Consider the following 141732-nt stretch of genomic DNA (forward strand, 5'->3'; position numbering starts at 1 on the left):
CACACCGTGATGATGATGGTGATGCACACTGAATGGGAATATAGTGACACTTCAGATACTGGGGGGGGGGAGTCAAATAAATAAACAAACAAATAAATTAATATAAATAAATAAATAACCAGAGGAACGGGAGCCGAAGCCTTTAAGTGTAAAACATATTAACTGGGCTCCATTTTTTGGTCACTGGACTTTGCGTAGCCTCAGTTTTCTCCTTTGTCTCAATGTCTTAATTCCATTAGGCTATAATAAGCACATTAAACAATAGTCTCTAACTAAGGCTTGGAAATTATTCAAATGTAACCTTCACCAAAGTGTTCAAATGATAAACCTGCACACCAGGAGACACTCATTAGGCCTTGGCAGGCTGCCTGGAGAGCTCTACTTTGGAGCCGTTTGCCCTGAACATGACCGCGTTGCACGTTAGGCTAATTAACTTTTCACAATTACAGATGGTCCTGCATTTAAATTCTGGGTGGAATGATCGACATTTTCTGTTATTAATTCCGGGCCCCGCCTGCCTGGCTACAAAATCATCATTGTGCATAAAATTGGGCCCATCTAGCGGGTTTTTTTTTTTTTTTTTCTCCTTTTCCTTTAAAATTGTCTTTTTTCATCAGCAGCACATAATAGGAGCTGATGGACAGACGGTAAGTGCATTACTGCCTGATGCACAAGTACAGGAAGTCTCGCCGCCTGCCTATTCAGGAGCACAATCTGTGTATGTGTGTGTACTGTGGCCCACTGTGAGCATTGCAGCTCCCTGACAGCAACTTCTCAGTGACTGGCTCTATATCCATCCTAATCCAATCCCATGGGATTTCTAGCCGTTGAATTTCCACAGCAAGAGGACTGGCAGATCTCTGCTTCCCAAATCTCTCCAAACCTCGCCTTATCCGCCGGGGGATTACACAGCTCAGCTCCCCGGGTAGCAGTGGAAGTAGAGGTAGTATACTCCAGTCTTCATAGTAGTAGTGGTGGTGGTGGTGGTGGTGGTGGTGAAGTAGGTGTTGCTCCATCATTGCATAATAGCTGAGTATAGCTGACGAGGTGGGCATATTGTGGGACTGCGCCACCATTCATCATGGTTTTATTATTTGTCAAACAGCATCAGGATGCAGGGTTGCACTGGGCTGACACCGCAGGTGGATTTACTTTATATCTTAGGAACACGAACACACACACACACACGCACCATATCTGACCATCTATCACTCTGCGGCTGATACAGCTGTAGTATTACATAATATTGCTGCATGCCGCCTGTCAATCACTCAATGGCTCGATTTTCCATCACATGCATTCGTATGTGCGCACAACTTCTGGAAGAGGCTTCCTCCATGTGGCTCCTTCAGGTTGTGAATGCACATATTGTGAGTTTTCTCCCACGTAGACTGGATCGTCCATTGATGCGTCCCACCACTGAGGTCATTTTTGACCCGGCGTGGCCCCCGGTGGAGAGCCGGCGGCGTCGGGATGAGGCGAGGACTCGGTGGAGAGCTCAGACAGGACAGCTGAGTTGTAAGTCCTGCGCTTGTCCTGTTTCCTGGCTGTTTTGGCTCTTTGGTTCCCTCTAATTTCTTCTCTCTGTCTTTCCTCTGTCTCTCGCCCTCTTTTGCAGTCTGCTCAGATCCCTGTGGCATGAGCACATTTCTCATTCCCTCTCCTTCTCTCCCTCACCCTCGCTCCCTCAAGATTGCTGCTTTATTAAACAGACTCTCCCTATCTTTCATTTGCCACTCTCCCCCCACCATGCTCCCCACTCTCAGGCTCTCTGTTTTTTTATTTATTCTCTCTTTTGCCCTCGTCCTCAACACACACATCACGCTGGCTTTGCATACGTCAGTGCATTGCTCAGCAGTCATGTCTGTGTATACTTTTCCTCTATATTCTTCGTATGATTCTTCTGGTGGAGAAAGGAAGAAAGGCTTCTCATTTCTCTCCTCTATATGTTCCATGCTCACTTCTCTCTTCGCCCCTACCTCATCTCTCCCTTTGTTCACTCTCTACATTGCTCCCGCCCTATGTGCTCCCTCCATCTCTCTCTCTCCTCTCTCCCCGTGCTCCCTCCATCTCTTTCAGACCCAGGGCAGCTATATTTAGCGGCAGGTTAACTGCTCCTGTCAAAGGTCTGATTTGTATTCTCTGCATGCAAGTCTGACTCGGGCCTCGCAGCAACACAAACAAAAGGCCCTAGTTTGAATATGCACTGAGCCCACTGGCTTAGGAATCAAAGCCCTCTCTCTGCCCCGCTGCCAGTGGCGCCACCTGCTATGGAAGGGGAGGGTGGGTGGGTGAGGAGGTGGCGCTGATGGTGTGGATGGAGTGGGTGGGTGGGGGGGGGGAGTGGGTCGTGGGGACTCAAAGTCAAGCTCAATTCACTCCAAACGCGCACATTCATGCAGGGAGGAGCTCAATGGGCCCACTTCACTCTGTTGCACCACACACTCTGAATGTGCAATGTTTGAGTAAGAAAGGGGAATAAGGAAGGGGTCGCGCCCCCGTACCTTCCTCACTGGGCGACAAGAATACGGGATGGCAGGGGGGAGGGACAGGACAGGGAAATATAAAAGGAGCCCTGGTACAGGAGACGAATTGAGAAAAGAAATCTCCCTTTCCTCAAAGTCGGCCCCAGGCTGAAGTGACAGGGCAGATTAAAGTGAAAGGCACATACATTACACGCTACTGTACATATAAGGACACATGGGGAGTCCGTGGAGTTGAGCGGGAGGAGAGGTGTGATACACCCTGCTGCTTTCTCCTCGCTTCCGCTGCCTGGTCTCATCTGGTCCGGCAGCAGGCTGTGGGTGACAGGCTGAAATGGCACCCTGCTACATCAAGAGATACAGTCACTCTGACCAGAGGCTGTGAGCTCCACATATCCCACATACCGAAGCAAGAACCAGCCTCAGTTGACTGTATTGTATTGTGTTTCCACAAAAGGAAGGAGATGGTGGCAGATTTACAGCTAGAAATGATGAAAAGTGTTGGACAGAGGTAAACAACTGGCTACAGTTAATTTTACTGGCTGAAATGACAGATTTTAACAGCTGTAGCTCACTGGCTAATTAAGCTAATATTAGCTGGTTGAAGACACCGGCTGAGTTTGAAATCACTCCCTCTTAACTTTATAATGAACTATATTCACCCTCCGCAAATGTGTGTAAATGACAGCGCCTTCAGAGATTCCTCAGTGGTACCAAAGCGATAGGGCCCATGACATGTTAAAAGACGGGGGCTAAAGCTAGATGCCCGCCATTACCATTGTGTCGCAAAGCGTAGCTTCTGTCGCCTAGCAACCTTAGCAACAAGTAATATTTTTAAAAGTTTTAAAGCCCCTGGTTTTAACAGTTGTACCATTAGCCAATGACCTGAGCTGACACCCAGCACTAACGTTTAAAAGTGAGATCCTCTGGCTCTCTGTCGGTGTTGTTTTCCGCCATATAATTCTCATTACTTGGCGCCCGATGAAACCTCGGGACAGGTCGGGCCACTCAGGAAAACAAGGCCACGTTTCTCGGCTGCATTTGAAGGAGCCTTCAAAAATGGTTAACGCCTTTGTGTCGCGGCGCTGTCACACAATCGGTCCTCGAATGCAGCCGTTGAAAGTAACGCGCCCCCTGAATCGGGCCACAGCTAAAGAGACAGTGTCCTCAGCAGACGATAATCCATGTAGAAGATTGTTCTTGTATTGCAGGATATGTAATTTTTTGACTTTTTTGAATGTGCGTTTGGCAAATGAAACACTTCGCGCTCTGATAATGAGTTTGACTGAGGCGTCTGGAGCCCAACTGCAACACGGAGCAGGACAGAGAAATGCTCAGTTACTACTGTAGATAATAAGTTCGTTAGCCATGCTAATGATCACAGCTTGTAATAGAGCAAACACACTGTTTAATTCATTCCTGACACATTTCCTCTAATTTTTGGATTTGGGGGGAAAAAGAAAAACAGCCAGTCTCGGAGTATTGCTCATTCTACAGCCGCAGGCGCGGGGCTTTGGCATGAGGAGACCCACTGCTACTGTTCCAGGGTTTCAGTGAACACTTTAATTTTCACAATGTCACAAATTAAGTTTGATTTAAGACTGTGTTGTGTATTAGGAATGAAAGCTCTTTTCTCCACCCAGCCACGAATTTTCTCCTTTTGAGGGTGTCAGCAGGTTACAGAACATTATATTAATAACAGGGAGGGGGGGGGGCTAACACAGATATAGACAGACCAACATTCACACTCACAGCTACAGTTTCCAGCTCAACTAACCTGCATCACTTTCATCAACCGAAATTAATTGAATCAATTGGTCAATTGAGTCAATTTGGGCAATCAAATGAGAAGCGAATTGACACCGTGCCTGTCACATCACATCACCATGAAGAAAAATCTGTATTCAGCCGCTGTTATAACGGTGCCAACAATAAGAGAAATCCAGAAAGAAGAGAGAGAAAAAAAAACAAAGTAATATTTCCCTTAAGATTCAGTGATGAGCATTAATTTGAGCTAGGTTTTTGCCCAGCTGCATTACAATCAAAGTCTGAGTTTTATGACCATATGGTTGGTAAATATTTAGAATGCAAACAGAGACAGTTGGTGTCCAGTCTGCTCAGTCGGTTACTGACATAGCCAAACAATATCAACAAACATGACCAATGATTGCATGATTCAAAAGAGGGACTTATCCAATCCAAATCAAAACAAACAAAACAAAAAACAAGAAAAAAACAAAAACAATTTTCACATAACTGTTTTTGAATTGTCCATTACATCCGCGTGGCATCTCAGACTCAGACAAGCGAAAATGTGGTTGGAAAAACAGGGTGAGCGCAGACATGTAATGAATACATTTCCTGGTTGGCAGAAACATATTCGCATGTAATTTCAAATGAGCTGAGGTACACTTTGTACATTTTGCTCTCTGGAATAGCTTTGAAAATGGACGATTTACCTGCTAAATAAATCAAGCTTTTTTCTTTTTTTTTCTCCTCTCCCTCAACTAGTTAAAGAGTTCCCACAGATACTGCATGACAGTACGTCTGGCAATATATCAGTCCAATTAGACACTGAGTGCTTCCTCCTCAAGAGTCGCCTCGGTCTGACTTTTCCTGGGATTGTTTCTGTTTCACTGGGGAAATAGTTAGTTAGTCCTGTTAGAGAAGACAGTCATGTTTCTACAGTTAGAAAATTATAGTGTCATTATTCAGTACACGTAAGGTTTAAAATACTTCCTGGGTGCCTATATCAGGACATTATGTAAGGGGGGGGTGGGGGGGTGGGGGTGCTGTACATCGCCAAATTGATGAAGGAGTCGTCTGAAAAATTACGCTCACATATCATCGAGTTCGCACAAAGACCATCTTCTTCAAAATGTGTGAACTCCAGCCATTTTCTTCTCAACCACAGGTCAAGGGGAAAAAAGCGTAGACAGAAACATAGCGTCAGCCCACATCTGCTAGCTGGCTTGTAGGTCCTCGTGATGGTGAGTTGTAGGATTTATAGTTTGGGCGAGGGATTCGATAAATAATTTTTAATTGGATGCATAATTAGTAAATGCCCTTGAGTGCAGGATGAGTCATCAACCGTTTAACAGGAAGAGAAAATACATGGATTTTGATGTAAAAATACATGTAACAAGAGGTAAATAAACAATTAACACGAGGACACTGGATTAAAACTGGGAAAATGTATTTTTCTTGTCATGGGGCCTTTAATATTGCTGGAAATATTTAATCATGACATTAAAATTATTCATACTAATACTGAGCGACAAGCCATGAAAAATTGTGAAAACAAAGTGACAAGGATAATGCTGCAATAAAATTAGTATAATTATACTTTTTTTTATTATTTAGTCTTGTTATTGTTACAGTAATATGTCGTAAACTATTGCTGCTTGGACAGAAAGATGTGCACCTGTAGCTGTAGAGCACTTTTCATACAAGAGATGTATCTCAAAGTGCTTTACATTAAAAATGAATAGGCACAATAGAATAAGGGTAAATAGAGGGACAATGAAAGAAGACAATAGAAAGACAGCAGATGATGAAATATGTAAATACTATAAACAATCTATCTATCTACTAAATATAAAAAAATAAATATTGTGGTTGTACAATGATGTAACACAGTCCATCAGCATGCTATTGTGGTATGTCCACAACAACATGTTTTCGATATGATGATAAAATACTGGGAAACAATATTGGAGGAGGTCCTATGTGAGGTCAAGCTGTCAATCAAACTCATAGTATCAGAAACAATAAACACTTTCACTGACAAACTGACTTTTTTACCTCATTATTGCCTGTACTTCCTCCCTACTGCTCACCAGTTGGCACCAAGTAAATATTTTATTTTATATGTCCAGAATATTTACACTGTAATTTGCAGGCTGTATTTTAAAGCATCGCCAATCCTTCAGTTTGCTTTTTTTGTTTTTTGTTTTTATAGGCGTCTTGGATGTCAACCTCGATTGCTCTAAGACTGGAGCCTCATCCTTCAGATGGATGACAAGCCGAGTCACCGCGGCATCAGAACGTCAGGGTCGACTAATGGTGACAGACAAATGAGCTAACGTTTACAACATATTACAGATGTTTCTATTCTATTAAAGAAATCACAAGTTATTTCTCGCCACCTCCGCCCCGCCCCTCCCTCTTTCCCGTCCGTCCGTGTCCGTCCGTCTGCCCGTCTAAAGGGTGAAATGTATTGCCGAGCCTGCGACCATAAACATTGAGTGATTCTCCCGTTTTCAGCTGTCTTAAGCAGACTGGGAGGTGTTTTCAGCTTTATGGATATCGACTCCTCCTCTGCTCTTTGTGCAGCTTCAGACAAGTAGCACCGACATAAAAGTGCATGTACTTCTATTGTCCAGGCGTAGTCGGACAATAACCAGATCTTTCAGTCAATCACTCAGTCAGTCAGTCAGTCAGTCAGTCAGTCAGTCACTCAGTCAGTCAGTCAGTCAGGTTGGCTTGGAATAAAAGGTGTTGTTGTCAGATGTGGAGAGGGCTTCGATGCTTGATCTCACACAGTCGGGATTAAGATCTCCTTGTTTTTCATTTATCCTGATGAGCCGGGTGAAATAGTGCAAATATGACAGCTGCAGTGCGGTTTAACAGTCTCCGAGTGTGGCGCTTTGTCTTGACTGTACTTACTCCCATCTGCCTGGCCTCCTCTCAACAGCTCACTCAAGGGGAATGTCCTCATTGTCTATTAGCTCGGTGTGTGTCCATGTGTTTACGCGTGTGTGAAAGAGGTCCTGGGCCTGTCATCAGTCAGATTTACTACAGCAGCAGCGGCGTTGGCAGGAAGGCAGGGGTTATACGGGCTGGGATGGGATGTGAGAGAAGCTCAGCTTTGGCTCAGTCCCTCCGGTCCTAATGTATGTGTGTGGGTTTCTGTGTGTGAGTGCGTGCATTTGCTTTTTTTTTCAGGTCAGCACCTCGCCCACAGCCCACTGATGATGTCCACGCCTGATGATGTCATGGTATCGATCAGCAGGGCGTCTGCTGTGGCATTTGGTGTCAGTGTCTGGAGAGAGGAAAGGGAGGATGGGGTTGATGGGGTTAGGCAGAGTGAGATAAGCAACAGAGCAAAGAAGAAAAGAGACTATAGATAGATAGATAGATAGATAGATAGATAGATAGTGTGGGGAGGAAGATGCCCTCAGTGACTTACTGTGAAGTGAATCAAGCCCTGTTACCATCTAGTAGACACAGGGGACTTGTATGGAGGAGGATTACAAACCTTACTGCCAGCTCCGGCCATCATTTAAACCTACTTTACCGTCTCACGCAGTTATGATCGATATGTTGCTGAGCATTAGGACCACATTAACCGTATGAACGTACGGACCTGCGAGATGTTTCTTATAAACATTCACGGCGGTCACCTCGCAGGACAACGGCGCGGCCCGTAATTACTTTAATGAACATCCTCCCGTGTGACGGTGGGGTTTTTATGAAGTGGGCAGAATCATAAAACATACACTGGGTTGTTTTTATGGATTCTTGTCCTCTGGGTTTCCCTGCGATGCCTCGGTGTAGTGCAGCACCTCCATCACGTTGACAGTCAGTCAGTGGGCTGAGCCGTGCCGGAGCTGTATTGTGTGTAGGCTCGTACAGTACAGTTTAGCCGAGGCTACTGCATTAGGGCTTGCAGGCTCTGCTGAGGAGGAAGAAGAAGAAGAAGAAGAAGAAAGGGGGAAAATTTACTTTTTTCTTCACCTCCTCCTCCTCCTCCTCCTCCTCATGTATCTCTCACTATCCGCTTCCTGGAACCTGCCCATGCAATTGGATTTAGTGTCTGTCTGTGTGCCTGGCTTGTCTCAACCCTCTCTCTCTCTCTCTCTCCCTCTCTCTCTCCTCTGCTCCACAGCACTCCACTCCCCTTTACTGTCCTCCTTGGCTCGTCTCTGGATTCTAATTGGACGATAATACAGCCAGTGTGGTCCACGACTACAACACTACATGACAGTGCAACAACAATAGTGCTCCTCCGACAGGCTCACTACTGACTGTGTATCGAGTTGCTGCTGCTGCTGCTGCTGTGTGTAGTTTAAACTGTGTCTGTTTACATATTTGTACGTGCCGAGTGTGATACCCAGGTCTGGTGTTACAGTCGCTGTTTGTGTTTAGATAAGGGGGCCGAAAGAGGGAGCAGGGATGGGGGGGATGGAGAGATAGACAGTTCATTGTTTACCTTTATCGATTGCACTCCCTTCTCCTCTCTCACTCACATTCCTATCTTTTCTACTGCGTGCATTCATCTTTATTCCTCCATCCTCCCATCCATCCATCCCTCCACTCTCCACAAACCCTCCTTCACACCTGACCCTCTGCACACTTATCGCTGCACCCATTGCCCTGCGCTGCTCCCTCTGCATCTGCTCCATTTTCAGCTGGGGGGGGGAGACGCTGGCCAAGTAATGGCTGTAGAAACGGCCTAATAACATTACAGCTGCCATAAGGGTAGGGAGGGGTCAGGGAGGGTGAAGCAAAGGAGAAGAAGAGGTGGTGGTGGTGGGGGAGCTATGTATGAAGGGTGAGGCTTGGTGGGGTACTAGAGGGGTGGGTGCTGTGAAGGAGGGAGGGGGGATATGGGGGGGAGGGGGGAGGGGCAGGTGCATCACTAATGGCTTTTTAAAAAGGTTACAGCATGTCGCTCCCTCTTCATAATGGGGCCCTGGCTGTGCTGGAAATGCAATTTCCGGGAAAGATAATGCAAGGAGTGAAGGGCTGTGTGGAGGGGGGGTGGGGTGGGAAGGGAGGATGGGCGGGCGTTGTGTACCTCGCGCTTATGTTCAAGTGAAAGAGAGAGAGAGAGAGAAAAAGAAAAGAGAAAATGAATACACAGATGAGGGAAGAGAAAAGTGGAGGGGGAGAGGAGAGTACAGGCGTTAAAAAAAAACTGTTGGGGGGGTGTTGTGTGTGTGTGTGTGAGTGTGTGTTTGCGTGTGTGTGTGTGTGATTTACAGACTTTCTCGGATGCTCGGATAAAGCAGAAGAGACAGAGTGAGAGCAAGAGAGAGGTGTAGAGGTGGAGGGAATGCTGCATAAAGCTGGAGGAGATATGGAGACTATCTGCCTCTGTGTGTGTGTGTGTGTGTGTGTGTGCATCAATAGTTAATGAAGACATTATCTGAGGACACTGCACCCATGTATCTAAACAAACATTATCCTTCAACACTTCAACATCCTGCATGGTTGGTTAAAGTCAAGTATACTAATTAACCCCGCTCCACCGCTGGATATAAGTCTCAACTTTGCCTGATTGAATCTTCCTGCTTTTCAATGGGTATCTGTAATTGCTAGTCATGTTAGAGGGACGATTTAAGTGCATACATTATGTTCTTGTCGGCGCCGCGCACTTTGCTCGATGCCATGGTAATACTTTCAATTTATTTCACACACTCTGCACATGACACAAAATCAATAACTTACGCTTACGTGTAATTTCATTGTGTCAGCCCTGTAGTTCTGCCTGGACAATTATAATTTAACTAAATTAATATTGAGCTGACATCTGGTATCTGTGCATGTATGCATGCGTGAAACGTGCGCATGCGTCTGTGCATTGTTTTTCATTTGAAGAGAGGGGAATAAGAGGCCGAGCAGCGAGGAGTGGGAACATAAGTTGCTCTACACCTGCTGTGTAGTTTATATTCTATACCAACTCAATATCAGCAACACACACACACACACACACACACACACAAACACACACACTCTCTCTCCCCTCCCCTTCCACGTCTCTGTCTGTCCCATCATGACTCATCCGGCTTGTCTCTCCTCCTCTCCTCCACTTAACCATGATGATGACATGTGCAACTTCCTCAATGGAGCAGCTCAGCTGACTGCGCCTCTCCTCCGAACTGTCAGAGGAAACTGATGCCTCGAACTCACAGCCGCTGCTTTTAGAAACAAGTCCCGTATCCCAGCAGACAGAAGACAACACAGAGTGGGATGGAATTTGAGATTCGGGTGGGAATGCCCCTCTGTCTGGTTGTTATAGATTTTCTTGCGGTGCCTTTTCTCTGTCTGCTTTCCCTCCTCACCTGCCACCTGCTCGTTCGCTCGCTCGCACCGCTGCACAAACTTACTGTATACAGGACTGAGAATATAAATCAGGGCTAACAATTACATTTCAGATTAAAAATGAACTGGATTTAAACAAATGATGTGATCTATTTATCATTCTGGGTTGGGTTTATCCTTCAGTTTCTCTTTTAAACAACATGGTTCATTCATTTCAGACATAAATAGATAAAAGCGGGCAGCTGAAATAAACAGCTATCACTGGCAGATCAGCTACAGCTAGCTGGCTAATTAAGCTAATATTAGCCACATGATGTTGAAAATGCTGTCTGGCTGACTTTTTACATTTTTTTTTTTTTAGCTTACCCGTTTTGAAAGAAGAATCTTATAAAAAAAGTTTTAAATATGCACTTGATGGCTCCATATATGATTTTGTGCTACAAGACTGAAGTTCAAGTTATATAGTGTATGTGCCTGGCTAAAAGTCTAACGCCCTCACCAGATGATGATCCATGCCGGAGACAGAAATACTGTTCTTGTACTGCAGTGCAGATTTCGTTTGTCCTAGTATTATAAGGAAGAAAAAAAAAAAAGAAAAGTAAATTCAAACTGTCATTTTGTTTTAACCTAACACCGGCTGCTTGTTTGTACTTTCAACCAGTACTCTTATGTTTTCACCTTTCAAGGGAATAGGCTTTTAAAATGAGCACTTACCCCACGAGTCCAACTGATGTGTTAGGCAGACGTAACACCATCCGAGCTGCTAACGTTAGCCGAAAGTCAGTTGAGAACTATGCCCAGTAGTTAGCATGGGCATGCTAACGGCTGCAGCTCACATTGTATAGAGAAGATAAACACACTTTTTTATATGAATTCCTTAAGCTTTTGGTTTGTGGAGACAGTCCCCTCCAAAAGTAAATAGCTCAGACTTGTGAGAAAAACCAGTGCTCCTGCGTCTAGTTAATGTTGTTAAAGCTACGACTGGTTGATCATTGTTCGAATTATTAACGCGCTCAGGTTTAGCAGACGGTAGATTAAACTTGTTAAATTATAAAAAAAAAATTCAATAAGCCTGAAAACTTATGATTTTCCTCTTGGTATCATTTCAAGGGTTAAAGCTTTAATGCCGAGGTAATGGGTCCAGATTCCCCCGCTGCAACTACAAACCAACGTATTAACTGTAACTTTCTCTTTATTTCACAGTAAATCTATTTAATTATTTTCTTTCTTCTACTTTCTTCTAGCTTTAAATCTATGTTTAGTTAATTTTCCCTGTGACAAACAATCCAATTTAAAGATACTGGCTCTATGTATGTACTTATCATCTTCATTTAATGGTGTTTTGTCTTGGTTATTCTCTTCTAACATGCCTCATTCACTACTTATGGGAATGCACTCAGAAGAAAAAAAGGCTGTAATATCAGATTTTTTCTTTTTCCACAAAGGCAAAACATAGTAATATCAGATTTTTCATATTGTCTAGTCTCTTTTCTCAGCTTCCCTCCCCTTACCTGCACCTTCACCCACAGTCTGTAAACCACTCAGCACTGTGTTAAAGCGTTTGGTCACGCCGATCACGTTTACCTTCAAAACCAAAAGAGCGTGCTGGTTGAAAGTAAAATTACCTAAAATTACCAGAAAAGTCTTGTGATTGGAATGCAGAGAGGAACACTGTCGAATTAAAATTCCCAGCAAACTAACAGAGGAGAGTTGTGCTGCCCACACTAATGAGGCCTGTATGGGCAAAAAAAAAGAAGAAGAAGAAGAAGAAGAGGAAGAAGAAAAAGGAGACAGAAAGACACTGCAGGTGGGATTTCACCAGGGAAACAGCGTCATCCTTTCAACCTCTCTGACTGGGAGGTTTTGGTGGTCGTTTAAATTCAGTCAAGCAGAGGGTTTTTTAGGAATTGCAGGTGCATCTCTCTAAAGTCTGGAGAATTGAGCTGGCTGCAATTAGTGTCAGCTGTACTGTAAGGTTTCTTTGATCAGCATTTCACTGTAATTCATGGATAACGTTCCCTGTGTTTTATGGCGGCGAATTTCCTGAAAATGAGTCAAAAAGGCACTTGCTGCGGAAATCAAGCGCGCAGAGCGAAGGGTGTACAGACGCAGACGTATAAGTAATTCTTTCCATTATCTGTGACATTAAGAAAATGGATCTCATTATGTCTCATTAGCATACACAGGTGCAGATCTCCTCATTAGCTGCTGTTTAATTGTTCATTTCATTTCATGGCACAGCTTGAGACATCTCTTTGTGTAAGATGTCTGAAAAGATGAGTGCTGTGGTAGAATTTAGCCCCCTCACAACATATACTGTACATGTCTATGACGTACATTGCCATCTTGTGGATTTAACCTGCAAATGCATAATCTCTTGAGAGTTACAGAGGAAAGAAATTCCTGCTTATAATATATTAGATTTAACCAGACAGAAACTGAGTGTGAACATTAGTTTGATCTTTAAATTTGATGTGATTTGTTTACATCCTGTTACTCCCTGCACAAATCACCTGTATTAATCATATTTCACATTTTTTTTATAATCCATATGGGAGAGTTATGGAATTGCAAAATCATATAGAATAGATGAATTTGCAGAGATATGACATTTCCCGCTTTTAATCTCACATGATGCATCATTATCCAGATTGCAGCAGATTCGTCTAAAGCGTGCGGGTGAGAACACGCTAAACCACATGATGGCAGTGCTGAGCCTGTCACAGCACACAGTGGGTCTTCCTTAACAGGAAGAGTTTACCAGTCATGATGAGAGCTGTTCAGCCGGAGAGAACGGCTGCAGGAACCTGTCTGAGAAAATAACCCTGATGATTTTCTTCTTCTTTTTTTAAATCAAGTCTTTTTAGGAGTTTGATCGATGCAAAGGGACTAAAAACGAAGATATCTCGCCTTGTGCCGCATCTATTTTTAATCAATCACTCAACTTAACATCCACTAAACGTAATATTATATCACTGGAGTAGTTGTTTAACTAAAATGATGGAACAGACAATGGTGAAAAAGGTAAAAAATGTCTTTACTCTTCAAGATTTCAGAGGGAAACTTTATACTTTTTACTCCACTAAATTTAGTTTGACAGACGCTCATCAGGCACGTGATTAGAAACACCTGTACAGCTGCTTGTTCGTGCAGTTGTCCAATCAGCCGATCATTGTTGGTGCCAGGTGATTGTCAAGTCTCCTCGCCTCATAAATAGAAAGAAGACGGACGCAAATTAACCCCACACACACACATACATACACACACACACACACACACACACACACACACACACACACACACACACACACACACACAGTACACCGGTGTGTACCTACACGAGATGAACACAGATACACCGGAGCACACACACACACCAAATCACTGTGTGAGTAGTGTAACAAAACAAACAGCGCAAACTGACACGGACAGATTTTCTTATTGCAATATCCATTTATTGTTCTCATCACACTAATCTTTACAAAACAGAGGGTTTGCTGCAACAGGATCAAAGGAAATGTGTTCTCTCTCTCTCTTTCAGAGTTGCAGATCTGAAGGAGATCGGTGCTTTTTATTGACATGTCAGTCAACTGCGGCGTGTTTGTTCTTTGATTTTAAAACATGAGTTACTAGACTTTACAGGAAAGTAAAGCTATGGTGTTGACAGTAGAACCAGAGGAGAGCGTACTCTGATCTGAGGAAAGTCTGGCTCTTTCTGGAGGCTGTTTTTGCTGTTGGTGTTTGTATGTATCCCATTCATGAATTTCTTGTACTACAGCAGCGCTCACACAGTGAACACTGATTCAGATGCTGACTGAGCGCATTGGTGAAGAGTTACTGAGATTTTGCACAAATGAGAAACTTGCACTTGCACTTGCACTTAGGATTTCAGACTGTCACTGTATTGAAGGAGCTTTTATCACATTTTTTCCATTAAGATTTATTTCAAGGCATTTCTGCTTCGCTGGGACATTAAAGACTACAAAGCAATGAGGGAACAAAGAGATCTCATGCAGCAAAGGTCATGTGTCAGAGTCAAATTCACAACTTTGTAGGTAAGTGGTACAGTATGTCTGCCCTGGCTCTCTGGGCCACCAGATTATCATTTTTTCCCCCATCAAACAGTGAAATCAAACTTCTCACAAGTACAAGAAGCTCAGTAAATCTCTACGTCTTCTTTCTCACATAAGATAACAGAGCTTAGCATCCACTGGATAAAACGTCAGGGTAATACAGCACATAGTTGATGGCTATCCTGCACACACAGGACAGTATGGCCACATGGCTGTCGCTTAGAAGAAGAAGTTATATTAAAAAAGTTACCAGCTTCCTGGTTTATAGATTTCTACAGAGCCACCATAGTCCCAAAAGGTGATACTTTTTTATCTTGTGTTTTCCAAGAGTGGACGTAAACCTAAGTTAGTTTTTCTTGTTGTGAAAACTACAGACACGCTCACGGTCTTACGTTAGCTCACACAGCCAAATGTTGAAGTCAGCGTAGCTAACATTGGACAAGCTAACAAAAATACAACATGGATGTTACAGCAGCATGAAACGATTTAGTTGTGGTCACTGTAAAAACACGACAATGACATGATGTCATTACCTTACTCCGACGCAAACACAACAAAGATGATTTCTTTGTAAGATAGTCTACTGTATGCGTGGCTGTTAGCTAACACATTAGCCTTTGACAGCTATGGTTAATGTGTTAGCTAACAGTCGCGCATACAGTAGACTATATTGCAAAGAAAATCATCTTTCTAGATATATTTCCAAACAAAGCACGCAGGTGTCAGATCTAAGGTGCAACAGGTGTAACACAAGAGTGACTACATTCCTCTGCATGATTAACACAAATGAAACCTCGTGTTGCTCTGTGGCTGCCGAGTGTCAGAAAAGACAACTTTTAGCTAACGTGTTAAAATAAACCCGTTGATAAAGTGTTAATATGTAAATAATGCTGCTTTAACATCTATGCTGTGATTAGTTAGCGTGCCTCGTGCTAGCTTTGTTGACTTCTACACTTGACTCTGACCCGACATATGACCACACACGTCTGTAGATTTGATGACAAAAACAAAAAAAAAGGGAAAATAGTATCCACGTCCACCATTTATGCTAATATGAAAATTCAAGACAGAAAGCGCTTTTCAAGCTCATGAAGTTTTGAACACACGGTATCTGAACTGGGTGTAAACAGCTCTCCCAGTTTAAGCTTGGTCCAGCGAGCAAGTACAGGAGTCCGATACAAAGAGCGAGTCATGTGGACGTTTTCCAGCTGATCCAGTGTCGGTTCAGAGCGGTTCAGTACCTTCATACACACTGTTCTCTGTCATCATAATAAATGCAAGATTTTCCCCAGTAGTCTTTACACTTGAGTGTTGGTGATGCTTGTGTAAAAATCACACTCTCAATACAAAAAAGAGCTATGTACAGTATCATACAAACAAGTTTCATTGATAGAAAGTGGAGGGGGAGGGATGTACAGTAACAACTAGGTCAGGGGGACGCAAGTGTGATTGTGCAGGTGTGTGCTTTGGAATATGTTTAACTATGTGTGCTCTTTAAAACAGGTCTTTACTCTTGTTGTGTGTGTACGTGCGTGTGTGTGTGTGTGTGTGTGTGTGTGTGTGTGTGTGTGGTCCAGCAGAGGGAAACATTTCACAGCACAGTGATAGTCAAGATACCAACGCCACACAGAGAGAGAAAGAGAGTGAAACAGAAGTTGTAAAAAGATGTTTGGAGACGAAGAAGGAGGAAGGGTGAGTAATAAAAAAAGATTTAAAAAATAAACATGGACTGGAGGGAGTGTGCAAATCAAAATCAGCAAAACTGTCACGCCACGTGTAGCGCTTATGGCGACCACATCGTATGTACATGTCGATAGATAAATCTATGAATAAAATCTCAGAAATTAATCACAATAATTACATAATTATAGTAAACCTTTTCCAGATTCGGTGAGAAAAGAAATTCCAGTTCAGGGTGAGTGACGCCGTTCCAGAGCGAAATAAAACAACCCCAAAAAAAATAAAAATAAGTCTGTCGGCGTCACAGAAAGTGTTTTGTATGAAATCTCTTCGTCTCAAAGGAATACAAGAAACAAATATTTGCTCCTGGATGTGATGCACTTTATTTGGCTCACTGTTGTGCCACCTGCAGTTGGGACCTTGGCTTTGTCTTATCAAATGTGTTTGTATTTCTCATCAGGTTTTGGCGACGCTGCAACCATCTGAGAGGAAAAAAAAAAAAACATGAAGACGATAGCCAAGTGAAGATGTCTGCACTTTCATCCTGTTTGCTTTTGTCTGGTGCTTCTGCTGAGAGATATGAAATGAATCCTTTGATCTGAGTAAACCTCATGCAGAGCTGACTGGGGCACTGCTACTCAGACTACAGTGTGTGTGTGTGTGTGTGTGTGTGTGTGTGAGTGTGTGTGTGTGTTTGTGTGTGTGAGTGAGTGAATGGGACGAGATAAGGAGGAAGGGTGAGGGATGGAGACATTGGGGAGAAGTAGAGTGAGTGTGGTGTGTGTGTGTGTGTGTGTGTGTGTGTGTGTGTGTGTGTGTGTGTGTGTGTGTGTGTGTGTGTGTGTATGGCTTGCTAAAAGGATGTTTTTATGGGTAAATCTCAGCAGCACACATATCCTTCAGCGGGTTTCTTTGGTCCAACATGGCGACCTCCCGGCAGCACACATCAGAGGCCGTGTCCAGGGGGTCGGACAGGAAGTTCGCCGTCACGTTTTAACTTTCAACTTTCAACATGTGCCTCCTTCAAAATGGATGAAAACTCATTCATACAGTTGTAGGGGGAGAAAAACCCCCCCCCAAAAAACTGGTGGACATTCTCAGTGGTCACAGTTTGACGTGTTTCTCCTCATAGAGCACACCACTGAAGATGAAAGTGAGCTTCACATGATCGTTTATACAAAAAAAAGTCTTCAATTGAAATATTCAAAATGGAAAAAAAAGAAAAAAATGTACCTGACTCTGTACTGAATGTTCAGCGTTTTACTTCACTGGGAGTCCAGCAAAGAGAAAGTCTTTGAAGAGTTTGCCTATCGGTTCCCCAGGGTTTGAGACGGCAACAGGAAAGTAGGTGTGTGTGTGTGTGTGTGTTGTATTTTGTGTGTTAGGAGAGGTCTAGACCTGCGTGGAATAGGAGCGGTGCAGCGTTGCGTACCGCCCAGCCGGATGGGCGGCACAGTGCGGCGAGTGCTGCTCCGACTGGTCTAGACTTCGCTGGAAATGGAGCGAGACGGTATGAGGACATCGGGGGTGGCGGGGAACCGATAGGGCTGATGGTCATGTGATCTCGGTGAACGGAGATCCCCGCGGAGTCTGCAGGGGAAAGAGAGGAGTGAGAAAGAGAGAGGACGGGGCAGAGAGAAGGCGAAGGAAAAGAGAAAAAGTGAAGAAAAGAATAATCAAGAGCAATGCACGGGGATGAGGGGGGAGGGGGGCGAGGAAGAGGAGGAGAAGGAAGAGGAGGAGGAAACAGATGTAACAGAGCAAAAACAGAAATAAGGCAACGGATGACGGAGGTAGTGAGGAGTGACGATGACGGGCAGAGAGGGGTTTTTAAAGTTGTTCAGAATGGTTGGACGTAGGTGTTGTAAAGTGGGGAGGGGGAGGTGAGTGCGGGATGCTGGAGGAGAGTGAGGGACAAAGGGAGCAGATTGAGAGGAGAGAGGCAAGGTGGGAGACAGAGGAAAAGAGGCAGTCAGGTGAGGGTTAGTGACAGTGACAGACCACAGAGGACGCAAGACATCTTCCTAAAGACTCGGACGTGGACTCGTGCTACACTGCCGCTCCTCCCCGGAGAAAAGCTCTTTTAAAACGCAGCTCTGTTGAAGAGAAGATATAACCTGAGGTGACCTCCGCGATGGCTGTGACATTTTTACTATTATTTTTCTTTTTGTTTTTTTTGTTCTTTTTAAAGCTGTGGCTGAATTCATAGTTTTCCCTCCAGCCATCTGCTTTGCTTTATATCCAAACGGTAAATTACACCTCAAGTGTGTCAGCCAAACTGCTGACTCAGCTCAAAGAGATTAAGTGACTCTCTAAATCCCCGATAACAAGGAAATGTGTAACGGCCGTGGTGTTTAGGAGACGGGGCAGCGCCTCTTTCTAAAGCAAACACTCGCACTACAGTTTGTTCAATCCTCTGGCTGGAATTTAACCACGGCTCATTTCACACCAGTACAGCAACTCTCAGCTGTGTGATCAGCCTGGAACAAGGAGATTTAAAGGATTCACTTGGGTGTCTTTGTTGGGGCCGGGGGTGCAGGTGGGGGTTGGAGCATGCATGTTTGGGGTTTTGTTCTTTTTTTGGAGGGGTAAAAGAGGAGGACGACAACGGACTCAGGTAAGAGACAAGGGGTGTGTATCTCTGCCCCTCTTTAGTGAGCGCAGCCGTGCCTCATACCCACCCCCGCCCCTTACCTGAGGACCACTTAACTTTTCGAGTGGACTCTCCACACAGGGAAGCGTCACCATGGGCATGCCCAGCATGGACTCTGGGCGTTGGGATCGCGGTGGAGGAAGACTGGGCTGCAACTGCTGGAAGTTGTTAATCACACAAGTCACCTGGAGATAGAGAGCGGGAGGAGGAGTTAGTTATTAGTTTGTGTACAGACGCTAACGTTCAGGGTTATTTTTCTCCAGACTCACCAAAAACACAGCTATGGCTCCCCCCGTGAAAAATCCAGCGAGAACGTCGGCCCAGTGGTTGCGGTACTCAGCCACCCGGACCACGCCCACCAGCATGGCCAGACAGAGCAGGGTGAGGCTGATGGTGGGCTTGGTCAGCCGCGTGCCTTTGGTCTTGAACACCAGTGTCACGTACATCTGCAGAGAGGCACAGAGGAGGTCGCGCACAGTAGGGTACAACAAATACAGGAAGCCACACAAGCGTGTATGTGTCATTACAACAGGACTTGGTTTTTCAGATACAAGTTAACGAAGTGCAGGGAAACAGAATTTCTTCCTTTTACTGGCTGGTTAAAGATGAACAAGACTGAAAATGATCTCAACAAAGGACAGTAGGTTTACGACTGCTATGGATGAGTTCTTTTAAGATGTGCTCAGACTGAACACAAACTTTAGAGGCAGTGAAACCTCAAATAAAAATAGCACAAGAAGCAGGTGGACACAAACGGGGTAAACCCACCGAGGTGAGGAAGCATCTATACAAGTCGAAAACATTTAGTTAGTAAGAAGTTAATTATCCTGAGGCTTTATGGCTCGAATAAAAAAAGTTCTAAGAAAACAAATTAAATGAGAAGGGCTTTGGGGTTCTTGGACGTATCTGAGATCAGCACAAGTACAACATGGCAAACAGTCGGTGAATAGGTTGCTAGCCAGTGACGACTAACGTCTTTGTACATCGTCTGTTTGGGGCAAATAAACACGGGCTGCAAAAAAACACTTCAGCAGATCAAATTTACTTGAATAATACAAGCTGAAAATCTGCTTTGCATTCAGTCTGAACACACCTTCATTTTTAAATCGTCGTTCATTCCAGTGCACTGAGAAAAGTTCCCACCAGTGACCGTGCCCACCTAGCTACTCAATCTAAAGTACTTTGAATAAGCGTGGGGCTAAAATATTGGCTCTATGACACTGCTTCAGCCTCAATCTGTAGTTTATGATGGTGACATTTACACACTCACAAAAAAAAAGGCAAAATCATCACTTTTGTTCACTTTAAAGGAAAAGACATTTAGGAAAATATGCTTTAAGATTGATGAGAAAATGCTACTGAAGTGTGTACGCTACATGTGAAGCTACATCCAGCTGCTTAATACAAACACTGGAACTGAGGGGAAACAGCGTAATATCTCGTTCAGTTCATTCAGTTCTTGTGTGAATTAAATAAACATGATAACGAGGGGTTAATTAGTGAGCTTTAGCTGGTAGGTGGATTTTGTTAGATGCTAGCTTCATCTTCCTGTTTCCAGTTTTGGTGCTGAGCTAAGACAGATGCTGGTGGTAGCGTCATATTCACTGACATGTACTGCAAATGATCAAACTACTCTGAAGCTCAATATTTCAGTACAAATGAAAAGAAATGCTCATTAGAGGAGATATAAGCAGGGTTTCAGTTGGGAACATGCATTTACAGAAGCACAAAGTATCCGGTCCAGCATGCTCCAGCCTACCACTGTGTACACTGCAGAGTAGACGCTGAGCGCCGCGTCCTTGGACGGGAAGGATTTGCGTGCAGACATGACGATCAGCGGGTTGCCCGTGCAGGCGCGGCGCTCTGTGATGTACTGCATGGTGGACTGGCAGCCTAACGCGGTGTAGTTTGGTCGGCAGGCAGACAGGAAGTGAGGCGTCTGGTTTCCTGTCACTACCTGGCCGGCGTTGGCGAAGATGGTGGTGGTGAACAGGCCGAAGGCATAGACACCTGGGTTGGACGCAGGTATGAGGGAGAGTTGGTTAGTGGGTGGGAAAATTGTGGGAAAGGTGACAGATAAGTGGAGGAAAATAAATAAATAATAATAATAAAAAGTAGAGTTATGTGGGAGAGAAAAGTTCAAACATACAGTATGTCAGAAGATGAAGAAAAACGTATTTCATGTTTGACAGAGAGTGATATCAAAACACGTAACAGCACTGGGATATTAAACAGGTGGTAATGAGTTTTTCCTCTTAAAATAGCCTCAACACATTATTATCACCTGAGGTTTGAAATCGCAACAGAAGCCTTCGCCCCAGCTGATTCAGCTTAACATGCAAATGTGCAGACTGCTTAATATTCATAAGTGTGTTGCTGCCATCCCCCCTGTATATCTTATCCCAAAGGGTTATATCGCAGTTTATTATCCAATTAACAGCTACGTCTGCAAACTCGGAAGTGAAGCAGGTCACGTTCTTACAAGTTAACCTTTTCTTTTAGTTTTGTTTTGATCTTTTTCATCTTGTCTTTCACTCGTCCCGACAACACCACACACACAGGGAGACACAGAAAATGCCCTTTCGCCGGCCTGTGAAGAGCAGAGAGGCTGTGTAATACAAACCAGCGTGCTCACCTAGGAAGCGTATTATGCGTCTCAGCAGGGGGTTGAAGTAGCAGCAGTCTGCAGTGACAATAGTCTTCTCCTGGGTTCCTTCTGCCTTGGTGAAGAAGGCACACAGCTCTCCAACAAGAATCTGTGCACACACAGCAAACACACTGATTACACACAACACCGTTTAATGGTACACCCGGTAGACTGAATTTATTGTATCATGTTAGCAGCCATATTAGGGTTATGCAACACACTGCTGCAACAACATTCACACCTGAACACACAGAGAGGTCAAAAGGTCACGCTCAGCCTCAGCAACAACTACATATCCACTGGTTTAATTAATGACGGGTGTAACTGCAGTGATGATGGTACACATTTTTTTCAACCTGGGTCTTTATTTTCTGCATTTTTCGGTCCACCGCTGAATTTCATGACTGAAAAATCTCAACAACTACTGGATGGATTGACATGAAATTTTCACAGACATTCATGGTCCCCAGAGGATGATTCCTGCTGATTTTGGTGAACCCCTGACCTCTCGCCTTGCACAACCATGAGGTTGTTTCGGGTAAAACGTCCCAATCTCTATTGGATAGATCGCCATGAAATTTTGTACATGCATTCATGTTACAAATACATTACAGATCTTTTAAGTTTATGGCTAAAACGAATAATAATTGGACAGGTAGGAATAAATAGCACTGAAATGAGGCTGATTATTAAATATAAAGATTACAGATTATCAGGTGTTGTCCACACATGGCTCACATTAGACTAATGTTTATCTTCAACAACTCTTAACAGTGCACAGCTTCACAGAGAGGAATCATTTGACCACAGTGAAGGTGCAGCTCAACTATGAAGGTGACCATGACTGACCCAGTACTGCTCAGGTCTCTTAGCTTGACTAATAATGTCAGAGCTCACGGTGCAAATGGGTCTAATTAGACACTCTGATCATCTGTTTTAGTCAGCGTGGACTGGCTGTGGTCGGATAGAGATGTATACTCGGCGCAGTCTGCAGGTTTCTGTGATCAAAAATAGCAGCCATTGTTCCAGGGTGCTCACAGTTTTATTGTTGTCTTTGTGAGGAGCATCAGGCTCGTGGCAGGGGGTTCCAGTCAGGTGACTGGTGCTCAGCTCGCTCCCTGAGAGTCTGAACGGCGGCGCCTCTCCAGGCTGATGATCCCTTAATGGACTGCGACTGTGAGACTCATCTGTATGAGAGCCCACAGCACTCCGAGCTGGCACCGACTAAAACTTAGCTCCCTCATTGAATAACCATCTATGACAGAGATATGCTTACAGTTAACTCATCCTGACAATTTCCATGCTCCGCTGAGAAGCAAGTGGAACCCACTTTAACGCTGACCGTGTTCCACAAACCCATCAACCTCATTGTTCCTCCTTCCGTATTTAACATAATCTCCCCCCCCCCATTTATCCCGCACAGCGACAGTGTCTGAATCACTGCTGTCGGAGGAGGGCAAGCAAAAGGAAATGAAAGAACTACAGAATGAAAGGAAGGCAGTGCAGGAGAGAGACAAAGGGGGATGAAAATGATCGTGATCGTGTTTCAGTTGAGTCTTGTTCTTCTAAGCACTTGAGCGGGTCCAGCCAAGTCAAATGAGTTAATAACATGCACGGGCCCGGTCAGTGCAGCAGTGCTGTGAAGTCCGTGCCCAGCCGAGCGCTTTCTTCCATTAGTGAAACAGGACCCCGGTGGGTGTTCCATGGCAACCCTCTAAACACTAATACGAGCATGAAATCAAAGCCGAGGGGTTTTAATCAGTGGCTTCAAATCAGAGACGTTCGGGGGACACACTGTCACACTGTGGACAACCATTTACGGGGCAATTAAAAGACACACAGAGGCTGTTTCTATGGGGACTGCTGGTGTGCGGAGGGTCTGAGCATGTATATGCCACAAAATGTGAGATAATGGTAGTGTGCTGTCAATCATGGACAAGTGCTCTTCAACACTTTTGCCTCGGGCGAAGCTGTAAAGCCGTGGGTGGTAGGCCTTTTTGGAAGCATACACTACTGCCCCACAAGCCCTTTTTGTAGACTACAGCTATTCGCTGAGAATGCTTCATATGTGCATGTGATAGGACTCTTTAGACAGTCAGTAATAAAATCCTCCACTTTTACAATTTCGGATTGATTTACACTCTAAAGTCTCTCAAAACAGTTTCCTCCTGTTGTCCAACCACCGTAATCAACATGGTTGAGAAGCTCTGAGTTGATTACATTGAGATGCTTGTACAGGTTGCTTTCAGTTGTTATCAGTAAAGCAAATAAACCCCAAAAACTTACGTCATCTAGCTTATACAGCCTTTGCTAGTTATCGCATTTAGCTACAGAGTCAATGTCGTCTGTAATGCTACCAATTAGGATTAGATCAGCAAGTGCAGGTAGTAGTGAAATGGAGAGGTATCCTCATTATGGTTTGTTGCACGGTTGTTATTTTGTTTAAAGTTTTCTCTGCTGCCGAACGTGGTTTCCTGCCGGGAGCAGGTGATGGGTGATTGGCGCTTGACAAGAGCTTCAGCCATCGTTGTCATGACGGACACAAGACGTAACACTGGTGTCGCCTTTCCACCTCTGGAGACAGCTCTTGGTGAGTAAAGGAATGAAGTTTGATGCTGAACTTCTTTCTTCTACACAGGGAAGTAAACAGCCATTAATGCTAATGTTGGCTACGTGCTACGGCTACGTAGCGATAGCAAAAACTTACAAATGGCTCCTTTAAAGAGAAGATCACACGACTCATCTGAGACACATTAAAATGAAACATAACAAACAAACAAAAAATTCTTTTACACTGATTTCATGATTCGTTAATTAGTTAATTTGACTGATGATGAGGTTTTACAGTGTAAACAGTCTGAAAGTTGGTTTTCTGCCATTTCACAAGTTAACAGAACTTTCTCCCTTTGTATTGAATTGAAGCTAAAGATTATAAATTAATACAGCTTACTCACTTCTGTTGAAGCAAGAGCATGGCTTAATCTGTTGGCTCAGCCTCAGTCTTGTCTTTAAATACTGATCATTTGTTTAGTCGTATCCACTTGTAATCCTTATGTATGCGTCAAAAAAATATAAGTTCCCATTTTCCCAGGGTTACTCTGATTGATGCAGGGACGAAATATCTGCAGACACCACTCTGCTAAAAAACTACACAAACTTACTGCGCCATTGTCCCCCTCTCTTTTCTGCCCTTGGTGATAAGAGCAGGAGGGTTTATGAAGGATTAAGTGAAAAGGTGAGAGCAGGAGTACACAGCAGGAAAAGTAAGAGTGAGGAACCAAGAGGGGAACAGTATGGGGAAGGTAGAAAGGTGACAGGGTTAGGGTAATACTGCAGGAATTAATTATTCATGCGCGGATGGCGTGTGTGTGTTTGAATAATGTAGCGCATTATTTGAACCAGCATTTCTAAATGATCTCCCTCCACTGCAGTGGGATGTGCTCGGGCTCCTTGCCTCTGGCCCGACTGCCCCCTCAAGGATTCACGGTTAAATACGACGAGGTTGTCACTGCAGTTTAGGGGCGAGCGGATTATAATTCCTCGAAATTAAACTGCTCATCCTACATCGTCTGCACACACACACTGACAATGCAGATGCGCCCACAAACATGTCATTCCAGGACATACAATGATTTCTGCTGTAATGCTGTGTCACTGCAGGATGAGTGTCAAGATTAGGGACGAAAAAAAAAAGAGTGTAGATGAGGACAATGCATTACATACATACTCACATGCATGATTTCAGTGCAGAACAAGGGACGAGTGAAGGAATGAAACATTTATACAGACATGAGATATGATTAACTCTTCCTCTCTTTGTCTGCATGAGGATTCTGCTCCGTGCATGTGAGTAATGAGATCTCCATTTGTGTCAGCGAGTGTTAGTCAAATGCGAGTGTGCGTTCAGACTGGCCCTTTTTTTTATGAATACGTGTCCTTTAGAAGACAATAAGCAGGGATGTTTTACTCAGAGCAATGAGATGAATGGAGAGGAGCGTGGAGATGACAGAGGAGCAGTGGGAGAGGGGGAATGAAGAGAGCAGGAGCGATTAGAGGAACACTATTAAAAAAGGAAGAAGAGGAGGAAATAAAAGATTTTTGATAAATAAATACATTTATAATTCATTATTATATTTTAATCTTATAAATAATTGATTACACAGTGGACGTGCACATTCAGACGCTGGAGAAAAGAAAAAAACGACTGTGTGAAACCAGCTCCACTAGCGTTTCCTATATTTGGAAGACTGTCTGGAGCACAGAGTTATTCAAAAGACAGGAGAGGATGCAGAAGACAAACAAGCTGTCGTGTGATCCTCGTGTGGTAATGATGTCAATAACGCTGTGAGGGACAAATCAAGCATCTTGGAATCAGCCTGAGCGATGGCACTGCAGCAGAGCAGCGAGATGCAGATTGCCTCCATTAGTATTCCCTTCTGCAAATAGCAACTGACACTGTTCAGCCCGTGTTAGTGATGAAAAAAACTAAACAAACAGAAGGCAACAGATGGAAACAGAGAGGAATACAATGTTTGCTCGACTCTGAGCCATTACATAAAATGGACTAATGCTGCAAGAGGCACTTAGACTGGGTTCTTACATAAATCCTAATCCTAAAAATTAACCCACATCTTTCGAAAGCTCACAATGTCCTACATTTTTTTAATGGTCTTGGTATGTATGGCTGACACTTCATAGTGTATTGGCGACTGTGGAGATGCAAAGTCTTAAAGCCCCTGAGAACACGCTTTAAAATATTAAGTATTTCTCAGAAACATTAAATATTGATGACTAAATAAACTGAAGTCTTGGGGAGAAACTATATATATTCATGAAGAGTTTAACACTCAAAAACTCAGTTAATCTGCTTCATCAAGCCTGGCAAAATAAACAAACAACTCCACAACTGCCATTAGATTTTTACTCAAATGTCAAGACTGTTGCACAGAAATACGCAGCGCCACCTTCTTGCAGCTGAAGCCCCCGCCGACTTTACACCAGTGAGAAAAGCCTTCAGAGTGGAGCTCATGCTTACTGTGTTAGCCTAGCTGCACCTATGCCGTTAGCTTTACAGTTGTCAGTATGATCACGTCTCAGAAAGAGGAGCACCAGATGGAGGTGAGGTGATTTTAATATCCCATTAAAGAAAAAAGCAGTTTTTAGTTTCTACCATCAGAGCTGCCGTGTGAAATTACTCCCGTCTCTCAGCAGTCTTACGTAATGACTGCTAAACTTTAAAAGGCAAGAAAGATGATCACTCATAAATGAATTATTTAGCAGAAAGCCTTTTTGGTGAGATTCTCTCACATCTACCCTAATGAAAGTATACGCCACAGCTCTAGCATTGTACGGACCAACTGCAGACTCATTTCTGTGAAACACAGCTCTGCAGCCATAAGACCTAATGTTTCCGACAAGACTGGGGAAGTTATTCATGTGTAAAGTACAAAGAGATGCCTCGCTGTCACTGGCATCCCATTATCTGTCATCATCTACAGCAACCTCAATCCCTGCAATGCTGTGTATATGTGAGATTTGGGCTGATGGATGATACGAAAGACACTGCACCTGTCCGAGTGCATCACCGTCACCTTCGCTGACATGCGGTTTCACCAGGATTTTGAGTGTGCGGAACGGCTGCTCACAGGAGACTGATAGTCCAGGAGAGCGACTGAGGGAACAGACTGAACACAGGCAGCAGAACGCACTTCAATCCGCCGACATGATGAAAGGATGTCGACTGAGGAAAGAACACGACCTCAGTCGTGGATGGACGGGCACACAAGACTTCAATGCAAACACGAATGCATTCACAAGGACATAGGGCACTTCGCACGGTCCTTACTCCGTCCACACAAACGCAGGAATGTGCAAAAGCACGCCCACTCGTGCATACACATGATGAAATACACACGGAGATGCCCTTCTTACACTGAGCAAATCATAGCCACTGTTATCCTGCTTCTTGTTTGGAGTATTATATTGTTACTGTATACACTAAAGAGCATTGATTTATTCCATCTTACAGAAGCAAAACCTCTTCATCATTGTGTTGCAGCATCACTAATCCCTCTCTTTCTTTCTTTATCTCGCTTATTCTCGTTCACCTTTCATTGTCTTTTTCCCACTGGAAGGAAAAGTAGGTTATTTATTCTTTGTCTTTCCCCTTCCATTTTTATCCAGTTCAATTTCATGCCCCCGTTTTTCCAAATCTGCTCTGTTACATTCCTCAAAAACCAGCATCAGTGGGACTGCTAGCTGTTTTATGTCTCACTGTATTTCCTTCTCCACCTCCCTCTTGGTCCTGTTACATTGTTTTTGCGCGCCATGATCGATTTTGTCCCATCCCACTTACCACAGGGTCATCTGAAGGATGCACCTGCAGCTGAAAACATGGAACATCCTGAAAAAACCTTTCTACAATCTTTCATTTCTTTCCCCAGAAGAACAACAGCATGAATCTGGGGTTTTTAGCTTGTGCCTGGTACCTCCTCTAAAAGTCAATTCAAGTTATTATAATCCTTAAATTGAAATCAAACCCAATCTTTGACTATTAATAATCAGATTTTTTTCTGCAACAGATATTTCAACGTTGAACATCCTGTAATTTCCTCTCTCTATGGCAGCTCTCATTGTAGCGTCCATGACTGCAGCACGGGGTTCACCTCGCCTTCATATGTATGAGGGGCTTCACAGGAAATGATGCAGCATGTAATCCAGTGATATTATCATTTTATCACATTGATATCAGCCTCACGCTTGTGCTCGGCCTAGAAGCAACCTGCCGTTTTTACTCTTCCATTTTTTGTACAGATTAAACACACAAGGTAAAGTGTTAATCGGTGACCCTCATATGTGGAAGCGTAGGTGAATTTAGTTCAACACAGGCTAACACTTAACCCGTTTCCTGTTGCTAGCTGCTGGTTTCAGCTACAGATTTAACAGTGGTATCAATCTTCTTTATCTAGCTCCCAGCAAAAAGAAAACTCAGTGTTTATTATTGCTGTAATCAGACATGGAAGCCTCCATCCCCAAATCTGAGTGCAAAGCATCATCCAACAGAAGCTCTGAGCGCAGGAGTTTGGCCTGTTTTAACAACTTGATGTCTTCAACTTAATGTTGGTCTGGGGCCTCTCTGAGTGGATTGTGTGTGTTGTCCCTGGCTCTGCATTCAGGTTAGGTTAATGGTGACTCTAAATTACCCAGTACAGCCAGTGAAGGGAGGGATGGACAATTGTTTACATTTTGGCAAACGGAAGATGTTTGGTCACAATGGACACTGGAGATAATGACAGTCAAGTAGTTATGAGTTATGACTCTGAAAAGGAGAGTGAATTTCTATGGGAATCGCAGCAATTTGGTGATAAGGGCCTTAAAGTACCTTTACTGCCTCCATGCTCGTCACAGCAGCTACGATCATGTCGGTGGGCAGGACGAATCCGCGCACCAGCAAACAGCTTCCTATTCACCTTTCAATGCACCTGCACGCACCCGTCACTCTCCCCGCTATGGGAACGCATCACAGTTTGAAAACCTCTATTCTGCTTCAAAACGACCCCATAATCTTCTGAACATGAAAGAGTAGCATCTGGGAATTTATGATAAACATGTTACGATAATTAACCTGCAAGTTTGTGTTTAAAATTAAAGATAATTTTTAAGGAGAACTCCTCGTTTTCCTGGGAAACTGGAGATAGTGATAGTTTTTAAACTCATGGGAAAACCTCGAATCTTGGACAAGACTGAGACAAGTGAAGACTGTGCTACGTTTACACACATCGTCCGCTTCTTCATTCATCTGTTTAATCATCTTGATTCATTACAGAGCTCGTGCTGCCCCCCCCCCCCCCCCCCCCCCCCTCTCTGTTGCCTCTCAGTCTTTGCTTGATCAGTTTCTGCGGAGGACTCGGGGGGAATGTGGCTGAGATGTCCACAGTTACACACAGAGAAGGACAGATTTGGTCCAGTGGCCACATGCGAAGATGTAAGAACGGAGGGCGGCGAGCGGGGACACACCCCTGTTGTGAACGCAGATTGGGCGTTGGCATTCGTCAGAGATCTCCGAGTGGTTGAGCGAAGCATGGCAGTCCACCAGCTACGCAAGCAGGACCCCTCAGGTGTCTCTACTCTCTGCCTGACTGCAAAATGGATCAAAGCTAAGAAGCAGAAATGACAACCGCTGTTCAGTCTAATCTCATTTCACAGGAATGGGCGACTCCTGCCAAAACCACTAGATAGGCAACAGGAGGGCATAAACACTCACTCTCTCCCCATCTCTTTCTCTCTCTCGCTCTTTTCACTGCATAACCAATGAGGTTGATGCAACAACCGCCTCGGGCCCACCAGGAGAACGGTGCATGGAGCAGGCAGCTCGACTGCAGAGCAAACAACAGAGGGAGTGAAAGAGAGGAACCGGGTTAAGGTGACGGAGAAAGCAAAAGGTGACATATGGAACGGGAAGACTGTTTGATGACGCAAATATCAGAATGGTATGGTGATGCAATCCTGAACCGGCTTTGGTCGGATTATCGTCATGAACAGTTAGATGGGAGCTGTGATTGTGTTGCGGTGCAGGCTGCGGTAAATTATACTTTTGTATGGATATCAGCAGCACAGATAGGTCGAGCAGATACAGCCTCTCTGATGTGCGGGGAAGAAAACAACTCGTACTTCTTCCTTCCATGAAGAGAATCCCTATCAGCCTCTCTTTGGGTTTTCTCTGTCTGAGCTCCGATTTAATCTCTTCTCTTGTTTTCATCAGATGTTTCGCCTCATTTTTCTCCATTTCCCTGCCATCGCCATCGCAGACTGAGGAACAGAAGTCGAGGGGCCATCACCCAGACACATATGCTCCCATGGCAGCCAGTGTCACAGCAACCGATGCCCCCCTCTTCCACCACGGCGTTCACTCTGCCATCTGTCTCATTAACCTGGGTTAGCAGAACACTGGCCTAGATATTGTGTGTGTGTGTGTGTGTGTGTGTGTGTGTGTGTGTGTGTGTGTGTAGGAAAGAAAAGAAAGAGGAGGTATGGATATGCAATAATGTGAAGAGAAGATGGACAGCACACGAGATTGAAACGCAAAAACTTAAGAAAGAGGAGACAGAGAGAGAGAGAGAGAGAGAGACACACACAAAGGCATTGATCCATGTCTGTGCAACTGGGCATGAATGTGAGAGTTTTCTTCTGGGGCCGGTGTGAGGTCATGGTTCTTCTGGGTGAGGGAGGCGTAGTTCAGTTTAATGTCAGTCTGACATCATGGCTGAGGATGTGAGGACAGGACACCTCTGAGGGGACAGATGGGACCCGTATAAAAACCACTTACTTAACTATGGATGGCATAGGATCATTGGTCATGGCTAATTCCTGGGTCGAAACCATTCACTCAAGACTTAGATGTTTTACTAATGTATGTATTTCCTTTTATAACAAACCATAAAATTATACACAATGTCATACAGTATAATTCAAGATGGGTTTTAAAGGTCCCATATAGTTTAAAGGTAGATGTCCATGTGTTTGATTATAGATCAGGTCTAGCTTCTATATTAATACTGTGAAAGTATCAAAGCCTCAGTCCACAGAGAAATGCACACAGCCTGTATTCGGAAACTGAGCCTTAAAACCAGCCGTCAGGATTTCTGTAACTTTGTGATGTCACAATAAAGCAGTCATCGCTCTCAGCTATACCCAAAGCCCCGCCCAGCCCTCAGAGCCTCCTCTCTTCTGATTGGCTCACTGACCTGTTGTTGCTAGAGCTCCAGAGAGACGCCTGAGAGAAGAGATGTCAACACTTCAAATAAAACACAGGAAAAGTGTCAAATACGGGACCTTTAACACCAGAAAATCCAATGAGGTTTGAGTTTAATGATTTTGTAACTAATTGATTTATTAACAATTTATTAATGATAGTAAATCATTTACTAATACTTTATAAATAAGTTATTTGCCACTGATAAGAATAACGTTTAGGTTGTGAAAAATTAAAAAAAAAATCTCTCATTATTAAGTAAATTAAGTAATAAGTTGTTCTTATGTCTGACAGATTTGTATCTATTAAGCATGAGAGCAAGTTATTTTTTAACTTTAATCAGACATTGGCTTCACCTGGACAGCCAGTAGGAGTATAAATAAACTAAGCACAGTCTTTTTCACAGTAGATATGACCTGCCCTTGGATGTTGCACAGACTATACCTGCAGTTCAACTTTGATGAGTCAGAACAAAGCTGAAGGCTGACATTTTTTTTTCTATTTATTAACCTAAGTATTCATCTCTCACAGCATGCGCCTTTTTATCTCAGTATGACTTCAGTCACATAAAAATACTTTTTCTCCTCTTCATGGTGTAAAGAGCAGGAAGTGAGAATTTTCCTCCTGTGCGGATAAAATCTGTTTGATTCTCAATCCAGCTACAGGTTGCCACGGTTCACAGATAACATGTTAACTATGAGGTGAGACAAACATAGGCGTGAGGAGAGGTCAGAAAGGGCGAGGCATAAAAAAAAAAAAGTTTGAAAAGGTAGAGGAGGTGTCAATGAGAGTGGAGGCAATCTTGGCAGAGAGGAGTAGCGATGAATAGAACATGAAGGCAAAAAGGTAACTGTGGTTAAAATGCAGTGATGCGAGGAATGGGGAAGGTTGTGGAGAAAGGACAAGCGGCAGAAGTTAAGAGAGAGAGAGAGAGACAAGAAACACAAAATTGGATCAAAGGAAGGATTTACAGGGGAGCATGAACACACACTCGCACACACACTGTCAGATCGAATCTGTGCAAGATAAGTTAATTCATCCTAGACTTAACTGGCTTACAGGCTCCATTAGGCAAAACTTTCAAGATGTCCTCATAATGAACCAAACTCCAGTGTGTGTGTGTTTTTTTTTTGGAGAAGATTTCAGCGTTCCTGCAGATACAACAGTCGCCTTGAGGTAAAACCTGACAGTTTTCTACCAGCATTAATCTATTAATAACAAATGGGATGGATTTTAAAGTTCACTTGTTTTCTCCTCTAAACAAAAATATAATCATGAAGTGTCATTTTATCAACACCGAGATGTGTAACTTAGCTACAATTGCTCCAGTGAACTTACAGTCTCGTGATGGCCAGAATGAAGATCCGGCACAAATTTGATTTTTTGCAAGAGCTTGACATTTTTGTCCATTTGTTCTGTTTCTGCAAGTGATAAAAATCGAAATGATGCCAGCAATTTTTACCAGTTACACAAAATAATCCCACAATGAACAAACATTTAAGTCAAACTTAATTTCTCTCTGCTTTTCACCCCCAGCCTGTAAAAGACCCTCCTACAATTACAATGAATTTCAGGAGGTTAATGTGCCACAATTACGACTATAAATGGAAATCCTGGCAAGCTTAGTAACAGTAACTATAGGAGCCAAGAATTGGTAGTGTTCACTGGGTGGGAAGCCAGTGAGGGATCATGTGAGTGATGTAATTATTCAGTGCTCTCCTGAAGTCTTCGTGGAATGACTGTATTCAGTTTAAGGATAGATGGTGTTGTAAGCCATAGAGTTGTAAAACCCCCTGAAGCTAATTTGTGTTTTCAGGCCTTTTTTTTAAATAAAAGAGACTTTTCCTGACTTGACAAGTGCGAAATTTGTCAACCAGCCGCCAGGACTTCGTGTAACTTTGTGATGTCACAAAAAAGCAGTCACCGCTCTCGGCCATGCCCCAAGCGGCCGCCCACCATACGACCTCGCAGGATTTGGTTTCTCTGAGTGGTTTTACTTGAACTCTGCTATATTTTTTATTTGATCACTCAGAAAAAAGCCAGCCAATCAGAACAGAGGCTCAGAGCCTCCTCTCTTCTGATTGGCTCACCGACCTGTTGTCGCTAGAGCTCCAGAGAGAAGCCTGAGAGAGGAGATGTAAAACTACAGTGAGCTGGTTTTAGATATAAAATACGGGATCGTCAGGTATAGTATATTGTAAATCGTAAACTGTAGATACTAATAAAAGCACCTGTCCACATCCCTACTTAAACTGTTGGGTTATTATTTATTTGAAGTATTTACTACAAAACAGCACGTATGTCGACCGACTTTAATAACTGAGAAGGTAAAAGTCAGTGAAGGAGAAGCTTTACAAAGGCTCATATACACAGATGCTATAATAAAAGTGACTAACACAGTGAGGTGGGAGGATGTCAGGTCCCTTGTCTTCTATTTCAGTCTCCAAGCAGAGAATTGGTTTCTTGCGCTGGAGCTTGTAAAAGTGATTGATGATTCTAATTAGATGTTCGGACCCCTACTGGGAGCAGACAGAGAGCTAGAGTGCCCTCTGTTGGGCTTGGAGGACTCTGGCACTGAATACCCTGGTGGCTGATTACCTACAATGACTCAGCCAGGCAGGGTCTCCTTATTTATACGGTCAGTTCATATAATCAAGTCCTGGCTGTACGACAGCAATAATACGATGGCCTTTTCTTGGATTCAGTGTTATCAAAAGGTGTTTAGAATTAAAAGACAGCCAAATTGTTCAAAACACAATGGTATAATCATGGTTGCTTGGCAACATAAATGCTACAACAGATCCAAAAATGGTGATCTAAAACCACAGAAAAGGTCACATTTCTTTTTGTATTAACGATGACCTGGCTTTTGTGCTGTGCAGCCACTTCATCACCAAACACTAGGCTCTGATTTGCTGCTCACTGGACAGAAAGAGATAGAGCTCCTCCGAAAAAACAAGCGGCAAATGGCAAAGCACATTCGCACCAGACTGGTTCTGTCACAGGGAGTTACTGCTGTGATTTACCTTACTGCTTGTTACACACACCGAGGCCTCTGTCAGCACAGGTTAGAGCAGACTAGCTGGTGTAAGTAATGTGCTCTGACCCAGATCAAAGTATCCCAAAGTAATTTATCCTCAGCCAGGGAAGCTTTAAAGGTCTGCTTGCTTTGGTCTTGTGCACAGAGCTAGGTGCTAAAGAGTGCAACTGCTGCACACATCAGCAATGTTAGAAATTATAACGTGATGGTGCAAGTTTTTTTAATTTAACTGTAAGAAAAGTACTGGTGGGGGGAGATCATGGGGGTAAATCATTGCATTTCATCAAAAAGCAAGACCCTCTCATCTCAAGATATTTATGGCAGACATGACACAAATAAATCCATCGTTCCATATTTTTATATTTATAAACTACGGTGACGAGACGGGCTGGGGCTAGCTGGTTAGCGTGCTAACTTCAGTGGAAAAAAGATGCGACAGAGTTAACATTAGCGTCACTTTCCACATCTGGAGACATCTCTTGTTGCGTAAGGGAATGAAGTTTGATGCTGAACTCGAAACGCTTCTTCTAGACTGGTAAGTAAACAGCCGTTAATGCTAACGTTAGCTATGTAGCAATAGCAAAACTTAGAAATAAATCAATAAAACGAAATAAAACTCCTCAACTAATAGAAAATATGACCCCTCCCCCTTTTCTGACTACCATCCACTCTCGAATCATTTCCATACGGTCCCTAAAACAATGCACTTGCACTTACTTATTCACCCAAATGGAGAAACCTTATCGCTTAAACAAAACACTTTCAGTGATTTGCACCTATTAAATTACTACCCATGCACATTGTTTTGGTCCATTTCAGATGTAAACATATTCAAGCCCTAATATAAACTAATTAAACCAGATTTCCAGGGTGCACTGTGGCTGTGAGGAAAACTGTTCCCTGTTTGTTCACATTATAACAACCTGCATCCTTCCTCCTCCCTCAACTGCTGCATGCAAACCGGATTTGTGTCTGTTTGTGCTGCTGTAAGATAAGTCTTGTCTTTGCTGTGGTTTGTTTTTTTGTTTTTTTTCTCTGTGCATGTAATCTGGTCCGGTTATTTGTCAGCTTTGTATTGTGGCTGTAGGCTGGTTCTGTCTGTGGTGTTCTGTGTTTTTTGGTTGTTTTTTGTTTTCTTTTTTTGTGGTCTTTTGGGGATGTGAGCTGTTCAGGTTTGTGTCTGTGCTCAGAGTCAGCAGTGCCAGGTGTTCAGCATTTCACGCTCACTGCCTTCCGTCTCACTTGGGGCTCAACAGCTAACCTCATACACACACACACACACACATATGCACACACATGAACACACACATGAACACACACCAAAAAAAACAATAAATGCCCCCCCCCAAAAAAATAACTGCCTGCCTTTGTGCTCATTGTCTCTTTTTCTCACCTATCATCTCAAGTTTTTCTTTTCCGACTGCCTGCCATTATCGCTCTGTCTGCACTCCTGCAAACTCCTGCTCTGTTTCTTTCTGTTGCTTTCTCTCTTGTTTGTCTCTTTGACTCTTTCTCTTCGCTTCTCTCTTTTTCTTTCTCTAATGACCTGTCTGCCCATTACCATTACATCTCTGTGTGGTTCGAGTTGATTTTAGCCAGCTCCATTTCTCCACACACACACACACACACACACACACACACACACACACACACACACACACACACACACACACACATAAACACCTGCCTGTCAAGTAAGGAGGGGGTTACGTCCACACAGCTTGCCAATCTGCTCACTATATCCTTGGTGCAGTCACACACACCAGAGATGATTCATCATAAGACTGCACAAACTAATAAATCAGAAGAAGAGGTAGCAACAACCTCAGATAAACACGCCACCTCAACTTTGACAACTTCTTACTTTCAACTAAACCTCTTTCAATTTTCCTCACTCTTATTTTTTAGACACACACACAGAAAAACACACACACACACACACACTTATTTCATGCACCTCAAAAGTACCTCCCTCCATTTCTTGACCTTTACTTCTGCACTTATAAATACACAACACACAACTCTTACCGTGAGCGTGGGGATGGCTGTGACGAGCGAGTAGATGAGCACCGGGGGGATCTTGCTGGTGTCATCAGGACCCGGGTAGGGCTTAGAGAAGGTTTTGTCGTAGCAGAAGAAACCCTGGACGTGCACGGGGAAGGTGTCTGTGTACTCGAAGTAGTAAGCCAGCAGCACCGTCCCAGCCATGATCACCAGCTGGAAATAGAACATTATCCCTCCGTTAGGAAGCCAGAGGACGAGAGGTGAAGCTGAAGAGGGAGAGGCGGAGGTGGTAGAGGAGGAGGAGGAGAGGAAGAGGGGAGAATCAAGTCCCTGTTCCCCTCAGCCACGGGGAGATACATAGGAATTACGGACCAAGAGAGAGACAGAGTGAGAGGTTCAGTGTTTGGAACAAGACAGAGAGAAAGAGAGAGAGAGAGAGAGAGAGAGAGAGAGAGAGAGAGAGATGACAAGACAAGAAAGAGAAAAGGTAATCTGCAAAAAGAGGATTTTCTCTTCAAGAGTAAAACAGAATAAAAGAGGGTGCCGCGGCACCACAAGCAGAAAAAACAAAGAATTGCTTAGGGAGCGAGTGAGAGCATTGGAGCGAGAGAAAGAGAGAGAGCGAGAGAGAGAGAGAGAGAGAGAGAGAGGAAAGGAGAGAGGGAGGTGGGAGGGAGAGTAAGGGGGAGCAGCCTTTATGCTGCTAGCACTCATGAAATCTACTACAGTTGAGCTGTGGGTGTATTTGTGGATACTGTGTGTGTGTGTGTGTGTGTGTGTGTGTGTGTGTGTGTGTGTGTGTGAGTGTGTGTAGACTACATGAATGTGTGTGGTAAGAGCAGGTGCACAGGAGAGTAAAGAGTGTTTCTGCAGACACGTGGTCTTCACCATCAGCTGACATCTCAGATAAAAAGTTACATGACTAAAACACTCGTGCCAACTTCCACACGCTGCTGTATGGAGGTGGAACGATTATCACTTAATAAAACGGTGGCGTCTGGAGTCTGCCACCAGAATAGTCACACATTTTAACATAGTAATAATTCGATAAATTAATCAATCAAAAATGCGAGAAATTAGTATTTAAAATACGCATGAATGAATTACAATTAAAAGAAAACAAAACCAAACAACTGCCCATAATAAAAACTTTCAGTCTCAAATTGATGAATTATTTGAGTTGTAAAATTTCACACACTACTTTAATAAAGACGTTTGTGTGGCTCATTTAATGTGTTTACATTCTGTAATCACCTCCTCACAAAGTAGTTTTCATTGTTGTTATGAATCGATGCAGAATGTAATAATCTGCCTTTCTGTTCCTCTTATCTGACTGATATCAGCCTCTCTCTCCTCCTCACCTTTCTAACACCTGCATTCGGAGGCGCACTGTCAGGAGAGGCACACCACTCAAATGCTTAGGGTCCCCAAGGGGGAAAAGGGGGGCCTCCTAATGGCCCCTCATACTGGCACCTTTTGCAGTGACAACTATAAACCCTCCTTAAACCTCCCGTAAAGACACTATACTTTGGACTATTGTTGCCCCATAACCCCCTGAAGTGGGGCCCCTGAAGAAGTTATAGATCATGCAAATCTAACATTTTTTTTATTTATGCTGCTTCACATCGACAGAATTCAACAACAGCAGTAACAAAAACTCTGTGTTCAGGACTCAAGCTCACACCAATCAGATCTCCTGCTACTGTCTGGGTCGGACTGAATCTTTAGGTGGCAGACTCCCACAAAATACATATAAACACATGACAGCATAAAACACACCGACACGGATAGACAGAACAAAAACACAACAATGACAACAATGTGTTTCTTATACACACATCAAGCAGAGATCGATGGCTTCTCTTTCTCTCGTTTAGTTATTCCTCTGCCTCCTTTAGTAATAATGATACATGCAATGAAAGTAGTTTATTTGCCGTGATGGAGGTGAAGCTGGGTTAATTGGAGGCACTCCTCCATTTCCCTGCAGCTGCTGAGCAGCCAGGAAAAACCAGGGCAGCTGGGTGACTGGCTGTAACAAGAGGTGCAGACCTAAACCCACGGTTGGCACCAATACACAGTCCAGTTGGTAAGACTGCAGGCTGTAAACGCCCCCGCAACAGAAACCGTTTGCACCGATCCATTTTGAAAGAGCAACGGCCAATAGGGAAACTCCAGCTCAGTCACGTGGCATTGGGCTGACCAATGGGGGAACTATGATCAGTCAGTCAGTGAGGGACATTCACGATTATAGCGCTGGTCGAATCTCTTTACGCATAATTATTTGAGCTATTGTTAATATGAAGAACTTTTACAGTTGAGGGCTAATATAATTAATAAGCTGCTAATATTCATTCTTTCTTCCTCTCACATGCACTGGTTCTTTTGAATGGACGGCACGTGATGCAACAGCAATTTATATTTGAAAACAAATGTTGGGAACGTGTGGAAACTGTTTGAGGTCACATCACTCTGACCAGAGACATAGCTCCACCCACATCTGTAACACCAACACATGACAAGCATCAAAACATACAGCAAATGTACTGTATGAATGTACAAGTGTGTACAAACTCCCACCAGCGTATATGTTACATTGAGCACGCACTTACAGACACGGGCTGGTGTATTCATGAACATTCCCATTTGTTTCTTTATTCGTATGAAATCAGCCTTCATCTGTGCCTCCCCTGAGGGAGACGTGTTTTTACTATCTGTGGTTGTCATGGTGAAGAAATGGCCAAGAAATCAGGCTTTTAATATTCTGTATTTTTAGTGCTTCTACATCAAAGTGTGTTTCTAAAGACAAGTCTTTATATAAGATTGATGTTGCACATTCTGACCAGAAATCATATTAACAATAACTGCTCGTAACTGTGTTTGCATTTTCTTTTGGATGTGGTGGGGAGACACACACACACACACACACACACACACACACACACACACACACACACACACACACACACACCTGATGGGAGCTCTTTGGTGGGTTTGCTTGGGGCGAGAGGGGGTGTTTGATATGTGTGACTCATGAAGCCTTCCCTTGTTGTTCTGCGTGATAACGCGGCGCTCCTCCCCTGCATTTACCCGGCGTATTGTGACCGGCTCTGACTCATGCTTGTGATTGCTAAACTGAAGGAACTGCGCTAATCCACGAGGCCGCTATAAAAAATTTGCAGCGTACTTATAGTTCAGCTGTTTACATGCCTCCTTAATTTGCTCTGAGAACCATGAAAAGGACAAAAAAATAAAATAAAAATTGAAGCATGTGTCTCTCGGGGAGAGTTTTGCCTCGAGCTCCTGCACATTCGCAGGTCAGAGTTCATATTGTTGAACTTTAACCAGCAAATCCACATGTCCAGCCGATACAAGCTTTCGCTTTTCAGCGAGTCATCTCTTGTGATTTTGGCTTTTCCTCATTTTAGATCAAATGACGCTAAAAAATATTAAATAAATAAATAAAAAAAACTACAAAAGTCAAATGTTACTGTACAATAAGACGGTGCGTAACACGGTCGTGAGTTACTTTCACCACACCTAACATGTCTGCGGATTCACAAACTCTCAACTAAACAGTGGTGATGGTACAGATTATCCAGCTGTTGGCATTGCTGCTTCACATGTGGGTGACAGCAGTTTATTCACACCCCGACAAACTTCCCTGCTCTCCCCTTTAGCGCTCCATCACACTCCTCTTCCCACTCGCACTAAAGAGGCTGCATATTCTTCTCTTCCCTTTGTTCTTTCTCTACCTCTCCTCAAAAAAAAAGAGCTGCCAATGATAGAAAAGGGGACAGGCATCAGAGTAAGGAACCCACCTCACTCTGACCTATTTTAGCGTGGAGATGGAAGGGCAGATCAATAGCAAAAGACGGAGCCGCGGCTCGTCAAGATGAAAGGTCACATTAAGACAGGTCATGTTGGGGAGCTGTCACAGGGAGACATGGGGCCGCTTGTTATGAGCGTGTGAAGACTGAGGAGTGTCTTCCTCTATTTTCAACCTTCAGAGGATGTCATCATCCCCCTCTGAGTCTGCCTTCACATCACCGCTTTGAAAATGTACTTTATTCCTGTCAGATTACTGAGCCATTACCACACTTCGCCTCATTATGGGCTGACATAAAAACCGCCTCAGTTATTCCAGGTATCAGGATATTGTGAACAAGCCTCAGTTCCTTCCACACGCCGTGGGTAAGTGGAACAAGTCAGACAGGAAATTAGCTTCTCATTGATTTCTGTGAGGCGGTATGAAAAGTGTTCATCAGAGATAAGGCGGGAGCTTATCTGGTCCTCATGAGTGATCAATTATGAATGAAAAGACAATGGACATTAATTACATGCATGTACTTCAAACTGAATTACCTTCAGTTGGGTAATTTCATTTAAGATACTTTAATGTATCGCAGAGAGAAACATTTAAGTCTACTACAGCTACACTTGTTTGACAAGTTACAATTACTTATTTGATAAGGTTCTGCATATTAATGCTCTGAATATATGTTTCTCAAAACGAGCCCACAAATGTCACCATGTTCACCGCACTGATGGAAGATCGGAAGTTGTTGCTTTTGTCAGTGGGTCTAGATGTATAATACAGAATGAATCCAACTCTATTTGGAGCAACAAAAACTTCATTTTCGTCATCACAATGGGGAACAGACCCCGGGTGGATGTTTCCCCAGACAATATTCTTGGTGTAAAAACAGAGTATGGGAGAATTAACTGGCTTCTGGAGAAATGGCGGTGAGTTTCATGATCCCAGAGTTGTGAAACATGTACAACATAATAGAAGATATCACCAAGTGACCTTGAATATCTGCAGGAAAAGTCATGACCATCCATTCTAGAGTTTGTTAGTTATAGATATTTCACCCAAAATGTCTTTATATGATTTTGTGCCAATCCATCCAACAGCTTTCATGATGCGCGGTCGGTGGAAACAAATTTGATATTTGATATTTCAGTCTGCACCAAAGTGGTGTATCAATACACTGACCAACCGACTGACTATCTGACATTTCCTTATCATAATTTGGTGCATCAGCCTACATGCAAACATTAACATTTACAACAACCAATCATCACCCAAATACAAAGTCTTGGTGCAAACAGCACAATGATAATGTTTGAACTTTAAGAGCCAATCCTGGCTCAAAGGCGACAATCACGTGATCCAAGTCAAACAACAGGACGAAGCCGCCACCTGTTGACTCTGATGTACGTTTGTATGTGTCACTGTCACTGAGTCTCCGATGCCTCATCAAGTTCAGCAGGAACACAGAGGCCAAACGTGTGAAGACCTCACAACAGACAAATCGAGTCAAGAAAATGTACCTCAAGTTGCAGAATATGTTTCTCTGAAAGGGCACAGCATTCAGCAGGTACTCACCCTCTGAGCACCGTCACATTCCCAACGGCCCTCCACCATGAGATTCTGCCCTTTTCTCAGATGACTATCCTGTTTTACTTGATATCTGTATGTGTGACAATAGAAATGTCAGTGTGTGTCTCTCTTTTAACTGCTCCATGCAGCGCCCTCCCCTCGTTCCCCCTCCCCTCGTTCCCCCTCCCCTGCCTTTAAAGAGAGCACTGCTCAAAGACCCAGCCTCTTCTCCTGTTTCCTCTCTCTCCATTATAATTTAACCTCCCAAAGGTTTCCCAGGTGTTCCTGTCTCTCTGTATTTCTCACGCATCCCTCTAACATTTGTTCCACTTTTCCCCCCTTGCTTTCCATCAAACACACATTTTTTTCTTTTTTACTTTTGCTGAATATTTCACATCTGAACCTCTGAATTTCAGCATCAAGCTGCCGAGCTGACACGCCGGGCCCAGTCGTAATGACTGTGATGCCAAGAGGCAGCGAGAGTTTACAACAGCAGTGACACCGAGCCGACTGAAAACACGGCACAGATAGATGGAGAGCATTTTTGGGAACGCTTTGGGAACGAGTCCAGGGAACAGCAACAGCCGACGGCGTGTGAAGGACCCACAACAGTGAGCTCAGAGCTGCTCCTGGAAATACGATCTCCGTCCCTCCCTCCCTCCCTGAACCTGGATGAAAAAAAGTGCTGTCCTTGCACAAATTCAGGTCATAATCTTTTTCTTCACAAACAGGGACTGACAGCTTCACAGCGTTGGCCATACTTGATGAAATGTATTCATACTTTATTAACGTGAAGGTAAGTTCATGTAAAGATGAACATGTATCTACACATATAGAGCCGTGTCTTTTATAAGAGTGTTATCACTGCACTTGAAAGCTAGAGATATTGGTTTGTGCAATTCATTGGCTCTTTGCAGAATGATTCAGTTTTAAATCCACATATACAGAAAATGTCTGTCTGTAACAACAACTTAATCGTCCCTGTGGCAACATTGGCGAGTTGATTTTGACGTTAAAACTATGTAAAATTCATGTAAAACTCGTTCATGCCACTCAGTGTGGAACTGTAGTGTCATGCTCTGCCCCGGAGGTGTCGACTATAATGTTTATTTCCTGTTTTATTTTGAAATATCTCACGTTGTGTGTCCATAGCTCTCCCAACGTTGTGATTGTCTGCCCCGCCCAGATGTGTTGCACCTGTGTCATCTACCCTTGATTCTCTCGTGTATTTAAGTCTCTGTTAGTTCGTCTGTTGTGTTCCAGGACCTTGGATTCTTTGCCACCCCAAATTGGATTTTGTTTCACCTGCAAAATAAGACTCTTAAGTTTTTTTTGTCAAATAAATCTCTGAACGGTTGCAGGACAAAGCTAAGTCTCTGCAGATTTATTTTTCCAGCGGACATGTTTACCACGTTCACATATAAGTTTAGCACGTTACCACGCTAACACACTTACCAGCACTTAACACGCACAGTATTGCAGTATTTGCTGAACAAATTTTGACCTGATGATGGTGCTAGTTGAAAATCATCCTGTGGGTACCATGAATGTCTTTACTAAATCTCATGCCAGTCCAATCTATAGATGCTGATATATTTCACCGTGAACTAAAATCAACCTGCTGGAGATGCTACAGGAAAAGTCAGAGGATCACCAAGGTCATTAGGACCCATCATCTGGGGACAATGAATGTCTTTACACAATTTGTGCAAATCCAACAATTGAATAAAGGATACAGGATGAACTTTGATCTGCATGTGGCGCTCGATGAAAAGTGGGTGAAAAGGGGTTTGCCCAAGTCATTGGGATTCATCCTCTGAGGACCATGAATATCTAAACTCAATTTCATGACAATCAATCTGACAACTGTCGAGACCGTTGAATCAAAAGGTAAAAAATATCAACTTCACGTCGGTGCGAGGGAAAAAGTCAGAGGATCACCAGAGTCAGTAGCATTAATCCTCTGGGGAACATGAATTCAATGCCGATCCATCAAATAATTGGTGAGAGATTTCAGCCTGGAAGAAAGTGGCGGACTCAACAACAGACTGACACTGCCAACAACTCTGGATCCTTGTCTTCCCATAATGCAATTTCATATTGTCTTTCTGTCAGCCCCTCCCTGCTGCTCACGTTTTTCAAACTCTACAACGCAGGTGCGAACGCAGATATCACATTACAGCATTTCCTCCAGGTTTGTAAGTTCAAGCCTGACATATCACTGATGACATCAGACATTCAACACTCCTCACAAGTCATCAGTGGTTATACTGATTATAGTGCATCAATATAAACAAAGAGATATTGATAAAATTGGTGTCTACTACATTACCCAGAGCTTCTGCTTCTTCTTGCAAAAAAAATGATTCTGCTGCTCATCCTGGCTTTGATTTGTGCGTTTTGTTTTTCTTTATCAAAGACAAAAAACATCAGCCTTTCAACGCCACTGCCACTGTCAATTAGAGGCATCGCTCAGTTTGTGCTGGAGGTACACTGCCCTCTTCCTGTGTGCTGCTATAATCAATCAAATGGATTTACCACAAAATGCAGCACCGTCGCTGCAGCTCTTCCCCCTCTGGTAATCCCCTCTGATCATAATCTTCTAAAGTTAAAATAGTAGATATTTATTCATACAAAATGTTCCTTTTTGCATCTTTACAACATAGACCTCCAACAAGATACTGTATGTAACAGCCACAAAGCTCTAACAAGGGTCAAAATGTCTGTCTTTCTGTGTTGTTCTCTTTCTCCCTTCGCTCTCTCTGGAGGTTTCGCTCGTGTCCCTAGACGCTGTTAAAGCTGTGTTGCCTGAAAGAGCAGTTTTGTGTTTTACGGACGGAGGATTTAGAGCAGAAGGGCGACGAGGCACAGGGGTCCACCGTCAGACACATGCTGTCCATTAAGAGGCCTGCCATCAACACACGCTACACTGCACCTGGCCGGCACGACGGGAGTCCTGGATGAGGAAGAGGAAGCCCAGAGGAGGGACGGAGGCAGGAGGGGATTGAAAAAAGAATGAAAGAAGGCAGAGGGTTCAAAAGGGAAGAAGAGATGAGAAAGAGAAGAGAAAATAAAAGGGAGCCTGTGAAGAAGAGAGACTGCAAGGACAGGAGAGCGTGGAGGGTAATTGTGTTGCAGGTAAAAAGAGAGAGAAGCGGAGGTGCTGGGGAACAGGTGCAAAGCTCGGGGTGGTGGCCGAAAAACTTTTAACACCTCCTCCTCTGTTCCATTTTCTTCTTCCTCATTTTCCTCTTTTGTCGCCTGTTATTTCTACACAGGCCTCCGCTTCTCTGTCTCGTCAGCGTCGACAGCATCAGAGGCGATGACCGTGATTCAGCTTGTAGAAATGTCAGACACGAAAATGGATGTGTCATTGGTGGCTCACCCCATGCCACGGACTGACCGTAGAGTCACATTATGAAAAGTTGTGTAATGTTGACCGCACCCTGGTGATCTGAACTGTGTTGCACGTGCATTAGGTTTCCGCCAGTTACGGCGCTTTAAATCAGGTATAACCAATATTTTACACTAACAATAACAATGTGAAAAGTGTCGCTCGTAGTGATGAAAACACAAATAATTACCACCTGAATCTTCAGTTCCCCTTCAGCTCATTGTCCAGCTGTCTGTAACTTCACTGTTCTGTTTCACTCTCACACTGTTGGTTTTCAGACACAGCAGGAAACTATTTTCAGCAACAAAAGAAAAGCTCTAAAAATCCACTGTACACTACCTGCTCAGCTCCAAACAGCAGACACAGTTAGAGACTAGTTGGGGAACATAGTGCAGCATTTAGCAGCTAATGAGCCTGATATTTTCCTCGGGAGTTGGCGGAGAACAAAAACAGTGCTGGATTTACATTCAGCAGGTAGCTTAACCATGACTCAAAACGAATATTAATGTTGTTACATGACCGCTGGATTCGGTTCATCATATCAAATTGAAAGGTGGTCTCTATTATAGCAGGTTAATTTGGTACTAATTTTAAACACATTCATTTAATTAATTAATTCTGGTTTATTACAACTATATTATTAATACAAATATGACATATGTGTAGTGTGTGCATGTACACATGTATGTTTTTATGTGTCTGTGTTAGTGGCAGACACTGCAGCTCCTCTCTGCTTAAACATGTCAACAACCCTCAACAACAACAGAGTTATTCAGTGTTAAGGCGGAGAGACATAAACACGCTGTGACAAACTGCACGGTGCAAAAACACAATAAATTATTGAACCACTTGGTGTATCTGGTTTCCTCTGCTACATAATCCGGAAAAACGTGGTTGATCTTTGAAGACTGACCTTGTATTGTTTTATAGTGGGTTGGAGACTGTTTCCTCAACTAGGTTTAAAGCCAAAAAAACTCCTACCTACCAACACACTGCCAGTGCAACCACCATCAACCACCCACACATTGTACTCCCACTGCCATGTTCCAGTTCTCGTCTCTTCCTTTTCATTAAAGGCCCCGTATTGTATAAAGTGAGACTTCCATGTGATTATAGAAGGTCTAGGTTCTATATTAATACTGTGACTGTATCAAAGCACTCAGTCCACAGAGAAATGCACACAGCCCTTATGTAAGTTTAATAGTTTATAAAACTTGAGTTTTGAGTTTTATTAAGTGACAGTAGTAGGCTGCTTTCCGTTACCTGTGGTTTGACCGGCTATATGTCACTCAGAAAACAGTCAGTCAATCAGTCAATCAGAAGAGAGGCTCAGAGACCAGAGCTCAAGAGATGTAAAACTACATTGAGGTGGTTTTTCATAACCACGAACGTTTCCCTTTTAAGGATTCGGAAAACTTCAAATAAAACGCAGGAAAAGTGTAAAACGCGGGACCTTTAAACAAAAGGCAAGTCTTGACAAAGTTCTACAAACAGGAGGATTTCTGTCATCGTAAAGAGGGTTATTTCGTGTGAACTGGAAACTGACAGGCAGTCACTGCTAATTACAGCTGCACAGCAGGAGTAGCTCACTGGTCTGAACTGATCTCTAATCTGTCATTCTAAATACAGCAGAGGCTCCCTGTTGGGACTCCTCTTTCAGTTGCCGGTCCTCTTGCTAGGTCTAAGGCTACACCCTGTGACCTGTGACCTCTGGACAGTTTTTTCGGCGGTGTTTGTGAATAGCGAATGAAATGACAAAAAAAACCACAGGGGATTGACATCTGCAGAGCCGAGCGGACTCAGGTGATGATGATAAACTAACTGTATGCTACGTGCCCAACCCCTGAAGAGCAGAGAGACAAAGTTAGCGGGTAGCTCCTGCACATAGCGGAGCATTTAGCAGCTAAAGAGACAGATATTTGCCTCGGGAGATGGTGCAGATGAAAATAGAGCAGATTTTTTGTGTTTGATTTGGAAAAAAACTGATAGATAGATAGAGAATTTGAATGTTACCGCACTTTTAATTCAATAAACCAAATGTGAGAGTTTGTACCCCATGATTGTCCTAGATCCAGATGTGGATTAAAAATGTAAAAACTGAAATTCCTGTGCAGCTGCGTTGAGACCCTTCATCTAATCAATGTTCAAAACCCATGTAATCACTTGACAAATGTGGAAGTAGTCGAGTACAAGTAATTGACTTCGAGCCTATTCTGAGAGCCAATGATTGAGCAGCCTCCATCGATCTGTACACACTAGCTTCTCATTGATTTTGTCTTAATGCATGTGATCTGCCCAGCGTGGCTCCGAGAAGGCCGTTGGGTTTATCAATATTTGATTCACGCTGAAGAAATCTAATGTTCTTGTTTTGTCTTTGATAACAGCACATGACTTTCTTACGTTAGTGTATTCAACCTTTTCATATTGGCATGTTGCTAACAATGTTAACAATGATGTCTGGATCACCATCCATCCTCTTTAGGTTTTTGGACCCTTATGAATCTGTAAAGGGACGTGTGACTGCATTTGTACTGTGATGTCTCAGGAAAACAAACATATTGCCATTCTTTCAAAACTGCTGTTTTCTTCGTACAACTCTTTTAACTGCACCGTCGCTCTCTATATTGATATCTTGCTCAAACGATGACAAACAGCTACATTAAAAACAATAATGTCTGGAGCTGGCTCGCGCAGCCAATCTATACAAGTTCTCTGACAGAGCAGAACATGATAAATAGGCCTGGGAAGCTGAATAAATGGTTTCCACATGAAAATGACCCTGAAAGGTTTGTCAGTTGTTTTCAAGAGAATGAAAATAAGAGGAAGTTAGAAGAGTATTTTATAGACTATAAAAGTTTAGATGGAGTCCTTAAGTGTGAAAAATGTGAAGGAACGGGAGGTGGAATAAGAAAGCAGCAGCGCCAATGGTGCACTCTCAGAGCTGTTGGAGTCCCAGCAGCAGGAGAAAGAGAAGAAAGAACAGGGGGAAGAAGAGGTGTTCGGGGAGCGGGTGAGAGGGTGGGAGGATGATGGGAGCAGGGTGAGATGGGGTGATTGAATGAAAGGGAAGAAAGAGGAGGAGGACTGGCAATGGAGAGGGTTGCTGCAAGAGTTTTTGGCGCCCGCGTTTCTGCGAGTGAGAGTGTGTTCATGGGCAGGTGAGGTGAAAACAGACATGGAGAGGGCAGGGGAGAAAAGGAGAGTGGGAGCTTTTGTGCTGTATTTATTCGAGGCTGAAGGGAAAGGAGTGTCCAAAGGGAACCGGAGAAAAGAGATGAGAGGAGCATTGCTTTAATCATCCTCCAGTCCATGCCCCCCTCCTCCATCCTAAAAACACCTCTCATGTTGCTCTCATTTCATTTCCTGCCAGCCACCACGTATGCTGCTGCACAATGGTCTTTCAACAGATAATATGGTATAATAAAAAGAATACAAGCTAAAACACTGTTGGGGATCCACCTCTCTGCATGGCTTCAATGCGGTCAGATACACACCCCTGCAGTGCACGCAGCACCATGGGGAAACCCTGTGCATGCACATTACAGAGATTACACTGCAGCAAAACAGCTATTACTGGCCCACTACCTGCCCCGAGCTGCAAACTCCTTTGTCTGCCAAGTCATACAGTGTGCAATCTGTGTATTACTCACTCCCCATGAATAAGTAATGTCGGAGAAGTAGCCAGAGTACAGAGCAGCGGTTAAAAGAGCAGGGGAGGAGGGGGTTCGGGTGATGTTTTTGTTGATGAATTGTCTGAATGTTTCTTTTTTTCCAAGCTGAAAACCATTATAGATGGATGCAGCCAACACGGAGCTGCCTTAAAACATAAATCTGTTGATATTCTGCTTTCCTTTATTCTTTTTACTGTCAACAAATTCCACAAAAAACAAGAATGAATCGGTTCTACCAACAAGTATTGTCTGTGTAGTCAAAGCCTGCTCTGAGTCATAGAGCTTATTGTCGTCCAAAAACTATTAAAACCACACTGTTCCTTCATTACCAAGCACACACACACACACACACACACACACACACACACACACACACACACACACAGTCCCACATACACAGTCCTATTGCCTTAGCTACTCATTCACTCTCCAAACATGTATTAATCCGAAGCTGAATAAAGTCCCAACCAAACACTGTTTCGTCTGAGTAACACGATTTTCTGTGGGTTGGTAACGACACGCGACGCCTTCACATCACATGCTGTTATTTGACCCATTATTAATATAGAAAACATGGATTAGTGCGGCTTTAAAATTTCACAACTTCACAAAAACAAGGTGAGAAAGAGAAAAAAAAGGTAGATTAAGAGACTTGAGTATTGTTGGCTTTCCGCCCTTGTGACACCTAAGTTCTGCAAAACTGTGGGTGTGTCGCTTTGAGTGACAGATGGGTGAGAATACGCTTGCCACAAACCGGCATGCACTGAAGTCTCAGCTCCTCACACGCCCCACCTCTTTGCCAATTTTTGAACAACTGCAAACAATTCTTCCTGGAAGTGAAAAGTGTAAGTGTGGTGAGACAAACTACATAGTATAGTAAAATGTGCTTTGTTTTCATAAAGCCAAAGGCTGTTCGGTTCTCACCATACAGTAAAACCAGCAAACTCGAAATTATCAGCTGACAGCAGATCTATGTAAAAGCTAAGTTAAGAGAAGAGAAGGCGTTTTCAGGTGACGCAATATGTGATAAATAAAAAAAAAAAAGAGTTTTGCTGATAGAGGAGATTATATTCAGGAAGGACAAGGACACTCTGCTTATTATTAATCAGTGTGCAGGTCTGATAGTCTCTTAGACTTGTTATGCATCGCGGCATCAATTCGAAGCTGCCACACAGCATCGTATAGTCGGCCCCACTTATGATGTTTACCAGCTGGAAATCAAAGAAAAATCTGCTCCTGTCACATCTCGTATAAATTGCTTGATCACACCTCAGAGATGCTGCATATGCATGTGTTCTGGGTTCCACGTGTGTCTTTTTATTTCAGTAGATGTGCATTTACCCTGATATATGATGAGAGCGTTCGCGTGTCAGACACCAACATCTGTACGTTCGGCCGACTGGATGTGTGACTGATTGTGTGGGGGAGGGGTCTTCGTCAGACTTCCTGTGACAGGTTTAAAGCTACCAGAGTGTTACCCACCATTAACACACTGGCCTATTTATAGAGACAGAACAGGAACCAAAACACTCCGCTTCGCTCACCGTCTAATCTCTGCATGTTGCTCAGGTGTTAATGAGGCCTGTGAGCCTGTGTGTGCATTTACGATGCAGACACTCATGAGAGAGATTCTGCTTTTCTCAAAGGGAATAAAGTGAGAAAATAAGTAATGATGCAGTGTCAAATCTCTTTATTGATAGACGAAGTTCAAAAGTATATGAAACACTCAAAAGCCTGAGAACAGTGTCAACTGTTTCTACTGAGGGAGCTTCAGCTGCGTTACAGCAGTGCCCTCTGGTGGAGAGATGGCAACAACTCTTCTCCGTCACTATGCTTTATTTCCTAAATGATATGAGAGTAATGCTGCACTAATCCATGCTCACTTCTGTAAAAATGCTCCTGGACCAGTTTAGAAAAGAAAAACACCGGCCAACAGATTTAAACATTTTCCAAAACTACAAATCATAGAAATGTTGATGATGACGTAAGATCATTTTATGTTGTCAAGATGCACCTGAGGGAACAGGAGGATTAAGATGTCGGCTGCTCCTATGTGGTTTTATTTAGATAATGACAATGGAAAAGATCACACCCACACTAAACCAATTAGAGAGCACATGATGAAGTGATCTGCATCATGGGAGATTGAGTGTTTGAGACATCTTTCATTGCCCCACCTTATACAAAAGCTTTTAAACACTCAGGCTCGTGATTTAAAGGGAATGCATGAAAATGATTGGGGAGGGGAGGGGAGGGGGTGAATCTTTCATTTCATAAAAGAAAAGTGAGGCCGTCCCTGGCCACATTTATATTTTCTCCCCCCAGTTTCTCAAAATAATTCATGAACGGCAAAAACGAACAAAAAGGTGAAAATGCAGCAACTCTTTAGAATTACATGATGCACGGTGCCAAGTCATGTGTCCTGCTGAGGTGGAGATGTTTACTTTAGATTCCTGTCTCTGAGTGCAGCATTAAATAAAGATGAATTACATTCTGCATTGTTTCCCGTGAACTCCTTGCGTATGAATCTGGCGAGAGAGCGGCGGACTCTGCCTCTAACAAGAGACATAACAACATAATGTAAATACATTTAACGGCTGATGCTGATCAATATAAAACTTTAAATGTTATCAAAAATGAGGTCTGACGTCATGAAAATCTTAAGCATTATAACTTTAAGGACTTCTATGGCATATGGACTTTCTGTTTATTGTAACTGGTCTTGAGGCCAAGAGTTAAAGCTGCAGCCTGAATGGTGTGCCAAATTGTAACACGGGTCAAAAGGTCACATCAAACAGCCCCGAGTGTGTCACATGACCATGGCGGCCGCCTGTATGCGGAGCTGCGAGAGGAGCTGTAAAAAGTGTTTACAGTGTTGGAATGGGGCTTTATGTTCGCCCCTCCACTGGTCTGGATAAGTGTCTAATCAGAGACTCCTCACAACAGACAGCTGCATTCTCCATTACAACTCTTCACTGAAGCACACATTGATTAGCTTTAAACAGAAATTACTTTTAAACTGCAAATTTGCCAGCGTGTCCCCAGATGGGAGAGAACAAATGCACTTTTTTTTCTTTTTTTTTTTAGGGTGAAGGAAACAGCAAGCAGAAAAAAAATATCAACAATATGTAAATGAAATGTGCTAGAGCGAGATTGACTCACTCGTTTTGTTCCTCCCCGGGTGAAAACAGTTACAGAATTCGTTTTTATTATATCATCAATCTTTATAGAATTGGATTAGACGCAGAGGAGAGATGATGACATAGATTTGTACGCAGTAAAACAGGATTAAAAAGAAATTAACGAGAGGTGATGTCGATATCTGTGCAGCTGTGAATGGCCCGGGAGAAAGTCCTCGCCAAAACCAGAGAGTCAGAGAGGAAAGATGAGCAGTGGCCGGGGAATCACACAGAGAAATGGGAAATGACGGAGCAAAATGGAAGGGATGGAGGAGACACGCAGGACAAGATGGCTGAGTGGGTTGCACTGATAGAAAAAGGTTGTGACTTGTGATTAGGGCAGGGAGGATGAAAGGAGTCAGAAGAAAGAGAGCAGAGAAGACGGGGGAATGAGTCTGGCTGATTGGTTTCCATGGTAACTGCTGATGAGGTGTGGGGCTAAATAAAAGAGCAGGTCCCTCTGGCCTGGGTATGGATCACTGTCACGTCTCTCTCTCTCACACACACACACACACACACACACTAAGCTGAGGGTGTGGAGGGGGGTGGCTGAAAGGCAATACCACACCTCTCCTCATCACAGGACGAGAATGAATCAGCTCTACTATTTATTTACCTACATTTAAAAGAGTAGTTTGATACACCTATTTGCTTTCTTGCTAGTGACAGTGTAACTGCCCCCCCCCCCCCAGGGTTCACTCTCTATGCTAGGCTATGCTAACCAGCTTTAGTGCACAGACATAAAAGTGGTATCAATCCTCTCAGCTCTGGGCAAGACCACAAAGGAGCTTATTCCCCAAAATGTCAAACTATTCCTTTAATTTATTCTGCATCACTTTTCTTCCTATTGTTGGTCAATCGAGCAGCTACTCACAGATTTTTCGTTGTCATTTTTGCAGTCCGCTCCAGAATGCCTCCCGGCCACAAACCCATTCCTCTGATAGTAATTTATTAATAGTTCAGTGACATTGCTCTGCACGGTTCAGAGCGTGAGAGCTGTGGTTACTCACAATGTTGCAGGCAATTAATCATCTTTATTCATTATTTTTTAAGTGAGTAATTTAGTTGTGTTTAAATATAGTTTGGCTGTTTGCATGGAACAGACCCTGACCCAGCAAACACACGAATAAAGGATGCACTCGTGTATTCATCAGAGGATAGACTGACCCATCTTGCTCACACAACATTCATAGCTGTGGGCGGCTTTCAGTATCCACAAACTGGATAACTGTATAGCTGCATAAACTCTTGGCAATCACTGAATATACAGAAAGGGCCTCAGGAGTCAAACCTGAATCCTTCCTGCTGTAGTGGTGACAGCATCAACCACTAAAGTGCCTCACAGTCAATAATGTCATCTTGTTTAAGGCAGCGGAGTGGCTCAGTGGTAAGCACTGTCGATTCACAGCGAGAAGCTCCGGGGTTTTGATCTTGGATACATGGGACACATGCAGGTAAGACTGTGCATGTGATCTGGATTCTCTGGATCGCTGTTGGGGGTGTGATAGTGGATCCATGTGCGGGCTTGCTACAGACTGACGACCTATCCATGGGGGTTTCCATGTGAACGAATGATTGGATGACTGACTGTAGAAGCGAGGGTGTGAAACAGGGTGTTAAATGGTAAAATAAATGTAGAATAGTATGAATGCTCAGTAAACCGGTAGCAAATTTTCAAAGGGAGTGTTTGTTGTGTTGTGAATGGAGAGTTTCCTGCCTGTTCCTCACTGTAAAATGAGAAACTACATTCTGCAATCCTCATCGTGGTACCTGAACATGAGGTAGTTTCAAGTCAGGTCATGATGTACAGGAAGACAATTTATGGAAATGTGCAACAGAGGCCCTGTATCATTCTCAAACAAAGGCATCGTCTTTTATCATATTCCAGATGTAAGATTTAGAAAAACATTGTTTGTGCACAAACTTTGATGCCTGAATGGAAATCACTTACACTTACAAAGCAGCAAGAGAGAGAGAACAGCCTGTGGTGTTGCTCTCTGCTTAGCAACAGCATCAGTAATCAGATCGACTCCTCCAAACCCAGTTCATACTGTGACTCAGTGCCCTGATTTCCAACTTGCATCAACATGAGGCCAGTTGCCGGATTATATCTGAATGGAGAATAATATATCATAACTGTTTACACCAGGCATTAAAACATGTTTTGCCTGTCTGCAGTAAATAGGTTGTCCTCCCTGCTGCTGCTGAGATTCCCCCCCGTTTTAACATTTTCACTCTGCAGAAACATCTAGCTAATAACACTGCATAGTAATTACAGTCAGTGGCTGGGGCTAGCTGGTTAGCGTGCTAGCTTCAGTAGAAGAAAAGACATGATAGACATGAGTTAACATTGACATTGTTTTCCACCTCTGGAGACAGCTGTTGGTGAGTAAAGGAATGAATTTTGATGCTGAACCCACATTTCCTCTAGACTGGTGAGTAAACAGCTGTTGATGCTAATGTTAGCTGTGTAGCAGTAGCAAAACTTATAAATAGCTACTTTAAGGAAAATCAGTTGATTGCTCGCTAAACCCCTCCCCCAGACAGTGATTTTCCAATCATAGGTTAGCAACTGTTACTAGGCTTGGCAGGTCTGTTAAACTTTGGTTAACACTCCAGATAGCTTTAAAACTAACGCATTGGTTAGTCCTCATCCTAAAAAAGCTTAAAAATAATGGCAACATCGGGGCTGAAAAATGAAGTCAGCGCGGAAGTAACAAAAACTGTAAATCCTCGAATGGCCACTTGAGGCTGGTTCCACAAGCGAGTCAATCCCCATAGACTCCCATGTTAAAACACCCAACTTTACAGCAGAAATAAACATGTTTACAGCCTGGTACGAAAAACGGTTTTGGTCTCCGTAGCTAATTTCCCCCCTTGTGACACCTAAGTTCTGCATAACTGAGGGTGTGTCGCTTTGAATGACAGGTGGGTGAGAATACGCTTGCCACAAACCGGCATGCACTGAAGTCTCAGCTCCTCACACGCCCCACCTCTTTGCCCATTTTTGGATTAGCTGGGAGTTAGGGGTGGAGTCATGCACTGCAAAGATGATGACGGCAGAGCAGCCCACTCTGAGCTTGAAAGCTGGTCCTCAGAAACCGATGAGTAACGTCATCGAGGCTTCGCCCATCTTTATCTACAGGTTTTTACCCACTCATAAAGCTAACGTTAGCTTGGTTAGCTAGTGACAAAAAAATCAACAGATGCAGTTTAAAAATTACAAGGATGCTTCTGTCTACCTCTGTGTGAAATCAGGGATCAATTATTTTAAAAGAATTTCGATTGTAAACCAGCTACTGTTATCTCTGGCTTATGAAACAATCAGCTCTGTCCTGACTGGGTGTTGTCATTTGTGTGTAATTTGCAAACTGACAACTCACACACTTTCTCCACTCTGTCTTACAAGATTCAAATCATTCACTTGTATTGATTAAAATACAGATTTAGCAATATAAATAATATTTACAGGGGTTTAAAATTGTTAGCTGTACCCTTTGTCTAGGCTCCCTGCACACATTCATGCCGTAACTCTGCAAGCAGAAGAAAACCTTGTTCACTGCCCTCCATTACAGGTAACAGCTGCTGGCCTCTTTTCTCTGGCTCTGACTGCTTCTCCATCCCGGTACAAATAGGTAGAAATACTCTCCCTCTCTATCACACACACACACACACACACACACACACACACACACACACACACACACCCAGACACACAGACGTAGGGCTACCGAGGGAATTGACTGAGACCTGAGGGATGAGAGCTGATGTGTGGGTGGCATATGGCGGAGTGGCCTAATGGAGAGCTTTTACAGTATATTACAACCAAAGGGACCAGTGTCTCACAGACACTGTTAGACACTGTGAGTCCTGGTCCCTTTTGGGGGCCGGGCAGACACAGAGGTACAGTACAGCAGGTGGACAGGGAAGACTTGCTGATGTGACGTTAATACTCCAGATATATGTTTTAAAAAGCCATGTAACAGCCTTCATTTAAACTGCAATAAAACACAAACGTTATAATCCAACAGATTTATTTAATTAAAAGTATTGACCATGACTGACCTCTTTGCAAACTTTGACGTGTCAGAGCCCAGTCGCCCGTTGATATTTTTCATATAATGGACAACTACACATGACACCAGTTAAAATCACGTGTAGTAAAGTAAACTCTGCAGTCAACTACAAAGCAGTGTGCGCAGGATTTGCTGAATTTCAAGAGGAAGGCAGATCTCTTCATCACCAGATATGTTTTCCTAGGTTTTTCAGCGTCTGACACTGTGGACCTCCCCTCACTAAAAAGTTTAGACAACTACACCATCCCAGGTTTTTAAACACTAGTCTAGTAAATTTCCTCCACGCGTGTCACGGCTGCTGCAGCAACTCGCCCCCTCCCCCCTCCCCACTGACATATATTCAAAAGTGAATCCAAACATGTAACATCTGCATCATATCATGATGCACCTACAATGCAATGATGCAAAACAAACAGCTTTGCTTATCTAAATCTGTTGCAGAACAATGCTCTGAATGCATGGGGTACTCCAGCTGAAAAGCTGACGGTTGGCTTACACGAAGCCAATGAGCTTCTGGACTGCTTGGTTTGTCTAATTAGATTACAGACAGTCAAATTACCTCACCAGTTCATGCTTTTCTCCACCTCAGTTGCAATTTGGTGAAGGCAGTGGGCCTCCCATTGCCCTCTGAGTCATGTGTCTGACTGCTCTCACAAACAACGTTGAGCACGCTTTCCACAGTGGCTGAAGCTGTTTGTCTATTTGTCTGTGGTGCGTTCTCGGTCGGCCGCAGACAATGACCTTTGACATGAGCTGTACGACGCAGCTTCAAAACCCACAGCACAACTGCTGAAAATCCACTCTGTCCGTGCTGTGACACCCACAGCCACCTCGATGAATCATGCAGTTCACAAATATGCTGGAAAACGTTCAACACGCCACAGAACAACTGTAGCCACTTTACAAAGCCTCAGCTGCCCCTGGTGCTGGAGCAGGGGCAGGATGTGTGACACCAAGTGGGAATGTCAGCGATGGAGAGCGTGTTTGCTGAGCTGTCCCAAACTCTAACTGTTCAGCCTGAAATATTTACCAGTGAGGCTGAGATTTTAGAGATGCGAGGAGAGGAAAGTGCATCAAACTGGGGGTTTAGATAGAGTCAACTCTCAGAGCCACAAAGGTTTCCCCGTGCTGACAGCACCGGCGATCGCAGAGATAAATCATAAGTCAGTGTGAAAGCTCAGAGAAACAGGAAATAACCAGCAGAGATATAATAGAGACCTTTGTCTAGAAACTCCTCTACTCTTCAGCCACTATATTTTTTTTACACTCAGTAGGATTGTTTTACCTGGTGCTGAGTTTTCTGAGGGTTCATCAACTCTAATATTTAACAATTAGAGCAAAAAAACTCAATAATACCATGTTTGTATGCTCATGTTTCTTACCTCCACAAACAGGAAGCAGGGGACGATGGAGCTGCTGCTCTTCACACCCGGCTTCTCCTCCACTGCCATCCCTCTTTCTGTTTCTCTGAACGTCCCTCTGTCCAGCTCTCTGTCTCCTTATCCTGAAAGACAGAGTGAAGGTCAGGTTAGTCCACCTGCCAACTTGAGGTCAAATCCAAAGTGTGAGATTAAGTGGAATCCAATCAGGAGAAATAAGCCTTGGATGGATCTGGGGTTTTCCTTGATGTCTTATCTTTCTTTCGGCATGATCACAGTGCTCTCTTTATTTTTGCACATTGTTTCTGTGATACCTTTTTTTTTGTTTATTTATATACTATATCCATGAATATTTAACACATGCACGACAAATTAACTCATTTCTCAGCACTGTGGGCTATGTGCATTCTTCAGTTTAATGTTGGAGTCACTGAAATACTTTTGTTGGATTTGAATGCATCATACACTCGTGGCCTAAAGAGTAACAACAAAACAAATAAATAAATTCTGCTAACCGTGTCACAAGCTACCTCTCTAGGCTGTGCATTAATGATAACTGTTGCACTGCAGTCTCGACTCACTACCCAGGCAAAACTTAACAACCACATAATGAAACACTGTTTATGTCTGGCATATGCAATTACATTGCATTATATTACAGTTAATATTTCAGAGGTGAAATCACACCATAACGTCTCACAGTTCACTCACTTGTCTTCACAAATCAGGTGGTGCTAAGCTTAGTGAAAAAAATTTGCAGATCTAATTGGCAAGCTAACAGACAATATGCTAGCAAGCTCAGAAACTGCTTATATGCTAGCAAGCCAGGGACATGCTAGTGCTAGCCGACCAGAACGGGAGACTTTTGACGGGCTGCTACAACCTGCGATGTGACGGACACAGCAGAAGGCGTTTGTATGCTAATTTTAGCCAATGATAGCCTTGCTAGCTTACAGTAAGAAGATAACTAGTGAAGAAGCACATAAACTGAATAACACTGTATAGCAAAGGGAAAAACTCTGTACAACAAAATTTCATATGACCATTGTAAAATTTAAAAAAACCTCATCAAACAACAATGTCAAACCCACAGCTAGTGTGGTCTATTAAGTAAAACTGTGATAGCTGCACATAGCCGATAGATTAGCTAACAGTACTGCTAGCTCTTGCAGCCACATTAGGCTAGCTGGTTTAACACTCACACCATTAGAGATGTGTGTGCACCATCAGCTCCTGATTTAACTACCGAATGGTTTGGCTACACCCAATATAATGTGTTTCCCTGTTTCCAGTCTTTGCTGAGCTAAGGTAACTGGCTGCTGGTTGTAGCTCCATATTTAATGGGCAGACACGAGAGTGGTATCAACCATCTCTAACCAAAGAAAAAGTCAAATTCATGCATTGTCCCGTTTTATGGTCTCTTGAAAATGAGATTTCTATGTCAATGGGATTTATCTGAATAAATAAAGGTTAAGAAAAATGTAAAATTTATAAAAACTATGAAAAAAGTAGGAAACAGGGGTTCTGCTAAAAGGTAACTAGCCTAGCTCAGCAGAGGTGCAGTATCTCTCAGAATCTAATCTACAGAAATTCCCATTCCCACTCGATGTGGTTGTATTAAACTAGCACACTGGATCACAAAAGTTTAAAAAGAAACACAGAGCGAAGTATGTAAATGCTTTTTTGTAAAGTCTGTGACGGTGAATAATAATCAGTCTAAGGCATTAAATTGAATTAAGGTTTTACATATAATCAGTTATGTAAAGCCTTCAAACTTCAAACTTCAGCTTCACTGTTTCTGTAATTACTGCTTTGTGCCTCTGTAAGCAGAATGCCTCACTGTGTTTCCACTTAAACGCAAAGAAAAATAAGCAGAGAAAAGAAGATTAACACACGTAAGAACCCACAAAACAGAGGATAAGGAGCAGCACAAACAGAAGACAAGTGAACTGCTGGCAGTATGTGCTGTGTGATCCCTGGTGCCACAAACAGAACTGAGTAGGAGTGCTCAGCTAGATGAAGCGATGTTTCCAGGTTCTCATCTCTGACATTCCTGAACTTAGATCACAAACGTTCTTTTCTGTGGATTAACACGGACCCTCGATCACCTGTTGTCGAGTCTGACAATTTTCGAGGAGAGCAGTGGAGAGATTTTTTGTTTCCCAGTAGTTGACAGGTTGACCTCTATTCTGCTGGTGAGCGGTGTGTTATGTGCTGGAGAGCTTTCTTGCTCCTAATTCTTTCTATGCTGGTGGAAAGAATAGGCCTGAGGGATGAATAAGGCATGAAGCCAAGCTCTTAGCAGCCCTCAGTACAACGCAATGTGCCAACCAAGACTTCTTTTAGAGAGGGTTGGTTGGACTCTATGTGTGTGCATGTGTACAGCTGTGTATGTGTGTGTGTGTGTGTGTGTGTGTGTGTGTGAGTGTGTGTGTAGCTGTCAGGGTGAACAAGCAGAAGCCCCAGGTAACGGAAACCAACAGTGAGAGAAAGAGAAACAGAGACAGAGGGACGAATCGTTCCTGTTTCTTTTCCTCTAGAGGCTGATGGGGAAGTTTCACTTAGCGTTTCATTCCCTCAGTGGGAAGCAGCACAAAGAGGCTCTCTCCCACAGTTTGGGCCACCAGCTGAGAAAGGCGCCTGCATGAGTTGCGAGTTGGTGGCGGCGGATCTCCTGAAGATGAAACTGTGTTATGGGAGAAACCGCTCGGGTGGCCAGGGATGAGGCGGAGAGGCTTTTGATGATTAAAATCTGTTAAGTGGGACACCGAGCCAGGGATGAATTCACTGAAAGAACTGGAATTACAAAAGCTTAGGTTACATTCCCCAGAGGTATGTGCAGACTTCTGAGCTGTCCCACACACATTTGGTATAAGTGAGGTTTTCTCAGAAGCGCTTTCTGAATGCTGATTTGGGTGACAGGTTTGCAGTTTAATTAGTATGAGAAAATCTGTCCACTGCTCAGCATGCAGGACTGAGCTAGAGGCTAATACATATCCTCTTAATGTTACTGTCCTCGTATCAGTTCAGGAGCTTTTAAATCACTGTTGGACAATTTGAAATGCAACCGATTATTCACTCATTGAAAAACTGTTTTTAGTAATTTCTCAACAACAAAAGCAACTAGTTACATTACACTGTGCTTTTGTTACTCAGCACAGCTCTGTCAAAGATGCCTTTCAACGACACCAAAGCCTCCACACCCAAACGTCTCAATGTGACAATGTGAGAGGGGTGATGCACCTACAGAGAATTATAACCTGAATCTGAGAGAGCAGAGCCAGATAATTCCTCCGGGAGTTGATGGAGCCCAAAAACAGAGCTAAAAGAGAGCGAATACTGGACTTATTGGACACAAACATGACTCCAAATGCCCAATAGTGATGGGACAGTGTAAAAGCAGCTATCTGAACATTAGCCGTGGCGACTACAAGCAGCACTCCAGAAGCTAAGTGGTGACTTTTAGATCTAGGCTTACCAGCAGCTAACGTTAGCCAGCCAGTTAATTAGACACAAAACATGCCATTAAGAAAATTATGGATCTACTGGAACTCGCAATACAGCGTTACTGAGTTTAGTAACTGTGATGTAATTGCTACATTTCAAATGATAATCTCTAGCATTGCTTGATACTGAAAAACAAGAGGTGTGCCAGCCGGAAAAATAGACACAAAACAACATGTAATTAAGACAATTATGGAGCTATTTTTGGTAAGGAAAAAGCCCCCATAATAAAATGTGCCACTATTTCTTTCCCTTGGGATTAGTAACTTTAATGTACAATAAATACTGAATTGTAATACACTACTTTATAGTGAACAAAAATTAGCACATCACCACAACGTGTTGCCAAGTAATGTGTTACTGGTCAACGCTGGTTAAACTGTGCAGATTTGTGCGAGAGTGTGTGAGTAATTGTGTAGAAGGAAGAGGCAGTCCAGATGGTTTTGATCTGATTAGAGGGGTCCAAAAGAAAAGAGAGTTAATCTGATAGTTTATCTATCAATCAGAGAAAATCAAACCAACCTGTCAGCTGAGACCAAGACAGACGTGTGTAGTTTAAGGAGGGAAACAAAGAAAGACTTACGACCTAGGAGACACACTTACACAACGACACACACACACCCACAACACACCGACACGGATTAAAAAAAAAACGTGAGAGAACTGAAATCAAAATGGTGGAGATGAGAAGCAAAGGCGAGCTGCAGATGGAAAAGTTGAATTAGCAACACAAAACACACACAAACACAAACACGCACACACAAATCGTGGAGAGCAGGACATTTGAATCCCCTGCTGCTCCAGTCAAAGGGTAGAGACCCAGGCAGCCATATGTCCTCTCTCCTGCCTCTGCAGTCCACCACGCTGCCCCAGGACATACAGCACACACGCCTGTGCATGTGAGCGCGCACACACACACACACACACACACACACACACACACACACACACACACACACACACACACACACACACACACACACACACACACACACACACACAAAGGCTAATTGGGCACAGCGATGTGGATCATGGTTGATGTTACAGTCATTTGTGCCTTGCTAAACAACGCTCTTGCATATCACATGTCCTTTTATGCATAAATCCACACTGGTGCAACAGCAGCAACATAAGAGAAGGTGCAGCAGCAATGCAGCGTTAAAATGCCAACTGTCAGTCAGTCATTCTCCTGTTTGTGTGAGCCACATCCACAGAGATAACTCTGCCCTCACCTGGATATTATTCATTTGACTGCAGAAGATTTTTCACTGTGGAGCACACAAGGAAATTTTACCTGCAGCCAAGAGCTATCAGTGTCGATCTGAGCAAATCCCTCAGTTCTCATGTTGTGTGTGTGTGTGTGTGTCTGTGTGTGTTGTTTGTGTGTTGTGTGCAGTGTGGCCATTTTTTTGCCCAGCCATTGTCACACCAATCTCTTTCAACTCAGACCCCATGCTTCACCACAAGTCACACTAGTCATACTTCATGTTCACACACAGACAAACACACAGGCTACAAACACGGACAATACACCAATCCCGACACCTGAGTTGAGTCACAAACAAACAACAAATCATCCCACTCCTCTGACTATACGGCAATCCCTCCCTACTATTAATAGAACAAAGTGAAGGAGGAGAGTAAAAGCGTAATAGGATTTACCCAGCGCGGGATAATTAGGGCTTCTGTTTGGGGAATACCACCGCAAAACACAGAATACCACAGAGAGACACTCCCCCCCACCACAACATACACACCCACAGACCCACTCAAAGACCTGGGGAAGGAGCACGTAAGAAGAGACCCTTTAACATTTAAAAGCGCAGAACATGCAAAACAGTGACTTCCACATCACGACTGTTGTGAAATCTCCAGGAGAAGGGTAGGAGAGGAAACCCACCATCCGTCCACCCATCCATTCATCCTTCCCTCCCCTGCCTCCTCACCTCGTCGCCGAGCTGCCGGTTGCCGTGGCACCAGATTCCTATGCGGTGGCCATGTCAGATCAGATGATGGCAAAGTGGTGTGAAAATCTCCTTCCACCCAGCTGTCCGTCTCTCCTCTCTTCTCTTCTCTTCTCTTCTCCTCTCCCCTGCTGCCTCCTGGTCCACAGTGAAGCGTGAGAGAGTAGACGAAGAGACGGCGGTAGCAGCAGCAGCAGCAGCGGCGTCTCTGTCTCCAAATCTTCCACACATACACACACACTCACTCTCACACACACACACTCACACACACACTCACACACTCACCCTTCTTTTAATTAGCTTGTTCCAACAACCAGCGATGACTTATAAATTAAGTGGCTGAAATTACCTCCTGTGCAGCCTTCGGTCCAATGAGGAGACACAGAGGAGAGGGAGAGAGTGCAAGAACATGTGTGTGAGGGAGTGAGAGTGTATCCGCGTGTGTGTGAGAGACAGTGATCGAGAGAGAGAGAGAGAGAGAGGGAGGGAGAGAGAGAGAGGGAGGGAGAGAGAGAGAGAGAGAGAGGAAGGGAGGGCATACATTATGTGTGTCAGCTCATTTGTATTCTAAGCTTGTTTTCCCTCTCCATCCCTCCCCTTCTCTCCCTCTTTCCATCTCTCCCCTTATCTCCCTCCCTCCCTCCCTCCTCTCTTCTCTCTCTCTCCCGCTTCCCTCTTTCCTTTGCTCTTTCCTCTTCCTGAATGAACGTAGAGGACATGAACCTGACCCAAACGTTGGAGGGGAGAGGGATGGAGGGATGCTGCAGACCAAGAAAGAAGACGATAGGGAGGAAGAGAGGGCTGCACATGTGCACGTCTGGATGTAGGTTAATGATACGTGGCTATTGATCCAGCGTTCCTGGAGCACATGTAACATCACAGGTCAGAGCTGGTAGCAGAGAGAAGGGGGTTGGCTGGACCGGCCGGACAGTAGTGTGTGTGGCGTGCATGCGTGCGTTTGCCCCCTACACATATGGTCATGTCAGTGTGTGAGAGGTGAACGAAAGCTCGGAGTTACGCAGAAAGAAGATGTAGCTGAGAGCTGTGAAAACATTGTGACAGTCTGTCACAACATCTCTGGCAATCAGGTCATGATGAGATATAGAGGAGACAGAATTATCTATTAAAACAATACACCGCCTTACACTGTGAAACTGCTGAGGGCACACCCTGCTATTAACAACGATCCCAGTCCTGACGCACTTCTTCTCTCTGGAGGGACGAGGCAGTGAATTTTTACTGGATGGAAGCTTTTTAGCCACATTAGCGATGTGGGTCTGGGGATGGCGATGTCAGTTGGTCGGTCCGTCCACCTCAAAATCTACAGGACAGATCAGCACAAGATTGTGTCCTCACGTTCATGGTGCCCAGAGGATGAATCCTAATGACTTTGTTGATCCCCTGAACTTCCCTCTACAGTCGCACAACCATGAGGTTGCCGTTTGTGGTTTTGAGGTCTCAACAAATTGGACGGATTGCCATGAAATTTGGTAAATAACCTACATTCGTGTTCCCCTGAGGATGAAGTGTAACCACTTTTGTGATCCTGTAAAGTTTCATCTCGCAGCGTCATGCCCAGTATTTTGGCTTTATTTCCGAATACCTGCAAAACAATGATATTTCCATCAGCCCTTGCTTTGCTCTATGTTTAGTGTTAATTAGCAAAAAAAGTTAGCATGCTAATACTTTAAACTAAATTAGCAGGCATGTGGTTATCTAACTTGAGCATGATAGCTTGCTGAAGTTAGCATTTAGCTCAAGGTGCCACTGTGTCTAAGTACAGCCTTTCAGAGACACTAGGACGGCTGTAAACTCTTCATACAAAAAACATTAAAGGAACAGTACAACATTTTCAGATAAATGCAGATTCACTGGCATGGCAGAAATAGTTATAGGACATAATTACCAATGAAACACATACATTTCTTTAGAGGTAAATAAACAAGATATGAAATATTAATTAGAAGGCGCAATAGGTGGATTTAGTTGATGTTAGCACAGACATGAGATATGATGTATGATATGAGTTTCTATTTCTTAGCAACTAACCAAATAAACATATTTAATAAAAAAGGATAAGTTCGGAAAATGAAAAAAGAAAACAAATATGTAACATCAAAGCAAAATGCACCTCATTTAAGATATAAAGTCAGGTCGGATTTTTACAAGAAGCTCTGATCAAAAACAAACAACAACCTGCCTCATGACCAACGTACTGCACTTCCTTCTTTTATAATGGGCACATTAACAGGAGGACGGGTGGAGTCCTGCAGCTCAGAGAGACCCAGCGGTGCTAAATGAATCAAGAGGTTAACCTCAGGTTTTTCTGTTAGCCAGGCGGCTGGTGGCTTCTGCCTTGCCCAGTCTTCATTAATATAGCATTACCTCACACACATTAATAGCCACTGGCCTTTTTTATGTGCACAAAGCCTCTGACCTATATTTTATGAGTAATAATACAGCGAGAAGGAGGCAAAGAATACCAAAAAAACAGCAGATTACTTTTTCTTTTTTGGAGTGATGAAACGGTTGACATGGTTAGAAATTTCACGAAGGAAAAATACCAAAACCCAAAATGAAGAAATCCACACAGCTTTAATATAAAGGTCACAATAATCTCTGAATCACAATCTTTTATCCTTAAGGAAACACATCCAAAAATTGAGGATTTTTTTTTGGGGTCCTGCCTCTAAATAATCTATTGACGAAATTCATCGCCATTCTCTGTCATTCCTTCCAAATCAACATTTCACTACCTCCCATTTCCCCTCCTCCATTGCTGAGTGTGCTGTCCTGCCTCGTATGTGTCTCAGTGGGATTGTCATGGAGGTAGATGAGATATGGCCCGAGCATCTTGGAAATGAGAAATCTGCCTGTTATGGGGCCGTTATGGTTTACAGCACAGTGGATGCCTGTCCCATGGGTCTACTCTCCTCCCGGCTATAGCCTGCTCCATCTCTTTGTCCACCCCCCCCACCCCCCCGACTGTTTGCACCACACTCGAGCCTACAATGAAACCCTCCAAATTCTGCTCTTGACTAATGGAAAGAGATAGTGGGGCAAAAGTATAAGAAGGAAAAGGGCAAAAAAAGGAAGGAGGTTCAGATATGAAAGAGATACTGCTGAGCTGTGCTTGCTCTGTGAATTTGCTGTTACCACGGAAACCCTGCCTATGTGTACAGAGGCGTGCACAGAAAAACACATTTAGTCAATGGGACGCAAGTTGTATGTATGCATTAACACATTTACTCAATCATGCACATTGCAGAATCATACATCCGCTAATGCTTGAATGCAGTATATGTGCGCCGCATCCATGCATGAACACGAGCGTCCACAGGACCCACGGTACAGCTCCCTTTACATTCACTGCATCCCGGCGCTGCACACGCCTCATTTAAATAATTCACACGAATCAATTCAGTGTCAACATCTGATGGCCGGTCATGCAACACGTTCAGTCCAATGTGATGAGTCTGCAGTTGAGAAAAGAGCCGGAAGCACAAATGTAACCAGAATAAAAAGCTTTAAAAACTTGGAAAAGTACTGATGAAAGTAGCCCTGCAGCTACACCACCCATCAAATGAGTAATTTTAATTTATTTTAAACTGGATGCTTTTTAACACGACTAATTGCATGAAGCTGTTATGTTTTTACACAGTTGTTTAAGCTAATTTGGTCAAGCATTTGTACTCCTGTCACTTCTATTAGCATGTTTCAACCATTTATCCATTAAAGTTAGCCAACTATTACAACTGTTAAATACAACCATTTATCTGATACATTTACTCCCAGCTCATAGACTGTACATAAAGATGGACGTAGCCTCGGTGACGACATTCATAGGTTTATGAAGAGCAGTGAGCTGCTCCGCCGTTGCCATCTTGGCAGTGTCTGATTCCACGTAACTCCCAGCTAATCCAAAAATGGGGAAAGAGGAGGGGCGTGTGTCGAGCTGAGACTTCGGTGCATACCAGCTTGTGGCAGGCATACGCTCAGCCACCTGTCACTCAAAGCGGGACGCCCTCAATTATGCTGAAATTAAAGCCTTAATAAGATTTTAACAGGTGATTTAAAATAATATAAAAATTCTACAGTATCCTACAGTTGTCATGTTTTTTGTACCAGGCTGTAAACATGTTTATTTCTGCCTACAAAGTTGGACATTTTAACATGAGAGTCTGTGGGGATTGACTGAATTTTGGAGCCAGACTCTAGTGGTCATTCGTGGAACTGCAGTTTTTGGTACTTCTGTGCTGCCTTCATTTGTTCAAGGCTTGGTTATGTCCCACATATGTTTAATCTGTGCAAAAACCAGTGAGGTGAAAATGACAATTGCAGCTGGTAAGTGGATTTTATATTATCTGTATTAACATGAGCGTGGCACCCTGCTTCTGATGTGACTATTGCTTTAAATGAGAACTTAGAAAACCCTCCTCTGAAGTAGGCCGATGCAGCCACCCACATTTCATACATGAACGGTCCAGACTGCATGAGCACACAAACCATAATATCTCATTTCAAGCCCATCATATAAACACACCTTGCACAGATTCACACATTAACCCCCTATTACCCACACACACATAATTCCCGCACAGCTCTCCAAACACAACCCCCCAGCACACACACACACACACACACATGCCCCTGTATCATTACACCAAAGGCTCCAGCTGTGGTGTACAGGGGCAGTTCATTAATCAGCTCGACAACAAAGGACCACATTCCTACACTATATCCTTTCTCCTTTGTCTGTAGCTCCCACCAGATCCTTTGCTAATTCTGCCACTTAAACAACCAACAAAAACTCTTATTTTTGTTTTTTTTCTCTCAAACCAAGTCCCTATCCCAACATCCCTGTTACATCATGTCTATCTGTATTATTACTTATTGTTCTACACAATCTGTAATATCCTTTTTTTTTTTGTCAAGCATGTAAATACTTAACCTAAAAAAGCAAACAAGAAAAAATCAACAACTGACAGATACAGGACTTCACACATAAGATATCTGGCTTTTCTTAGCAGCTCAAGTGTCGACACAGAATACCTTGAGTGCAGTTTTCCTCAGGAGTCTTATTTAATAGAAGCCAACTATCTGTCTTCAGGAATTTGTTTAGTGTCCTGCCTCAGCTCTGTGTTTTACCGTGGCGCAAGTCAAAAGGAATTTCTTGCCATCCGAACAAAATGCCTTTACAGCAGACAGACCATCAGCATAACAGCATGTGGGGAAGGTTCTGCAAATATCAAGGGGGGCCTACAGCAGGTGTTCCCCTCTTTCACAGTGATTGGAAAATAAATTCCATCTCATGTGATTTGATTTCCCGAGCTGCAGTTGTCTATTATCACGCCCCCCCCCCCCCCCCCCCCCCCCACTCCTTTACACAGGATCCAGAGGAGTGGTCCCTTGTTCATGTAGGCTTGCTATAAACCCCCAAGGCACAGAGGGAAATGATGCATGTTATTGTGAACACACCAGATGGGGTCCTGAAGCAGAGAACATGGAGGTAGAGCAGCAATCTTTTCATAATGAGATGTAAATGGAGGCGACTCCAGGCTGGGGGGGGGGCTCATTTCAATGGATGGCAGTGCAGAGTAATGTAAGTGACAGGTAGTAAACCTGCATGAGAATAAATCACATTTGTTAAATTAGACTGAAGACGTAGCCCTTCTTAGACTGGGACCTATTATTAAAAATCCACCAGTCGACATTAAAGCGGCTACAATAAATATTTTGACAATAGCAGCGGATCACATGACTGCATTGTTCCACTCGTGCCTACAGAGCTTTAAAGCGTCTCCATGAGATTACTTTAAATTAAAGCACATTGTTTTGGTTCAGTCTCTCACAGCTTCGGTTTTTAGCCACAGCTGGGAGCTGCTTTCAAAGAAAAATTATATGATAATGATAAACACACTGTAGACTACCTGCCCAGCACCAAACAACAGACAGACAAAGTAAGTGACCAGATGGCTGTGGTGGAAAGAAGAACTTAAGTCGGCAAAGTTTTAGCTACATTTCCTGTGACTTTATATTTATATTCCAACATATTTCAGAAAGAAAACAAAACCTATGATGAGCTTATAAAATATAATGCACCGTTATAAACTTAACTACACAACAGTATGCACTGTATTTAAAATGATACATAGCCAACCAGCTACAACATTAAATTGCTCACATGTTAAAGCATCAGCAATAATAATCTCGTAATAAAATATTATAATAAAATAAAGTTAACACTTTCTATAATTTCAGTAAATTTTGCTGATGATTTATTATCATTTAATATTATACAATAATATAAGAGTGTGTAGTTGTTTAAATGACTGACAGGTAATGAACAGAGAGCAATCCTATCCTGTAGCCTAAAAAAGAAGCTGCAAACCACAAGTGTTAAACTTTTACGCCTGGTGTGTGATGCGGCATTTATTAGCTGCTGTTGCTACCTCCCAAGTCGTCGACCAGGTCTTACTTCCAGATGTTTCAGTCTTCATTTTACTAAAGGACCAGTGTGTAAGATTTAGAGGGATCTACTGGTAGAAATTAAATATCATATTCATAACTAGCTTAGAATAAGCCCCTTGAACGAACATGAGGAGCGGGTCCTCCTCTTCCATGAAGCCCGCCAAGTTGTTCCACCATGTTTCTACAGTAGCCCAGAATGGACAAACCAAACACTGAGTCTGGAGAGGGCCTTTCTGCAACCTCACTGCTAGATGCCACTAAATCCTACACACTGGTCCTTTAATTGCAGGAGCGTGCAGCACCATGCTCTGGTCTGCCTCACTTACTCACACACACACACACACACACACACACACACACACACACAAACACACGCACACACACACAGGGGTAAAGTCACTCCCACCTCTCTCTCAAGATGTGAACTTGCTCACTTTGTTCTCCCAAAAGTCATTACAGAAGGCCTCCGAGCGACACAGGAAGCAGCAACATCTGAGACTACAGCCTGAGCTCATGCAGTCTGTTTGTAATCCCATTCATTTGCTAAAATAGAGTTATTTATATTTAGCTGCTGTGAACTCTACCACTTGCAAGTTGTGAAAGGTAAGACGCTTTATTCATTCTTTGCTCATAGCTGCTGAATTATTTTGTGAACTTTCTGACTGTGATGTTATTTCCACAAACACACACACACACACACACACACAGATAAGCTCAAACGCCGAAAACTACACAGCCTGTCAAACCTTTGGACAAGTTTATCTCAACTAATTTGAGCCTGGAGGAAAATGAAGCAGCTAAGTTCCTAATGTAATATTTATATCACACGAACCAACAAACAGCTTCAATATAAAAATCCAATTTTTAAAAATGCAAGCTTCATTTTTTAAATCAAGAGGGGGAAGCATGAATGTCCAGCAAAAGATGAAAACATAGTTCAAAAAATGAGCTAAATGAGCAATGCAAGTAATGCAAATAAAACTACAGTCCGCATCCAAAAGAGCTGTTTTATATGCAGTCCAGACCTAACAGTAAACAACAAGTCATTCATGGGTGACTTACAATGCATCCCCACCGGTGGACACTGAACTAACAACAAAGACCTCAGTCCATGGCAGCAGACTCAGTTAATTTGACCCAACTGTTAAGGAGACAGGTTGCCGTAGGGACAGTCTGTCTGTCCGTCACCCAAGGCACAAGAAGCCCATTTAGTCTGGTAGCTTTTATTAAACGTGGTGGCTACGGTCCACACACACCACCACCACCACCGCCGCCGCCGCCACCGCCACCTATCAGCATCACTGTCATCATCCTCATCACTGCTGCCACCAGTTTGTCCCCGGCTCTCTCTCTCTCTCTCTTTCTTTCTCTGTCTTTCTCTGTCTCTCTGGATATGTGCTGTACCTGCTGCTGTCAGATGGTTCGACTGCTTTCTCTTCTGATGTCTGTGCAATAATCCGTCTGTTGTGGTTGGGATTATTAGGAAAGTCGACGTTGAGACGCTTCAGACACAAGATCCTTTTCAAATTTTCAGTCACACTTTGGCAGCGCACTGGGACAAAGGCATATTAAATATGCGCCGACAGCAATGACAGGCACTGACGGAAAAAGATGTGGCAAATACAAGCTACAAGACAGAGATGACTGCAGGGTGGAATTTTTTTCATAGAGTGACAATTTTCAGCCAAAATGACCAAGAAAATTACCTGATATCAGCCAAAATGTCAACATTTATTAATGCAAATCCAGGAATATTAAAGTCAGGGTTTAGAACATTTCGAATGGCAGAGAAAGGTAAGGACACAGGGTCCGAGGGGAGGGCCCTGATGTTTTAGTCTGTGAGACGCAGGATTCATTGAGATGTTTATTTCACATGGTTCTGTCATAAATCTATGATAGTTTCAGTTTATACAGTCATTAAAAGGATAAAACGTGATATATAAGATGTTAAAAGGGTAACATTGATAAAAGAATAGAAACAATGCTTGGTTGAAAAATGAAGTGCCCTTAATGTAAGTTAAGTTGAGGGTATGACTATTGCATTGTGGGTCAGAATCACCATGGACGCAGAGGAAAGATATGATGTTATTCTGCACATGGTTCAAGAGGCGCTCATGGGAACAGTGTTTGATTTGTTTATCTTTGTGTATAATGATGTGCCTTAACATGTACAATGTGATTCGTCTTCCGTAGTTTTATTGATTTTTAATCACATTTCTGTTGCGCTAACGTGGTCGGGCCCGTTTACCGATGGACGCTAGCTCAACATGTTGGTGCCTGCTTATCAACGGACACTTAAGAGACTTAATGTTTTGGACTTTTATGTTTTTATTTTCTTGTGGTTTTCCTCGTCTAACAAGAGAGAGAGAGAGAGAAAATAAATCTTCAAAATCTATCATCACGATTTAATAACACCCCACCACAAACTACGGTGCGGCCTCAAATGGCGAACAACATGATAATCCTCATGATTTACTGCAGTGCTGTGACATTAGACTGCATTCGTTTCTTTTGTAATAAACCGAGCGACTGAATGGTGATAGACGGCCGGTAATTTTGTCTTAGAGGAAAAGCACAAGTGTTACTAATCACATTAAACCACGACAGTGTGACAGTGATTTTGTTCATCAGAGGATCAACCATAAGAATTAGACCACAGTCTTGCTGAAGAGTCGAATTATGCGAGTATTCAGTGAATACTCACATCACTAGATGACAGTGTCATTTTTCAATCATGAAATGCTCAAAAATATGTGTCTATATGAGAATATAATATAAGGAATTCAAGTTTATTTTCTTAAAGAGCAGTAGTCTAGACGCTGGAGGATTATGTGCTGATGCATTTTGCTGTATTTGTTTCTGTGTCTCTGCATGTTGAATCTGTGCGCGATCATCAGAGAGAAAGAGAAAGAGAGAGAGAGAGAGAGAGAGAGAGAGAGAGAGAGAGAGAGAGAGAGAGAGAGAGAGAGAGAGAGAGAGAGAGACGGAGGGAAATCTGCAGCACACTGAGGGTCTGACAGTGTTACAACCATCCAGATTGCCGCCCAAGGCTGCTGAGACTCGCTATAAGACACCCACATGCTGGAGCGGAGCGCCTCATTAGGTAGGACACGCAGCGGTGGGGGCGGAGGACAGAGAGAGGATGGGTGGGAGAAGGAGTGAGATGAAGGGAATAGTTCTTCATGCTCCATCTGGACAGAATCTTTAAAAAAAACGCTCCTGCAGTGTCGGGACTTTACACGGACGGTTCAAAGTGCTTGTGACACGGGTGGGGGTGGGGGGGTGGGGGGTTCGCAGGTCACCGTGAAATCCTCTGAGCAGGCATCTTACTGAAGATGATGCAAGCTATCTGAGCTATCAGACTTGAATTGCCCACAGCTCTTAAATGTGTAATGACGATTAGTTATAGCTGGCCAAGCACAGTCAAGTGCGTAATGGGGTTCTGGGGGTAAAATGTCAAGTACAGTGAGTAACAGAGAGGTAAGGAGGTGATAGTAGAAGCCAGTTCAGCCGGGCGCTTGTCAGTATTTTATCCCCCAATGGATTTTTTCATCATCATATCATTACAAAACTTCCACATCCTTTCCTGTCCCATAAATCTTACATCGCACTTTCATAGCACTAATTAAGCCTCTTAATGTATTTGCTTTTCCGCTAATGTACATTGTTGACAAGCAGTTTGTTCACATTTCCTGCATTCATTGTAGTATGTGTGCTTGTAGGGTTAAAACGTGTGTCCAGTAGGGGGCAGAACAGAGCTGAATGTCTTCCCTGACAGCTTTAGGTTTAGTGTACTGTAAACAAGGGTAGAGGAGATCCGCAGGGTTGCCATTAGTACGCACCTGTTTCAAATGTTACCACCAATGAAATGACCGTTACCAGCCATCATAGATGTGGGCCGACCTTCCGGTTGGTTCATCATGTGCCACACCTTCAGCATCACAGTTACAATAATAAATGTCAACATTAATTAATGCAAATTCAGAAATAAAGCCAGTGTTCAGAACAGGGTCAGAGGAGAGGGGCCTGATATTTTAGTCTTCGCTTGGCTCAGAAACACGAGTCGACAAAAAACGACTTGGTTAGGTTCCGGGAAAGATCATGGGTTGGGTTAGTAGAGGTAGGTAGGAGGTAGCTTAATAGAGAAACAACACTGAATCAGTTTGAAGCAGGAAACGAACAGCTGGCTCCATTTGAAACTAAAGCATTTTGTCGTCTCATCCACCTCCTCCTTGTGTCGATTCTCGCTCCTATACGATGACGCCAACTGACGTTCGCTCTTGTCTTAATTAACACAGGTAGAGATTTCTCAATTATAATGCATATACATATAAAATGTAACTGTGGGTCGTAATAATCTATTAGCCGACCTATAGGGTCATTTTTCAGGGGCGCACAATCTCGCTAGTTTTGCACTGACATGAACTTGGACTAGCAAGAGACTGAACGATACAACTATTTACCATTTTCATCATCTTAGTCACTTATTAGTGTCCAATAGTTGCCGAGATATTATAGTTGGGACCAAAATGGTAGACCGATGGACATTGAGCTATGTTGCTAGCATGTTAATGTGGTTGCATTGGTCTTAGTTTGAATGTTTTTGTTACAACTTTTTTGTACTTTGTTGGAGATGTGTTCAGTTCAGAGCAGTTCACTTTAACTGTGTTCATTTTTCTCTAAATATGTCTCGCTCAACGAGCTTTAGAAACACACTTCTAATTTAATTTGAACTTGTGAAAGTGAGGCTCTGCCCACGACGGTGATACTCAGGCATCAACTCAATTATCACCTCTCTTCTCCGCCCTGCTTCGCTCTGGTGTGTTCTTTCGAGGGTTGAGGAGGCTGACAGTTTCTCACAAAGCTACACTGATGGATCGTCCTGTTTTTTTGCATTGAACGCCAACCTGAAACGCTCCCCTGCATTATTTCTGTTCTGTCCCGGCTTTAACTCCCAGGTTGTTGATGTCCATCATGTGGCTTAAAGCGGGTTCAAGAGGACACAGACTGACAAGTTGGAAAAAAGAGCCAAGTATTGCAGGGGCCCGCAGCGCACAATGAGCTGTCAGCTTGCGACGGTGAATCAGCTTTGCAACATGATGGATGGGCACCACTGGGACACAAACCCTCTGCCCTGAATTTGTTGTTTGGTTTATTTGCAGATAACAAAGCCATCGTTTTTAGACTCATTACAGACCAACAAAGAACATGGTTCACAGCCTCAGATACTTGCTCTCTCTCTCTCTGTCTCTCTCTCTCTCTCTCAGCTGCTTGTCACAGCCATACATCCACCACTGTCTTTGTCTTTTTTGTCTCTTCCTTCCTCTGCATAATTTATGAGCCTGTCTGTCCCACAGACCCATTACTCTCTCATCAGGTGACCCAGTTATGAGGGGGAAGCCGGCACCACAGATACGGTCAGCGTGGGCCTCATAAATCAACATTTATGGAAACATAGTCCACTAGTTCAGATGTTGAATGTGGAATCAGAGCACACTCCAGCCCAGTGATAAAGCTTGTCTAGTGTAGCCACGCTCCCTGTGTTATTGTTAGATATAAGACAGAGTATTTACACTGGAATGCACTGTCTAGAAATCAAGGTTAAGAGGCAAATAAACCAAACAAATACGTGATGTTGAAGTTTTTCTGCATCAGTGTGAGACAAGAAGCTTCTCGCTCTAGAAATATTTTTACGATAAAAAAAAAAGAAAAGGCAGAGGGACAGAAATTAAAGTCAGAATCAAGAATAACATCCAGGTTTCTGCATGTGTGCTACTTTCCAGGGACAGACGGAGGCTCAGTGAAAACATATTTCTCACTGCAGAGCTTGAACACCAATGATGAGCTGTAAGAAGTTTGTCTCCAGAGGACAAGGATCAGTATAGCTGTGTGTCATCAGTGTAATGATAATAACATAAGCTGTGTTTCCATATTATGTGGCCTAGAGGCAATTGAACAGAGGGCCCAACATTGACCCCTGAAGGACTCCGCTTGGGATAACTTTCCCATATATATATATATATATATATATATATATGTATATATATATATATATATATATATAAAGACACAGAAAATCACCTTTTAGAAAGGATGCTGTGACCAGTCATGTCAAATGTTGATAATCTCTGTCATCATTGATATTCGGAGCCAAGTGTTTTTCTAAAATAATAGAATGGCTGTTGAGATCATTTACATCTGAAACGTGACTGGATTATGATAGTTTTCTCTTTCTTCCAACATTTAATTAACCTAATTCAACCTTTAACTGCTTAACCCCTCTGCAACGCCGCTGTGTCTCTGTAGATCAGTGTTTAAACCAAGTCTGGATCCAAAAAATGGGTCACAGGCCTGTTGCCATCTATTTGTATGTTTTAATGAGCTCAGGGACAAGGAGTGAGATGACTTTCCTCAAATGAATCCCAGGTTTCTTGAGGTTAAGAGCCTGTGTGACGGAGCAGGATATAGTTAAGGCTCTAATAACATGCTCAATAGTCGTTTGTTTTACATCTGAAAACAGACAGCGGTGAAGTGAAGCGGAAACATAAATGAAGTAGAAATGTGAGGTGATCTGAGGAGCACAGATGCAGACAGCTATTTAAAGAAAGTGCATCTGCAGAGGCCAGATATTCTTTGCTATTGCCAAAAATAGTTTTCCCTCTTTCCCTTAACTTTTCTTGCCAGCTGATGCTTGCTGGATTAAGGATCAGTATTCATAACAATCCATAAGAGGAAAGAAATACATATTCTGAGAGTTTATCACATTTAAAGAGTAAAGGAGAAAACTACGGTATGTGCACCAGAATTGCTACCAAGCCACTTAAAAGTATTTTATCAGCCTGGTTTCAGTGGAAAGTTTTATTACACACTTTTTTACAAAATAAAACCTGCTGTAACTGATGGGTGGGAAATCCACATGAAGTCCAGACCACCATGCTTAAAGTGGACCATGTGGTTTTATATCGATTTTCTACTTTGCAGATTGCCATTGGTTTCACTTCATGTTGTTCTGAATGAAAACCTACAGAGCCTTGAAACTTTCTTGAGACAGGGAGCACTTTTATTAAAGCTTAGCATTTGGCATTTAAGTTTTAATCCATATGATTTTCATTCATCGTCGATTTACATTACAGCAAACATCCATTTAATGTATTTGTAATTGCCTCTCTGTATAGTTTTAATTGTAACTGGCAGAATCCACTTTTCCTGCACGTGATTCATGCACATGTTGGATGTACTGAGGAAGACACAAGTCGGAGCATTCGCACATTTCACAAACACAACAGACAACAGCTGGAGTTGGGTTTCTAGAAGAGGAATTCTTCTTCTCTTCATTTTTAAAAAATCGGTCTGAAGGTTTTCCTCAACACCCATATCACTTTAAACTGAACTCCCACACCTGATTCAGCAACAGGACTGAAATTTAGTTTTAATTTTAATAAATTAACTTTTTAAAGTTCTTGTTTAGCTGCTAACTTTCTAATGTCAGAGTCTCCTCGTGAGCATCAAAGCAGAAGAGATTTACATCATTGTCCTTCGTCACACGAGCTGCATTTGTGACATCAGCGCATTAGCCTGTAAGCTAGCTGGTTGTCCAGCAAGTGGTTGTATTTTCAAAGGCATTTTGGTGATCACACAGATGTCAACTTGGAACAATTACATTTTTGCTTGGAGCAAAACCAACATTAATATCCATTATTTCCTCATACTGCATCGCTCACTGTCGGATCCTGACGTAGCTAGCACAGCAGGGAAGAAGAGCAGAGCGGTTCTGACTAGTTAAACGTTGGATTTAAGCTTTAATTTCATCCTGGATAAACATTTTATTATTCCAGACAGCAGACACCTGCAGGATCCCGAACATACCTTTGAAGATGCAACCCACTGCTACAAGTAAAGAAATAACATTTTTATTTCCACCAAAGGTTTGCGTAGGAAACCTCGTTAGACTGACGAACAGAGTGCTGCTATGCTCACACTGTAGTGCAACTCGATGATGATCTAAGGCGGCTACATATTTACCTTGATTGATTATCTATAAAAAACAAGCTTCAAGCCTCGAAGGTTAAGAGTTTTATATCACCGTGAAATGACTGGAAGGTGGGATAGTGCATAAATGTGTGGTAAGTGTGAGAAAATGGTCATCAGTAATGTGTAACATATGCAATTTGAAGTGCTAACATGCTTGTTCCTTTAAGCTGCTTTAAAGTGCAATTAGCACCATACATTGACCTTCAGTAAGTCTAATCCTTTTTTCACGCAGTGTGAACCCATTATATCTAACATCGCTGATCCCTGCCTCCTTTCTCTCCCTCCTCTCAAGGGAGGAGAGAGATACCGTATGAAGGGCAGAGGGAGAGGGGGAGAGCAGCCTTGAACATGGCATGAAGAAGATGTAAAAACAGAAGAGTGTTACTGAGCTTACGCAGGACCTCTTGTTTGTCTGTCTCTCTACCTGGAGCGATGCTGCTGTGTGTGGATTTAGCTCACTGCCAGCAGCAATTGCTAGAATACGTCCGGGCATATTCCTTCACGGATCAGATTTCTCTGTGTGTGTGTGCCCCTGGCTCTCCATATCCCATGTTGAATAAAAAAAGAATTAAGTAGTGCTGCCAGACAGAGTAAGACACAGCTCAATCTGCAGCTAGAGTGGGAGCACAGAGAGACAACGCTGCATAATTGCTCTTCATGTGTGTCTTCTCCCCCAGCTTCAGAGCATGCTGCATGTTCTTGCTCTAGGCTGGTTAAGTGCCAGCATGTCAGGTCCTTCTGGCTACGTTGTGGGCGGATCAATGTGTGCACATTTGGTGAAATCATATGTTTCCTTCGGAGAACGTGGGTGAATCTGTGCGTGTGATCATAATGTGTAGGCTGCAGCAGCTCTTTGATTTCCTCCAGCGGGAGGGAAGTGTCCCGTTGAGATGTATGGTAGGCCTATAGCTTCTTAGTGCAAAAAGTAGCTTTATTCAGCAGCAAGCAAACGGAACATGGATGATTAAAGACTTTGAAGTTCTGTGCAAGGAAAGAAACCTTTGACATACGACAACACAGCTGTGAACGTAGTAAACAGAGGATTATGTTGTATACACTTGACTCTCTCTACAGGATTTGTGTGTTCATTTCATGGCTTAGGTGATTTCAGGACCCTGGTTAAACCCAGGCACGGGGCCTTGATTGTGCCTTATTCTCACCTGGTATAAAGAGGTAAAAAATAACTCAGCTGCCACATTAACACACAAGCCAGTATTGTCAGTAATTACCTAATATTAATCGATTGCCTTCCAGCATAATGACTAAGTTGCTTTTGATACTTTAAACAGGCTTTTTGTAAGTTTCCTCTGCTGCTGAATGAGGGTGGTGGTGATTATGCCTTGACAAGAGCTTCGTCCATCGTTGTCTTTGTAATACAAAGCAGAGCTACGTCTGCAGGGCAGATTGGAGGCTACGGTGAGTCGCTATCGGAAAGTGTCGAGATGCGCTGGGGGCTAGCTGGTTAGCGTGCTAACATCAGTAGAAGAAAAGACGTGATAGAGACAAGAGTTAACATTGGTGCTGGTTTCCACCACTGGAGTTAGCTGTTAGCTCAGTAAAACTTCTAACCTGGAACATTTCTTTGTAAAAGAGATTTTTTACAGTATCTTGATATATTGCTAGTCTTCCTTAACTTGAATAAAAGGATATAAAACTTCTTCCACACTGGGACCAGTATGTTGCTGTTTTCTTGTAGCCCAGTAACCCAGATAAAAGAAACTTTGACTGCATTTTGTTTGCCATTGAGCAGTAAACAAATATATGTTAGAATACAAAGATAATTTTACATGTTTTAGATCTCGACATCATAGCTGGGGCCCTGAGCAGTTGCCTGTGTGTGTAATGGGAAAGTCTACCCATGGTTCTTTGTGTCTTAGCATGAAGCTTTAAAAAAGAGGGGGGGTCACAGTTCAGGACAGATGTCAGCTAAGTGCCAAAATAGCTTGACCAAGGTCTTCACTGAGTAACAGCGTATTTCTCACACACATTTGCTAAATCTTGCAGCAGATGCTTGATTACATTTGCTTTAATTAGCTTTTGTAAGCTTTGTATATTTGACACGGTCAGCTTCTTTTATAACGTGTAATTTGATTGAGGAGACTGAGGCCTGGAAACGTTGAGTGAGAGGTAGGAAGATCTTTGTTTTTCTCACGGACTCACATACTGCAGCTTTTTAACGTGTTGGTAAATTAATGGTCATTACTTTCACTGCTGTGTTGTTCCTATTTGAACAAATATATTACGGCTCAAGTTTTTATGTCGCCATCTATAAGGGAATTACTTTGAACCCACAACAGAAAATATTGATTACGCTTGTTATTTAGCTTGATTGGAAGGCAGTGTGTGGTTTTAATCTAGTTAGAAGGAATGCTATATTACAGCTGCTATATAAATAATGAACTCCATCAGCATTCATTTTCTGCAACACTGTGTATTGATTATATTATTATTTAGAGATCAACTGAAACAAAATTAACAGGCTGTTGTGTGATTAATAATGCAACAGCAAGGTCTGGAACGCCAAGTCCAACCAGCTGTAGTCGTGTGTTACGAGAGTTCAGATAAATCCAAAACAAGGAGCAGTGGGAGCAGGAAGATTAGCAGGCTCGCAGCATATGATATTCGTCCAGTCCTGCAGAGGTCAGCTTCTTCCGATCAAAGCAAAACCATGTTTGTTTCAAGAGATTAACACCTGGATTCCACCAGTGGGAGGCTGCGTCGGATTCTGGCTGGGACGCGGCCGCCGGAGCTGATGGCAGCCACGCATCAAGCTGATCGTGGCGTTTCCTTTGGAACTACTTTTCTTTTTTTAAACTACTTTACAACTGCACACTGTATTACGCTGCAGATCAGCTGTTCAAGATAGACAGAGCTAAGCGTAGGTGCGCTTGAGAAAATGTAGTTTTCATTTCAAATTAATCATTTGCCAAAAAAGAGAGAAAAAAACACACAATAAACCAAGTTAAAGATGCATCTGACTGATGCATTATTACTATAATAATTATCAAATTTTTCAAGATGCCACAATAATATTGTTATCGTGAATTCTTTCAGGCACGATAATCATGCGGTGAAAATCTGACATCGTGTTTGTGTAAAAAAAGTGTCTGTGGCAAGAATAAAATGCCAGAAAAGTCATTTAGACTTTTTAATTTACTGAAGAATTCCTCCTACAAAGCCCACTGCTTCTATGAGCTTTGAGAGATCACTGCATGGCATCGAATTCATCATTTATAACCTCATGAGTACATGCTCATTATCTTTAGATTGGTTCACTCATTGGACCAAAGTTAATTTGCTGTGGTCGGCGTGTCACAGTAGAGGCGACATGAGCATGAAATGCAGCTGTGGCAACATTAAATTAATTAATGTGGTGATACAGAGAGAGAGAGAGAGAGAGAGAGAGAGAGAGAGAGAGAGAGCGTCAACATGACACCACCACTTTAACACACTGCCGCAGCGTGTTAAGTGAAACACACACACACACACAAACATGCTAAAGTCCTTTCTGCTCAGACAGGAGCCGAGTCTGTGAATACATTTCTACAAGATAAAAAAAAATCACCTGAAACAAATAAATAGTTCAATAAAAACACAAGCACAGGAAGTCCAAAGTGTCTCTAGTCTGCTCTACAGTAGCTGTGTGTCCATGTGTACTGCACTCACGTGCATAATAAAACAGAAATATGCACAAGCGTTGTTTCTGCATATATTTATAAAGCTCTGCATATCCATAGTTCTGATTTGTGAATCTAAATGAACAAACTGTCCACAAATTATTACGGCTGCATCACTCTTAAGACACGACAAAGGAGAGACGAAGAAGAAACACTCTTCAATATTTTTGGGAAACACTCTCATTTGTTTTCTCGCCAGGAGTTGGGTAAGAAGATTGATCTCACACTGTATATGTTTGGTAAATATTAGGCTAACCCCAGCAAAACTTAGCTTAGCATTAGACTGGAAACAGAGAAAAACAGCTAGTCTGTTTCACACACACACACACACACACACACACACACACACACACACACACACACACACACACACTTACCTGGAGCTGAGCTGCTTAATCAGCACTTAGTGAACTCGTTTGGCAAAGGGCTTGTAATGGACGTTCATTTATATGTAAAAGTCCTGCACTCCAGCATTAATGGTTTAAAGGGGACCTATTATGCAAAATGCACTTTTCCATGGTTTTCTATCGGTAGTATGTGTCCCTGGCGTGTCTACGGACCCCCCAAACATGAGAAAAGTCCATACTCTCGTTCTTTTGCTTTCTCCACCTTTCAAGAAATGTGTGCTCAAACGAGCGGATTGGAGATTCGCCCCTGGTGACGTCAAGAAGGGCGATGCCCCTCCCCCCGGGTGGGTGACGCTCCCCGAGCTAGGTGTGTGTTCCGCCCTCTGAGTCCGTGTTGCAGACGGTATCGTTACTTCCCTCGCGAACACTGGCTTTCGGTAGAACAATGTCGAAGGTACGAGCGAAACACAGTAGTTGCTTTGTTGTTGGCTGCACAAACCAACACAGGAGTCTTTTTTTTAATCCCTACGCCCGAGGATCTAAAGACCCAGTGGATTAATTTTATTTTTGATGGAAATGTTCCCGCTCCAACTCCGAAAGTGTTGTACTGTGTGCTAACCATTTCACCTCGGACTGCTTTCTCAACGAGGGCCAGGACAACGCAGGATTTCCTACAAGTCTCAAGATAAAGCTTGGATCAGTACCGACTGTCTGTGACCCAACTTTGAACTTCGGAGCTGTAAGTTTTACCATTTTATGTTGCTTTACTGTTTGTTCACGAGAGCCTGTTGCGTGTGTTGTTAGCATGGCAGCTAACGTGGCTAACGTTTAGCGTCGTCGACGCGCAGCCGGGTATAGCGGGGTACAGATTGTATGTAATTCTTCTGCTTGGTATCGCCGTGTGACATTGATAAGAGCCACCCTGTTAAATGTATTATATTTTAAAGGCGTTTTAGCTGTCTGTAAAGTCAAGCCGGTAAAATTCGGACTAAAAATAGGCTTTGTACTGATTAGCGTAGGTGTCCGGGCTTGTTTATTAGTGCTGTGAAAGTTATTATTGAGAGTCATGCCTTATAACGGCCGTTTTAACGTTTATATCATGTTCACAGATACAGTGCCTGTAGGGAATATCTAGATAAGCGCAGAGTTAAGGGGATATGTCCAAGGGATAGTCTATAATACACATTTTTTGCATCTTGCACATATAATGAGCTATTTGCAGCATTTACAAGCTATTGGCAACCCAGTTTACACATAATTGAGAGCATCTGTTATCATTCTTGCACTGTTTGCAGCTGTTGCCATAACTACACATTTGAGGAGATGTTGGTGTAATCTCTGTTTCCTCTGTTCAGGCCATCTATACAGCTTCCTGCAACAGGGGATGTTGCATGCCAGACTGACCCACTGTAGGCACACAGTTATCCTTGAAGATCTTCAGCGTCACATCAGAAGTACAGGTCTGTAGCCATCTGAAGTGCATCTACTTTTGATAAACCTAACAGTCATTTATCAGTCTTGGAATAATGTGCAGGTAAATGAAGCTGTGGTTACTTAGAACTTGTGAGAGTGTGTAGGCTAAGGTTTCTGTCATCATCTGTCACCTGGCTGCCATGTCCTACAATGAAAATGCTGACCGACCACAAGCCCAAACAAAAGAAGGTGAACCACTGTTCAAGGTCCAATTTCCAAAGGCCATGAAGGGAGAATGCAGAGCTACACCAGTTAAGACTGAGGCGACATTCTATAAGTGTTATATTATTTTATTTTTCAACCAAAAAATGTTTTGTACACATTGTATTAAATATTGCACATATAATGTTATGACAGTTCCATCAATAACAAAATACAGTAAAGAAAATGTCAGGAGGTATTTAGAAACAGAGTCAGTCATTGTTTTGTAAAAAAAAAAAAAAAAAGTGAAAAATGTAAAAAAAATCTTTTGTGTTTTATCAAACAGGGAATGTGGTGGACCTCATATTTGAAAAAGTCTTTGTGACCTGGGACCATACACAGAAGCTGCTTTGGCCATCCCCATCCCAGAGGACCTCACTGCACAGTTGGAGCGGCCTGAGAAGGAGGAGGTCATATCCAGCTCTGTGTCCCGGTTCTATCATGGGCCAGTCTAAAACCCACATACCGGCCTGTGGCGTCAGGAAACACGGCATGGATGCGTAGGACCACGCAGGCTGGAATGACGACCCAGATTCTGCAACCAAGGAAGCACCAGCTCACAGAGCTCCTATAGGCTAGATACCTGTACTGACTAAAACAACTGGACAGGGCATTTAGTCTTGCAAACATATATCTATGTTGTGTCTCACAATTTTTTATATGGATCCAGTGAATCCTACAGTTTTTTCATCATCACTGATTATAACTGCCTCATTTGATGTAAATAAATGCTTGATTACATTTGCTTTAATTAGCTTTTGTAAGCTTTGTATATTTGACACGGTCAGCTTCTTTTATAACGTGTAATTTGATTGAGGAGACTGAGGCCTGGAAACGTTGAGTGAGAGGTAGGAAGATCTTTGTTTTTCTCACGGACTCACATACTGCAGCTTTTTAACGTGTTGGTAAATTAATGGTCATTACTTTCACTGCTGTGTTGTTCCTATTTGAACAAATATATTACGGCTCAAGTTTTTATGTCGCCATCTATAAGGGAATTACTTTGAACCCACAACAGAAAATATTGATTACGCTTGTTATTTAGCTTGATTGGAAGGCAGTGTGTGGTTTTAATCTAGTTAGAAGGAATGCTATATTACAGCTGCTATATAAATAATGAACTCCATCAGCATACATTTTCTGCAACACTGTGTATTGATTATATTATTATTTAGAGATCAACTGAAACAAAATTAACAGGCTGTTGTGTGATTAATAATGCAACAGCAAGGTCTGGAACGCCAAGTCCAACCAGCTGTAGTCGTGTGTTACGAGAGTTCAGATAAATCCAAAACAAGGAGCAGTGGGAGCAGGAAGATTAGCAGGCTTGCAGCATATGATATTCGTCCAGTCCTGCAGAGGTCAGCTTCTTCCGATCAAAGCAAAACCATGTTTGTTTCAAGAGATTAACACCTGGATTCCACCAGGGGAGGCTGCGTCGGATTCTGGCTGGGACGCGGCCGCCGGAGCTGATGGCAGCCACAGATCAAGCTGATCGTGGCGTTTCCTTTGGAACTACTTTTCTTTTTTTAAACTACTTTACAACTGCACACTGTATTACGCTGCAGATCAGCTGTTCAAGATAGACAGAGCTAAGCGTAGGTGCGCTTGAGAAAATGTAGTTTTCATTTCAAATTAATCATTTGCCAAAAAAGAGAGAAAAAAACACACAATAAACCAAGTTAAAGATGCATCTGACTGATGCATTATTACTATAATAATTATAAAATTTTTCAAGATGCCACAATAATATTGTTATCGTGAATTCTTTCAGGCACGATAATCATGCGGTGAAAATCTGACATCGTGTTTGTGTAAAAAAAGTGTCTGTGGCAAGAATAAAATGCCAGAAAATTCATTTAGACTTTTTAATTTACTGAAGAATTCCTCCTACAAAGTCCACTGCTTCTATGAGCTTTGAGAGATCACTGCATGGCATCGAATTCATCATTTATAACTTCATGAGTACATGCTCATTATCTTTAGATTGGTTCACTCATTGGACCAAAGTTAATTTGCTGTGGTCGGCGTGTCACAGTAGAGGCGACATGAGCATGAAATGCAGCTGTGGCAACATTAAATTAATTAATGTGGTGATACAGAGAGAGAGAGAGAGAGAGAGAGAGAGAGAGAGAGAGAGAGAGAGCGTCAACATGACACCACCACTTTAACACACTGCCGCAGCGTGTTAAGTGAAACACACACACACACACAAACATGCTAAAGTCCTTTCTGCTCAGACAGGAGCCGAGTCTGTGAATACATTTCTACAAGATAAAAAAAAAACACCTGAAACAAATAAATAGTTCAATAAAAACACAAGCACAGGAAGTCCAAAGTGTCTCTAGTCTGCTCTACAGTAGCTGTGTGTCCATGTGTACTGCACTCACGTGCATAATAAAACAGAAATATGCACAAGCGTTGTTTCTGTATGTATTTATAAAGCTCTGCATATCCATAGTTCTGATTTATGAATCTAAATGAACAAACTGTCCACATATTATTACGGCTGCATCACTCTTAAGATACGTCAATGAAAGGAGAGACGAAGAAGAAACACTCTCCCGCCGATCATCTTCAATATTTTTTGGAAATACTCTCATTTGTTTTCTCGCCAGGAGTAGGATAAGAAGATTGATCTCACACTGTATATGTTTGGTAAATATTAGCCTAACCCCAGCAGCCAGTTAGCTTAGCTTAGCATTAGACTGGAAACAGAGAAAAACAGCTAGTCTGTTTCTCTCACACACACACACACACACACACACACACACACACACACACAGATTTACCTGGAGCTGAGAGGCTTAATCAGCACTTAGTGAACTCGTTTGGCAAAGGGCTTGATTGTAATGGACGTTCATTTATATGTAAAAGTCCTGCACTCCAGCGTTAATGGTTTAACTTAATGTAGTTTAAAGTGGAAAAAAACAAGAACACACAAAAAAAGCAAGTAATGTCTCCAATCTGGATTAAAAAAAAAAAAAAACTATACTCGAGCACAAAAAAACAAATAATCATTATTATTAATTTTAAAAGAGCCATAGACTGACATATCGTATACCATGTTTACGTCTGGTCTACAGTATGCATTCAACACATATTCCTCTTTTTTATAAATATCTGTTTATGTGTGGGAAGTGCATGCATATGCATGGTTTATGTGCATGCCAATCCTTTATAAATGTGGCCCTTAGAAAGAGTGATCACTTCCCTCTCCACCTCCACACAACAGCATTGACTGTAATAGGATTTGAGACACAGGCTACACAATAAATCATTTTTCTCTCCAGGAAAACAGAGAGAGAGCATCAGAGCATCAAAGCATGTACACTGAGGAGTGCTCTGAGAAAGTTTGGGTGTGCACAAGGGAGCAAGTGACAACAGAGAGTGCGAGAAATGTACTCAGCACAGTGTGCAACAGTGAGCAACATCATATTTCACTGATCTGTTATTTGAGGAGAAGGGGGGGGGGGGTTAAATACTGAAGGCTGTACAGGGCAGCGCTCACCCTGCTGGGAAACGCGGGCGTCCCTTCTCTCTAATTAACAAGTACTTGACAGAGCCGCTCAGACAAACAAGGCAGCGGAGCACACAGCAGCCATCTGCAGCAGCCTCGTGTGCCGGGGCTTTGATGCTGATTTGAGCCAATGATAAAGTAAGTCACACTGACATCAGGCTGCACGCAGGCCTTTGAAGGGAGCAGACACACACGATAGCTCACAATCTGTGCCGCAAGATGACAACTCCACAGGAATAAACCCATCTGACAGTAGAGGAGGACCTCGAAGGCTGAAATAAAAACAGAACACACGTTAAACGAATCGGAAAGCGCTAATACCTGGCATGAGAGGGATGTGATGTGAGATGATGTAAAACTACAGATCAACGTATATATACACACACACACACTCACACCTGCACATGATGCTAAAAGTCTGCCATTACGGATTCATTACTGGCTGTCGTGTTGGTTCTCTGTATGATGGTGGTCGAGATCTGCCACCTGTTCACCGAGTTTATCTTCTGCAGAGCTGATGTCGTTCCACACCTGCCGGGTTTCCTCGTAACTCACAACACACCTGACAGGCTCGGCAGCTCAAAGCGCCATTGTTGATGTATTTAATCATATTAGGTTATTTCCAAAACCACAACAACAATTTAGGTGGTGGTGTCGCAACTTACGGTTAAAGACTCACAACTTTACTGTTTTCACTGAGTGTCAGTCTGTGGGTGAAAGCCTCCTTAGATCTCAGCTCTGAGAGCAGCTTAATAAAACATCTGACCTGCATGTATCCAGACAGAGAGATTTCTTTTAATTGTAGGTTTTCATTAGGTAGAAGAGCAAAAAACCTTTCAGGCTGACTTCAGCTATAACCGTCTTCCTTCTCAACAGGTCCCAAGACAAGTCCAAGTCCTAAGCTGAAACCAAAACGATCAGAATGATCTTTGGCTGAGTGCAGACACCTGCAGAGAGCACATGAACACAACCCTGCAGGACCGCAGCTGAACACAGATCGTTGTTAGACGATGATATTTGGTTGAGGAGGTCGGGCGACTGCACATTCTGTTTATAAATAACAATTTATGTGCGGGAAATAGCGTACACATGGTTTTGGTGCGTATGCATCATTGATGCATCTGGCCCCTGCCTCCAAAGTTACTGCCTCTTCTCTGTGCTGGTTCTGCCTTAATGAGTGTTACAAAGACGAAAGCATTTCATTTTCTTCCCTCCTGAGAAGAAGAGTAGGTACTTCTGTCATAATTGTACTTTTTGAAACTAGAGTACAGTACTACTTCTTGAACTGTTCACACCGACTGCTTCCCAGCACTTGCACCATCGTGCTGTCACTTCACACCGGAGCTGGACAGTGAGTCGTGCGTTAAAAGGAAGTGACAGCGGCAAAAGGCCATTTTGAACCCCCGAGGAGAAGATACAGCAGGAGAAGATAAGAACCCGCCTCTCCTCTTAGCAATACACTCTTTGAAATCCATGTGTCCACTCTTCCTTCTCTCTCTCTCTCTCTCTCTCTCCTTGTTCCCGCAGAAAATACTTAACCACCCGACCAGCGAGAAGCCAGAGTATAACTGGGCAGGAAAGGAGGAGAGAAACTGAAGTCAGCAATTGGTTCCACTTGTTAGTCAATATCACAAGCTGCCTGAGCAAGAGCAGGGAGTAACTTCCATTTGTATGTAGGAGGTGAGGGATGTTTGCATGTTGTTTCTCCACTATCATAGACCAGAATAAATCCAAACTACAGAATTCTACTTTTTCTGCACACACAGCTTCCATCACTGTCAGATGTTCTATGAAATAAAATGTAAACACCAGTGTCACACCGTAGAAAAAGTTTCTACAACTCCTCTTTCTTCTTCCTCAAGCCTTCTCCGTCTTATTTGACTAATGCACATCCATTTAATGGTGTTTACTTTTGCAATCAAGCACAGCAGCCTCCCACTTTTCAAGTCTTCATGTCCTTCATCTCCATTGAAATAGAAAAGTATAGTATTGCTGTTCTTTAGTGTATAATGTTTTCCTCATGTCAAACAAGCACACATAGCACTGGTTAAATACTGCTATCAATCTGAGCCGTTAGAAACCCAGAATCTTCTTGTCGTGAGGTGACAGTGCTCACCACTGCTCCACCGTGCCGCCGACCATTAGTTTTAGTGCCCGCCTACTTTGATATTGCACCAATCAAATTACCAGTACAGACATTGTCAGCTGGAATCTAAATTCACACACCCTGGAGAGCACTAATGTCAACAACAACAACAACAAAAAGTTAAATTTCTTCTTATTGGAAATCACAGTTTTCACCAAATATGTTAACAAGTTAAAACAAACTTTTTGATTTCTGAGCTAAAAATAAATTTTCATTTCTATTCAACTTTAACCTTGCTTTGCTTAAAACACAATTATTCCTCAGAATACGTTGCCATTAAATCCTCTTCCCCTTGCGTCGGCTGCAGTTCTCGATGTGAACCATGTGCACGATGCAAAGAGACTTTCTGTTCTGTTCTTTTGACCGTGGGGGATTTCTCCTGGGTCGTAAACCTCCATGGAATTCAATCCACATCTGTTTGTCTTTCTCACTCGAAAACCTCTTCATCCTCGTTCTGTTAGTCGACGGCCTTTAATGTCATCGGGCTGTTTAGCTATCAGTTCGTCTCCCTGTCGCTCTGTGTCCAGAGGAAGTGATATGTATATAATAATCTCAAATGATTAACATCCATCATATAGGCCTGTTTCCACGGGGCTACCATGACAATAATGGTGTCTGTGAAACGCTCTGCCAGTGAAACATCAACAACCCCCCCCCCGTCACCCATTTCTCGTCACATTTACATCCACGCAACACACACACACGACATCCACCACACATGTAGTATCACATTCATATTCGCTCCCTCCAAGGCAGTGTGTGTTTTTGTTCTGTCACTTGCATGTGTGTGTGCGCGTGTATCGTCTGCGGCTGCTGTCATGAGGAGATAGCAGTCGCCCCCCCCCCCCCCCCCCCCCCCCCCGGTGGTTGTCAGTGACCTTGTGCTTCTCAATGAGCTTCTTTCACGTATTCACACACAGCTGAAACTCTCAGCAGTGCTCCTCCTTCATGAACCGGCGCCCGCTCCTCATTATTCCTCCTCCGTGTGTCACACAGACGCAGCACGCTTCCCACCTGTGGCCCGGGCGGAGGTTGTTGTGTGTCACGGATCTAATTTGTCTTGATCTTTGCGCTTCCTGTGATCTCTGCCGTACTTTGTTCTTCGTATCAAATCACTGACAAAGTTCTGTCGGTGAGATGATGAAGTAACACAACAGCACAACACTCACTGCTTCTGCGACTGCAGCTCCTAATGTGTTCATCTCCACTTCCACTTGGAACTTCTGCCTTTTATGTTCCCTCACATATTTGTGTTTGCCGAACAATTCTCTGCTCTTTCCAGAAAAGCTTTCCATCAGATTTTAAAGCCCGGCTGCTGATTTGTTGGATTTGAACTTTCACAGTCAACCAAATTCAATTCGGCAACTAAGAGAAAGGGGCGATGGCAGTCTGAGCTCCTGTCACCTAGCAACCTTGACAACACGAAACTTTACTTTACAAAAACTCAAGTTTTTAAGGCCCTTGGTTCTTTAACAGTTGTGCTGTTCACCTGAGCAGAAACCCAATACTAAAATTATAAATGGTGCCTGCAGCAGCAACTAAGATTATTTTAACTATAGATTCTTTTGGCAGAACAACAAAAAATTGTAAATCATAAGTTTCAGTAATGTCACTTATATTTTACAGCGAGACCATGTAGCTTTTGCATTCAGTGGCCATAAGAGGTATTTATGGGATAAATACTTAACGTTGCATAACAATAGCACAAGTAGAGAGGAGTCATAAAGTTTTGAACCGATTCAGTATTTTTTTCTTATGAATTCAATTAATCATTTGTGTCAGAAGGTAATTAGTATCACTGTAAGATTAGATTAGACTGGTGCGGCACGGTGGTGTTTTGGGACCCAGCATTGTGATCAGAAAAATAAACCGTGGGTCCCGAGACGTTTAATGGGACGGCAAGGAATCAAAAGGATTTTCTGTTACAGCAAATAATGTTTATCTTTATGTGTTTCTATTGTTTTCTTGTTAAACATAGTTTCGTCCCTCCAGGGAAACTGAGACTCGCGCCATGTTTAACTTATGAGAAGTAGTCACGAGCACTGTGAGGCTGGACACTACAGACAGGCTGGGAACAACTACCCCACCGCATTGTACTGTTATTCCTGTTATTGCAGTCACCCTCTGCACAACACTGATAGTGTGATACTGATTCCCACTGTGCCCCTGCGCAGAGGTCACAGTGATATCCAGTGCATATTGTCCTTGAAGTTATCATGTAGGTTCAGAAACGAGCTCCTGGGGAGTTTTAGTTGAAAACGCCAGAGCTCCATCACCTCATTTTCAAACATAAGGAGGACATCTGAAGCTAACGCTCTGCAGCTGGGCGGCGCACCGACTCATCAGGAAGCACTCTGGGGCCTGAAGCAGATATTCCCTTATCTGTGGTGAACTAACAAACAGTCATTAACGGTAAATTATTATACATCTCAAAGGGGTTTTAAGCTCACCGACTTCAAAGACACAGTCCTTTGCAGCGAGAGGCTTTGATGTAACGTGTGTGGAGGAAGTCTGAAGTCTGTCACAGGATTATGAAGGAGCGTTACTTCATTAAGCCTCTGTTCGTATCTGAGCATCTACGGAGAAAGTCAAATTGAATAGATAACATCCTGTTTGTTACAGTTCACAGTATAATATGATCGTCTACTTTTAATTTATTTTCCCTGTTTTTCTTTTTTACTCTTCAATCACTTTAAGATTGAAAACAGTGAATCCATGAAAGCGCTGAAGAACAAAGTCAGGGCCACAGGTGTGCACGGTTTCAGCAGGTGGAGCTGCGGTGCACTTTTACAGCCAGGACTGTTTTGAGAAAGTTCAGAGTGCAAGTTAAAAGTGTGAGGAACGTGGAGCTGGAGCTATGCAGAGCCTCGCACTCCGGGGCGGCTCCCTCCCACTCTGCCTGACTGAGCTGGGGCTGCGTGAGACTGGTCTTGGCAAGGGCTTAAATGTTTGATCTGTGCGTCAGGGTGTGAGCTGATCGATATCTGTGTAGTACACTACAGCCTCTTTATCACTACTCCTCCTCCTCACTGGATCAATACCTCTTTGGATTTGCCTCCTCATTAACACGGAGCACAGAGCAGCGCTGAGGGACTGAGCGCTGGCAAAGTTTGTGGCACCTTTCCCTCTCAGTGAACTCTGTCGGGCCTCATCACTCAGTAAACTCACCTGGCCTGTCATCTCAGTGTGGTTTGCAAGAGAAACAGAGATGCACCATCAGGGCAGGCAAATGCTTGGGGCCCCCAGTGGCCCCTCATATTAGCACAATTTGCAATGACAACTATAACTCCCCTTAACCTCCCATAAAGACACTATACACTGATGATGTGTGCTGTAGCCAGCGTTGAGATAAAACTAATGCACGTCTCTTCATGGGATTCAACGACAGGAACAAGACAAAAGGCGCCTCTGGAGGTGATCAATAACCACAGCCTACACAGCACAGAAACAGCTCTCATAACAGTTACAAATGACTAACTGGCGGCTGCCGAAATCTGGATATTGCTCTGTATTAATGTTAATTGACCTTAGTGTATCTTTGACGGAACATTTCCTTTTTAGGTCTTTAGTTAGTATGAGGCTTATTAGACTTATAATTAGGCCATAAAGCAATAGTTTGTACTCCTGTAGTAGAGATGTGAAAACACAGATAAAGTCAAACTATCACAGTCCCCAGTGGAAGCTGCCGCAGCAATCAAGGTCGTGATGATATCATGGACTGAGAATCCAGTCTAAAGAGGGGGTTGAGTCCCACACAGGAGCCCTTCAGCTCAGAGACAAAGTTCTTCCCTTGAGATTCCTTATACAATCTGACAATGTGACAGTGTGACATATTTTCATTGTTTCGGACTGATGTTTGTGCTCGTGTCGATTTACTGCAGTTCCTCTAATGACCACTAGAGTCTGGCTCCTAAAAGTGAGTCAATCCCCAAAGACTCCCATGTTAAAGTGTCCAACTTTACAGCAGAAAGAAACATGTTTAAAGCCTGGTACAAAAAATGGTTTTGATCTCTACAGCCAATTTCCTCTTTCATGACAACTGTACTGGTGAAATGGGTGGATCCAGGAAATCTTTAATCACTTTCCTTAACATTGCAAGACAGGGCATTTTTCAACATTTTCAGCAGTTTCCCAGGAAATAATGTTTGGGTTTTGATTTAAAGAAAAAAAAAAAAAAAAATCTGACATATCTATGGTGTTGGGATCTATGACTTTGTACAATTTGGCGCCAATCTGACAGACACTTGTAAGACTGTTTGTCCTCGGTGGAGGTATGTGCTCCACTGAGTGCCATTCTAGTGTTTCAATTGATTCAAGCACCTCTCAAGCATCAATCCTTAAACCAGTTCAGTTCTCACGGTATGTGCTGCCATTTGGTCTGTCAGCATAACATCTGATTTCACTGTTATGCCGAACGACAAACAGTTATAGAAGCTCGACAAGCTGGCCGCACTAAACAGCTGCTTGGCTGATGTGAGAGGTTGGTTACACAAAATATTTTAAAGTTAAACTCTACAGAGGTCCTCATGGACAGCTGTGAAACCTCTGTAAACAAATCCTGACACTTACTGGACAATACACACACACACACACACACACACACACACAAACACTGAAAAAATGATCCACTCTTTTATATCTTGAGTCCTGGATTATTGCGAGGCTTTGTTTACCTGCTTTAACGCTCGAGCTGTAGCTCCGCTGTGACTGTGCAGAGCTCTGCAGCCTAACAAAGACCCAACATTCTTCTCACATCACCCCAGTTTTAACCTCCTTGCTGAACATCAGGGTACATCCGTGAACTTTTAACCCCTTATTATCCCAATAGGTCTCTTAGAGCTGCTTCATTCGGAGTGAGGGTAAAGGTCAAAGGGTGTACTGGCTCCTCGCCTATAGAACAGTCTTCCAGTTAGTATTTGGTCTGCTGACACTGTCTTAGCTTAAATCCCATTTTTAAACACGTTGTTACTGACTTGTGTTCCTGTCTGACAGCTGATGATTGGCAGGTCGGCTATATTTTACCATCTTATTTAAGTGTTAGCATGCTAACATTTGCGTCATTAAAATTTCTGTTATGTATTTAGTGAAAAGCTTAATGTGAAAACAAACATTTGTGTCCTACAGTTGTAATACACACTGTATTGTTAATCTGTGCAGACCAAATATTCCTGTTTTGTGTATTTTGATGATTGTAACTGTATTTCTCTCTAATGTTTCCTCGTTGTTTACTCAACAACTTCAATCATCTCTGTTTTGTACGTTTTAGGCAAAGCATGGAGGCGGAGACGTACCAACAAAGGCTGCTAGCCATAGCGGTGAGAACGTCTTTCCTTCTTTCTTTACTTTCGTCCTTTCGCTGTCCACTTCAGTCCGCATTAAAAACATTAAAAACCAACTGCGACTTTCTCCTCATGTCAAAATAATCTAACCGCACCAACATTGTTTAATGTCACTTCAGTGGAACGGTCTCGCTTGATCTGCACGGCCTGAAGTGAGAATGCAAAGACCGTTCCACAGTTAGCTTTCTGGCCATATAATCACTGGTCTGTGAAATGTTCGGTTCCAGGGCCTGAGCGTCGCCTGCTTGACCCCTCTGCAATGTAAAATCCACCCAAACGCAAGTGACCCACTTCAGCGTAGACAGCGAAGGCCTGGAGTGGACCTCAGCATGTTTACAGCTTACATTAACAGTACAGATACGGCGTCAGCATGCAAACAATGTGCTGTGTCACTTGAACTATTTCTCTCGGCATCCCTGCTCTCTGCCAGCTGTATCACCCCGCTTTAATCTGACGGTCACGTCCCCTAAAAATACCCCCCCCCCCCCCTCTGTCTGTCTCAGTTCTCTGCTTTCATACAGAAGAAGTCCTTGTCTTCAGGGACCATGACTGCAAAGGGGAGTTACCAGAGAATTATATTAAAAAGCGGGTGTAACCCACCACCATGAGGAGTACAGTGCTCTCGGATCAAGTTCAGTCTGGTGTTAGTAGAAGGAAATAGAGCAGTTGCAGTTGTTTCAGTTCACAATAACCTGCTTCTTTTTTTTTTTGGACTAATTCAAGTTTTATGACATTTTTGCTGAGGAGAGGTAACTTACAAGAAGACTGTGTACAGAGTATGTGAGGGGTAAGTAGAGATAATATTCCTAGAGAATTAAAAAAAATGGTCTTTTTAAGTGTGCTTTAGAAAACAGAAAGGACGTGCTGGCTGTGTTAATACTCCCATGATGAATAAAATGTTTGTAGACAGCAGAGACAATCTGTCACTTTCTGCAGCTTTAGCAGGAATGTGAGGAGAGTTGGGAGAAAGTGGAGCACTGACTGGAGTGAGTCATAAAGTAAACACTGTAAAACGGTGAATTTTACCATCCTGCCTTATCCGCTATGGTATGAGATTTGGTGTCACAGTCTCACTAAAGTTTTAAAATTCATTATCACATCACAGGATTTCAGGGTTTTTCCCTCTGATCCTGCTTCACCCGCCTGGTTATTAGCCCCTATTTTTGGTGACACACCTCAACAGCTGCCGCAGGAAAGACTGAGTACTTCCACATCTTCTTCTCTCCTTCCCCCGAAAAGGTTTCACTTTTTCTCTTGTCACCAGGAGAGGCGCCGACGGCAGGAAGAAGAGGAGAAGCTGAGGAGAGAGACAGAGGAGGAGTGGTTGAAGACGGCCCAGAAAAAGGTCGGCATCTGTCACACCTGGTTCAAACAGGGTGTGATAAACACAGCCAGTGGCCTATCTTAATCTGTCCCTGTGCCACATACAGTAGGTACATGTGTGTTGGCTGCAGAAAGCTATGCAGTGGAAGCAGGGTTGCCAGGTCTGCGGTTTTCCTGTGAAATTCAGCCACTTTAGAAGTGTCGTCATGGGTTGATTTTTTTTATCCGCTGGTTGTGTAGACAAATTTTGCATGAAAATCACATGAATAATAAAAATCCATACTTTAAATGAAATTACTTACACACACATGACGTGCAGCAGCAACAGTGGGTCCCTTGACAAGATTCCAGATGTTCCCTAGAAAAACAGGGAATAATTTAATTTCACAATTACTTGTAATATCTTGTTCTTTCATCCATACAAAACGACACGCTGCGATTTAAACTGTGGGAAATTTGGTGACATTTTGGGAAGAGCACTTGTTCGCTTTGTTGATAGGAGTTAGATGAGAGGGCCGATACCTCTCTCGTGTCTGTGCAGTAAACATGTAGCTAGCCGTTACCAGAGCCAGGCTAACGTTTCCCCTTGTTCGCAGTGTTCATGCTAAACCGAGCTAAACCAGCTGCTGGACTGTCGCTTACAGACCTGATGGTGCTGTTCATTTTCTCATCTGATAAGACAGAGAATGTGCATCTCCCAAATGTTAAATTTTAATAGAGAACGACTTTTTCTTTGTAAATGAAGTAAAAAAAAACTGAGGGCTGGGATCTACCCTGCTTGTTTTCATTGTTTACCCCTCCTCTCTCCAGCTGCTTCATGTTAAAAATTGACCACTGCTGTGTCCCACCCTCAAGTCATGTCTCATGACTGTTGCCAAGAGGAGCTGCTCACTGGCTGACGTCTTAGCTCAAGTGTTCTGGGTGGGGTCATTTGGACTTTACTCCCAGTAACACATGAGTTAGAGTTTCAGTTACATGTGCTGAAAGCTCCAGAAGCAGGGATTCCTTATCATGAGGTCAAACATAGACCTACAGCAGAAAACACATTTAATTAAAAGGCCGACAGTTTCCTTTTTCCTTTGTTGAAAATAATAAGTGAGAGACACTGCAATAGAGGAAGTGGTGATGACAGAAAAGGCACATTATTTTGATGTCCATTAGGGATTCCTCGCACTGAGCTTTTTTATGCATCCCATTAACTACTTCACTGTTCCCTGCAGGACGTGCTCTTTTGAAAATAAACAACACACAACAACCGACATTATCTATGCCGCCGGTAGCCCAGCGCTGCATCATGCACACTGTAACAGCCTCCCACACAAACAGTGCGCTACACATTTCTGCTTTCTCCAACCACGCGTTTGCCTCAGGGCATGTGCATCGCTAACGGCAGGGACGCACCAACCCTGCTGCAGCTGAATGAGTTTAGCCTGAAGATACAACAACGCCTCCTTCATCTTTGTGGCCACTGGATGTGAGGCAGAATTTCTCTGTTTCTCCTTCTAAAACCCAAAGGAGATGATTGTATTTTCAGCATCTCCACTCCAAATACTGCCTGTTTGTACTGGCACAGTGTTGCTTTCTGCTAAGCTAAGCTAGTCGGCTGCTGGTGGTAGATTCATTATTACCGTACGGACATTAGCGTGGTATCAGTCTTCTCATCTAATCTGGGTGAAAAAGTGAATACTATTCCATTATAGCAACTGTTACAGAGGAACTACTCTGGCACTTTAAATAAAGTGTTTGAAAAAAAGGCATTGTCAGGTTTCAGGTTGTCACTTCTGCTAACGCCATAGCCTGGCGTGAATGACAGATTGCATCTTCACTCAAGGAGCAGGATGTCTGGGTCTCCAGGCAGTGGCACCGAGCTGTGAAACCTTTTCACTATCACTCTCAGACAACAGCAGTCTGCTGGCCTTACTCATCCGCAGCTAGATCCCAAATGGCAGCACCACAGGCTTTGCTTGATCTGTAGAGGGGCCAAAATGGCATGGGGCCGCTGCCAGGTGGCTGGCTGTGTGTCTTGATCCCATGAATGACCACTTCTGTTCAGCGTTAACACAGGCAGAAGGTTTTGGTGCGGCAGTGTGTTTGTCTGGCAAACTGGAGAAGCCAAGGAACGCACCACCGACCACCCGAGACCCAAGCAGCTGCTTATCTCCTCTATAGTTAAAAATATACATTTGAAAATACACACAAGTATGTGAGCTAAGCAGCCAAACGGGGGTTATGTTACAATGAAATAACAGTCTGATCATTTCTCCTCATCACACATACTGACTCTAAGCAGCTCGACACTGCGACACATACCTCGTCTTTAAATCCGCACCTTTCAGATCGATGCTGACTTTTCTTAGACACGTAGCTTCAGCTTCAGTCGTTCAGCACATTATCAATCAGCCACCAAAAGCATAATTAAGATCAATTTACAAGGTTCTTGTTTTAAATTGAGTCATCTGGAAACAGTCAGCCACATGGCCAGTGGCATTTCCAACTCAACACTGAACTCATGCAGCTAACGTTTGCATAATTAGCAAGCAAGCTACAGCTGATGAAATCCAACTGCCGGCGACAGTGGCGCCGAAATCAACGGTCGCGGGTTAGAAATGAGAAAAACCTGCATTTGTCTGAAAAGAAAGACGTGTGGTTTAAACAATTACTAAGAATATTGATGCTAAATCTGCCGCTATTATCACTGTAAACTGTGGGAAGACGGAAAGCTCTGACCCGACATTTCTTGACCTTTTCTCTCATATTCTCCCACAGAGGAAGAACCTGAGGGACCAGTGGCTTAGTGAAACAACCCCACCTCCTGTCCCGCTGACACTTGACGGCTTTGGGACCGGCCCTCCGCTACAGGACGAGGCGGACCAGCGCACTGCAGCGTGAGCCACATTTCACCAGATCTCAGAGTTCAAATAAACCGAGCATGACAAACATTAGAGATGATGGGGGCTGTTCAGGCAACCCTGTGATCTGAACTCGCCTTGAGGCTCCAGGTATGATGCGTGCAGTTAGACATGCAAGTCAAACCAAGAAAACACAGGGATCGGAAGGTACTTATAAAATAAACAATATTTATTTAGCCCCGATTGTGTGCTATAAGTAGAGAAACAAACAATAAAGTTTCTCTAAGCCTTCAAATGAGATGAATAATTGACAACAACAGTCAAAAACCATAAGGTACCGCTCTACCTGGGGCCTACCTGAATACCTCTCATGATGTAGGAGTGGTAAAGGGGAAACATGGGAATAAAGGCCGTAGACTCAGGCATGTGAACAAACTGAATATTGTGTGTGGAAATAAAAATAACACTTGCACGATATTGCAACATGAAGAATTTGGCTCCTGCAGGGGGACACAGGAACAGTTGTGGTTTTAGGTCTATTTAATTTAACATTCTGCTGGCACACGGATAAAATATGCAACGTTCACATATTCATTTCTAAACATGGAAACATTCGCCATGAAGCAGAGAGTACAGTGTTTTCCTCACAGATACACTTCTACTTTGACCATGACGAGATCAAACAGAAGGCCGCCATGTTATAGTTATGTGGCGGATTATAGCCTAGGACATAAACACACGCAGGCGGACACACACACACACACACACACACACACACACACACACACGGACACACACACACACACCCACCCACCCAGTGTCTCTTTTTTCTTGGTCCACTGCTCTGAATCATTTTTGTTATGAGCTCTAATGTGCATCTTTTTGTGTTGACACATTTTATGTCTCTGCCAATGTGTGTGTGTGTGTGTGTGTCTGTCTCAGGGAACAAACCAAAAGTCAAAAGACGCCTGAGGACGGGGAGGAAGAGGCAGCTGATGCCAGAAAAGAGAAACAAGCTTCCCGAGAAGAAAACAAAGAGTCTGTCAAGTGTCCGGCTGCAGCCAGAACACACAGCCACAATCAGGTGAGTACAGTACGGAAAGAAAAGCACACTCAGATAAAAAGGTAAAGTCTGTGTCTTATACAGCAGAAAAAAAAAAAAATCATCCAACAATACACACGCTTTCTAGCAAAATGAGATTTGAGAATTTAGAGACACAAATAGCCCCGAAGTATTTTGTGATTTCAGATGCTGTGGAAGGTTTAAGATGCGCACCATGCCTCCCTCCCCCCTCCCCCCTCCCAAATCAGCCCGAGTCTCCCCCAAGCCTGAACTTAAAGAAAAACAAAATCTGAACCATTACCCATTAATGAATATAAAATAAGGGCCAGAGGAAGCACATGGTGCTCGGTGTGGCCTATCGCCACACCTCAGTGCGTTGGCAGTGGTTAAATAAATGTTAAATAAATGAACATTGCAAACAAACAGGAAATATTTTTACCAGCTTGTACAACTGAGACGTAAATACCTCCAATTACTTATCATGAATAAAACATTCACAACTGTGCTACCACGTAATTTCCCTGCAGCAGTAAATCAAACCAGAACTTTTCCCTGAATTTGGTGAACAATGAAACAAAAGCCCTGCTGTATCGTGGATGTATGAACTTACATTTATCATATATTGCAGCCTACAGTTTTGTTTTTCTTTCAAGCAAATGAATCATAGCTCATGAACTTTCACCTCCATCAAATATTTCACTCAAATATAGCTCAGTCCAACATTGGCAAACCGACAGCAGAACAGAAATGGTTGTTGGGCAAAATACTCTCAGCGCCTGTTGACATGAGCTCGGTTCAACACTTCCCTGATGATGACTGTAAAATATTTATGGCAGGACACGGGTTGGGGAGGGCTCCGGAAAAGGGCGGGAGGCATGTGTTGAAAGTTGCAGACTCAGTTGTGACGCAGTGTTTTAAGTGTCTGACCATGGAGAGCACTTAAAAATGTCTCTTTTTTTCCCCCGCAGGCCGCGGCTGACGAGGACGCACAAGGTAAGAGGTCCGAGTCAGCTGCACTGCAGTCGTCATTAGCTTACCATCAGCTTCTATCTCTTCTTTGTCTCGGTCACGACTGTGCCTTCCTAGAATCTATTCTCTCCTGACAGATGATAATTTACCATAACTAAATCTTAGCATGAAGAATAGTCATTTAAATCAGGGTGACAGAATGGAGCCACAGCTGAGAAACAGCTCCGCTTTGACTGCAGGAAAATGACTTACATTCTGCCTGCATCTGACTCTTTCTGTTGTGCAAGAATGCCACTAGGGCAAAAGTTTATCAAACCCTTTTCTGTCCTATCTCTTTCTGCACTTGGTGGAGATAGGTCAGGGAAGAGTGAAAAGGGCGTGACAGTATAACAGAACAGCCAATTCTCACACAAGGCAGAAAGCATCAGACAGATCAGTTGAAACTTCTGTAAACAGAGAGGAGTGCAATCATTTGTTTGCCCCAGATTTCTTTTTAAAAAATGTTTAAGTTGAAATTCATGAAATGGATGTTTTACTCTTTATAGTCAAGCTGAAATTTGAATTAACCCACTTAATGTACAAGAACACGCACTGTTAACTCTTAAAGCCGTGTAAAGACTACCAACATTGATACACAGAGTTTTTCAGCCTAAATCTGTAATGTTTAATTAATCATAAAGCCATTGTACAGTTAAGTTTGCATTCCACTCAGAAAGTTGAAGCTAGTTAGCCTAGCTTGCAAACGTTAGCCCTGATTCCCACCACCTGTTACCTTTCGAGCATGTTATGTATTTCAAGACCTGTTGAGTCATCGGCAGCTCCTGCACAGACGGTGTCTCAAAACTCACAGCAACAGGTAGTCCTCTAAACTCGGGACATTAGCCTGTAATCCAAATCGCAACGTGGCAAGGGGCGTGATTTTAATTGGCCTATATTTTGAACAAAAAACAGAAAGACATATATGTATATATACTTATTTCTTAGGAAAAATATATTGTAATTTCAGTTTGACTTTAACACAAACAGTATATGTTTTCTTTTTCAGTGAATAAAGAGGCTGAGGATCACTTCTCCATACAAATGGCACAAAGGATGTTTCATGAAAGTGGGCAAGATGGCCGATCAGGTGAAGCAAAGGAAAAGACTCTATTGTGACTATAAATTGAGGATGTTCAGTATAGATTATGTGTTATTACAGGGTTGTAGCACTGAGGTCACCCAGGTCATATTTTAGCATTGGGTATCTTTGGTGGTTTGAGTCCCCCGAGGTGCAGTTTACCTACTATAACTGACGCTTCTCTCTGTCTGACTGCACTGCCTTGACTCTGACACTTATGTGACTTGGCAGTGCTGAACTGTCCTCAAAATATTCAGCAGTGAGAAGGATAAATATAAGACTTAATGAACAGGGATTTAGGCAAGAGAATATCCTCAGCTGTTTGCATTGGTCTCTCCGTTCTTCCCTTTGTGAATGATGACCCCTTTATATAATCTCGCTCTGTCCAAGTTCAGCCTTCAGGGTACGACTTAACATTGGGACTGAAAACAATGTTATATTTAGCCCACTTTGGGTTTTTTTTTCTACTTTTTTTTCCTGCTCATTAATTTTTAATGCCTGCTGAGTTTTGCTCATTGCGTCCCTTCATTGGTACTCGAAGCTCCGCTCCTGACCCGGCATTCACCTTTCTACCCCTGATCTTTTAAATACACTCCGGCCTGTGACACATTTAAAAACAGTTTGATTAGACAAAAATGAGGATCTGTCCTGCACTGCAAATGACTTTATTAACTTTCTGTAATTTAGCCTTGTGAGTTGTGTTGCCTTTAGCGTTTTTATCATAATTTGAATTCTGCTCTGTCTCTTGTATTTTAGTCCTGGGAATGTTGGCAGTGCAGGTTGAGAGAGACCCCAAGACAGGAGCCACTGTCGTCAAGTCAGTGGCCCCCATGTCCACACCGGCTGATGCTCCCAAGGTCACCACAGTCTTCGACGACGGCAGGAAGAGTATCCACGCCGTTGGCGGGACAGGATCTCAACCCTCGACCGAAGAGCTGGGGCAGATCTTGAACGCCATCGATGGGGTTGGGATGACAGCGCTGCTGGAAGAAGTCACGGTCGTGCCGAGTAGAGATGCAGAGATGAAGATTGAACATGTAGAAGCCAGAAGAACTCCAGAGGCAAAAGTTGTGTCTTTTCCTACCCATCATGCCATGTCAAAAGAGACCGATACGCAGTTGGACAGCACCGGAAGCTACGACTTGGAGGCTGAGCTGAGCGCAGAAGACTGTGCTGTAATTGTGGGAAACGAGGAGGATAAACAAGAGGACAGATGCATCACAGCAGTCAGAGACATAGCAGGAGAAGTGGAGAACGTGGAGGATCAGAGGTTGGAGGAAGGCCCGGTCACCCTCTTGTTCCTGGGATACGCTGACGCCACTACGTCCCAAGGTCACAGCCAAGAGGACGATGAAGGCATGCTCACTGTGGAACGAGTGATTATCACCGAAGATGGAGAAGAACATGTCTTAGGACCTGAAACATCCGCTTCACCTCCGTCATCATTAGACAAGGTAGCAGAGCAAGAGGCTGGGAAGGAGTCCCCAGCTGAAGTATTTCAGGTTATTCCCCTGGATGGAAATGGAGCTGGAGTAAAAGTCCAGGCTGAAGAAGGTGACAAGGGGCAGCATCGTTCATCTTCACCCAGTACAGCAGTGGGAGAAGGAACTTCCAAGCGCAAGACCTGTCAGTGTTGCTCCGTCATGTAAGGAAATGACTGAAGACGGAGACTCTCTCATCAGGCTTCATCGTAATATTTCTTATGTTTTATACCCTTGTGACTTCTATTACAGAGCATATGCTGCACTGCTGCCTTAATGACTGATATGAGAGATTAAGCCACTACCTGGTATTGTCTCACAATGGTTTTTGGCTCCGAGCGTCCAACACTTCACTTCGCCAAAGAAAGAGACTTTTATTATGTTCTAAGTCTTTGCAGCAGCTGTGGACTGTCAAGCAGCTCCGAGGGACAATTAAAATCCACTTCCTCCCCCTGGTGGACAAAGCTGAGAATTTCAACATGCAGTCCTGCAGATACTTCTTGTCTCAAATGCCTCCTCTTTTCTCTGCCTTGGCCTTATCAGCCCAAAAAGATTCCTTATGTTCAGCTGTTCCCTCCAGGAATGGAAAAAGCCAAAGAGCAGCAGCATGGTTTGTAGTTTGTGGCACTAATAATTTTTTTTAAGACTAATGACAGTCTGTTTGTAACATCCTTTGATAAAAATTTTCCTTTTATTACCCATGACTACTCGACAAAATCTATGTTTCTGAGAATTTGGGTGTTTTAATGTCCTAATGAGGAGTTTGTGATCTACAATGTGACATAAATTTTGCATGTTAACTTTCTGAAGCCTGACTTAGATGTATTTTTTTGGGTACGCGGTTTTAGACTTGATCAGATCCACGTTTACATGTAACAGACTGAGGGAGACTCAGTACAAGACTCTTTACAGGCCCCTGTTACTTTGCACAAAATAAATCATTGCCTTTCTCCTCTATACATTAAGTGCCAGTCTGACAGGGGGACGTATTGCTTCTGGGAGTGTAAACTCATTTCTTCTGGGCATTTCCAGGGTAATTAGTAGGATATTTAAAATTTAAAATTTAACACCTCAACGTTTTCCTCTTAGGCATTTCCCCAGCATCACTCTACAAACTTCTTGCTAAGTTCCTTTTATTTCTTCCAAATGGAAACCTTCCACAACTGGATCAAAGACTTACCCTCTGGTGCAGGGAGATCGTCTGCACCCTCCCCAATGAAAGATTACAGGCGGCCTTAAAAGGAAAAAGATGAACTGTTCCTGAAGGTTCGGCCAAGTTTTCTAGATGATTTACCTGCGGTCCTGAAAGCGTACTTCTAAGGGGGAAGCACTTTTCTGAGTGGAAGACCCCTCTCATTACAACAGTTATGGGACATATATATAATACAGTGCACTATTTTACTTAATTTCATATGATTAATTAGTGTAATTTGTGGTTTGACACTCAGGTTTAACATTTACCGTCCTCAGTATTTCATGCATAGTATGTAGATAGTCCACATCTCTCATGCACTGTGTAACGATATGTGACTGGCATTCAGTATTTCACTACATTCAGACTCCTTCTACAGCTCAATAGGGAATACTTATAACACGAAATTCTTACATATAGACCGCTTGAGACGTGGCATTATCACTTCGCAATGGTGCATTTAACTTGAGGTTACTACACTGTTGCTGTGGGTCATTGGAACTGTGCACTGCCTTTCACACAGAGGGGATTTGGTTTGCTCACCTGACACAGAGGACAGGAAGGCACAGTTGCTAAGTAGATCAGCTGGATCATTCATATTTCCACTGATGTTAGTACTATCACGCACAGAAGATGACCGCAGCGCTACAATCAGGTGGGTCTCCTCCTTCACAATTTCTACATTATTGTTCTACCTTTGCACTTGTTTGCTTTTCTGTCGCACTTTTCTCTCCCGGGCTGAAGGGGCAGGCTGTAATAGTAGATCTTTGTCTGGTGATGGCCAGAGAAAAGCCTCAGTAGAGTTAAAGATCAGGTCACAGTCATCAAAAAAACCCCATCTTTTTCTGATTTATTTGTAATATAAACACAGTGTGTATATTTACAATACTAGTCCAACAGACATTACCACAAATATTGGATAATAGAATCATGAAATTGCATGTACAATACCACTTAAGTAAAGTATTTAAATAGTATTTGAATAGTATTTAAAATGATTTATAAGAACCTTCTTTGTGACAAGACGTTCCTTGAAAGGAGGGTGGAATAAACAGGTTAAGCTCATTAAGGCACATTGATACGTCCTGTTGCTTGAGCTTTATATTCAGCGCGGTGGTGCTGCTGCTGTTGATAATCCTGAACTGCAGCATGGCTGGCGTTAAGCCCCTGAATGCAGGTGTAAATATAGACTCATACATTTAAACCTGCTGCTCAGGGAACCAGATAATGCAGGGACACTAACATTGTGTACCCATGATTTTTATTATCCACCAGTGTAAACGAACAATACATGTCCAGTTACAACAATTCTTATAACAACGAATTGTTGTTACAAGGCCGATCACTGACTTTGCGGATAATAGGCATTAACCAGATGAGTAAAGGCTGTTGTACCAGAGAGAAACATCACTTCTAACAGGCATACTGGTGATGATGATGAGAGTGTCTGTGTCCAGCCAGGCTGGCAGATATTGTACATAGTGTGCGTGCCAAGACAGACAGGAAAGCCGATTACTCTTTCCCTTTGTCAGCAGTGTTGGCAGCGCTAGTTCACAGTGGGGGAGAAAAGTCACCAGAACAACACAGTAGCTGTATGTCCTGCTGGAAAGAAAAACAAAAGAAAACTGGTGGATCTCCAAGTGCCTGTGGCAAGGCTGGATAACCAGATGGGCAAAGTAGAATTCCAGGTGTCCACAAAGATCCAGGATTACTGTGTCTGACTGGTGTCCACTGGAAAGTGATTTTTTTTTTTTCTTTTACAGTTTTGTGGTTAAACGTTGTATTATCCTCAATTAATTTCTATTTAACCACAGAAAACCTGTACACATTGCAATACATAATGGGGCTCATCAGTTAATTTTTCCCTTGGGCCTCCCTTAATAATCTGCCTCAAGACAGTACCAGTCATAGCCACACAAAAAGATATGATGAAATATGAAATAAGATCTATTTTGATTTTAAAGGTTTAACTGCTGGAGAGAGGAAGTCCCCTATTTCACTGAAAACTCAATTGTAAGTGTGCAAGTGGCGAATTGGACCATGCTGTCACAGATCTTGCTAATAATTACACATCTACAAGTGACAATAAGCAAATCACAAAGATTAGAAGTTCAGCTGTGTTCTGCAAAAGCAAGTTTTCCTATGTGTTCATCACCTACACGGATCAGTTTATTCTTACAGTTATTATTAATAGGGATTTTATTATTAACCTCAGTAACACTTTCTCATGTGACTTATATTTAAACCCAAGCAGGGAACAATTAAAAGGGAAGACTGAATAAACATCCCTAAGTGATTTCGAAGGCTTGTCACCATGGAAACAAGACATCCCAGACCCAGCCCGCAAGGTCAGGTCTCCCAAGACGATGGCGGTCTGTGGATGAAGATGGACTCTGGCCCTGAGGCCCAATCGATAACCTCTGGTGAGACGCCCCAAGATGAAAGCAAACTCATTCTCCCGGCCCGTGCATTGAACACGACGTACTACAGTGTGATGGTTGTCGAGGGCGCAGATGATGTCTTCATTCCACCACCTTCATCTTACATTGCTCCTTTGCCACCAGCAGAGGGCAGCACAGGCGCAATGGTCAATAATTCCAGTGTGACCCTTTCAAATGGGGCATCTGACGCCACAGAGGCTAAAGCTAATCCCAGCGGCTTAGACTGGCATCATGGAGAGAAGCAGTTAATGGCAGCACAGAACAAGGTGGATGAAGTGATAGCAAGTACAACACAGACTTCTAAGGAGTCTACGAACATCACATCTCTGTCCAACGACAAGGACCCCACTCCACCAACAGATCAAGTTCAAACATCAATGGAGGACGCTGGTTGTCTAACGGAACCATGCCGTGATCCATCAGGAAGGCATCACCAGGATAACACCTCAAGAGACAGAGAATCCAATGAGGAACCTGGGGACATTTGTAGGGAAACTGACGCAGGGGAAGACAAAACTAAATCGGAGGATATATGCGGTCTTACTGAGACAGACTCAAAACTAGTGACAGAAAATGTCAACTGCGACGGTGTGGGGACAAATGTACCATCTGTTGGTGTGAAAGATGATGATTTAGAGTCCCGTGGGCCACCAGAGCTCCTCAAATGCAACCAAAACAAGATGGACTCAGCAACCAATCAGCCACAGGTATCGGAGACTCCTGCAGAGATGACCAATGATGATCAGGAGCATGTTGACACCAGATCTTTGGACTATAACCTCACAAAGAATGACTGGGTGAGGAGAGAGAGCAGCTCCAGCGAAACGCCGGTGCCACGGCTCTCCAGCTCTGAAGGCTCTGAAGAGCAGGGAGATGGAAACAAGAGAATAGCTACTGATATCCAACAAGGACAGGAACTGCTTCAACGTCTGCAACTGGTGCAGCAACGACAGGAGGTTGACCAAGAAACGAGATGTGAGGAAAATGATGTGTTTGAGGCAGAAGTAGATGATTTGACAGCAAGAGAAATTAAGCCGATGGGCGGAGATGAGAGGGAATACAGTAGACTTCACACTTCTATGGATGAGGGAGCCAAGGCGAACCTGAAGGAAAAGCATGAAGAGAACGAGAGTACAGACGGTGGGAAAGCAAGGATGTCTTTTACCACAATGTCTGAACAGCTAGCGGACCAGAGGATTACCAGAACAGACGCCGATAACTCTGATGACGATCAAAGTGACAGCTGTGTGCCTGCGGATTCGTCTCCAGTCAACTCTCATGAAACCAATGAAATTCGCAGTCTATCTGCCAGACACCAATTCTCAGCTGCCGAAAGCTCCGTGGAGAAGCAGATCCAAGAGGCAGGCCAGGAGAAGCAAAACCTGCAGAGAGCCGGAGGTATCCTCAATCTTGCGGATAATCCGGATGTACTGGAGATTCCCTTTAAGACCAATATCTCGCTTGAACCAATCCCCCCCCAGGTTGGCCAAAGCCAACGCAGCGACTGGCAGTTCTCCGAGAAGAAGATGCAGAAGGAGATAAGTCAGGAGGCTCAGAGAGAACTGGTGCTGGTAAACCAGAGGAAAATCCCAGGAGGATACAGCAAAGGAGAGGTCCGCCAGTTAAAGGAGACAAAGCTGCTATTTGAGGCTTTCCAGCAGGACAACACGGAGGGTCCAACAAGGAACAGGAAACTCCCTACCGCACTGATAAGAGGTCATGTGTATCCCTCTGTGCTGGAGCGCACACGTAGCCTAGAGATGTTTTCCCTCAAAAGTTGCCCCATTGCCAGAACAAATTCCCTCAGGCTGTACGAATCTACAACCTCTGAGGGGGAGCAAAGTGCTGAAAACCTCAGATCAAAGAGCCCACCTGGGGGTACACGAGACAAAACACGCTTATCCCCTTACCCAAAACAAGACAAACAGCAACGCCTGTGCAGAAGCATGGACTCCATAGGCACAGATGTGTCCACATCAGCTGTGGATACTAGGGGCAAAACAAGGGAGGGAATCACAAGACAAGGGTCTCCCATCCTCAAACACAACCCCTTCTTCAAGCTGCGTCCAGCCCTGGCTCTGCAGCCGGAGGTAGAGAAGGACATCCGGGAGGCCAAAGAAAGAGAGGAGGAGCTGCGCAGACAGAGATGCACTCTGTATGGAGAGAATAGGCAAAACAGTCAAGAGGAAGAAAAGTCACGATTGACAAAAACGCTCGCACCAGGTCAGTCTGCGTGGTCTCAGTGATACGTTTAGCACGAGTATCAGTGGTGGGATTTAACTACATACATTTACTCACGTAGCGTACTTGAGTATAATTCTGAGGTACATACATTTTACTTGAGTATTTCCATTTTATTCTCCTTCATATTTCTTCTGTACTAGCTTGCAAAGATAAATATTATACTTCAATTGACAGCAATTGTTACCAGTAACTTGACATACTAAATCATATAATCAGCTCATGAAATAGGATGTAATGTTATCATTAAAAAAATCAGTAGTATGATTATATAAGTAGAAGATCTCAGGCTAATTTGGTTAAACAATTTTCCATATTAAGAATATTTTAATGAAAGCTAATTTAATCATGTGGATAAACAGACAGCTTAAAAAAAAAAAAAGTGTAAATGTTTATGAAATATTTCCATCGTTGCAAAGACACATCATGTAAATACTAGTATGTCCAATAAGAGTCACTTAGATCTTTATTCATTGCACATCCCAGCCTTCTGACACTCAGTCTGAGCACTTTAATGAATGCCTCTCTACATTAGCATCACATACTGTTATCCTAGGAGTCTTATCGACAACTTAGTGTCAACCCTGTCACCGGCGGTTAAGGGCACATCACTCTAGCGGCGGTCTGATCTGAGTCAGCACATGCCAGCGGGCTAAGTGACAACACGAAGGCTGCTATCTGCGCTCCAGCTTGAGCCAGGGGCAGCTCTGGTTGCATTCTGGTGTTGTGTAAATAGGAACGATTTAAGACGGTTGATGCGTCTCGTTGAAAGGAATCTGTACGCCCAGTTTGTCTGCATTTTTTTTCTCCATGTCTGCTGTTGTCGCCTATATACCCAGCAGGACAGCTTGAAGGCCTGAGCGAACACCGCGCCCAGCCAGCGAGTGTGTCATTATGTAGCACCACGTTAGTATTTTCAGCGGCTGGATAACGATGCGTGGGTTGACTCAAGGTGAAGATGATGAATCTTACAAAGTGACAGCTATATAATGTGTCTGGGCTGGGCTAAACTGAAGGAAATGACTCATTGTTAAGGTCAGATAAGCTGTAGAGTGTTATCTTAACCATCCATGGCACAGCTCTTAATAAGAATGTACAACCCAGATACATGGCGCTACCTTCACAGATGACAGTTCAGCACAGTGAGGAGCTTCATGCGCCTTTATCTACACAATGTCTACACAGTGGATGTGCTAGTAACAAGTTTTTAAACATAGTCTGTTACCCTATAAAATAATGTAGAATGAAATGCAGCCAGCCTTGGAATTAGCGCTCAGGTTACTGCTATTAGTAAGCTAGTTAGCCAGACATGCTAACAACTGCAGATCACCATAAAGCAGACAAAATAGATGAGATTCAGTCTAGTTGAATATGTGAAATGCTTAATTATTTAAAGTAAAATTGCTTCCTGTAATTTTCACTCGTTTCTTCTTCCTGTCCTTTAGATGTCAGACATCAGTCCAGGGGGAAACTGGAGCGGGTCTGGCCTCCGCCCTCCAAGCAAGACCAGATAAAATCTGAGCAGACACAGGTGATGCGTCAGGTTTATTTACAGTAAATAGCTTATAGCTTGGAGTATCATCAAAAGGTTTCTGTTCTTGTCAGTGTTACGTATTGTTTTGAAATGCCTAAGAAAGCACTGAGGACTTGGCCTACTAATAGTGAGGTTTACCCCATCAAAAATAAAGATTCAGGTCAAACTGAATTTTAAATATGTTAATGTAATTGCTGCTTTCTGAATCTTATCAACCTTAAATGGCTGAACAAACACATTAGACTTTTAGTGTTCAGAGATACTATTTGTTTTTATAAATTCGTGGATTAGTACAAGTGGTTCTGAAATTGATCTTGTGAAAGTATCTTGCATAAGACCTTGAAATCATCCTTACATAACATCCTTACATAACATCTTGTTTTTCACATATAATATATGAAAATGATGTTGAATTAAGTGTGACCATTGCCAGGAAATTCATTCCATAGAAAACGGTGGTTCTCAAAGTTTTTCACATCAAGGACCGTAAACCGACACAAATTAGACCAAAGACCTTCATCTGATCTGATTTTTGCTTTTAGATGATTTATTACAGGAAGTGTTTTAAACCCATGACTCATATATTCACACATTCTGTAATTGTGTTTCTTATGGATGGAATAATAGAGAAAATATTATCAGCTCATGCAACATACACCTTTCCCATTCCCATGAACGTGAAATCTCAGGAACCTCTTCAGGGACTTTCTTCAAATTGGATACAAACGTTCACTTGGAGTTAAGGATTAACTGAATAGAATTTGGTGGTCAAAGGTCAAAGGTCAGCGAGACCTCACAAAACACGTTTTTTGGCCATAACTCAAGAATTAAGTAAGAAGTAATTATGACACAATTTAACATTAATGTCTAGCAGGATAAAATGAAGTGATGACATTTTATATCCAAACGGTGAAAGGTTAACTTCACTGTGACATCATAATGTTCTGCTGAAACACTCCTGGTCATTATTCAGTGCTGTAACTCAAGAACAGAAGGGAATATTTTTGACCATATTTCCTGCAAGTTGACTGGTTTAGCAGAGGCGTACAACCATGAGGCGGTAATTCCAGGTCTATTATGTGCTTAAACTTTTGTAATGTTTTTGTAGTGGTTTCACATTATTCTGATATACAGTATGTGAGGGCTGAATGCTTCCAGATAATGGTCTATTGGTCATGGGTTACTATCAGCTAAACAGGGGTTTCTTTGTTCTCTTGAATGGTATAAAAAAAAGAAGGGAGTTTCAGTGTTTCACTGAATCTCCGCTGACACTCTGCTTGTGCAAGTGAACATTTCGTATAAACAGTGTTTTGTGTGTTTATCACTATTCACGCAGTTTCCACAGCTCATCTCCATCTCTAAATCCTGCCCTTTCCTCTGTCTTATCCCACAGCAGGAGCCAAAAGTCCACAGAGCAGGGGGTCAGAAGGCTCCTCTGTGGCAACGCTGGGAGTCCGGCATGATCAACGGGCAGCCATCACAGGAAAAGAACTGATATTGACCATCCTGTCAACACTACACATAAAATATCTATGATCTGCGATGCTAGACAGCTGCACAAATCTAAGTGGAGATGAATCAATTTAACTAAAAACCCTTATGGTAGTTCCAGCTTAAGTTCGCTCTGGCTAACTCTGCTTTGTATCTGTGTAAAATTCGCTTTTTTTGATATCTTGAACATTAGTTTTATTCAGCAGATAAATAAAGCAAGAGTATCACTTCAATTGTTCCCTCCATCATTTTTCTCCTTTAATCTCTATGGAGTTATGTGAAAAACAACTTCGGTTTCAATATAATATGTGTTTTTGTAAGCTTCCTTAAATTAAGTTCTGTAGCAAAAAGAAGCACATTTTGCTTAACAAGTTGGTTTTCCACAAATAAACTTACAAACTATAAATTTTGTTCCATGTTTTCAAGTTTTAAAGTGGAGAATTGACATTATTCACCATCAGAATTCACAGTGGAAACATTAAAGGGGCACTCCACCCATTTTACAAATGAAATTCAGTTACTAGTCAAAGAGAGAATTAGTCAGCCTGTGAAAACAGACAATACAATTTATAACATAAACTTTGATGGAAACACTATCCAGTTGTATTATGGGAAATGTAGGATCCAGTAAAAATTAAATAAATATTTTGAGTTTTTCTGCTTCAATTTTGACCAGTCTTTTTTAATCCGTCTTTTGTAAATTACCCAACATTACAATATTGGGTAACATCAAATAGTTAGAGTACCTCTTTAAATACCTATGCAGAGTCCTTGTGGGTCTAATCAACCTAAAAGCATCAGCAGGACAAAAGACAGAATCTTACAACACTAGGATATTGTACATCTTTCAAGTGGCAGCAGAAAAGTCTGCTTTGATTACTCAACACCAGATTGTCTAATACCTAAATGAAGGAGGAAGTCCACGGTAAATGAACTCATCCAAAAAAAACCTTCAGGAAAACTTTCCAGAATTGACCTGTGATCACATCCACTCGAGAGAGAGGGTTTGGTTCCTAATCTCCACAGTCACAAGCACACAGCTTAGCCTGTCTAAGTACCATCTGTCAGCCCCAGTGACTCTGCCAAGGGAGGAAGGACTTTCACTCTGCCCTTCCTGGATCGGAAGCCCTTGTGTTAATTGGCTGCCGTTCTCACCAACCCACAAACAGCACCCAGGGCTACGACCTAGGTTTCAGTTATGACATTTTAAGATGGCTTCCCCAAACATCCTGAATACAGATCCCAAATGGCAGACGTCAGTGTTTGCCTTGAGTTTAAAATGGCTCTGATGGGAATTCACATACTGTACATGAAGGTCGTGTCTTGCTTTATCTTAATGACACAAACAGATATATGACTGGAACAGAAGACTGATGCATATGGTGTCAAGGGACCCTGAGCAATCACAGCCAGGCTGCTCCTCCTCTTCTTGTCTGTGCTGTGGATCAGCTCTTACAAACTGATGCCACCTCTCAGTGTGAGCAATCATAGGAGGCACATCTTAATCATCAGCCCCTCCCAATGTACCCTGTTAAAAGAGGCCGGCCTCATCCATCTCGATGACAACACACTGAAAGGTAAACAGCGCAGTCAGCCTTTCCGTTAACCATCGGGCATCTGCAGAATGAGGCACATGTGGCGAGGCAGGATGATTCAAGCTACGAGCGATGAAGGTGGAAACCGGAGAGGACATCTGGGAGTCACTGCTCTTTTCCCCAACATCATTTCATATTTACATACAGGCATGAGAGTGAAGCAATATATGCATCTAACTCTCAGCAATATAGAAAATAACAGCATATCCCAAAACTGTTGAAGTACTCCTTTAAGATGGAAGAAGAAATAATCATGAAAAATGAGTCTGAAGAAAACGTTTCCGTGTTCCATGACTAATGTTATCAAATAGGCTTCGGGTGATTTTTGTCTGTGGCGATGATAAAAATGATATTGCTGTTCATATAGAGGAAATCAATGCTTTGTTAAATTCTTCTTCTTATAAACATACTAATTAAATCTATGGATGTAATTTTGCATCATTTACCAGCAGATGGCACTGTAGCCCTAATAAAAGAGAGAAGGTCTTTCATGACAACACTAAGTCCTTTTAGATGGGATTACAGGCATTAAATTGCTTGTTCAATCAAAGTATAAGAGTACTGCAGGCACTACTACAGTACTGTTCAGGTATTTTTAAGTAGACTTCAAGATATAAAAACAAACTACACACATCTTTAACAAGACAGCAACACCAGATCCTTTGACCTAAAGCTGCAACATTAGATAAGTTTATCCAGACAGACATATATCTTTAGGTTTGTACATATTCATGTTGAGAATTACAATTACAAAATCAAAGAAGTCACTTCATTTGAAGGGTAAACATATGCTGAGAAAGTACATTAGTTATGTAACCTCTGTAATTTATCCAATGATGACTCGACTACATGCATTATCAATTCCGTGTAAGCTAAGATGAAGAAAGAAAGTTGCTCAGGAGCACGTTTGCGTCATTTTCTGCAACAACATGGGGGTGGTAATTTCTTCAGATCCTTGGTTAACACTCTGAGTCATTCATGAGGGCTGTCATGTACAGAGCACATTAAGGATGTGTTCTCCTAAAAAACAAAAAAAAACAAAAAAAAAACTTTGCTGCTGTGAAAACATGAACAACACACCAATGAGATTAATGTCACAGTAATGTTATCTCCTTTCAAACACACTTGAATCACCGGGGTAAGAATCCTTTTTGAGGAACAGACTGAGATAGAACAGGAGTATTAAAAAAACTTTCTGAGGATTACGGAGAAGACTTTTCAGGAAGAAACAAATCTGCTGAGGACGGATATTCAAGGCTAAGTAATGTTCCGTAATCTATTGGAAACTCCCACTTAATTTCATTCAGTTCAGCTTTTAGCAGTAATAATATGTTTCCAGGAGGAGAACGGCTATAAAAAGGTTGACAATCGAGGAAGAAAACGTTAAGATGTGGGTAAAACAGGGACGGAGACAAGGGGTTAAATGAAGACAGTACACTCCACTCCAGCACTATTATTGCATCCCACCCTGCCCTGAGTGCACAAATACCAAGAGCTTTGTGAGTGGGTGCTGATGAGAGGGTAGAGCAGTGACAGCTCTGACATCATCACTCCTTAAGCACTGTGAGATGGGGCTTGACTCGGTTCTGCACCAGAGGCAGCAACTTAACACTATGGACAGATGATGGATGAATCATTCTTTCCACCCACACGGCTTCCCATCGTCAGGATTCATCATCAAGGAACTCTCACTTGGCTCCAAATTAAACCCTTCTACATAATCCTTACACTGCTAAAGCCGCAGTCATGTAGCTCCGATACTACAGGAAAAAAAAAAAAAAAAAAAAGGAAAGGTACAGCGGTGATTCCCAACCAGCAGAGGAATTTGTTTTTAAAAGAAAATCCACATATTGAGTCAGCTGTTGACACGCCTGAACAACAGGTGTTGCTATTGAGAGCACACAGTTAGAAAGTGAGCAGAGAGTAGGCTACTATGGATTAAAGGTTGAAATAATAATTACCTAAAAGAACAAGGAAGTTGAAATAGTCAGCTACAACAAAATGGGATAAATGAGTTAACCCCACAACCCCTTACATAAGATGCCAAAGGATCCCACAGGTGGGGTGCTTAGCTTATCTTAGCTTGAATAGCTAATGGACAAGTGGTTGAAATAGTTAGCTAAAAGTAATGAATAAATGGTTGAAATGGTTAGCTATCTGTTATAGCTAGCTAAACTCATGAAATGGGATAAAAGGTTGAAATATCTGGCTAAAGGTGCAATGGATTAAAGTACAGTCGAAATAACTAATGGATATATGGATATATGGATGAAATAGTTAGCTAAAACCAATGGATAAATGGTTAATATGTAGATAACAGTAATGGATAAAGGGTTAAAATAACACAGTAACACATGACAGGTGGACTTAGCTAAAGTAATAGATAAACAGTTGATAAACAGTTGAGATAAAACGTAGCCAAAGCTAAAAGGTACTGGATAGTTGAATAGCTGAACTAAAAAAAAACCTACAGTCATGGAAAAGTAATCTTCTGCATTCCCGAGTAGAAAAATGCAAAATGCAAAACAGACCAAACCGACTTAAACGGTGAGAGTTAAATTGTGTGGAAAGAACAACACTATCTAATAAATGTTTATATGAGCAACAGTGTCTGGCACAGTCCAGTTTAAAAACAAACACATTTGGCACATGATGGGTGGGTGTTGATGAAGGGGGGGGGGGGCTTGAGTTCATTGAACATGTGCGTTACACTCCCCAGCGTGTGTTTACATAAAGTGTACATATTTCATCACATTTTCTCATTCCACAGAGGGACATGTTCTAGCTGTTTCACTTGCCCATGCTTCTTCTTCACTTACTGACGTGAAATGAATGAATAAACATTGGGTAGCGGGAGCATGAGGTAAGGACAGAATAAACAGACCTCAGATCGCCCTGCTAAGTTGAGCCATTGTCCTCAACAAACCTTCTATTCGTTTTCACTCTCTCCTCCTCCTCCTCCTCCTCCTCTCCCATCTCGCTCTTTCTTTTTGCACAATGAAAACTCAATTGTCCAATTCCATGATCCCACATTACAACAGTCAACAAAAATATAAAGCAGTCATGCACAATCAGATGTCACCCTTTGTCCATTTGCCTTTCTATTTTCAGTGCTTCTGTGTTAAACTGTTGTCATCGCTTTCTTTCTGGAAAACACACAGATTTTCTCCTGAAATTTTTTTTTTTTTTTTTTTCTAGGAACCTAAGACATGCAGCTGTTTCTTACTGCATGTGAATTGTATATTAAGCCAAACATAATGTCAATTTCATAGAAGATACGCAGCGTAAGAGTGAGTCTGATAGTGTCAAATACAACGGCTCCATACAGAACAGTAATCAGTGAAATCTCTGAGGTCTTTGCTGTAACTAACAGCAATGACACGGGCACGCAACAGCCACCAATAAATAACAAACTAAGAAAATGTGAAACAAATAACATTACTCAGAATAACATGAGCGAAATTTTACTCCAGGCAAAGCATGGCGTTAATAGTTACTTACTTGCCATGGATCTATGGCTTTCTCGCCAAATAGGAAGCTTGAGCCCAATGCAGCTCAGTGTAAGTTCATTACATTTCACTTTACATTTACTCATTTGGCAGATGCTTTTATCCAAAGCGACTTACAAGCAGAGGGAAATCACTAAAGCTTCAGTGCAGGAGGAGACCTTGGTGTCAGTACTAAATACTACATCTATTCAATCAGTGCAGGGATATCAATTAAAGAAGTGCTAATTATGAATATTAGAGTGTTACATGTGTTGAAAGAGGAGGTGCTCTTGGAAGAGATGAGCTGGAAGAGATTCTTGAAGATAGAAGGACCCCCCTAGCATTCAGTAGCTTTTTCCATTAAATATCATCGACACCAAGGTTTCTCGTGACCTTGGTTTGGGGTAAGTTCAGTCAGGAAGAATCTCTTTCTCTCTCTCTCTCTCTCTCTCTCTATGCTTCTTATAATCACCTAACTACCATCATTTTTAGTAAACCAATCAGCCGATCACGTCGTTGCTGTCAAACCGCTTCTTGCCGTCAGCTGTTATTTTCGGTGCGTATCGCTGTGACCGTCCTGCACACCATTTACCACCAGTCTTCATATCCAGTGCCCAGGTCAAACTCATCAGAGTCCACTCCATCACCACCAGTGTCTAGACCCTGGGGTGGGGTTTCCTGTTTCCCAAAAAGTTGCACTGTTCCTCACACTGGGAATAATAATTACTAATAATAAGTAGTAGTTGTGGAGTAGTTGGGATGGTTGCAGTGGTAACAAATCAGGATTCTGTAAACTATTTGATATAAACGCATGTATATTAAATACACTGTACAAACCTGTCATTCACCACTTCCCCCGATGCTCTCCACAGAAGTGATCGCCATTTCTCTTAAAAGAAAAAAGCTACACGAAGGAGAAGAAAGAGCTTCAAAGCAAAGCGGGGTGGAATATCCTCCTGACTGGGCCAGAGCTGCATAACCACAGGCTACTCTGTAATTCTTGCCTTTCCGAAAAGCAGCTGGTGCTTAAACCCAAATCCGCTTAGATGAAGTATAATTGATGATTTTCGAAAGTTCGCAGTTTGTTATGAGTATAACATTACATGTAATAAGATACTTTGCACTCCTGCTTTCGTAATGATGGTGGCAGAGCGTAAGAAAGACATGAGCTACGTTAAACATTTTCTTCACTACTAAAAAAGGGCCAAAAGCTGCATGATTTATAGCTTGTAATAGTTTGAAACCGCAATATTTATATAATAGTTCAGAAAAATATGAAGTTGCCGTTGTTGTATCGGCTGAGTTTTCAGGTCAGTGGTTGAGCAGGGTGGTCTCAGGACGCAGAGACTTCAGCGCTCACCCTGGGAGAAAATCCTTTTCACCGAACAAGATTGTAATCTTTTTACGTTTCTCCTCCATCTCTTGGCCGCTGGCCCGGGTTGGTTGGCTCTGAGCGTCGGGGGAGTCGTTCGGTCTGATTTAAGCCCTTTCAGCCAACTCTTCAAAGCTCTTTTTGCATGGTTTGTCTCTCTGGTGGCTGCTGCTGAACTGCCTCCCATTCTATTTCAGGGTTTAAAGGAATGACAGTATTCTCGCTTGACTCTCAAGAAAATCCTTTCAATCCACTGTATGGAACACCGCTGGGATTAGGATGCAGTCTACATTACATAAAAGTGAAGATCACATCCTCGCTGAATGTTAAACCCCAAAAAGGAAGACTCTCATGAGAACAACAAAACCCACTCTCAGAGCTTTCGGTGAGGCGGGGGCTGTGGTGGGAATTACGCCTAAATCAGAAATATTTTATTACAGAATGGTAGTTAGATACAAACAAACTGTAGACAATAGACATACATAACAAATGACTAATGTCTTTGTTGTGAATCAAAAATAAATGAAAAGAATTTCTTGTCAAATGCAATTAAGTCTTATGTAAAAGTGCATATAGCAAGTTACATAAATTAGAAAAATACATCCAGCATGGTGCTTGTGTTAGGATTAAACTAATACTTATTAAAGAATAAAAAAAATGTTAAAAAATCAAGGTCAGGAAAAGTATACGCTGCAAGTACAAGGTGGAGGGTTTTATCTTTGGTTTCTAGCACTGACCTAACCTTCACATCATGAGCAGAAATGCTTCTCTCATGTCGCCGTCTGTTTAATGATGACAGAAGCTGTAGGATCATAATTAAATGCTCATAAACTACCTGACAATCCTACCAGACTGCTTTACAGAGACCTGCATCGTGTGTGCACTCCGCTGTGTTCACAGTCGTGTTTTCTAACGTGGATTTCGAAAATGAGATACTGTAAGCTGTGTGCAAAAGGGACTTCAGGAAACATGACCTTAGTTGGTCATAGGAGCGTGAGTGCTCATGTAACAAGATCCACTTCGTGTTATGAAAGGTTAAGGCTTGCCACATAACAAATTTTGCTTCTTCTTTTATGACTGTAGCAGCTTGATGTAGCCAGTGAAAGAGCTGCAGGACTTTTATGAATGAGGTGTAAAATAAAAAAGGGACGACCACCTCAAATTCAAATATATTTCTGTTAATGTTGTCAAAGCGCGGAAGATCTGCAGTAGATGCTATTCTAATCAAGATGTTCCACATCATATTCAGAGGAAAAGTATTTTTATTATGCAAGAGTTTCGTCATAATGACTGAGAACTCTTACTCAATAGATGCTCTTTTTTTAACAAACCACAAGGTTCATTTCGTAACTAACTATGTTACAAATGAAAGCCCTGTTCACCGCTGACACGTCCACTCAGTAGTATTTCCCCACCGGCAGGAAGCCGCTCCTGGAGTTTAGGATAATGTTAGCGGGGACTAACTCGGTCAACACCGCAATGCATTAACGTTGCTTTTAAAAATGGGAAAAAGTTTCCTTGTCAATCATCTGTGCACTTGGTGAGACGGTCTCTAATTGTAGCTCGTTGTTTCCCCGACATATCATGATGAACTGAACCTCTGTTGTCTGATAATCAACATTAAAGCTATCTTCAGCTCAGCTTTTGTCTTTTTAGCTTAGTTTGTTTCACAAGTCACTTCTACAAGCAGTCACTGTTCGCTCTGTGCAGAAACAATAACCAACTGGATTCATTTTGATACTGAAGAAAAAGTCTCAATCTGGAGATTTTGCCGATATTGAAAGGGATTTTTTTAGACACTATCCTTGACTGACAATAGAGATCAGGATGTCACTGCAAAGAGAGAGGAGGAGGTGGGTGAATATTACTGCAGAAATTCAGCTGCTGCTCATTCATTTGTTCAAATCGCATTATTTGTTTATTATCTGTATTATGTGTCTGTTTCTGTTTACATGCTGCTGATCATTTTGGAACTGATACAAAAACAAAGATGAAAAAAAACTAAGAGGAAAAACATGAGCTAACCATGTGATTTGATGGATTATACACATTAAAGCCTGGGCAGTATACGGAGATGAAACTACATTGTTTTCTAATGTTGATTGTCTACTTACAGTGTAATCTGCGTGACAAGCCTTCAAGGCGTTGCGCTATGCTGTGCATACTTTATAATGTCATGTCAAAGGATTTCAGGGAGCGGCGAGATTATCAAACAAACAAATTATGACTCAGGCCAGAAACAACTTCAACATCTGCTGGTGTTCATGCAGTGAAATAAAACATGCATAGGAAATGACTTTTAAGCGCCGTTGTGGTGGCTGAGGTTCAACAATATCAGACCCTCTGCCAAGGCTGCCTCGGGTGAACCTGAGCGCTCAGGACACTGTGCCACCGTCATGCTGCAATGAACAAGGTGGAAACTAGGCCATCTATATCTGTACTAGCCTCTGATTATGAACAGATTATGCAACCGCACAGCATGCTTTACATAACCAGCTTTACATAACGTCCATGCACTCCTTCTGTATACACCCTTTGTGCCCAAATTAAATAATTTAATTGGCCCCAAACCCCTTCACTCCCAGCCATCTGCCTGGCACCGAATCAAAAATGTTAAGTACCTCTGACACCCAAACTCCCCGTCACGCTGAGATTTATATCTGTTTTTGTCATGAGACGAAGCTGTTGACTTTCAGACATATTATGATGGGGATGTAAATCAGTGTCTGGATGAGGTAGATGACGTATTTACACTTATAAAGCAGCAGCCTCTGGCATGAATGTTGTTTAGTGGGTGAACACTGAGTTATCTTCGATGGCTGACAGAGCTGATAAGATTGTACATCTCCAGTAAATTTTCAGTGACACGGACAAACAGACGGTCTGTCTAAGAAATAACAGTGTGACTTTCCAATTTTGCTTTTAAATCCTTGATCAAATTAAACACCCTTTTATGACTTTGCTTGTATTGCATTGGCTCCGCTCAGTTTTACATCTCAGGGGACTTTGTGTTTTGGAAGAAACATTTACTCATCCCAGATTCACTCTCACCTTTTGAGATTTATTGTAAATAAATAAATAAATTAAAAGGTCAAACAGTTACATCACAACATCATAGTTGTTTTGATATTTGACCATGTGCTCTTTGGAAGCTGTCTGGAAAAAAACATCATGTAACTGATGTTACTGGCAGTCAAACAGCTGATCTCAAATACACCAATATTAGCAGGTACAAGCAGGTTTTGTCAAAGGTAGTATTCAAAAATATTTAGTAAGAAGGATTTTGCTTTTTCTTCTTTTTTAATATTTGATTCATTTCAGCCCCACCTTAATCATTTTCCTGCGGTCCCTTATTTCTAAAACATTTTTCTTCCTTTTTGCTGTTAATTTAAAAACAAACATTGAGATAAACTATTTGCAAATGAAATACATTATTTATTTGCATGCTGACTGTAACAAGCACCGAACATTGTTGCGGTTGCTCTGAATAAACAGGAGTAAACAAGCAAAGTCTTGCTCTGGCACCTCCAGACCACTTCAGGACACATCTCGACCCCGAGCCTGTCCTGGTGTCAGTTATTATGACGGATGTGACAAGACATTTTGTAGCTGGAAAGAAACTCGCCGGTTACTTTATATCTGCTTGATTACATTTTTAAAAAAGATAACGTTTCTGTTTCTACAGCTTTGTGCACGTTGTGCAGATTTTCCTGTGATTTCAATTAATCCTTCCACATTCTCCAGAGACACGTCGCCTCTAATATATGTAATTTGTTTTATGAGCATTTCATAAGCCAGCCCCCACCCCACCCTTCATCCCCAAACGATCAAAAGTGGTTGCTTTGGCAACTGTGTGACGTATTTCAGAGTCTAAGAATAGAAGCATGAGGAGGAAAGCGGGTCTGAGGCTCTTGGCTTCTGCTTCACACTCGGTCTGAGAGCTTTCCAAATGTTTTCCCTCTAATGTGTGTCGGAGGCCAGCGCTCAGATGATGCTGGCATTTCTTGTCTGATTACGGAGCAGACAGCAGGGTCTGCGTTGACGCTGTGTTGGAGAGGTTACCTGCTTGTGGTTTCCCAGATTATAAAACATAAAAAAAAAAAAAAAAAAAAAAAAAACATCACCTGGCTGGTGGAGTTGGGAGCAGACTGAGGTCATGAGTGATGCAGGGAGCTGAGGAGTGACTGAGACATTCAGTAGGGGAGCATATATATACAAACAACAAATTATCAATAAAGATATACCCACTGACACACACACACACACTCTGCTTGTTATGAAACAAACCCCCCCCCCAAGCCAAACAAACTGAGTCATTGCCTATTTATAGACACCGCAATATATCTCTCATGTGTATGAGCCCCGGATAGGCACTGTGCGTCTGTGGTATAGACAAGCTGTTACATAAATACATGTCTCAGAGGAACGGTGATTCACAATACGAGCATGGTTCTCTTTTTAACTGCATTTTTCTTAGTCACCAGCCGAACAAAAAATAATAATTACCGAGACAGCTAAATTTGGTTGTATGCGGAATTGTTGTTGGAATATTTTTTTCTAGGTATAAATGTGGAAGCATTTAGAGCAGATTATGGAGAAATAGAAGAAGGTTCTTCACTTTCTCTCTCAGAGTTCAAATGAATGGATCGGTGCCACTCCATGGAGCTGAATAACCACTTTATATCTTAGTTGTTTACAAAAAAAACAACACAAAAACAACACATGGTTTTATCTCCACTGGTTTCCACTGCTTGTACCAGCTTACTGTACAGACATGACAAAAGCACACAAATTGGGCCATGTTGTTTTTACACTTCCGCTACTGTGCAGATCGAACAAACAAGATATAATGTGTTACTTAGTGAGCGTTAGAGGCGCTGAATTGAGGGAATTTGTTACCTTTGGACGGAGCCAGACTAGACATTTCCCTCTGCTTCCAGACGGTCTGCGGCTCGGGAGGTACAGCGGGTCATCCACTCATCAAAAAGGTCAGTGGTTCGATTCCCCCGGCAGAAAAGTCCTGTATGTGCAGAAAAAAAAAAAAGAAGCACAGCATGAAAAAGTGTGTGCATATGGTAAAAATGAATTGTGTGTTTGAATGGGTGAAAGTGGCTTGTAGTGTGGGCTTTGAGGGGTTGGTAAGACTATAGAAGTGCAATCCATTTACCATCTATGCTAAGCTAACTAGCTGCTGGTTGTAGCTTCATATTAAACATAGTGACACACAGGCATGAGAGCGGTGTCAATCTTCTCATCCAACTCTCAGGAGGAAGGCTTATTTTTTCCAACAATAAAACCATAAAACTTTTTAAGGAATATGCTACAGGCGTTATAAGCAGCAAGTCCAAAACAAAAACAAAATATTCCACCAAGAGCAGTGTGTGTACATAATGCAATAGAGACTGTGTTTGTGTAATTGTAGGAAGCGATGAAGCAGAGCCAAAATAGAAAGAGAAGAAGAGAAGGGGTAAACAGCGAAGCAGAACTAAACACGTACTGGGGTCAGAGAAATGTGTGTTAATCATGAAGCTCCATTTTTGTTACTGACAGTGAGGGCAACAGCTCCTCTTATCTTTCATAATATCGGTCGACTAGGACTGGGTGTTATCACATTAGATAACATTACATGGCCGGAGAAATGAGGCCAAGCTGGCATGTAGCTGGATGACACCGTGCTGGTGCAGCACACTGTGTCACTGCAGAGGGATTTTCTAAAGCTAAAGCCGTAATGAAGCAAACATGAAGGAAAGGTTGTTTTTTAATGTCATACTGCAATTAAAACTAAGAGGCAGCGGCGGCGGGGATGTAAGGACACTGCAAAGGGAATGGAAGAGAAATATATGACCAATGTGCGCAGAAACAAAATGAAACAGCAGCTGGAGAAAGGATCAGAGAAAGTGGTGCTATGTCATTCAGCTGGAGGCGATCGACGGCCATCTACGTGACCTTCTTCCAGCAGCAGCTAACTGTGTCACCGGAGTGACGGCCTCCTCCCATCCCCGTCCTCCTCTCCGGACTTCCCCTGTGGTCTAGTTCAGAGTGTATTTTAAGCTCGTCCTGCAGGGAGCTTTACATAACACGCCTTTGCCCGTCAACTTTGGCTAACACCTCCCAGCTCATCTGTCTGACTCCCAGTGGCTGTTTTCGTAAAGCCGGTCAGCCGGTGTAAACAGTCTTGCTGTGAGTCTTGTCTGTGCCACCTACTTGGCAAGAACAGAGCACAGATATTTATATCCATCCATCCATCCAGCCTGCTGCCCACTGCTGCCGCTGCTGCAGATATAATCTACCCCAGAGCTGATGAATTATGAAGAAAGCCAGGATGCACAAATGATACTGTCTGGGGCAGTGAAACATCATTCTGAAAGGCTTTTTAAATGTTCATGTTAGACACAGTCACACAGTGTTTGCTGCCAGAGCTCTCCTCTGGTTTTATAACCTCTACCATTCATCCATTTACTGCTACAGATCTGCAGATCCAGAGGCCTATTACTGCTGATATTGCACAGCTGTAATGTACATGTGCTGTAATTTCCTAATAATTACCTAAGACGTTTCCTGGAAAGAGCGATGTAATTTTATACTAATTATAGGGAAAAATACAGTTAAAAGTTCTGACATATAAGTTTGGTTTGTTAGTCTTGAATGGACTGACTGGAAAAAACGGACAGATCCATTTCAACTAATTCAAAGTTTCATTAAACGCTGCTGATGATTGTTTTCAATATAGACTAGTCCACATCCATGGCAGAAAAAAACAAAAAAGAGCCTTAAAGAGTTCGATAAATGTCTCAGAGATATTTCGTTTTTTAAAAAGACAGAAAAAGCAGCAAATCCTCAGACTTGAGAAACTGGAACATTTTGCTTGAAAATGACTCGGATGATCAATGACAATCGGAAAAGTTGCAGGTTTAGTGATGACAAATCGTTCCAACTCAATCAACTGATCACTTTAGCTTTATAATTTAGATATTTAAAGATATCATCACATACATTTGTGTATGTTCAGCTGATCTGCTCCTCACCGTCTAAAACACTCTCCCAGGTATGCTAGCAGTGCTCTTTGTAATTTCTAAAACGAGTCTTTGCTTTCAGAGAGACAAAAACAAACGCTACAGACATTTGCTGTTGAGCTTCTCAGCTAAAACAACAACTGTTCTCAAGCTAAGGTTAGCTTCATGGCTTGGTGTTCGGTTGACTTTTGAACATTTCTAATGGCTCGTTTTTAAACTAAGAAAGACACTTAAAGTCAAGCTTTTCTTATTTTATAGAAACAAATCTTTGACGTCAAAACACAGAAAACCGTTGATCAATTCCAGTCAATTGGTGCCATTTGTTTAAAGTGAAAACTAAAGCTCTCATCACTGAATGCTATACAAAAAACATAATCTAGACACGTCCTCTATTTCTCATCAGCACCAGCCTCCAAAATTCATTTCACTGTGTCTTAAGCTACAAGCTGAATTTGCATATTAACTTTTACTTGTCATCTTTAATCATCATCTTTAAACTATTGCCCTTTGAACGCCGTCTTTTATTTTGTGTATGATTTTCAGTTTGCAGGTTTTGGGGCTGTCAGCGTGACTAAAAGTCCTGTAAATATTTGCAAGCCCCCTTGAGACACGAGATGTTTTCCAGCGGAGACCACATGCTGTTTACGAGGGGTTATCTGCCCTTTTTTTCCCCCCTGCAGGTCAAAGCTACAAGGTGAGCTGTTCCATAATAAGAGCCTCTGCTAGAATGTCAAGAATTCAGCTTGAACCTGTTGAACTGCATGTGGTCCCTCCTCTCTTTATGTTGTTTTCCTACCAAGTCAGTTGACCGCAACACAAGCCTCCCACACTGATACGTGTATTGGGTAACAGCACTTTGTGAAAATGTGAGAAAAACAAAACTGTCAATGCAATGATATACAGGACGTGTCCACAGGCGCCCTGCAGATAAAAGAATCTGCCTTATCTGAGTTTATGTCTCGGCAGTTTTGTGAACATCTTTCCGAAGAATTCATCAGAAGTATTTTTTGTGTCACTATTTTTTTTTTTGCTTCATCTTAGAGAACAAGAGTTGATATAAGGCAATGCTAAGATCCTCTTTGAAATACTTTTTTTTTTTTGTTCAGTTCCAAAGAAGTCGAAGGCAAAAACTGCTTTCTCAAGTAGGTGTTACACATATTTCAAAAGCTGAACTGTTCACCAGATGTATGGTGTAACTCACTTCCTGTTGCATAAATCAAACGGACATTGGGATTTTGTGAAAATGTTCTTGTATTAAATGACTGTAACTCTATCTGTCCAGTGGCAGAAATAAAAAAATCACCCCATGTAAAGCTTTTCCATTCCTTTTAAATGCCTCCCAAAACTCAGCCAAAGAGAAGCACAAAGCGGCTACCGCAGAGTTAGCGGAGAAATGAAGAAGAGCCTACATCATCTCAATATTAAAAATGTTCACTTGTGGGTACGCTGTAGGAGTGTAATTGTAGTTATATGAAATATTTAACTGATATGACCAGTTAATTAAATTTGCACTTTCACAGATTCAGTGGTTGTTTTCAAAGAGACCTCCTGTTACGACCCACAGGTGCCAGTGGCTTACAGAGCCAACTCACTACTAATCTAATTTACCAATCAATCATTCCTGAGTGTGCCTGAAGGCGGATTGACCTACTCCATTGAATACAACGTTATCCACACACGGTTTGTTTGCTGTTGGTGCCAGCGATCCATTTTTATTGTGCTGGGAAGTTCATGAAGCCTGAATGACACAGATTTTCATGTAGTTTAAGCAGCTTTCACGGTGTGATGTTGCAGGTGCAGCAGATGTACTACACATGCAGTACATGTGGACAATGTGATGCAGGCCAGTGTTAATGTCTGTCCGCTCAGTGATGTCGCTAAGCTGCTATCGTATGCACTCTGCTGTTTGCCTCCAACCAGGAGGCCTCTCAGGATCAGATAAGTGTCAGTGTATTGTGGTCAGTAAATGGCACAAGCCAGACTCACATGGCAATTTAATTCTCATCTAACTTTCCTCAAGAAAGAAAACAAGTGTATTTCCCATAATTTCAGACTATTCTTTTAACCTTCACCAACTGATTATGAAACCGAACTGTCATTAGAATTTACACAGATCTGTCATTGCTGTTATCACCAACAAAACCCTCATTACAGGTCATATAATTCAGCCAAAGGCAGAAAGCGTGTTTTCTATGGTGCAATATTTATGTAGAAAGTTCCACATTAACAAAGTCTTTTTTAGAGCAGCTACTGTCCTGTGACTGTACAGGCACTGGCCTCTGTCTCTATCAGAAACCGAAGGTGGCCAAACAGTGAGGGTCAGGGGGCTCAGAGTGTATCTCACTGTCAACCTGAGCACATTTACTCAGGGGGTTTACATATGTGATACGATATAGTACATGCAGTTCATTGTCTCCTGTACGCACACACACACGCACAAGTGTTCGCCGTAAAAACAGAGGTCAGTTGAGGTTTTCCGCCAAAGCCCTCATGCTGATCTCATACTTCGAACACAAAAGCCACGTGTTGCGCGCTGCCCAACATACAGGTGTAGGTATAAGCAGGCTACAAATACAAAGCCAAACACACACACACACACACACACACACACACAGTGAAGAGTTATCTTTCTCAATCTAAAACACTGCGGAGGACCGATCACACTTTGGGGTAACGATGAGTCAGATGTTGTGTAACACACAGGAGAAAGATGTGGACCACTGACATTTGCAACCATGGAAGTTTTGTCTAAACCAGTGTTTGGCACTAAAAGTGCTGCAGATTAACCATCCATTATGCATTGTTATGTGCTGTGAACTATATATATATATATATATATATATATATTATATATATATATATATATATATATATATATAGTATATAGTTTATGTATATATATGTATCCAAGTGTGACACATTACATAATTTTGCAGGGCGTGACACTGCCGCAGCAGCTGTCTGCTTGGCCTCACTGAATCTTTATGTTGCCTCGGATGAACTGTTTACGCTTCCTGTCGTTTCCTAACAATTTCCTACAGAGGAACTTTTTCAAGCAAGTTCCAAGGAAAACGTATTTGTTATACGACTGTCAGAAGAAGGGAGACTGTTTTTAAATGAGACACTTTCATACCTTCATTTCCTCAAAACTTCCTAAAAGCCTGTTGTGACACACATGACCAGGTTAACCTGTTTGAGGGGCCCCCGCGGCAAAAAATTCACTTCTCAGCCCCTCCCGTCTTCCTCACCCACTGCACTCTGTACAATGTCGTTGCCCCTGTTGCCTCCAAGTTCCCATTAAGTGCAACAAGCCCTGGTGTATATGCCGGAATGCTTTGTATTACTTTGTGGTAATCTGATTAAATACTACTTTATCAGGAATGTGCATCACATGAGCATGATGTAAACTAAAATAAGCTCATGTCATTCAACTTTAAGCCATGGAGTCATAAGAAATGGATCATGCGTTCAGCATTTGTGTTTCTTTTTATATCCCATTGTTTACAATATGTATGTATTTTAACCCTTGTGTTTTGTTCACAATGGCTTGACTGTCTCACTGTTATATGTTTAAAAAACAACAACAACAACCGCAAAATCAGCCATGTTTTCCTTTAAACAAAGTATAGAAATGAGACATGGTCATTACACCAAATAAGGAAATATGTCATGTTTTGTATGTTGTATATTATATATATATTACATGAGGTACGCATGAACAAAGGTATATTCCTTCTATTTGCTAAAAAGCCATTCACAGACAACTGTATACATTATCCTACAAGGTGATATAATAGATTTGGGGTCAGAGCTCTAACTCCCTGTTTAAACTTCTTATCAACAAACTGTTAGCAGAAATCCAAACAGACATATTTGGAATTGGGGGTGGGGGGGTGCTGCGTACTGTCAACACCAATCACAGATACACAGCACAGGGAAATCCATTGTATTTTATTGTGTTTTCTGAGACCCCAACCAAGAAGTAACTGTATAAATCGTGGGGCTTCGTCATCCTCAAAATCATGCTCATCAACAATTCTCAGAAAATTAAAAAAGTTATTTAATATCAAGCCGATGGAGGAATGTTAAGGGTGTTTTGTTTCTAGAGCTGTTAAGCAAATCAAATCAAAGGGTTTCATGCTGCTCAGACTGTAAATCCCCTTCAGGCAAATTTGCGTTTTGTGATGCTGCGTTATATAAATCTCCAGACCTGAACATTGTGGGTAAAGAATATAAAAAGCGCTAGAATATTGAATATCCTCCGTGAGTTATACGCTTTTATTGCATGACTGACTCACAGCAACTGCCTCTTTATGCCCGGGAGAGACACAGAGGCGCAACATTACCTAATTGTTAAGGGGAGATTATCCTGTCAGAGGGGGGCGGGGCGAGGGAGGTCAGATGATGATGATGATGGCGACGATGATGATGATGATGATGATGATGATGATGGAACAGCTAGGCTATGTTATGTGAGAGCCGATAGGAGCTTTCCTCTGGATGGCGGGGGAGGGAGGGGGGGAGGGAAGGTGGGGGCGGGGGGTCACACAGGGAGGCGGTCTCAGAAACACACACACAAACAGGGCCCCGCTGGTTCAAGTGAGGATAGGGACCGTCCTGAGCTGAACTCAACGTTACAAATAGGAGCTGCGGCATTCCAAGTGGAGCAGAGTGGAGGTGCGCCACACCGATGATAATATTAAGTAACAGCGCCGAGTGGATCTGCGGCATTAAACCAGAGAGGGAGACAGAGGAGAGCGCTTCTTCCTGCACCGGACCACAAGACGCTTGGAGACGCGGATGAGTCATGCGCACCGGCGGAGAAAACTGATCATTATTCAGAGGTAACATTATTTTTAATGCGGGATTTCCTCATATGGGAATCTTTTAAATTGTGTTTTTTTTATTTTTATTTATTTTTTTGATTATATAGGCTACAGTTGAGTAGGCTAGTATTACGCTAATTAAAGTAACAACATGATGAATTAGCCTTTAATGCCTAAATAGTCTATTTAACATGTTTTATTCACATTTTAAATTACTTATAAATGAAATAACTTCAAATGCTTTTTAGACCGCTCTCATTTCAAGCTGATGTGGGAATAAGTTTCAGTTTTCGGTTATATTGTTATAATCATTTACTCGCTTTTGTTACTGCTTATACTGAAATTTAAAAAAGAAAAAAGAAAAAAAAGATCCAGATTATTTTTAATATAAATTAAAAAAAAAAAAAAAAAAAAAGGAGGCTGGCAACTTTTTCCGGTAAGAAACTGTCAGTTGGCTGTAAATCTAAATAGTCTCTAATGCCGGTGATGCTGAGTGTATGTCAGGTCAGATCTGCCGTCCGGAGATCAGCGGTCAGACAGCGAGGATCAAGTGAAACACTCAGACCGGAAAAACGATCTCTTAATAGGGCTTAATACAGAACATGAGAGATAAACCCATAAATGTTTATTTAGGTCTCTGACTAAACACAAATGTAGGTTAAGAGCTTAACAGGTTAATGGCACATTGCGCCAGAGGTGTATTTCTTCTCGTGTTTAAAAAGGCTGCTGTCTGCAGGACTACAGTCTAGTACGGAGGATTAGGTTTGTATTCAGAACGCACATTGATCATATTGATGGTATAATGAGCCTCGCAAGGTTATGGTACAAGTCGCTCCCGTTTTATTGGGGAGATGTAATGAGGTTACATAATATCGTGTTGTAATGGCTCTTGCATAACCACTAAATCCCTCTTCTCCTTTCCTTCCTCCACTTTGGTCACTAGGTGGCACTGTTGCTGCATCAACTCGTCCCGGAGAGCCTGAGAGTCTAGCCAGCACACGGCACCACACAGCGGTCCTCTCCACTCTCAGCAGTCAGGAGCGGCTCATTCAAACCCACTGACAGGCGTGATGTTTGAGGAGGAGTCCCAGCAGATGAGGGGGCAGCAGGAGGTGGCTGTGCTCCAGCCACTGGAGTCACCTGCAGCAGTGACTCCAGGTGGAGGAGGTGGAGGAGGAGGAGGAGGAGCAGGACCTCTGTCCTTCACAGATGAAGCTGTGTCTATCCTGACCTCCAGCAGCCTGTTGGCACGCTCCCTCCTGGGTCGCACCTCTGCCATCAAACGCAAAGAGAGTCCGGCTTCCAGCCTCCGACGCAAGCGTGAGTTCATCCCGCATGACAAAAAGGATGAGGGCTACTGGGACAAGAGGAGGAAGAACAACGAGGCGGCAAAGCGCTCGCGGGAAAAGCGGCGTGTGAACGATATGGTCCTGGAGAGTCGTGTTCTGGCTCTGCTGGAAGAAAACGCTCGCCTCAGAGCAGAACTACTGGCTCTGAAGTTCCGCTTTGGCCTGGTGAAAGACCCCTCCAATGCTCCCATCTTACCCCTCACTACAGCTCCTCAGCACAACGCTCAAACCTTGACTCCTCACTATTATCTCCACAGTGGTGACGGAGGCCTCCCCAGCTCCTCAGCCTCCCATCCCAACAACCAGACAGGCCAATTGAGCGGTCGGGGCTCCAGGGATGCTGGTAATATGTCTGAGGACTCTGGCTTCTCTACACCAGGTGGGTCCAGCGTGGGCAGCCCAGTCTTCTTTGAAGACCGGCTGAGCGATCATGGGAAATTATCACCGCACAGGGCAGAGGAGCTGAGCTATGACCTCCACCACTCCCCTGCCGAGGTCCACCACCCCGCAGAACTCACCGGAGGGAAGCTGGACCACGCCGAGGCGATGAAAAACCTGCCTCACAAGCTTCGTTTCAAGACGCCAGGAGGCGGCGATGGGGCCGACGCTGCCGGGGACAACAGCAGCGCCAGACGCAGCCCCACGCTACCCACACTGGGACGAGAAGGTCCGAGAGAGACCGTCAACAAGGGACTGATTGGAGGCGAAACGAGGGCAGGGTACTGCGCTGGCCCCTGGCTCCAGCAGCTGGAGGGGGAGGACGGCAGAAGGGGGAGACAGTCCCCTCAATACAACGCCTCCTCTGCCAGCTACAGCCTCCATCCTCCGCCCACGCAAGGACAAACTGAAGTCCAGTATCAACATGAGAACACTTACCTGAAGTCTCAGCTCAACTCTCTCAGCGAGGAGGTGGCTCAGCTGAAGAAGCTTTTCACAGAACAGCTCATGGCCAAAGTCAACTGAGGACCAGTGCTGTGAGTCACTCGGTGTTTGCCAACGTCTAGACTTTTAAGGACGAAACAAAGTTTTACTGTAAGCGAGCCTATTGAAATTCAGCACAGAATCAGGAGTGTTGGACCATGCAGATATTCACAAGGACTGATCAAACTCAACTTTCAAGTCTGACTATGTGTTGTTTTTTTCTTTCATAAACTGTATTATATTGTAATAAATGTCTATAAACATTCATCTCATAACCTGCTGTCTAAAAACTACTTAATCTCAGCTCCGATCAGTGTTGCTCAGGCAGTTTTACGTGTAACAGTGTTAAGTGTGTAATAGTTTTTCGATTCCATACACTGTGACGACTAAAAAGACGACATAAAACTGTTTACATCACATCATCACAATGCAAGTTTAACTAAAATAGCCTCACTCCATTCTGAAACACGTGGTAGTGGTTCGGGAAAGCTCCATTAAATCCAGCTGGAAATCAACCAGCAGGTTGTTTAGACACCAGCGTGGACGACGTATTTGCAGTTTTGTAATTAGAGTGGTGAGACTCTTAACTGCTGACAGAGGTCTGTTAAACCCCTGTACACACACACACACACACACACACACACACACACACACACACACACACACACACACAGAGACGGAAAGTAAATACACAGAAATTAAATCAGTAGCTCTCGAAACCACCATTAGTCTTGAGGGATAGAAGGAAAGGCTTGTTAGAGTTGTTTACCGTCGCTAGTTATGTGCAAAACTGCATCATGTCATGTCTGATTTTTATTTTCAGGAGCACACACTGTAACACGTACTGTTTTGGTGTTTCACATCTTCTTCTTAGTCTCTGCTCACGCTCATGTTTGAACATATTTTATAACTGTTATCTGTACTGAGGTGATGACGAAAGTTAAACGTCTGCTGTGTCTCTGTACGTTTTCATATTAAAAATAAACAAATTTGACAGATTCAGCATTGCGGTGGTGAGTTGATCAATACTGGGGGAAAACCTTAAAAAGGGGAAGATTTAAAAGTTTGAATGTCAGCAGGGTTATTTCAGCTAGGGCTTGAGACTTAAAATTGTAAACAGAAATCCAACTTAGGAGGCATTTAGGAGGCAGGAGGTTCTAACTAAAGCTGCTACTGTGTTGCATTATGGGAACTGTAGTTTTGGCGATTGACCCTTACTTGGATTTAAAAGTCAGGAAATTGCAGCATTTGCCTCTTTGATTTTTACCATGCTGTTTTTTTCCGGTGAGAAAGTGCAATATTAAATCTGTGGCGTGTCCCTTTAAGCACCAACAGAGCGATGCCTAGCATACATTACCGTAAATCCCATCCAGCAATCAAACTAAACATTTGAAAGGGAATACACAAAGGCTCTTTTAAGCTTTTTAGCACGAGGGAATAAACAAAAGAAAAACAAGAGAAGGGGGAGGTTTGACAGACAAGTGCTGACAAATGCAGGCACAGAAGTACAGTCATACACTTGGCAGGTTTCACTCCCACAGTCTCTGCAGGAGGCTAGACAGTCTCACAACCAGACAGACAGAGACAGAGACAACGTATCTGCTATTACTCAAGCTTTGAGAGACCTTCAAAACATGAGAGCGTCAATTATAACAGCTTGAGGGGAATTCAAAGTCCAAGGAGAATGGACAGCATGAACTTCACGGGGCGATATAAACACATTCAGTCTAAATAAAGACTCTTGTGGTTCTTTTCTAATGTGACTATTTGTCATTAGTGTCATTTAAATACAGTTTTGTATCCACTAAAATCTGTTAGCACTGCTTCTAAAATCATGCCACTTTGGTGTCAGCAGAGGGCAGCACAGACGGTACCTTCAGCTGGAGCCCCAGAGTCTGTGTTTCACAATCTGCCATAAGCTATAAATCACACTATGGATCACTGCCATTTTTATTGTTCCTGCAGGTTAGCAAGTTAGTTGGCATGGAAATTAGTGATTCTTATTTTCAGCAACTGTGCACATGTATTTTTTTGTGTTTCTATGTGGGTGCATTTGGGAGAAAACGTGCAGAGGCTGATGCTCAAATACGTAAAGGTCAATTGAAATTTAGAGAAAATAAATACTGGATGCAAAAAAGATTATTTCAAGTCATTATTATATTGCTATGAGAAATTCTCCGATAGTTTATTCAGCTTGACGTGTGTCATCATCATTTTATCATGAGAGAGATGATGCTCTCATCTCTTATGCTTAAAAAGTATTCATTTTAGCTTTTCATATCCGTTAGAGGAAGCTGGGCCAAAAACAGAAATATACTGTGCTTATAATTCTTCCCAAAAACAGACCATAAACGAGCATAAATATCCTGAGTAAACTGGAGAAGCCTGTGGTGAAATGGAAAGGTAATAAAGTAGAGGCAAGACAGGCGCTGCAGGTGTAGAGCGGAGAGAAGAAGAAGAGCCTGATTTAATGAATCTACTGCAACATGCTGCTGTTACACCACTGTCCTCAACCACATCCATGCACCCATAAAAAAAAAACCCCGCAAACCCCCACAACCCCCTCTTCCCCCCCATTCTGTTCCCCCCTTTTTCTTCCAGTGAAAGGATAAAGCCTGTTGCTAGGCAGGCAGTGCGACAGTTGCCATGGGAACGCTTGCAGACATAGCTGGAAGGGGGAAAACGTTGGGCAGGGTGGGGATAAGGATGGGGTGCAAAAGGAGAGGGAGTGATGCGGAGACAGAGAGTGAGAGTAAGTGTGTGTGTGTGTGTGTGTGTGTGTGTGTGTGCGCGTGTGCGTGTGTTTATATGGGGGGAGGGGGATCCAAGTTCACGGCCAATGCCTCTGCTCCTTCAGTGCTGTTTGTCTCCTCCGGCTAAAGAAGGAAACAAAGAGATGTGAAGGAATGATCCATATTTGGTTCAAATTTCAGGCTCCACATTCAGGGTTACCCTCCGATGATGCCGTGTCACAGGATGTACGTGTGAGGTGGATTCTGAATGAATGGCAAAAAGGCTAAATAAAAACAAAAAAAAAGATGGTTTTAGCACCTGCACAAATCTGGACTAATGCGTATAAAAAGAAAAGCACGACAACAAAAAAAATGTCACTTGGCACGATTGAGACAGTGACAGTTATTAAAATGTATTCAACAACCTACAGCATGGACAAACATGGAAACAAATAATTACCATAATATCAAAAGGTGAAAAGTCCTCAACATCCTTCAAGGACACAATTATGCAGAATAATTGATGTAATTAATGCAATCTTATGCACCACACATACACATATTACTGTAATGTGCTGAGATGTGGAGCATCCGTCTGTCTGTATGGGGAAAAAACAATTATGAGAATCCAATGGCAAGTTTTTTTGAACATCCACTCACACTTTCACACACCCTTTTTTTCCGCTACCATGCAAAAAGATAGAAGAGCCTTCAAGATAAAAGGAGATAATGAACACATCCGCAGCAGAAGTCAGCCTTCAAGGCATCCATTCATGCACTTTTTTTTTTTTCCCCCCCTGTGTAAATTGCTCTGTGGATAATGTACTGCGCTGTACATTTACTGAGACGCTGAGCAGACCTTAACCACTGCTGTGCCTGGAGCAGGATGCAGGGAGATGGCTATCGGACACGTGGAGCTGCTTCAGTGATTCTCCAAACTGCACCGTTTATATTGTCTACATTGTCAAAGTGCTGTGTGCAAGTGCGATTATTTACTGCTTACCTCTCTAAAACTAAATGGGAGCCGCCTCAAAGCATTTTTTGAAATAATGCATCTGTTACGCCCTCTCCTAGGGTGAGTCTCTCTCTGATACAGTCCCCTGCATGGCAGCCTGATAGATAACCATTCAGCTGCTCACTCAAAAGCAGGACAGCGTTTAAATCAGAAAGGGTAACATTAACAAAACAGTTTAACACCCCTGATCTTTGTGTGTGAATCTCCTCCACGCTTTGTGCCCGCCCCGCACAACTGACGCACATTCCTGCTTGTGATCACGGTGAATCAAAACACGCACCTTGGTTACACAATGTGGACACATTCAGTCCAGTTTAACAGGCTTATTCAACAGTGCGACAGACGTAGCTTCAGCTTGTTGTGACAGTACAACAGCAGATACCGTGAGTGCCGGGCCAAGCTTCCATAATGATTAAACCAGGTGTCTGTGTCACAATATTTAATCTTGAGTTGAAAACACAATGACTAGTTTATACAACAAGTCATTTCCTGATGTGGTTATACAGACACACTAAGTTAGTGCGTTAGTGCCAGAGGGCGGGGGGGGGCAGAAAAAAAAACTCCCAGTTTGACACACATATGTAGGTGAATACTTACACAGGGTGTGGACCCACTCAAAATTCTTGCAGTCATGTTCACCGTGACCTAAATATGATGGAGCAGTGATATTATGTTTCACTACTGTATCCAACTATTCTTATATCAACCAGGTAGAATCTATATTATCATCATTGAATCAATATCATTTGCAAAGTAATAAATATATTGAGTATTTCTATAATACTTTGCAGTTGCTTTACATTTATATGGCAGTTAAATTAAAGGGTATTTTGCAAATTTGAGGCGGCTGTGGCTCAGGAGGTAGAGTGGGTCAACCATTAACCAGAAGGTCGGTGGCTTGAGCCCCGGCTCCTCCTTCGCATGTCGAAGTGTCCTCGGGCAAGATACTGAACCCCAAGTTGCCCCTGATGGAACAACCATCAAATAAGACATGAAAAGAGCTATATAAGTCCAGTACACCACAACTTTTTGAGGGTATAAGGATTCTGTTATACCTTCAGATGGATCCAGGCTAACAGTTCCCTCCGGTTTCAGGTCTTTGTGCTAAGCTAAGCTACCAGGCTGCTTATATTTACTGACAGACATGAGAGTGGTATTTAATCTTCTAATCAAACTTTTGGCTAGAAAGCGAATCAGGATTTCCCAAAGTATCAAACTATTCCTTTAACCTGAAGAAGAAACAAACAGGAAATAGCTCAGTGTTGCACTGAAAGTCACGTGGCCGTGTAGTAGATAAAATTAAACCTGTACAAATTATGAGAACCTGTTTCCACTAATCACCGACAGTAGCTTTGGCTTTGTTTTTATGTGTGTTCTCCTGGCATGGCGCATTTTTAAAATATATTGACCTTATTATTGGTGTCATTGGCCCTGAACTGACTGAGTCTGGCACGTAGCCTAGTCCCTCCCCCGTCAGGCCTTTCTCCTCCCCCTGCGCTCCCCCTGCGTCTCCTCTCCTGCAACAGGATTTGAAGGCGAGGAGAGAGGGAGGGGGCAGAGCCAAGAGAGAAACAAAAAACGTGACTAGGCACCCAAAGCGTCCTGTTATGCAACAACTGACCTACTAACATACATTTAGAGACTCTGAAAGAGAAGGGGAGAGAGAGAGAGAGAGAGAGAGAGAGAGAAGGAAGGAAATAGAGAGAGAGAAAGAGAGAGAGAGAGAGAGAGAGAGACAAATATGACATGAGGAGCGTACTGAAAACAAGCGGCACTGTGTTCACACTCTCGCATTTACCTGCACTAATCGGAGAGCTGGTGTTTTGAAAGTGTCGATCGGCGTGTGAGTGTATATGCGTGTGTGCGTGTGTGAGGGCAGCAAACCGGCCACCGATGCGCAAAGCGGATTGTTGGACAGGATCAGGACCCTCTGTGGATTGTCACTTTTAAACAAAAAGGGTAAGTGTGTGATATTATCATTATTATTATTATTATTATTATTATTATTATTATTATTATTATTATAATTATAATTATTATTAATAATAATAATAATAACTGCATCATTACAGCCATATCTGATGGGGGATGTAAGACACGGGCTTTTCTGAATAACTCTCTTTCTGCATTGTGGTGAGGAGTTGGTCGCCGCTCTCACTCCATGAGTGTTTGTTTTGGTGCCTGGGTGCGTTTTTCTCAATGTCAAGGCGAGGCTGTTTTCACCCTCAGTATAGACTGGTGGAGCTGTGTGGGGGGGCTCTCTGTGTGTTTGTGTTTTTGTGAGAGAGAGGGGGAAAGAGGGGCTGGTGGTGGTGGTGGGGTTGGGGTGGGGGGTGGTGGCCGGAGGTTATGGGATTCCTTCAGCAAAAAAAAAAAAAAAAAAGGTGGAAACACACGGAGGCGAATGTGGATATTTTGGAGCGGTGCCACAGTTGTAATGAGGCTGGGTCAACACATCCGCGCTGTGGTGTTCTGGTGCAAACCCCAGGCATTGTTATGGTGCTTTTAAGGGTCCGTTTATCCCAGGGTCGCTTTAGTAATACACCTGCTTTCATAACACGCGTGGCACAGATGAATGTTATTTAATATAGACCTGAATTGAGTGTGCCAAGTATATGTGCTGCTATTATTATTATTGTTATTAATAATCATTATTATCATAACCACAATAGCATTATTATTATTATTATTATTATTATTATTATAAGGCTATATAAAGAGAGTATTCCATGTTAGTAGCCTAAAGTTCAGTGTCAGGTTTATATGAATGTTTGTTGCAGAGAATGTGAACTGCGACTTATTTATACTCGGCTTCTTTTGGGTTAGTAGGCTAGTCCGTGCAGACAACTGGAAAAATCCCATGCAAACTCCGAGGACACACTTCTCTGTGTCACGTGTAGCTGCTCTTTGTAAAGGTTAACGCGGCTGTGCAGCCTTAACCCTTTAGTAGGCGAGCAGTCTGAAGGAGCACAACACAAACCAGAGCGCAGCGACAGGCATGATCGAGGCATGATCCGTCCATCCTTGGATACATGTGGACCGTCAGTTTTACTTGTGCCTCTTTTGTTTACAACCACGGCTCGGACTGCCGGGAGCCAGAAATAGAAAGGATGGAGAATGGTGAAGTTCACGGGCTCTGCTGCTGAGGGCAGCCGCTGCAAGGTGAGGTGTGGATCAGAACATCTGGATCAGATGTGGGTCAGATGTGTTACTGTAGATTCCGGATCAGCTCTGTTCACTGCTACAATACAGATGAAAACGTGTTGATTGTTCGCTGGGTTGCGTCTAATTTCTGAGACAGTGGGTTGAATTTCGTAGCACAGTTGGATTCATACAGTCGCCTCGGATGACTGAGGATCCGATTAAATATGCATGAAGACGATTTGTCAGACAGTGCAACAAAGGACGCACGCGGAGTAAAATATTATTCACAATGTGTTGCTTCGTGAATTTTAAGTGATTGCTTTTTCTTCGCTTTGTGTCCAACCGATCCGAGGGCGGAATTAAACAATAGCTTACATTATGGCCTTTAATTGAACTTGAGCGGCTGTAACAACTCCGCCTGCATGGCTGCGGTCCAGCACCGGTCCAGTGCTGCTGGAAATGTTGTCAGAACTTACAGGCTCATATAGATGACAAAGACACAGGGGCGACTTTATGTCTTCTGTGTGAGATTTTACATTTTATTTTGAAATAGGAGCCTGATCTTGGCTTTATTTTAAACACCGGCTTTGTGGTTTATACACTGCACGTGGGCATGGTCGTCCCCCTCCTTCTCTTGCGGCTTCCCTCTCCAGTAATGGCATGCCTGAAGGCAGCGCATGCAATAACAGTTTATATTCTCACAGAGAGGCAGTGCGAACAAGTGCTTTTCTAGATTTCAAATTAATATGTTAAATGATAATGTGAAAGTGTCAGGACAGCCTGTCTCTCCTCAGTGGAGCATGACTCTGAGCATTTTACGCATCGTAAATTGTGAATGGCGAATTTGTATACAGGCCTGCCGTGTAGGAATCACTGAAGAGGTTATGAAGGTTGCATAATAAATGAATTAAATAATTAAAATGGATTATAGAATGGGGCAGATTATGCAATCGTCGGAAACCCATAGTCTGTGGCTATGCAGCGCTGCGCTTTGCTGCGGAGCGGCCGCTGCCAATTGGTTGGCGCGCACACTGGGTCTCTATGCCAGCTGAATGTAGGTCACATTAGCCCTGTGGGAGGGGGGAACGAGGCGCACAACCGCCGCTGACTAGAAAGGCAGAATCAAAACCCCACCAAAATAAATCGTCGCCCCGCCATAACAAAGAAACGAGGCAGGCATGCAGAAGAAGGAGATAACAGCCCCGCGCGACCCACATAAAAACCACTTCTCTAAAGTTGCACATTTACTGAAGAAATAAAAGAAAACCCCCTTTTAAGTATTTTCAAGCATATTGCATCACTGCTGTGAACTGCTGAGACAAGTGCTCTGTGGTTATTTAAGTCTGATCGAAGCGGAGTCTGCGTCCAGCTTTACTAAATAAAAACCTGGGAGGGGAGTTCATGGTCAGGAGCGTGGAGCTGTTTCCATCCTGTCCCACTTTGTGGCCTCTTGACTTTCTCGGGGTTTCCTGGCACATGTAAGATGATAAAAGATGAGGGCCGTGCTTTGTTATTGCGCTGTGGTTTGGAGCCAGCACAGAGGCGAATTACAGCATTTAGTAGGCCAAGGGAGCACATGTGAATGGTGCAACACATGGACTGAGTCACTCCGCTTTTTTTTTTTTTCCCTTTTCCAGAGAGAGGGGTTGATATGGCTGTGTGTTCGTGGAACAAGGATCTAGCTTGGATAGGACTCCGCCTTACTGGCATGCCGCCCGATTTTTTTTTTTTAGGCCCCCACCCTCTTTACCTCTTTTTCTTAGGAAGCTAAAGTCAGTCCTCAGACTTGGTTTTAAAGCAGACCCCACCCATGACCCCCAACCTTGCACCACGCGCCATACATTATATTCTTTCCCAGGAGAAGGGAGGGCAGGCGGGCAACAGTTTCATCATTGCCTTCTCCACTGAAACATGTGCCCCCCCCCCCCCCGCTCCCCTTTCCCCCTCCTCTCCTTTTATTTTAAACCTGCTCCCATTTCCTGAAACGCTCCACGGAAACACGTGCAGAGGGTTTGAACTCAGTCCACCGTTTCCAAAGCTCATTGCCACATTTAGACTCCTGTGGTGTGCGCCCTGTGGTTGTGTGAGCGAGTGCAACTTGGATTCTTTTACGTTGCTATCATTCCACAAGTGCCACAGAGACCTAGCGATGACACGTGAAGAATATATGATAAATTGCAAAGAGTAATCGAGGTCAGGGGAATGTAAGGGCTGCAACACACTGCAGGTTGGCTGCTTTCACTGGGATCTATTTGTATATTTGAGCCGGAAAATTTAACTCATGCACGCAGATTAAAAAAAAAAAAAAAAATGGCTGCATCCTAACTCTGCTTTTGTTAGCCGTGATTGATTTGCCACGTTTCTGCTGCTGTTGCTTTAAGCGTCTCGGGAAATGTAAAATCTGTTGTAATTGTGATGACAAAGAGGTTGAATGAAACGGA

General features: G+C 42.9%; 5 protein-coding genes across 13 annotated transcripts in view; 4 read left to right on the forward strand and 1 right to left on the reverse strand.

The window, feature by feature from the left end:
- Positions 1 to 13965: 13965 nt before the first annotated feature.
- plppr2a (phospholipid phosphatase related 2a) lies at positions 13966 to 63385 on the reverse strand. 6 transcript variants are annotated; one of them, XM_056401853.1, is made up of 9 exons: positions 63280 to 63372; positions 62913 to 63068; positions 57466 to 57587; positions 36405 to 36593; positions 21574 to 21694; positions 20698 to 20948; positions 19208 to 19384; positions 18996 to 19123; positions 13966 to 17875 (listed from the first exon to the last, which is right to left on the reverse strand). In XM_056401853.1, the coding sequence occupies exons 3-9, from the start codon at positions 57532 to 57534 to the stop codon at positions 17767 to 17769; spliced, it is 1044 nt and encodes a 347-aa protein (XP_056257828.1). In that variant the 5' UTR covers positions 57535 to 57587; positions 62913 to 63068; positions 63280 to 63372; the 3' UTR covers positions 13966 to 17766. The 6 variants fall into 6 exon arrangements, with proteins under 6 accessions (XP_056257828.1, XP_056257829.1, XP_056257826.1 ...); XM_056401854.1 differs by having other exon boundaries at positions 13966 to 18182; positions 18980 to 19123; positions 62913 to 63385; XM_056401851.1 differs by having other exon boundaries at positions 62913 to 63384.
- A 30391-nt stretch (positions 63386 to 93776) lies between these two features.
- On the forward strand, positions 93777 to 103746 carry LOC130185780 (paralemmin-2-like). 2 transcript variants are annotated; one of them, XM_056402427.1, is made up of 7 exons: positions 93777 to 93802; positions 94063 to 94111; positions 98225 to 98343; positions 99250 to 99391; positions 100339 to 100363; positions 101385 to 101465; positions 102213 to 103746. In XM_056402427.1, exons 1-7 carry the CDS (start codon positions 93792 to 93794, stop codon positions 103103 to 103105), a joined length of 1320 nt encoding a protein of 439 aa, XP_056258402.1. In that variant the 5' UTR covers positions 93777 to 93791; the 3' UTR covers positions 103106 to 103746. The 2 variants fall into 2 exon arrangements, with proteins under 2 accessions (XP_056258402.1, XP_056258403.1); XM_056402428.1 differs by lacking the exons at positions 93777 to 93802; positions 94063 to 94111 and adding an exon at positions 95405 to 95480.
- Positions 103747 to 107398: 3652 nt separating this feature from the next.
- LOC130185779 (uncharacterized) lies at positions 107399 to 112069 on the forward strand. Of its 2 annotated transcripts, none has more exons than XM_056402425.1 (3): positions 107399 to 108793; positions 110257 to 110342; positions 111739 to 112069. In XM_056402425.1, exons 1-3 carry the CDS (start codon positions 107608 to 107610, stop codon positions 111838 to 111840), a joined length of 1374 nt encoding a protein of 457 aa, XP_056258400.1. In that variant the 5' UTR covers positions 107399 to 107607; the 3' UTR covers positions 111841 to 112069. The 2 variants fall into 2 exon arrangements, with proteins under 2 accessions (XP_056258400.1, XP_056258401.1); XM_056402426.1 differs by having other exon boundaries at positions 111742 to 112069.
- Positions 112070 to 129847: 17778 nt separating this feature from the next.
- On the forward strand, positions 129848 to 133399 carry LOC130185719 (nuclear factor interleukin-3-regulated protein-like). The gene is made up of 2 exons (XM_056402328.1): positions 129848 to 130148; positions 131074 to 133399. The coding sequence occupies exon 2, from the start codon at positions 131201 to 131203 to the stop codon at positions 132440 to 132442; it is 1242 nt and encodes a 413-aa protein (XP_056258303.1). The 5' UTR covers positions 129848 to 130148; positions 131074 to 131200; the 3' UTR covers positions 132443 to 133399.
- A 4305-nt stretch (positions 133400 to 137704) lies between these two features.
- Positions 137705 to 141732, forward strand: part of LOC130185125 (putative cyclin-dependent serine/threonine-protein kinase DDB_G0272797/DDB_G0274007) — an 11457-nt gene continuing 7429 nt past the window's right edge. The window contains exon 1 of one of the 2 annotated variants that reach the window (XM_056401393.1): positions 137705 to 138106. The gene's annotated coding sequence lies outside the window, so the exon portion shown is untranslated. Of the gene's footprint in view, positions 138107 to 138498; positions 139310 to 141732 lie in introns of those variants that run through there. The other variant, XM_056401394.1, reaches the window with a different exon arrangement.

This window comes from Seriola aureovittata, chromosome 17 (genome assembly GCF_021018895.1).
Source record: "Seriola aureovittata isolate HTS-2021-v1 ecotype China chromosome 17, ASM2101889v1, whole genome shotgun sequence".
Taxonomy (NCBI): domain Eukaryota; kingdom Metazoa; phylum Chordata; class Actinopteri; order Carangiformes; family Carangidae; genus Seriola; species Seriola aureovittata.

Excerpts from the sequence above, each read along its gene's own strand:
- plppr2a (XM_056401851.1), bottom strand. The coding sequence starts at position 57,534 with ATGGCAGTGGAGGAGAAGCCGGGTGTGAAGAGCAGCAGCTCCATCGTC. Across the intron at positions 36,594-57,465 it reads CCTGCTTCCTGTTTGTGGAG|CTGGTGATCATGGCTGGGAC; the intron begins GTAAGAAACATG and ends TTCTATTTCCAG. Across the intron at positions 21,695-36,404 it reads CAGCCATCCCCACGCTCACG|ATTCTTGTTGGAGAGCTGTG; the intron begins GTAAGAGTTGTG and ends GTGTGTGCACAG.
- LOC130185780 (XM_056402427.1), top strand. Across the intron at positions 98,344-99,249 it reads GCGGACCAGCGCACTGCAGC|GGAACAAACCAAAAGTCAAA; the intron begins GTGAGCCACATT and ends TGTCTGTCTCAG. Across the intron at positions 99,392-100,338 it reads GAACACACAGCCACAATCAG|GCCGCGGCTGACGAGGACGC; the intron begins GTGAGTACAGTA and ends TTTCCCCCGCAG.
- LOC130185779 (XM_056402425.1), top strand. The coding sequence starts at position 107,608 with ATGGGCGGAGATGAGAGGGAATACAGTAGACTTCACACTTCTATGGAT. Across the intron at positions 108,794-110,256 it reads GACAAAAACGCTCGCACCAG|ATGTCAGACATCAGTCCAGG; the intron begins GTCAGTCTGCGT and ends CCTGTCCTTTAG. Across the intron at positions 110,343-111,738 it reads TAAAATCTGAGCAGACACAG|CAGGAGCCAAAAGTCCACAG; the intron begins GTGATGCGTCAG and ends CTTATCCCACAG.
- LOC130185719 (XM_056402328.1), top strand. The coding sequence starts at position 131,201 with ATGTTTGAGGAGGAGTCCCAGCAGATGAGGGGGCAGCAGGAGGTGGCT.